Raw genomic sequence first — 114126 nt, forward strand, 5'->3', positions numbered from 1 at the left:
TCAATCATACGTCGGGTCGGGCAATACCCAACCATTCGAGAAAAGGGCCCCCTAAATTTCCGATACGTCGGGTCCAGTTTACCCGACCATTCAAGAATACTGCTTTAATTTTCACAAAACATCGGGTGAACTGGATCCGACCTTTCGGAAATTTAGGCTGTACTTTTCTCAAATGGTTGAGTGGAGTAAACCAGACCTGAGCTTTGGGGAATTTAGGGGGCCCATTTCTCAAATTGTCGGGTTTCGCAATTGCGGACCCGGCCGACGCGACAACACCACGTTATACGACACAACCCTTTCACTCTAGGTCTCGAAGATTGTTATAATTTATGCTTGTTACTCTTTTCAAGTAGGCCTACCGTCTCGTACTGGAAGGTTCGTTAGTCAAGAAAACAAAATCAGGGTCGTTTATCCGATGGTTCGTTAGTCCGAAAACGAAATAAGGTTTGTTAATCTGAAGGTTCGTTAGTCCGAAAAAGAAATAAGCTTCGTTTTTCCGAAAATGAAATTAATCTATTTTTGTAACAAAAACGGTGTTGTGATTAAAAATAACAGGATATTATGCAGTAGTAGTTTCAACGGAGCATTATAGTTATATATACATGACTGTGTATGTTGTGGTCAAAGCATGCATGTATTGCATCAACAATTGGAGCTTGGATCAAACATCTTAATCTTGATTTTCTCTGAGTAATTGCTGCCTGATCGAGCGAATGGATTAAGAAAATCGAGGACGGTGTGTTGGGCACACGTGACCTGAAGATAAGGGGATTTTTTAGGGGAGTGGTGTCATTTATAACCGCTTCTGTTGATAAAAAAAAACCCGTAGGTTAAAAAATGCCCTCTTTCAAAAGGGAAAATGCATTTTTTCCAAAATGAAATGCGCCCCTTTTCGAAATTAGATACTCTATTTGAAGTACATGCAACATTAAACATTTCAGGTTAGAAAATCAAAAATATTTTTGCTCGTGCTCGCCTCAATAATTAGGAACTCACACTTTTCTGGTTATAAAAATGCTTAGACTGTCCAGCTTTCTGGTTGGAATATCATAGATTTTCAGCTCGCGCTTTGTGCTCGCGTTAATTCTTTGGTGAGATAAAAAAAAATTTCATGATAACGAGAACTGCTCGGAGTGTTTAATTTTCATTTCTTATTGAAATGCCCAAATGTTTGAGCTTGCGATTAGCGCTCGCAACATCTCGCGCGTGATGCTCTTTTAACATTATGGCCTATAAATTAGCCCCAAAGTTGACCCAAAAGCGAGTTTTTAATACTTAAGATTTTTTTTTCCAAACCGCGTAAAAATCATATATATATACATACATATATACATATATATATATAAAATAATAATAATCACAAATCACTTTCAAAAAGGCTTTGCTCAACTTAATTACTACTAAACACACAACGACATCACACAGATGATAATCTTCTGGTGAACATATCACCAAAAGGCTCATTTTTATATATAAGTGCCCCTTTTTGGCTTTGCTCCCCAAAGGAAAATATATTCGGCCGCACCCCTGCCTTCCCATCCTCATAACAATTGAAAATGAAATGTTTTTTCTAAAGCCAACCACCCCCACCCCCTCCACCACGCTTGCCCTTCCGGTATTCCCGGCTTCGCCACAGATTATTTCATTTTTCGGACTAACGAACCTTATTTCGTTTTCGGGCTGATGAACCCTATTTTTCGGATTAAAGACCTTTCGGAATAACGCCACAAATGTTCGGATTAACGAACCCTTTTTTCTTTTTCGGATCACCGAACATCGAGGTATATGGGCAATTTACGCGTTTCGGAATTACGAACCTTCGGAGTAAAGAACCTTCGGAATTACGAAGTGAACCGTTAGCCATCGCTTTTGTAATTTTGCCATAAATATTTACTAGTGTTAAGTCTGTCGAGTGATTTTTTCTAGAACCGTATTGATTTGGATTAAATAAATTATGCAAGATTAAAATTGGTATAATCTTGTGTATATTATTTTTCAAAGATTTGTTATATGCTACAAAGTATAGAAATTGGGCGGTAATTACTTATTTCATGAGGTCATCTTTTTTGTAGATTGGGGTAACTGTTGATGGCGTTGAAATGAAATCAATATATGAAGAGTTTAGTTGCAAAAGGGCTAAGGTCCACTTTGGACCATTCTGAGAAAAACCATGTTTTTTATTTCACTAACTGCAATATTCTTATGAGAAACTAAATTGTCATGATGTACTACCCTATCATGTGAACATAAAATTGGGTATAAAAGAAATCTATCTGTCTTTAATTTTTTTCTATAAATTCTTTTAAAAATTATCATTGTGGACCTAAGCCCTTTTGCAAGTACACTGAAATGAATCCAATCTATTTTTATTAAAAAGTGATTTTTCTTTGCCACTTTTTTCACGTTTTCATGTAAATTTCAAATCAAATTTTCTTTGTTTTCATCAAAGTGACTAAGAATTTAGAGGTTTTGAGACAGAACACAATAAAATTTATGAAAAATTGACCTAACCCCTTTTGACAAAATGAGCTCTTCAGAAGAGTTTGTTTGCAAAAGGGGTTGGGTCCACTCCAAGAAAATCATTTTTTTTCATTCTCCTATAATGCATATTCTTATGCGAAACTAAATTTTCAAGATTCCCTACCATGACAACATAAAATTGGGTATAAAAGAAATCTTCCTTTATTCATATTTTTTAAAATATTCTTTTCCGAAAAAAAAATCGGTGTGGACCTAATCCCTTTTGCAACTAAACTGAAATGGACCTAATCCCTTTTGAAAAAAAAGTGATTTTTCTTTGCCATTTTTGATCACTTTTAAATAGGAATTTCAACTTTTCTTTGGTATCATCTTATAGAGCTACTAAAAATCTATACATTGAGATAAAAAAAAATCAAATTTGATGAAAAATGGACCTAACCCCTTTTGCAAGTGAGCTCTTCATATATAAAATGGGCGTTGTTGCAATTACCTATTTGATTTGCTAGTTGGGGGCCCATGTTACTAAAAAAAGAGTTTAAGGATGAAGCATCAGTGGATTGATCTGGGATTTTATCACCGTGTAAAGTTAGTTCATCTTCAGGTAATGGAGTATTTATATATATGAAACACAACTAAAGAATGAACATACAAACGTGTTGCAACATAAGCTAAAAGCTTGATTGGTTGAAGCACCTTTAAACTGGTTTTGCATCCAAGAAAACAAAATAAAAATATAATATTCATTAGGTGGGCTGACGCTGTCACATTCCTTATTCTTATGATATTACATGAAATCATAATTGTTTCATTTTTCATACATGTGTGAATAATGTGTCTCCTTTATAATGAAACAAGTTGCAGCAAAAAATATCTAATGCACTAAGTCAGTTGTCAATCAAATTTTTCAGTTCTTGGTTGTAGAAATTTGAATAAACCTAATTTCATATAATACAATTCAAAAGAACAAGTGAGGATATGATATCAATTTGCTCATTGAATGTTCATAAAGACATGTCGAGAACTGTTTCACCGGAATTATGCAAATCTTTGTTATTCCTTGCCCGATTTTAATCAAATTTTCAATGTTTTATTTGTCTCATTTTTCTTTATCCATTTAAAGCGGATTTTCTTCTAGCTCGGAGCATCCCTTCAAGAAAGTTATGCCATTTCAAATGTTTTTTGCTTAATTTCACGAAATAGTTAGACACAATCTGTTCGGTATAATATATGCAAAATGAACTGAATAGGGCAACTGACGATGATGACATCCCCCACTAACTCTTGCTTTTGTATTATATTTTTTTTAAATCGTGAAATATGCAACCCTTTAATTTTCAGCTCATTGCATGTGAAGCAAATTTTATTGCCCTCTGGACATGTGGAATTAATATAATTGTTTTTAACATTTTGCGGTTCTTTGATCCTCATACATTATTAAATCTGTAAAAATTGAATATTGTTTAATTCAAACAATAAAAACAAAAGAAATAGTGAGTGAGGGACATCATCGACCCTCTCATTAATTTGAATATCACTGAGTACATAACTGTCTTAGGAAAAAATAAGCAAAACTTTAAATAATTATTTAAATTTGCATAATTTAAATAAAATAACGAGGAGGAGGTTTACGGTTCACCATGTGTAATATGAAGAAGGGAAGGAAATACAGGCAGAAAGATTGAAATTGAAAGACGAGATAGGATGAAAAGAGGAAATTAGAAGTATTCTTTCTTGAAAGTGAGTGAAGTCCTGAAAAGGACTGTAAACCAGATGAGATGAGATGAATATGGATTGAGTAGCGATGGTTTGAGTAGTAGCAGGATGAAGTGAAGAGAGGTTACTCGACTTCTAATTTCCTCTTTTCATCCTATCTCATCTTTCAATTTCAATCTTTCTGCCTGTATTTCCTTCCCTTCTTCATATTACACATGGTGAACCGTAAACCTTCTCCACGTTATTTTATTTAAAGTTTTGCTTAAACCTTGAACCATGAACCTGTATATTTAAGCTAGAATTGATCTTCCTTCATTGCTTATAAAGATCTATTTTTTACTGATCAAACTAATGAATGTCACCTTACAAACATGACACACTAAAAACAAGATTAAAAAACACTAATTTGCCTCGCCAGAGGGATGAATTGAGAATTTAAGAAACAAAAATCCGTGATGTGGATTAAAGATACTAGAAAGTACCATTTCTTAATCAGATAATATCCAAATCACAGGTCTATCTATCTCTAAATGTTCATGATAAATATCGATAGCATAAATATAAATGTTTGTATTAATATTTGCCAAAGAAATAGATATGAATGTTACTTACATGATCTGAGAAACACACTTTGTTGTTTACGATAGTATGAAGATGATCAGTTTATTCAGCTTGAGAGATTCATGCTGACTTGTAAGGAGAGAAACCATAAATGCTACAAGCTCTATATATGCTTTCCTCTCAGAGAAAACAAAGACATATCAGCGAGAGAGACTATAAAGCAAGATTATATATACGTCATTATTTTAGTAAGGATTCGGGCAATGACGTTGGATACAGGTCGAGTATACGGGGGTGTGTTATGTGTGTGTGTGGGTCGTCATCATCATTATATCATCGTCGTCATCATCAACATCATCACCGTGATTTTTTCTTTCTTCGTAGTATAGCTCAATTTCTCTTCTCCTTAATTTTCTTCTTCTTATTGCTGTTGTTCTTTCCTTTTTCTTTTTCTGCTTCTTCTCACCTCCTCCTCCTCCTTCTCCTTCCTCCTCATCCTCTATTTCTTCTTCTTACCTTCTTCTTCTCCTTAATCTTCTTCTTCTTGTCTACCTCCTTTTTATTCTTTTCTTTTCTTCTCCTTCATCCTCTTCTTTTTCTTTCTTCTTCTTCTTCTTCTTCTTCTTCTTCTTCTTCTTCTTCTCATCCTATTCTTCTTCCTCCTCTCTCTCCTTTTTTTTCTTCTCCTTCTCCATTCACTTTCCTCTTCCACTTATTCCGACTGCTGTATCCATTTTCATCCGACCCTCTATATTATGTATATGTTATTATTATTATTCATTAAATAAACAAACATTTTGTTATTCTGTCCGCTTCCACCCGAATGTCACGAACAGTTCACCGTATTCAAAGTCAGTCCCTTAATTGTTATGGTGCATCCAACTTTAATAAATGGACTGACAAACTTGGTAAGACACAGAAGACGTGCATATACATATAAGCCTAACCCTACCAAAGAAGTCAAATCTTTTAGTTGTATTTCAATAAGTTGTAATTTCATAATTTTCTATAATTTTGCGTTTTTTTCTTTAAAAGTAAATGTATCATTTAAGCCCTTGAAAAGCTGATTAATTTGATCTGTTCTTTGTAGATGATGATTATGCCTGCAGGATGATTAAGGTTATGTTTTAGTTCTGCATAAACCCCGAGGAAAAGTGAATAATTAGGAAAATTACCTAAACCTACTCATCTCTCATTCTCTCCCTCGATACCTCTCCCCATTTCCCATTTTTCTTAATTTGCTCACCGTAATATTCCCGGGGTTTGGTTGGGGATGTCACGGAGGGGTAAGCCCGCCAGCTGTAAGGACCTCTACATGTATAATACCCGGTAGTCATATAAGGACCGCTATTGTATAATAATCTGTAAGTTCCTATACCCGAATGTTCGCTAGTCATAAACAGGAAAATGGGTTACTATACTAGTCACAAAGTCATAAGGAACATAAGTCATAAGGTCCGATATTCATAATGCACTATTTATAATCGACCATATATTAATCATAAGGGTCGCTAGTCATGATGGGAAAAGAGGGTCGCCAGTCATAACAGGAAAAGGGGGTCGTCAGTCATAATAGTAGAAGAGGTTCGCTCGTTATATGATAGTAAAAGAGGGTCGCCAGTCATTTAATAGTAGAAGGTTCGGTAGAAATAGTAGAAGAGTGTCGCCAGTCATAATGGTACTAGGAGATGTTCGTTAGTCATAATAGTAAAAAAAAGGTCGCCAGTCGTAATAGTAGAAGAGGTTCGCCAATCATGATAGTAGATTAGGGTCGCTAGTCATAATAGTAAATGAGGGCCTACTATTATGACTGGCAACCACCTTCTATGGGGGCGTCGTTGTCTAGTGGTTACGACTCTCGTCTTTCAATTAGAGGGACGCGGATTCGAATACCAACCATCATAGGCGGATCCAGGGGAGGCACGAGGGGCCCGGGCCCCCCTATTGGCGGAGCAAAAAGAAAGAAAGAAAAAAAAAGGGAGGGAAAAGAGAGGAGAAAAAAAAGAAGAGGAGGAAGACGAGTGAATAAAATAAGATGAGAGAAAGATTTGGAAAATAAAAAGAATCTTTCATGTCACTATATAAAATTTTCGCTCGCGCTTCGCGCTCACATTGCCTGTTAGGTGAGTTTAATATTTTGTTCAATATGGAGTTTAAATATCAAGTTTGGAAGTCAATATACAAAATACTTTTCACCTCGGAAATCGAACTTTCATCATTTTGTGTGATTTACAAATTGATTTTTAAAAAGTGTTCTGTAAAAATGTCAGTTTTATGGTCTGAATATTAACATTTTCTGCTCGCGCTGCGCACTCGCATATTTTGATTTATCAGGTACCTATTATGTTCGTGTATTCCGTAAAGTTTTCAAAATATCCCTTTTCAGGTCTGATTGTCAAAACGTATCAGCTAGCGCTGCGCTCGCATTTTGATTGGAGAGTTATGTATGTCTCAATATTGATTATACAACAAACTTCTTAAAATCCCCATTTAATGACAGTTTATCAAAAATTTGGCTCGCGATTTGCGCTCGCATTAATGGTTAAAAACATATTAACTGATGCATTCTATTTATGATTACAAAAGTGCTTGAAATGTCCATTTTTTTCAGGCCATAATATCATCAGATTTCGTTCCCTGATTAGGCATTAATGAGTAAGATATTAATTTAGACATTAAATTGTCCCTTTTGTTTTATCACGCGCTTAGCAAGAGGAATATGAAGATAGTCATCATTTTCATAGGATGACATGTCCTAAGGATGTCCCGGTCTTATATGTCAAAACTCAAAGTAATAATAATGGAACATAATTATCAGCTCTTTATTAAGTGCGATCCATATCCACCTCACACTTTTCCTACAAAGTGCTTGAAATATAAAGCAGAAATTGACTCTTTTTTCAGTCGGAATATCAAATAGTTTAATCTATTTAAATCATTAGCCAGTTACAGATCACAATATCAAAAATTTTCTGCTCGCGCTTTGTGCTCCAATTATCAAGGTAGGAAGATCCCTTATTGCGCACTCTTTTCATGATTTACAAAACATGAATTGAGTGTCCCGTTTTTAGGTTTAAATCTCGATTTTCCGCTCGCGCTTCGCGCTCGCATCAATTGTTTAGTTATATACCTATTCTGTTTAAGTTACAAAAGGGTTAAGAATTTCCATTCTGTAGGTAAAAATGTTGAAAAATTTCAGCTCGAGCTTCGCGCTCGCATTATTTGATTTTTAAAGTATTTAACGTCTTTATGGCTAACTGCAAGCAGTCTTTAACAGGTACCTATAACATCGGTTCATTTCTGCTCGCGTTTCGCGTTCGTAGTAATTATTTAATTACACACACATCTTTTTCGGGACAACAAACATTGCCCAGAATTTTCAAATTTTAGGAAAAATACATAAAATTTCCAAAAAAATTTAGCTCGCGCTTCGCGCTTGCATTATATAAATAAGGATTTTGATATTATATATTTATGTTGATTTATAAGAATAAAACTAAGAAGTGACTATTAAGACTACCCCCTTCAAAGAAACCAAAAATCATCTTCGAGCGGCGCCGATCGGGGAAATTATGGCTGAAAAAAAATTCCGGGCCCCCCCCCCCCCCTATTGGCGAAGGCTGGATCCGCCCCTGAACCATGGCATGTTTTCCTTCAGCAAGAAATTTACCCACATTGTGCTGCACTCGGCCCAGGTGAGGTGAATGGGTACCCGGTAGGATTTATTCCTTGAATGCTTTAGCGCATATATGGCGGCTAAGCTACAGCCGGGGTAATAATATGATACCAAGTATGAAGCGCAGTAGAGTATATGCAATATTATAGTAGCTGCGCTAAATGGACCATAATGAACGGCGACCCTAATCTACTATTAAGACTAGCGAACCTCTTCTACTATTATGACTAGCGACCCTCTTCTACTTTTATGACTGGCGATCCTCTTCTACTATTATGACTAGCGAACCTATTTTACTATTATGACTGGCGGACCTCTTCTATTATTATGACTGGCGACTCTCTTCTTTTAAAGCGAAGTAGCAAACCTCTACTATTATGACTGGCGACCCTCTACTCCTTTTATGACTAGCGAACCTCTTCTACTATTATGACTGACAACCCTCTTACACTATACTATTATGACTGGCGACCCTTATCCTGACTATGACTGGCGAACCTCTTCTACTATTTTGACTAGCCAACCTTATGATTAAATAATTCCTTTCCTTCATATGACTAGCGACCATTTGCTTGATTATGACTAGCGACCCCCATCGTTGATTATGACTAGCGACATCTCTGAACATAGACCCTTATGAATGACGACCCTTGTGACTATTATGACTAGCGAGTATTATGACTAATGGTCCTATATGACTAGCGGGAGGACCCGTCACGGACACCATTTTTTTTCTTTGTAGAAGAGATACACTTACATCATGTAGGTAGAAAGGAGCAACTTGCTTTTTTTCTTAAAAAACAAAAAAACAATTACCGAAGGCACTGCTTGCAGCCACTACTTTGATGTAATAAAATGAAAAAAGAAAGAAAGAAAGAAAAAAAGGATCATTCGTACAAAGCATTCATAGAATAAAGCATTGAATAGACCCGACAGGGCCATCGCGGAAAGGTTTTCATGGGACCGGGGTTGGGGCTGACTATGCAAGAAAAACAAATGGTATTGGTATTTTTAAGGCCTATTTGTACATGTTTATTGAAAAAGTCTTGAAGCACGCTTAATTGGTCAAGATTTTGTCAACCTGTACATGTACGTTAATCAAACATTGATATGCGATGACAGACTTTCAGAAAGTAGTTGATCAACTATTGTCACAATTCTTGCTCGACCCTTGTTGGTCCAAAATTTTTACCACTCTAAAAGGGTCTCTTTATAATTTGATGTGTTATACTATTCAGGAATTCTCTGAGTTTCTTAGAGGTGGGATGAATTTAAAAGGAAGATTATACTGCATCGTATAAAAGGTCTATATAGGCCTATTGTTTCGTAAGATAGAAGATCAATTGTAAGACCGATAAATCAGTCTATTTCGGTCAGGATATTGACTTCGTCTGGAGAAGGACTGAAAAAATAAGAAAATGTAAAACAAAACCTCCTTCGAAACAGCGGGTATAATATGCAGTCTAGACCTATTTTAGTAATTAAATATTTTTTCAAAATTTAGTTTCGGCGTGCCCAGTGTTTCCACTTCTCCCGGAATTTAGGACAATCCAGGAAATTTTGTCTTTTTCCAGGAAAAAGCTTCAGGAAAAGAAAGAAATCCAAGAAATTCAGGGAAATCCGAAAATTATAGAATGACAAATTAAACGTAGCATATTGCAACATTCATGTTATTTTTTACATTTATCATAACAAATTCTCTTCTAGTATTCCTTCCTCTTTTGTTTGTTTTTGTTTTTCAAGTTTAATTTATAGATTATAACTTTTGTTTTATTTTATGTTAAATTTCACGTGTATTTATGTATTTATTATCATGTTTGTGTTCTATTTTCTGTTTGTTAAAGGGGAGGGCTTCGTTGTAAAGCAGTTTTTATAACTGAACCGAACTACCCTCCACCTTATTTTATCATTTGTTATAAACAATACATGAATAAATAAACAAATTTAAAGCATTGTGTTCCTCATCGATCACTGACATGTAATAACTCGAATTTATAAGCTAAGATAAATTCGAGTTAATTCCTGTACTTTTCGGGATCAATTTATTTTTAATGAGTAACTGTTGCGTAAATTAAATGTATAAAAAAGCACTGAATTAGATTTGATGCCTGCATGCTAAGTTTCTAAAAGAGGGAGCAAAGATTTTGTAAAAACCATTAAGTTTTTTTACTATCACAACTAGCACTTTCCCCAGAGGAAATGAAAATTACAAAAGCAACTCCTATTCATAAAAAGAAAGATAAAACTGCTGTGAAAACTCACGTACGTGAACCGCCTATAGGCTATGCATCAACTCAGCGGAGCCCGCCATTATAAAAGCCCTCTCGCGGTAGGTCGCCTAACAATCTTGTTAGCGACACTTACGAGCATCTTCTTGCTCACTCTCCAAAATGTCTGCGATATTAAAATCCTAAAAACTAATTAAATCGTTTAAATTTAGTAAGACTATGAATGTTTATCATTTATATTGACTATCGGTGTATCAACCTATATCGAAACTATAAGCAAGTGTGTGTAATAAGGCGAATTACCAGTCATTTTGATGAGTGATACAATATGCCAAAATTTATGAAAATATAGCGTAAATTTTATATAGCATTTCAAAATCCTTATTTTCAATATCCCCATAATTTTTTGTTGTTTAAAAAAATATCTTATTACATTAACTAGAATTTTTCCAACCTGATAACGTTGGTAGCTTATTTTCTCCATCATTCATAAGAAAATTTCAGGCCTTCAAAATCAGGTTATTTTTTGTTATATTTCTAAAAGAAAATAGTTAGATTCGAACTACTATACCATTGTTCTCCCGAAGAAGGGTTATCATCTCATAATTTTGTGTATATCATACATAACATTAAATATTACGAGTGTATATAGCAATCAATGTTGGATAACATTTTTCACGATGAGTTACGTAATGAACAGACAAATCAAGTTCATTCTTAGCACGCGAGCCGCAGAATGCTAAATTTTAGCGTGTGCAGACGGGGCTGATCGCCCTGGCTGTCCGTTCAGATTATCCAGTCCGATACTGGAGTCAGGTGGTATATTTCACGTACCTTTTCCCCTCGCGATGACCACTGTGCAGTTTTAGTGTTTTATTTTGATACTCAGTCTATGAAATTCATACTTTACCGATGTCTAAAAATGCTCGGAATATACCTGACACATAAATTATCACATTTTCGGTGATTATTATTTCTTTCCTTAATTACAAAAAGTCAAACTGATGTCAAGAATGTGTAACATTGACTGTATAGTTAAAAATATAGGTTTGGGAAATATCGTGTTAAGTTTGTCCAATGTCATCAGCATCTCGGTATATGTTAAACAGGAAATATAAAACAACTATATGTTTTGTAAATTCCACGACCGCCTACACCATTATGGAACATATGAAGCCGACCTGCATGACCGCCGGGGGGGGGGGGGGGGCACTCAAATTATTTGTTAAAATGAAAGTAATAGCAATATTTATAAGGACCTTCAATATGCCTATTACCAGGCTCTTGTGATTATAAATTATAATCATGGTGAGTTGGGGGAGTAAAAAGGGTTGGATGAAATAGATTGGGGAGGGGTCGAGGCCGAGAGAAAAAAAGAATTAAGGGGCCAAAAGGAGATTGCAGGCCGGTAGAATGACAGAGGGGCAAATATTAATAGGGTAAGCTTTATTTGAGGAGAGCTTGACCATAACAGGAGGGAAGGAATAATACAAGACAGTGGAAATTTAAATAGGGAGAGCTGATCTTTGAGATATATAATGGCACGAACGCAATAACAAAGAAAGAGAGAACAGGGAGATATAGGAGGAAAAGAGAAGCCCTTGCAATTAAAATATATCAAACAGGCACTTGTCTGGGGCGGCAGTGAGCACGGTGAGATGATGATTATCCCCCCCCCCCCTCCCTCTACCACCTAGTCAGTCTCAGTAGCAGAGAATGGGGGCCAATGGGACCAGCAGAAAATTGACTGATTGGTTGATGAATTGATTGTGTTTAGCCAGATTGGCTAATAAAATCAATTTATTGACTGTATTGAATACAGTCACCAAAATAAAATACAGTAGCATTAAAATCAGTAATCTCGGACAGCTGGAAAGCTTATAGTAGGATCCCCATTATGATAAAAGGTAAAATCTTAATATTTACACGATAAAAACAGGAATTACTATTAGAAATAAGAAAGATAAAGGGATGGTATATACAAAAGGAGGAGGAGGAAGAGGAACTGGATTGAGAGCCGAAAGGCTTCTCCAATCTTCCCTCCGTTTTCAACACAGAAACTACATTTTTTTAATTCTTAAAATTAATAAACTACTGTTAGAAAAAGATTTTTTTTAAAGTGCTTTAGATTGCATGGCCGAAAGTCTAAAAACGAGACATTTCTCGCAAAGTGCCAATCAGCCCAGGTCATTACGAAATTATGTTTTGCTTTCTTGCAATGGTTATAGGGACTATCCGCCGAATCACGAGAGCCTGGTTTATCGCAGTTGTATGATTCAAAATTGTTGTAAATATTGCCATCATTTTTATTTTAACAAATCAGGAGCCGCCATGTCGTCTTCATGTCCCAGTTCGTGGGGGCAGCCGTGGAATTTACAAAGTTTACAGTCATTCTGTGATCTGTTTAACATACAGTGAGATACTCATGACATTGTATAAATGTATCTAAAAAAAAAAAAAAAAGTATAACTTAAGCCATTGTTTGATTAAGTCAATTAAGTAATCACGGTGATTAGTAATTGTACCCATGGTTCTGCCTCTTTGTACAATGTTTATTTATTTCTTGCTGATAATAATCATAACAACTTCATCTAAGTAAACCTTGGACACTTGGAGTATCCTTTCCATTCTGGCGAGTGATGAACATTGGCCTCTATTTGTTATTATGTCAGGATTGAGATTGAGGGTGTCTCGAATCATGATGTTGGCTTTGATCTCAGATAGTGAGATATTGTATGTACAATGTGTGCCCTATCTTTTAGATGTAAGAAATCATGTTACATCACTCTGAATGAAAATGTTTACATTATTATTAAAAGGCCTATATGCATTCCCATGATCAAGATTTTATCATGGTTTCTATAGGTTCATTTTTTTTGTAAATACATATCAATCCACTTTAATAATGATATTTAATTGACTGTACTGACTGATATTTAATGCCCATGTATTATAATATTGTTTTTGAGCAATATTCAGGCCTAATGAGTTTTTGAAATATTTACATAATTATGTATATATATATATATAAAGGCTTATGTAAACACACCTGACTAAACGGAGTTTGATGATTTTTTTTTTTTTTTTTTTTCTGCTCAGATGTGCAACTTTGATCTATGAAACAAAACTATTGTAAACAAATTGATGTACCTATAGCTTGTAAACAAAAAGAATAAGATAAAACAAGAATCTGCTGAAGGGTCATTTTACTGTTAGACGAAGTTTCTTTATCACAATTTTGAAGAATATGAAGTATTTAATTCTATATAGCAACATTGCACTGTCAAGATTTTTGGAAATTTACTTGATTACAGAATATAGATGCACATATCAGTTATGTAAAAAAAGATATGGATGGAAAGGTAACTGCATGCATTTGCGTTTTATACTTGTCTCATTGTCTTTATATATAAAAAAAAAAATCATCAAACTATGGTGTATGCAGGTAGTCTCGTCTTTTGATTCAATCTATTTTTTATAGTTTTGATTGTCTGAAGTTTATCTTGTCCAACTATTCTTAATTTCTCAAGAAGAACTCATGTCTTTATTTATGACAAGACCACGAAAAATGTATTAAAAAAAATCAGATTTATGGTATTTATTTTTACTCACAAAATGTGTATAAGGAAAGAGATATGATAGCATTCATAGCAATTTATTTTGAATATTTCATGTCGCAATGCATATTACTTTTTGATGCAGACGCATCCACTTAATCATTCTTTTGCCTTATAATTGGCTCCATATAGTGGTTATTAGTGGTTATACGATGAATTTTTCTACTGATTTTATATCCACGATGTTTATAATTTTGTACCAAATTTGCTTAATTATAAGGGCAAATTCTTCTTCTTCACATATTTCCTTTTCTACTAACTTTATTCTCTTCCTCCAACCTTCTTGTGGGCATGACTTTACCGTGTATACCAAACGACGTGCAATTAACGTTCAATATGTATTTATTTGGTTCGCACTCATTCAATTTGCAACAACAATTTGCATAGGTTTTGTTATCTTTCCCAAAGCCAAAGCTACAATACACATAGTATGTAACCTAATATATTTTAATGACATTTGTCAAATTAGGTATCAGTCTGGATTGAACTTCCTACATGATAAAGCGACAAATTTTTACTTTGATGACGAGTGAACCTATACAAGAATTCAGTGACCTAAATCGCTCATATTGTTACATGTGTAAGCAAATGTGTCGGAACCATGACTGGAACGAATATTTTTCTTGTTGTAAACACTGTCTTGAACACTTATTTCCTTTCAACCAGTTGAATGATAACGAGCTCGATGATGTAATATCGGCTGATGAACCCTTAGAAGACAATTTTGATAGAATTTCTCATTTACATTTTGATCCTTTTTTAGCACATGAAAGCATTGTCCCAAATGACGATGTTGACCCAGACTTCCAATTCTATACTGAGAGTTCAAATGACTCTCGGTACTATTGTTATGAAGAATTTAATACAAACTTTGAAAATATTGGTGTCCCGAGCAGCGGTAAATTTTCAAGCATTCACTTTAATGCTAGAAGTCTTTTAAATTCTTTTGATGACATTTCAAGCTGTCTTAACTCTTTGAAATTTACATTTGATATAATTGCCATATCCGAAACCTGGCTAAGATTCGAAAGTCCCCTTGTTTATATGCCTAACTACTCGTTTGTTTGCAATAATAGGAAATATTCTAGAGGTGGTGGAGTTGGAATGTATATCCATGACTCTTTTAATTTCGTAGTACGCAGTGACCTTAATTTAAGCGAAGCAACATGCGATTCTTTATTCATCGAACTGGAACAGTGCTCAGGGAAAAATATCATTGTAGGAACCCTGTATAGAGCCCCATCGTTGGACATTAATTCATTTATTGAAGAGTTTGATAGCCTTTTGATCCGTCTTTCCAGGGAAAATAAAAGGGTATTTTTGACGGGCGACTTAAATATAGATATTTTAAAACACAACTCAAATTCTCAAAGTAAGAACTTTGTGAACTGTCTTTTCAGTAATTTTTTTCTCCCTTTAATTCACAGGCCCACAAGAATTACTAAGACAAGTGCCACCCTTTTAGATAATTTTTTGACAAATCAATTTGACTTAGATAGTAAAGGTGGAGTGATATACTCTGACGTGTCAGATCACTTACCAATATTTCATATAACTTACATGAATGTTAGTAAAATTAAATCGACAAATCATAACGTACTCCATAGGTCTTTTACATCACAAAATATTGCGAAATTTAAAAGCGAAATCGAAAATTCAAATTGGGATGAAATTTTTAATATGCAGGATGCTAATGAATCATATGATATATTCATAACCAAATTTACTACATTGTATAATAACAATTTTCCATTAAAAAAAACACCTAGTAAGAAAATTAAACTGAAATGCTGGATGACCGATGGTTTGCTTCAATCTATTCGACATAAAAACAATCTATATAAAAAATATATCCATAAACCAACAGTTAGAAACGAACTTAAATACAAAGATTCTCTTAAACTAGTTAACTGTTTGAAACGGCAGGCTAAAAACATTATTATAAATCTAAATTTGAAGAATATAAAAATAATATAAATCGTACATGGCAAATGATCAAATCAATATTAAATAAAATAAAAAAATCAACCTCCAACACCATAGTTTGTGACGAAGGTCGGTCGTCAGACCCGTTCCAAATAGCAAATGCTTTTAATAATTTTTTCGTTGAAATCGGTCCAAAGCTAGCTAATATCACTCCTCAAAATAATACAGATTTCAGAACTTATCTATCTGAACCAAATTCAAAATCTTTGTTTTTAAATCCGGTAAGCCAACGTGAAATATGTAACATTGTCATGCGTTTCGATAACAATAAAGCCCCAGGTCTTGATGAATGCTCACCTAAGATTGTTAAACTTGTAATCGAACTAATTAGCGAACCTTTATGTCATATATTCAATCTATCGTTAACCTCTGGGGTGTTTCCTGAAAAAAATGAAAAAAAATTGCGCGAGTTTCTCCAATTTTTAAAGCTGGTGACAAAGAGCAGATCGGTAATTATAGACCCATATCAGTGCTCTCTATATTTTCTAAAATATTGGAAAAGATTATTTATAAAAGGGCCTATAATTTTCTTGAAAATAACAAGTGTCTTTTTGAATCTCAATACGGATTTCGTAGTGACCACTCAACAGAACTAGCTCTTCTCGAATTAACAAATACCATAATTGACTCCTTTGAGCACGACTCATTCGCAATAGGGATATTTATTGACTTGTCAAAGGCGTTTGACACAATTAATCATAATATACTTTTATCAAAACTAACTAACTATGGTATTCGTGGAACTGCCCTCGACCTTTTTTCTAGTTACCTCTCAAATCGGAAACAATGCACCGTTTATAACTCCGTTCAGTCTGAATTTAAGACAATTAAATGTGGAGTACCACAAGGGTCATTGCTTGGCCCACTTTTGTTTATTATATTTATTAATGACATTTATCGTTCGTCTAATCTCCTTTCCTTTATCATGTACGCCGACGATACCAATATTGTTTATTCTGATAGAAATCTTCATCACTTGTGTGAAACTGTAAATACTGAACTAACAAATGTTTGTAAATGGTTTTGTGCAAACAAGCTTACCATTAACTATAAAAAATGCAATTACATTATATTCCGTAACTCCACAAGGCGTATTGATTTTAATCATGTAGTGGTAAAACTTAACAACCAAATTATTCCCAGAGTTGAAAATACAAGGTTTCTTGGCGTTATTATTGATAGTAATTTAACATGGATACATCACATAAATGAAATTGAGAACAAAGTTGCAAAAAATATTGGAATAATACATCGCCTAAGTTTTTACTTGCCTAAAACTGTATTGCGTACATTATATTGCTCTTTAATCCTGCCATATTTTTATTACTGTAATTTGGTCTGGGCGAACACATACCAAACACATCTTAAGAAATTATGTTCCCTTCAAAATAAAATTGTGCGTATTATTTCTCCAGATTACAATATACCACTAGCAAATACTAAAAATTTGTTTCATTCCCTAAAATTGTTGAAATTAGACGACATCAATAAACTTCGACAATGTCAGTTTCTCTACAGGTGTTTAAATTCTCAAATTCCACACAAATTTCGTGATTTGTTTACGCATGTTTCCAACATACATAATTTTGATACCCGCTCAAATAATCAAATATTCATTCCCAAACATAGAAAAATAATCTTTCAACACAACATTCGTTATACTGGCCCCAAAATATGGAACGAAATACCGGATTACATAAAACAATCTCTATCGTCAAGTAGCTTTAAGTATAAAATGAAAAAACTTCTTCTGTCATTTTATATATGAATATTTTTCAACTTACGTTTCCTTTTGACTTTAAGTTAACATGAACCATGGACAATTGTTGTTGCGGCATTTATATTTTGCCCCCACTGATACATTTGTTGAGCATTCTATTTTATACAGTAATTCATGCCCGCCTCCCGCTCACGTCTCCCTCTCTCGTTCCATTTCCTTCTCTTCTTTTCTCTGCCATTTCTTTTGTATTGTATTTCTGTCTATAGGCGTATCCCGTCACAAGCCTCGGCTTTTAGGGTATACGCCTTCTTCTTTATACCAAACATGTACATATTTATATTCCTCATAACAATTTGATTTTTGTATGAACTAATGTTTATGAAAAGTGTTTTGAAATGGAAGAAAATAAATGTTTATTTGAATTGAATTGAATTGAATTGGGCAAACTTAACACGATATTTCCCAAGCCTTGACAATTCTTTCATTTTTAACTAGAGTATATACAGTCAATATACACATTCTTTACCTATAAGATTGACTTTTTGTGATTCATGCAGGTCGAAAGAAATAATGATTCTCGAAAATGAAATCATTCATGTGTCAGGTATATTAGAGCATTTTTAGATATCGGTAAACTATTCATTTCACAGATTAAGTATCAGTATTAAGCACTATAAAACTGGACAGTGGTCATCGCAAGGGGAAAAGGTACGTGGAATATACCACCCGAAACCAGCATGACCAGTATGGGACTAGATAATCCCGTCCGACACACTAGGGATCAGCCCCGTCTGCGCACGCTAAAATTTATCATTCTGCGGCTCGCGTGCCAAGAATGAACTTGATTTTTTCTCTTCATTACAAAACTCATCGTGAAAAAGATTATCTAACATGGATTACTACACTCCTGAAATGAATTGTTATGTATCATTTGCACAACAATACGAGATGATAACCCTCCTTCGGGCGTACAGTTGGTATAGTAGTTCGAATCTAACAATTTTCTGTTAGAAATAATTATAACAAAAATTAACCTGATTTTGAAGGTCTGGCATTTCCTCATAAAGCCGAGAAACAGTAATCTATTAACGTTATCAGGTCGGGAAAATTCTGGTAAATGTAATAAGATATTTTTTAAAACAACAAAAAATTATGGGGATATTGAAAATAAGGATTTTGAAATGCTATATAAAATTTACGCTATATTTTCATAAATTTTGGCACTTTGTATCACTCATCAAAATGACTGATAATTCGTAATATAACCGGCAATTGCCTTTAAATTCGGTATGAGTTTGTACACCGATAGTCAGTGTAAATGATAAACATTCATAGCCTTACTAAATTTGAATAATTCCATCAGTTCGTAGGATTTTAATATCGCAGACATTATGGAGATTGAGCCAAACGATGCTAACAGGCGTTGCTAACAGGGTTGCTAGGCCCGAAAATCCGATTAAGCTCCGCCCACTTTTTACACTGAGTTGGAGGGATTCACGTACGTGAACTACGTACAGACCTATCGATCAGTGTTTTAAGCATAGTATCCAAAATTATAGAAAGACTGTATGTGTTCAGATCGAAAAATATTTTAAGGAAAATGATATAATTTACGAATATCAGTCTGGTTTTCGACATGACTATTCGACTGAGACATGCCTTATTCACTTGAATGATTATCTGAGAACTATTATTTATAATGGGATAATTCGTTGGGATGCATCTTTAAAAAGCTTTTGATACAGTTAATCATAATATCTTATTGAAAAATAGAAATAATGGGTCAAATCCTACTTGTTGAATCGACATCAAGTAATGGCTATCCGAGATATTCGTTCCAAATTATGCTTATAACGTGTGGTGTTCCCCAGGGAAGCATCCTAGGCCAATTCTATTTTCAACTTGTATCAATTACAATGTCTATCTGTATAAAAGCTGACTGTAAACTATTGTTGTATGTAGATGACAGAGTACTACTATGTTCAAATTCCAACCCAAAATTTGTTGAGAAAAACTTAGCGAACAGCTTTCTACGTGTGTCGATTGGATGACTGATAAAAGGTTATTTTTACACTTAGGCAAAACCGAAAGCATTCTGTTTTGTTTTAAAAGTAGTTATAAAACGTTATTTGAATTTGAAGTGACATAAAATAATAAAATAATTCAGAGGAAAAAAATTGTCAAGTATTAGGCATTGAGCTGACCAACTCCGTTTCATTTTCATCATTAATAGAATCAATCGTAAAAAAGGCGATTGCCCGTCTGAAATTTCTGTACAGGTATCAAGTTGTATGAATCCGAAAGCAAGACGCATTCTCTGTTTTGCTCTTATTCAGAGTTTATTTGCAAACCCTCAAACCCTAGTATAGTGGCATATAAGCAAATCCGATCAAAAGAAGTTGAAAAGTATACATAATAAAATGATTAAATTCATTAACTGTTCTGGTCCCAGAACCCATGTTGGCTACACCGAACTCTCTATCTAGGTTTTCTTAAAGTCAACAAAGATCAAAACAGCTTATTTTGCACCACGTGCAAAACAATCTATCACAATAGATCGAATCATTATAGTGGATCAAACGTCTAGTACCGACTTACATAACTATAATACAAGAAACAACTATTTCAACTTAATTCTGCTTACCGGAAAGGGTAGGTAGTATCCCGGGTAGTATTGGTAACTTATTTTATTATTGGCCTACAATGCTGTAAAACACTGGAATTCCCATTTCCCAATGACCTAAAGGGAATATTTTTTTTTCAATTTTAAGAGGAAATTTAAAGAAAATCTATTACTAGAGAGTCAAAGAGAAGATGCAAATGATACGGTTGACTTAGCCTAAATACTGGCCATGTTCTGGATGTTATTTTCTCCAACCGCGTAGCCAGGATTTCATTTTGGAGGGGGCGGTAAATGCACGCGAAGCGTGCCAACACTTACAGAGCGCGCGAAGCGCGCTCCCTAGGGGGTGGGTGCAGGGAGGGAGAGTTTCCCCCTCCTTTGCGAAGCGCGAAGCTTTCGGTGTTTCATAAATTGAAATAAAAAGGAGCCGCCTCCCTTGTCTCTAGTACATATATCAGCTCCAATTCATTTGAATATATTGTGATTTTGAACCTTGTTTTCAAAAGTGATTGTAAAACGAACAAAAAAGGGATATAATGGAGGAAATTAAAATGATATTAACCCCGCGCTTCGCGCGGAAGCTAAAGCGTTTTTTAAATTTTTTGCACAGAAAATGGTCCCGAGAAAAGGTTATTTTCTAAGTTATATTGAATACTTCCATTGGAAAGATCAGATTTGATTACAAACAATTTAGCGACGGTGCATATCTTAACTCGCAAAACAGAGGAGAAGAAGGATATATGCCGGGAGGAATTAGATATTCCTCCCCGCTCAGAGCAATGAAACTCTGGAATTTCAAACGGGCGGACGTTTCATCAAATGCAGATATCTCTAATACCCCCATCAGCTCTAATTCAATTAATTTTCTAAGATTATTGAACTTCATTACAAGGAAAATAGTGCGCAAAAAGTTGAAACTTCTGTAATTATTGAAATTATATAAAACACGATGATGTATAATTTCTTTCACTTATCATGATGCGCTTCACTTTCAAACTGAGGGCGCAAAACAGGACAGGAGATGAATGTGCAGGGAAATGACATGAAGTTGAATAGAAATTGATAAAAAAATATTGTACTTTTTTTTTATTTAATACGACACAAATTTTATACCTTCCTCTTTTTAAATTAGGAACATGTTTGCCCCCAAATTATGGTTGTTTAGTAATAAGCTGAAAAGCGGGAGAAGTTGCCTATATGGAGGTGACGGCAGAAATTGAGATAAAGATTTTACCCGCCCAGAGCCGACCCGACCAGAAGTTGCGCGATCAATTAAAAAAAAAGATAAATTCATATACTTCGGCCTAACCTTACTCTAATTCCATGCCCTAATGTATAAATTTGAACTTTAACTGGCAAGAAACACATATAGCTGAGGTGGGAAAACAGGGTTAGAGAAAGGGTGAGGGAAACAAAGGAGAACTGCAATATTGTCATTTAACCGCGCGCAGCGCGGAAGCAAAATTCATATACCGGTATATAGATTTAGAGCAAGAGTGAAGGAGTTTCTTTTTTGAGAAAAAAAAAAGAATAAAAAGAAAAACCCACAAATCTACCTTTCTTCCCTTTCCTCTCTTCGCTTTTCCTTTTCTCCTCTCTTTTTCCCCTTCTTTTTTTCTTCTTCTCCATCTTCTTCTTCTTCTGCTTCTTCTTCTTCTTCTTCCTTTTCTTCTTCTTCTTCTTCCTCTTCTCCTTCTTTGTCTTCTTCTCCTTCTCCTTTTTCTTCTTTTCTTCTTTATATTCTCCTTGTATATTATAGCTATATCTTATTCATTGCTAATAGTAAATTCTGATTTTTTTTCTTTGTGTAAATGGTATAATGTTAAATTTTATTATCGTAAATTCGTAATTCTATGCAATATGTCGAGGAACCCTGACTGGAAATAAGCTTTCGAGCTTTCGAGGGATCCTGTGCAAGTTTCTTTAATGCTACTGTATAGGCTTATGTTGTGGTCAATCAATCAATCAATCAATCAATCAATCAATCAATCAATCAATCAATCAATCAATCAATCAATCAATCAATCAATCAATCAATCAATCAATCAATCAATCAAACAAGCAATCAATCAATCAATCAATCAATCAATCAATCAATCAATCAATCAATCAATCAATCAAGCAAGCAAGCAAGCAAGCAAGCTCAAAATTTTCTCCTCGCGCTCCGCGCTTGGGTTAGCATATGGTTAGTAACTTGCTTTGTTCCCAATACATAGTGTGAGAACAATAATTTCTTGATTTTGTCGATTGGGCCAAGTTCAGGCTCGCTCTATTCTTGTCAGATTATTGTTTAAAATTGAGCTTGAAGATTCAAGAAAATTCTGTATTTCGGGAAATTTTTTATTCAGTTTCGTGAAATTTGTTTTTGATCTGTAACTATAACGTTGGGCCTACGACACTTGGCGTGCCATACTTCATCGGCGCCACATTTGATCTGGAGCCTTGCCAGACTCGACTGAAGTGTTTGTCAATAGGTTTGATTAACGTGCCATTCATTATTTGAATGGGAAAAGTGTAGAATCTGCGAGTACAGGATATGAATGGCGTTTGGTGCCAATTTGTTCTCTCGAGGAATTGGGATAGCCAGTATCATTCTAAGTTAACTTTGACGTAAATTTTACCCGAGGGTGCAACTTGCAAGTGCTGGTGGCCAACAGTGGACTCTCATCGGATCAGCCGACTCTGCCGGGGCGGAAACTTTAGAGTGCCCGAATATGTTAATTGTTATTGATAACGATTTAAAGGTAGGTATGTGACAAAAAAATGAAAATCATTAAATATCAATAAATTTGGTATCATTTGAAAGCTCTTAAAAAGACCTTTCAAATGATACCAAGAAGGCAAGAACTAATATAATAAGTTATTCCTGTTTAAGTCGCGCATATTCATCCAAATTTGTGGTCATTGATGATACTGTCTTACTGACACTACTATTGACATGTCCATTGACAAAAGTCAATGGAATACAAAACCGATTTTTGTAACCATTTTGAACCCAAGTCTTCAACAGGCTCTAACTTCTTTGTTTTTGAGCCCTTTGAAGTAATTTAGGGTAAGAGTTCCGTATGCACCCCCCACTAAAATTGGAAATAAAAACAAGGAGAAGGTTCATAATAATATATCTAGCCCTAGAATATAGAACATATATGATGGGGGAGTGGAAATACATACCAAAATATCGCTTTATTCCGTCAAATTTCAAGCAGGATCTAGTACGTGTAATTGTCCATAGACATCGGTTTATTTAGTCAGTAAAGGGTCTGTGAGTCAAGACTAGTCGAACTATCAGCTGATAATCGTTAAAATAGTACCCCTTCCGGTATCACTATCAGCGCTTCTCGCTAGCATAGGGGGACGGTCTTGACTGCAGATGAATCGAGGTGAGTTCGAGTCCCAACTAAGGTAAGCAACAGTAAAAAAATGATAGAAAAATCTGAAGTGAACGAACCGGAAGTCTCAACAATCTTTTGTTATTTTTGGTGGGGGTGCATATGGAACTCTTACCTGTATCAATGGAAAGGTGAAAAAAAGCTCAATTGATTTGTTATGTCACTTTGTAATTTTTCTGTTTAATATGTGTAAAATAATTTCTTCTAATTAATTTTAATTAATTATGCAAATTACGTAAAATAACAATTACTCGCCTCTTTTTTTGCCAAATGAAGGTGATCATGATAGATAATGTATATAATTTAGTTGGCATCAAAACAGCATCTTGTAGATAATTTCCTAAATGGAAGATTGTTTAAAGTATTGTTTTTGTAATTTCTAATGTATTTCTTTGTTTTTCTGATATAAATTACAATATCTTTTTCAACTTTAGTATATGTATGTACGGGGGTCTTTTTTTACATATGAAAATTATTCCTTTTGTGCTTTGTATGACCAAATAAAAATACAAGTGTGCTATTTTCTGATATATTTGATTGTTTTACCAATTCCTTATGTATTCTATTGTTTCAACAATTTGTTATACATGTATAATATGTAACTCTTGATTTTAGAGACAATGGACATTTGATTACAATTTTTTTAGGAGGGATGAGCAGCTGAGTGTGAAATATGTATGAAGCATTGTATGCAATTTATTAGAAGTATCAAGAAGGATAAAAATCAAGCTTTAATATATTCTATCAGTTTTCAATGCATATTTGTAGACATACATTGTATAACAAAGGCCCTGTTTGAGCTATCTTTAAAGAAAAATAAATAAATTCAGATTCTAGAATGAAATCACTGCACATAAATGAACACATTAAATACAATACTTCCATATTATTATGAAACATAACAAAAAAAATATAGCAAGATTTTGTAGAAAAGAACTTACCAATCTCCCTATGGATAGACTTGAAAGGCACCAAATTATTAGTTGAAGCAAAAAGGAAAAGAAAAGAGTGGTCTATTTCTTTCAAAACAAAGAAAAAAAAACAACCAGGAAAAAAACAGATATCAAAGCTCTAAACAACAACAAAAACAGACATCAAAGCTCCAAACAAACACTCGAAAAACAAGAGAAACAAAAGTGACACAAAACTTGTACCAATCCCATCCCCATTTTCCAGTTTAAAACACAACCCCCACCTGCACCCCTAAGGAAAAAAAAAAGGAAATAAAAAAAGATAATAAAATTAATAAAATAGAGAGAGAAAAAAAATCATAAATACAGGACTTAGACCCATCTGGAAATGAAATATTCTTTCCTCTGAGTTTATTTTTTAAATAAATAAACAACAACAACAAAATAAACAACATAGTCCTTGCATTCTAATAAAAAATCAACATTTAAGATATTCCCCTTTCCAAAGCAAATCCAGTCTCCAAATAATGAAAGAAGAAAAAAAAAATAACAAAAAATAAAAAAGAACGATAAAAATAAATAGATAAGCAAGCATTCCTTATCCGGGGTTAGCAATAACAATTTGGCATCTGTAAAAAGGGTAATATTAAAACTTATATACAGAAAGTGCACATCGTCGACTATCTGAAAAAAGGCACATGCCACTATGTGCGCATTTGCATTAAACCCTATTTTTTAGGAGCCGGCCAGACAGAGGCGATGCCACTTGTAGCAAAACCTGTGCAAAACCGGTGCAGCCAAAACCAGCGCTCGCGATGCGACGGCACTCGCACATACCTAGATAAGGGCGCCTGTGATCTCTCTTGCGCCTTAGGCTTAGCCCTTTAAATACCATACCCTTACGCTTAGTTCGCCTTCTGACTCTGATAGCTGATGATGATGACAAGCGAAATTCACTAATCAAGACAAATGTCGACTTCCATAATTATATAATGGAATATAGTATATTTTGGGTATGTATCCAATTTAATGAATTCCTTGTTCAAATTTTGTGGGGGGGGGGGGGGAGGGGGTAGCCAGGGAGGCTCGTAACCGTACTTTGGGTTAAACTTTAATAGAGAATGTCATATCACTGACGTGCTTGATCTCCTCTCCACGGAGCCAGGGACGGGATGCCATTGCACTACACGCACCAAGTATTTTGCCAACGATAAAGGCGCTAAAAAATACACATTTTCTTTAAACATGTTAAAATTTTGGGTTTTGAGCCCAAACTTAAATGTAAATGGGCTACAATATCATTTGGACCCAGTGCTTAATTCAGATTAAAAAAACCTTGTATTGGCTGATAAATATCATGAATCTTAGCATTGAGGTAAAGATTCATGATATTTATCGGCCGATGCAAGCATTTTTCAGGTCAAGGTTAAAGTTTACTTGCAAGACTCTTATGACACATAACTCTGCAACCATAAGTCACTTTTCATCCAAACTTAGATAGTAGATGTACTTAGGGAACGTGCATGTTATGCTGCAGCTGGAGTTCAAAGACAAAGGTCAATTTCAGGTCAACATTAAAGTTTACATGCAAGACTCTCTTAAGACCTACAACTCCACAACCGAAAGTCACTTTTCACCAAAGAAACCTGGGTTGTTGATGTACTTAGGGAACCTGCATGTTATGCTGCAGTCAGAGGTCACATGGTAAGGTCAAAAGGTAATTTTAGGTCAACATTAAAGTTTAAATTTATGCCAGATTCTTACGGCAATACACCAGACTGGCCTGTACTGTTACCAGATGAAGAAGAAGACAAATGTTATTCAACCCCAGTTATTTCGCAATGAACTTTGATACAATTCTGTTCTGTGCCCATGCAAATCGCGATATTTCTGTTTATTTTCACAAGTGGGCGAGACACATTGCGTATGCCTTGTTTTTTTTTTACAAATCCCGTGATTAAACCATGTAGTTCTTGGGTATAATCTAGTACATGTAGATGCCAAGGACCTAAAACATGAAAAAAAAAATGAGATGATTCATTTTATAATTAAGATATGGTAATATATTCATCGGTAACACATGGGACCAGAAAAAATAGTGTTTTTCAACCTTGACTTTATTTCATTATCTTGGCTTCCCCTGTTCATCAATAGATAATGACTGTCAATGTTAGCTGACATGATGGAATCTACATGTACACCCAAAAGCTCCCAGTCTAGATTCATCAGCCAAGGATGCAAGAAACACACAAGACTCAGACACAGACCACTGCAGTTTACCCATGGTACGTTTCTCTGTACATGTGTCCAATAATTTATTTCTTCTTTATTTGATTTGATATACATTTAATTTAGAAGTTTGAGTGTCTTGATCATGTACTTTTCAAGCCTGAATGTAGAATAAATCCAGGCAGGGAAAAAATTACACTGGGGCTGGTGGCGATTTACATGTAGCCTCGAAAGACTAAAAAGTGCCCTGGAAACTAAAAAATGAGCCCTGGAAATCTCCGTTCATCAGAGTGTTATTGCATCAATGTTGCAGATTTATGCAGTCGATAGTGAAAAGTAGCCTCTGAAATAAAAAAATAAAAAAAGGAATTTTTTTTTTTTTTTGGGGGGGCCTGAAACCATGTGATATTATTTCGTCACAGCTGCTATTGACTTTTGGCAAGCCATTGGAATTTCCTTGGCTTATTTGTCTCTCTCATGTTGTGTCAACTCACTGCTCTTCATTGTAATACATGCAGGTTTGTTACGCTGCTTAGGTTTGTACTATCAAGCTTTTTATTGTATAAAACATTTTATACATGGTGTGCAATTATAGTTGTTTGAACAATGATAACATTTCAGATTTCATACCGGTTCAACACTCTGCACATTCTAACTCGTCACTGGCATCCCTTTTTGAAGAGAGCTCCCTCTGTAGTTCACTTGGTGAAATAGATACCAGCTGGTTTGACAGTGGAAGATGGACATCTAATGATGAAACAAAATGGAAAAAAGAGGTGAGAATCATCTTCATGGGATTTGGGATGATCAAAAAGAGTGATTGTACAACAAACGATATTTACTTGTCACAAGTGTAAAAGGTTTCTTATTTTGACAACCGTTTGAAAAGAATACCTTCCCAAAAAGTTGCTGAAATTTTACATTTCATGTCCTTACTATACATCCAGGAAATGCCCATCTATTTTCCAGATTTCCTTTCAATTCTTTTTATCATTTTTAAAACTATCAAGAGAATTAGAAATATTTCCTCCGTTTTTTTTTTTACTTTGAAAGATCATAGTTTACAGTTGATGTTACACAGTTTGAACAACTACATGTACATGATAGTCTAAGTACATGTGGAACTACATGTACAATATGTGTATGATATTTTCCCTCATGAACAGAAGGCAAAGCAATCACATAATATTTAGAGCAAACTTCACAGGACATGCTGTCCATGAATGCATAAGATAATGGCATTGCTAGCCTTCCATAGTTGAAATCTATGATGTCATACTAACTCAATCATACTATCATTACTATGTAGAGCTATTTGTGAGACAGAGTCCTGGGGTGGTATTCTGAAAATTGTCTTAACTTTTCTTGTAACTCAGCAAGATAACAGCTCGCTAAAATTCTCTTAAATCGGTATTCTGAAAATTGTCTTAGCTCTGAAAGGACGTCCCCTATTTTATCTATGGCATGCCCAATATTCTATCATAAACCAGTCATTAAAGTTTTTATATGCTTAGGCCAACCATATAAGTGTCTCTTCTGAAAGTTATTATAAGCGCATTGTTGACATGATGCGTATTTCCCTTGTGCCCTTGATGCTTATGTGTGTTACTATGCTAAAAATACATGTGGTCATGTTTTCTTGAAAAGATTCATCATCTCGAATACCAATTTTTAATTGCTGAAAAGTTTACCAATCCGTCTCTGTAATGTCTTCGGAATGTCTCCTGCAGTAAAACATGATGTTCTTGCAGGATGCAGCAAGAAATTATTTTTGACCGAGAAAAATTGCATTCAAAATTAAGTTACAATAGCCCCCTACCTCTTGTAAATTTTCTTGTATTTTGCAAGGAATTTAACAGAACCCAAAGATAAGAACATTTTCAGAATACCTTTTATCTCGATATGTTATCTTGTGCACATAGATATTTAGGCGCCGTTTTTAACTTGCGCATCAATGTAGCTCTGACATCATATGCGCTCAGTGAAAGTTACAAGAACATTTACGAGAAAAGATACAAGAATTTTCAGAATACAGATTTTATTGTAACTCCAAAGATACAAGAATATTTATCTTAAGACAATTTTTAGAATACGGCCCCTGTTCTCCCTTATAATTAGCCCCTGGTAATGATTGTGCTGCGTATAAAGAAACAGCAGTGTTGACAATGCTGGAGAAAAAGTACTGAGTACCTCATATTTTGTTAGTGAACTTTTCTGGGTGGGTGGATTCTGAAATGATTATCCTCAGAAAAGTTTTTTTCACTATACATTTTTACCTTATCAAAGGTAAAGTTTATCATCATTATTTGGTCAGATAATGTATCTTTTTTAAAAACATAATTTACAAAATGTCTAGGACATTCTGAAGACCCCTCAAGCAAGTCAACGAGAAAGCAAAATCTTTTCTACTCCTGGGCTATTCACTCCTGATAGGCCGTCTCCTGTTTGTAAGCAGTGCAAAGATTACCCAGAATGCAACCCTCCCGATGAAGAGTCTGCTTCCTCTTTTGTTCGTCCGAAAAGGTTCAGAAAAGGTGAGAATATAATCTCTATTGAATATTTTAATTCCATTGTGTCTTAGTTCCATCATAGAACTGGTGGGTGTTTCATAATGCTGTTCATAAGTTACAAATGACAGAATCTGGTGACTCTTTCTTCAAAGGTCCGTACTGTAAATTCAGAAATATTCGCAGTACATTAATTTTTGTGGATTTCGCGCTAAGATCGGCGAGCGCGCATTAGAAAATGCTAATTTATGAGTATCTATTTCAATGTATGTTTTGAACCTGGTTCAATTCATGTATTCTTTTGGCAAGGAGACTGTATAATTTGACCGCTAGAGGGGTGACATTTAAGCAAGCAAGCTTTTCAAATGCTTCAACATGATTGTAACGTGCATCGCAATTTTTTTTCTTCAGTGCAATCATTTTTTTTGTTAGTGGCAGATCGGTGTTTGAATTATGATGTTGCTTGAAAATAAAGTTGCATTTACTGTTTGATTGGTGAGTGTTTAGGTCTGTTTGACACGTCTGATGTCTGTATAATATCTGGCCTTAATTCACAAGAAGACGTCTTGTCGATCACTCAGGTGTGTCAATTGATCCCAAGCACTTTAAAATCGCCGTAACCCCTCCCCCCCCCAGTCTCTACCCCGTGCTCGGCCCCATACCATACCAGGCAACAGGAAGAGGGGGTAAGAAGAGATGAAAAAAATTAATGGAGCTATAGGGAAGAATAGGATAAGAACAGAGAGGGACAAGGAAACGATCAAAGAAAGAAAAGAGGGTTGTATACATAGTTTACAGTATCATTTTTTCCACTTTAAAATTTAGCATTAAACTGTTTACATCATTAATAGATCGTTTAATTTGGAAAAATGCTCGAAATGTATCAAAATTAGTCAGTTTGATCAAAATGTTGACAAAACAAAAAAAAATAAGCAGAGATTGACCATGAACAGGCATGTTGTAGAACATAAATATCTTGATGAATTTAAATAGGTTGATAAATCTAATAACAAGTTTAATAAGCATGAACAGGCAATAGAAATGTTGAGAAATTATTTGTAAATTATTAAATGAGTAAACGATAATAAGTGGCATCTCCAGACATAAAAAGATCATTGCACATTGACGTGTGTATGAAGTCTGTTAAGACAAGATAGTATTATTGAATATAAATATTTTGACAGGAAATTAGGCCTACTCTAGATCTTAAGAAACGTTGTGATGTTCTCATCTGTAAAAAGATTGAGCATGGTTCGAGAAAAGTGTATATATCCTTTTTTCTTCAGTTACTTGTTCAATAATCTGATCAAATATGGCAGCGAGCTCTTACGGTACCTATTAGTTGTGTATTTTATTTCTATGTTACGCTCACTGTGCCGTAGATTGTTTCTGATTGTCAGATGGAAGCCACTGGGGGAACCTTTCACATATCGTCTTTGCGAACCTCTCACACATGTCAATCCATCTGTCACTCAGTGTATCTAAACCACATTGCTTGGCGGCAGCACTGTAGGATTCATAATTGTCTCGTTCTCGAAGTATGACTCTCAAGCAGCGACTTTGTATTCGCTTCAGGGTATTTGACAATTTTAACTGTTGGTTAGATAGTGAGGAGTGCCGTACGGGGGAACAGTATTCAAGCAGTAATCAAGTCATTCATTGGCGCTTCATAATGCCTGAGGATCTGGTGAATGTGAATCTTCCTGGAAGCTTTACAGAGGATGTTCTGAATATGGTCATTCCATTGTAGATTTTCCTGAACTATTTATGCTCCGAGAAACTTGACACTTGGGCACTCAGGTACTTGTACGCCATCTATCTCCAGTGCTCCAACTGGAGGAGGATGGCAGGCAAAACACACATGCATGACTTGGTTATTTGAAGGGTTTAACTTCATATGTGAGGTATGACACCATTCTTGGAGAGATTTCAAAACGCCATGGAGAACTACCGGTGAGGTGATGGGACGACTCTCAGTTATAGTCGTGTCATCAACATATTTCTATGTGGGGACTGGTGCTCCCCTGAGTGCGTCGTTGATGATCACCAGAAAGATGAGGGGACCCAACCACATACCCTGGTGTACTCCTGCTACCTTGGAAAGGTCCAAAAGTTCACCTCTGTTACCCAAGGGATCAAGATGTGGTCTACATGTAGCTCCCATTTCGTAAAGTTTATTGATGGCAATGTGACTTTGTCGTTGTGGAGTGTACAGCGCGAATTCAAGAACCCTTGAATATGTTTTGAAGCCGCCAAGCGAAAAATTGATAAAATGACTGCATTTACAGTTAGTCAACACCAAAGACAATTTGTGGTATATTATTGTCACCAGAAATGGGTCACCAGTTTTGCGTTAAGTCATCTTTATGAAACACCCACCAGAAGTTGAATAAAACACAGATGATAGACTAAGGGTTAAGGGCTTTGGGAATAACTGTTGGTATGATACTTTTTAACATTGAGATATTTACATGTAATTGTGATGCCTTATAAAGTATTTAATACTTGAATAGACTTATGCAAGTATCTGTATTAGAAGTTACATTGTGTTCACTGATCATCCTTTTCTCCTTGAATTTGAAGTTCCCAGCAGCATCCATACAACACCCAATTCTCAAATCATCACATCACACCAGCCAACTAGTGGTCCACTGGCAGAGACAATACAGGAAGAAGATGAAGGGGAGAGGGGTCCAGCAGATGTTCAGTTTAGTCCATTCCCAACATGGAACCCTACTTCTAACAAAGACACACCTATCTTCATGAAGCAGCTTTTCAAGACTCCATCCACGTTGTTTGGTGCAGGGGACAAGCGGGCCTGCAGCACTCCACTACAGCGTTTGGTACGTTGAGCTATAACATTATGTGAATTAAGATAAGACCTTAAAAGATACATTGAAAAACTATGTAGTGCTTTGAAAAATATATTTGAAGAACCTTTTTCCAAGAGAAGTTAGATCCATTATTTTTCATCAAATTTCAGTTATTTACCTTAATCTATATACTTATAGTAACTCTAGAAGGTAACGCCAAGGAAAATTGAAATTCACATGACAAACTAATTAAGAATGGCCAAGAAAATGTACTTTATTTTCAAAAGGGTTAGATCCAGTTTGGTTTATATCCAAATGGGGTTGGGTCCCCTTTTATCCATTCGGAGAAATATTTTTTTGTTTACTTCACCTATATTGCAGTGTTTCTAATTGTAATAAACTTAAAATAATATACCAACATGGGAATGCAAAATCACATTTGAATTTTTTTCTTTTGAATAATGTTCATAAAAAAAGAATAATCCCTATGAAATTAAACTGATGTAACCTCTTTTGGAATTTAAATATTGAGATTCCTGCACAATTTTGGTGTCATGTGTGCTGTAATAATTTAGATTGAGTCCTAGATATAAACATTAGATTTCATCTGCTGGTCTTTTGGAATGGGCAAATGCACAGGGCATGAAAAATAAACATCAGTGTATGATATTAATCTAGGTCAGGGACTCGGTTTTATATGAGAGGAGCAATAAAAAGCTCTTCTAACACTTTTAAGGGGAGCACTACAAAAAGCTTTTCTTTGACATACAAGAGAACTCTTTTTTCTGATTACAAAATTGATGAAGGAACTTGCACTATTGTTACAAGCTTCAATCTCATCATGCAAGACCTTAGTGTGTTCTATAAATAAGCAATTACATGTACATGTACATGCCTTCACATGTAATATATTTGGTATACCGGTAATGCAACACAGTCATGTTTATGTATCACTGTATTGTATGTGTTTGTGAGCAATGTGAACATGCATGCTTGAAACAAGAAATTTAGGTAGCTCTGCCTAAGTTGGATCATTTAGGACCACCAAAATTTTTTTGACTTTTTAATAGGAAAAATTCAAATTTACTTTATACATGTGTAAATATGTTTTGAATAATCTGGTCCAAAGGATTGCTTCTACATATGCGATTTTTCAACTTAAAAAGGGTAGACTTCGGCATAGTTATCTGTAATCAAAAAAAGTTTCAAATTTAAAAATCACAAATTATAAATTTATCTTCTGTAACTTGTCTTTTAATAGAGTATTATTAATTGTTTACTTTTCTTTGAGCAGTCTACACCCCAGAGGTTGTCAAGAAGTCTTGGTGCTGAACCTGAGGAGTCGGATCTCTCTTGGACCAGTTCCTTAGCCACACCTCCAATGAGTTCCAAGAGCAAAACAGTCACCAGCTCAAACAAGAAACACATTGAAGATGATACATGGCAAACACATGTGAGTACAAGAATATCAGAATTCATAGGCATCTATTAGGTACCGGGGATCGAAATGAGAATTCTAAGGGATGATGCCATTTTGTCTCGCCCACCAGAGGTGAAGGCGAGACTTAGGGATCCAAATGTGGTCCGTCCGTCGTCTGTTGTCCGTCCGTCACAAACCTAATGACACATAACTCCACAACCGTAAGTTGCTTTTCAACCAAACTTGGATGGTAGATGAAATTGGGGGACCTGCATCTTATGCTGCAGTTGGAGGTCACATGGCAAGGTCAAAGGTCATTTTCAGGTCAACGTTAAAGTTTACATGCAAGACTCTTATGACACCTAACTCTGCAACAGTAAGTCACTTTTCAACCAAACTTGGATGGTAGATGGACTGGGGAGACCTGCATGTTATGCTGCAGTCGGAGGTCACATGGTAAGGTCAAAGGTCATTTTCAGGTCAACGTTAAAGTTTACGTGCAAGACTCTTATGACACCTAACTCCGCAACCGTAAGTCGCTTTCCAACCAAACTTGGATGATAGATGGACTTGGGGGACCTGCATGTTATACTACAGTCGGAGGTCACATGATAAGGTCAAAGGTCATTTTCAGGTCAATGTTAAAGTTCAGGGGCCGCGGAACCGGGGGGCTGGGGGGCTTCAGCCCCCCCACTTTTTTCCAAAACCGTGTACAAAAACGCAAAAATGACCATACAATTGTGATTTTTTTGCATGGTCAGCCCCCCCACTTTGAAAACCGTTCCGTGGCCCCTGAAGTTTACATACAAGACTCTCTTATGACACCTAACTCCGTAACCGTAGGTCACTTTTAACCAAACTTGGATGGTAGATGGACTTGGGGGACCTGCATGTTAGGCTGCAGTCGAAGGTTACATGGTAATGTCAAAGGTTATTTTCAGGTCAACGTTAAAGTTTACATGCAGGACTCTCTTATGACACCTAACTCCGCAACAGTAAGTCACTTTTCAACCAAACTTGGGTGGTAGATGGTCTGGGGGAACCTGCATGTTATGCTGCAGTCGGAGGTCACATGGTAAGGTCAAAGGTCATTTTCAGGTCAACGTTAAAGTTTACATGCAAGACTCTCTAATGACACCTAACTCCGCAACCGTCAGTCACTTTTCAACAAAACTTGGATGGTAGATGTACTTAGGCGACCTGCATGTTATGTTGCAGTCGGGGGTCACATGGTAAGGTCAAAGGTCAATTTCAGGTCAACATTAAAGTTTACGTGCATTGCTCTTATGACAAGTGTTATTCCATCCCAGTCATTTCACAATGAAGTTTTTAGACACTTCTGTTGCGTGCCCTCGCACATCACAATATTTCTGGTTATTTTCATTAGTGGGCGAGGCACAAAATTGCTTTTGCCTTGTTTGAAAAGGGCAGTTAAAGGAAAGGGAAGACAGAGCTCACTTTAGGAGGCATCCAAGGTCATTAGTAAAATGTACTTTTCAATGGGACAATTGCACTAGATTACCACAGGGCACAGGCCAAAGGTAAAAAAAAAAACACTTATTTTGGCCTTAAATCTCGAAATATTTGGAAGGGCATCAAGGCCATTTCTTGGGACATTGGATTTGAATGCAGGATAGTTTGAATTTCATAGGTTTTATTGTACAAAGGCATCTTTTATATTACTCCCTATAGAGTACAAATGTGCATTTTCATGTGTGGGTATGATAATAATAATAAAATTTATATAGTGCTTTGGCCTGAGGATACAAAGTGCTGCTATTATTACCCTGGCTTTAGCTTGAGCTAACAGTATTTCAACGGCTCTCAGAGCATTCAAGGAATATTATAAATACATGTAGCCATGTGAAACAAGGTCTTAATCAGTTTTGATTACGTTCTATTTGGCACATACAAATGTGATTTTTTATTTCTTTTCCTATGGCAGGTTGTTGCCAAGGTTCTCTTCCAAGACGGTGGTTCTGTGGTTGAGATGGATAGCTGTGAGGAAGGGGATGAGGGCTCGACACAGCCTTTGAAAGTCATCAAGTTTCCATCTATTAATGATGACAGTCAAGAAGAAGAATTCACCATAGAAACGGAAGATGGTGGAGAAAGTGATAAGAGTTTAGCAGGTGGGAGAAAAGAGATACCAGCACCCATGGTTAACAAGGAGAGTGATGAGTCTAGAGCTCAAATGGTGACAAAAGATTCTCCTGTGTTGCCTACTACCTTGGGGCAACCTCCTGTGACAGACAATGGAAAGCCACCTCTTGCCAAACATCGAGAACATGAAAGCATCAGTGAGTCTGCAGATTCAAAGAAAGTTTCTGAACTGCATGTGCAGGAAGGAGGATCTGTCAGAGAGAAGGTTGAGGGACCCAGTGTAGGCAATGCAGCTGAATTGAATGCCAAGAAGAATGTGAGTGGAGACTCCACAGAAACAAATGCTCTCTCAGAACTTGATTGCAAACAATGGAAGAAGAGTCCTCCTGTACAACCTGCAACGTCATCCCAGCAAAGCTTTATCATTGGTAGTAATCATGCTAGCCAAATATTGTTCAACTCACAGGAAAGTACAAAGAATGATAAGACTGCAATGGAGGAGACACTGGCTTTCCTTCTGGCTACACCTCCAAGCAGGAGAGAGAAACTTCTTGACAGATTAGGTGCATCTAGAAGTTCCATTGGTGCTGGGACTTCCCTTGAGCAAGGTGCTTGTGATGCATTAGGCTCAACATTAAATGTAAAGAATGACTTGTCTGTTTCTAGCCAGAGTGCCCCAATGAAAAGTGTTTTAGATGATACTTTGATGAGTCCTGCAGGTTTGCTCTGTAAGCCAATGAAATCCGGATCTGATGAAGGGCAAGAAAGGAAATCTTTAGGCTCTGAAAGCAGCATGAATGGAAAACCTGATAATGGTGTAGTGGAGACACCAAGTAGACCTGCACCAGATGTTGATTTGCTGTCACCGATATCACCAAATTATGCAGAAGCTCTCTGTAGAGTTACTGACATTGCATCCAGTGAGCAACCTATTGCCAGTAAGAACACTCTTGCTGGTCAAAAGTGCCTTGGAGTAGAGAGAAACCTAATGGGTAACTTTGAGAATCCTTATTATGAAGAAATAATTCATATCAGGGTTACCGATCAGTTACGGTCAGAGGGTCATGATGACCCTTTGGTAAAGCAGACCTTACACCCTACTGAAGCAAATAGACCAGATGCATTAGAAGCGAAGAACTCTTCATTTTTCCCTTCAAGTCTTCCAGCAAGTGCTAATAACAAGCTTCCAAAACCTTTTCTGTCAAAGCAAGAAGCACGTAAAGCCATGTCAACATCCAAGCCCGTAGCTGTTGCCAACCTCAAGACACAGTCTGTCACCAAGGGACGGTTTAAATACACAGCTCCTGCACCAGCACCCAGAAAGGATGGAGGAAGCATATCCAAGACCCGAAGCTGGCTATCCCGAGCTGTATATGTTGAAGAGGAGGAAGATGAGAAGGAAAATGAAGAGAAGAAAGGAGATGCTGTTCAGGCAGAAACTTTGGGTGAATCATCAAAGAAGGGATGGACGATGAAGAGACATTCCCGATCAACAACCTGTAAGTTCATTGTTTCCTCGCTCTCGCGGTCGCCTCTTTTGCAATGGCTTTTTTTACAAAAATGGTGCTGGGATGACAAAATCTCATAACTCTATATTTCTTAAAAGATTATTGTTCAGCAGTGACCAAAATACCTTTTCTGCTATTGTTATGTTTACCAAATGGGCCGTGGTTCTTGTGAGATTGTGTTGTGGCTTTATATTTGTCTCACCTGCATAGCAGAGTGAGACTATAGGCGCCGCTTTTCCGTCGGCGGCAGTGGCGGCGTCAACATCAAATCTTAACCGAAGGTTAAGTTTTTGAAATGACAGCATAACTTAGAAAGTATATGGACCTAGTTCATGAAACTTGGACATAAGTTTAATCAAGTATTACTGAACATCCTGCCTGAGTTGCAGGTCACATGACCAAGGTCAAAGGTCATTTATGGTCAATAAACTTAGACCATGTTGGGGGAATCAACATCAAAATCTTAACCTAAGGTTAAGTTTTTGAAATTTCTTCATAACTTCGAAAGTATATGGACCTAGTTGATGAAACTTGGTCATAAGGGTAAACAAGTATGACTGAACATCCTGCCTGAGTTTCAGGTCACATGACCAAGGTCAAAGGTCATTTAAGGTCAATGAACTTGGCCATGTAGGGGGTATTTGTTGAATTACCATCATAACTTTCAAAGTTTATAGATATAGTTTATAAAATATGGATATAGCGGTAATCAAGTATCACTGACAAGTCTTAGGTCACATGATCAAGGTCAAATGTCATTTATTGTCGATGAACATAGTATTGTATCATTATATGAATTGTGTTTTTTGTGAATAATTATGTTATAGTAGTTTTCAAAGTCAGCACTGCTGCTATATTGAATCGCGTGATGCAGGTGAGACTGCCAGAGGCACTCCACTTGTTGAGATGTAGAGGCTGGATTCAGGCAGGTTCATACTTGGAAGAATTGTCTATTCATTATAAAAAAAAGTGATTCAATCTAATTTGATAATGTGAGATCGAGTTATTCCAATGCTTATATTGCTGTAGTTTATATATAGAATTTACTCCATTTTGGGAAAGTCATGTCAACATTTCTAATAAATTAAATGTCGTTTTTTATAGCTCATCTGTAATAATATTAATAATAATAATAATAGGCATTTATATAGCGCCATCTATCTAGAAATATTCTATTCCGAGGCGCGTTTTTGTCTCGCCTGCATAGCAGAGCGAGACTATAGGCGCCGCTTTTCCGACGGCAGCCGCGGCGTCAACATCAAATCTTAACCTAAGGTTAAGTTTTTGAAATGACATCATAACTTAGAAAGTATATGGACCTAGTTCATGAAACTTGGACATAAGGTTGATCAAGTATTACTGAACATCCTGCCTGAGTTTCAAGTCACATGACCAAGGTCAAAGGTCATTTAGGGTCAATGAACTTAGACCATGTTGGGAAAATTATTTTCAAAATCTTAACCGAAGGTTAAGTTTTTGAAATGACATCATAACTTAGAAAGTATATGGACCTAGTTCATGAAACTTGGGCATAAGGTTAATCAAGTATTAGTAAACATCCTGCTCGAGTTTCAGGTCACGTGACCAAGGTCAAAGGTCATTTAGGGTCAATGAACTTTGGTCAAGTTGGGGGTATTTGTTGAATTACTATCATAACTTTGAAAATTTATGGATCTAGTCCATGGAACTTGGACATAAGGTTAATCAAGTATTAGTGAACATCCTGCCTGAGTTTCAGGTCACATGACCAAGGTCAAAGGTCATTTAGGGTCAATGAACTTTGGCCAAGTTGGGGGTATTTGTTGAATTACCATCATAACTTTGAAAATGTATGGATTTAGTTCATGAAACTTGGACATTAGGTTAATCAAGTACCACTGAATATCCTGTGCGAGTTTCAGGTCACATGACCATGGTCAATGGTCATTTAAGGTCAATGAACTTTGGCCGTGTTGGGGGTATATGTTAAATTACCATCCTAGCTCTGAAAGTTTATGGATCTAGTTCATAAAACTTGGACATGAGAGTAATCAAGTATCACTGAACATCCTGTACGAGTTTCAGGTCACATGACCATGGTCAAAGGTCATTAAAGGTCAATGAACTTTGGCCGTGTTGGGGGTATTTGTTGAATTACCATCCTAACTGTGAAAGTTTATGGATCTAGTTCATAAAACTTGGGATATAAGAGTAATCAAGCATCACTGAACATCCCCTGTGAGTTTCAGGTCACAAAACCAAGTCAAAGGTCAGTTAAGGTCAATAAACTTAGGCCATGTTGGGGTAATTGTTGAAGTGCCATCATAACTTTGAAAGTTTATGGATAGAGTGAATGAAATGTGGACATGGGTGTAGTTGACAGTCTTAAGTCTCCGTTCAAATGTCATTTATGGTCAATGAACGTGGTATTATGTCATTATATGAATGATTATTTTATAGTAGTTTTCAAAGTTAGCACTGCTGCTATATTAAATTGCGTAATGCAGGCGAGACTGCCAGAGGCGTTCCACTTGTTTATTATTATTATTACCCCGGCTCTAGCTCGAGCTGCCTTTCAGCGCTCATGCATTCAAGGAATTACTCCTGCCGGGTACCCATTCACCTCACCTGGGTCGAGTGCAGCACAATGTGGATAAATTTCTTGCTGAAGGAAATTACGCCATGGCTGTAAAATGATTGTTCAATTTAACCCTTTAGCACCTGAACCGCCCGAGACCGCCCTTCCTATTACACACTGAACCGCCCTTAACCGCCCGTACGTTTTCTTTGCGCTATAGTATCTCTTGTCTATGATTTACCGTGGTAATATTGCGTGTGCATACCGTATAGGTTGGCTGCTATAGAGATCTGCATAGAAAAGTGTATGCTCCTATTGAGTATAATAGAGAAAAACCGATTGACATGCATCGGTGTGTAGCAAGTTCCAGACTGTTGCGCAGTCGATCTCAGCAAAGATGGCTGCGTCCATGTCTCGGAAAACCACTTACTTCGCCGAAGAAGCTCGGGCGTTGCTATATGTTCATGAAAACGTTGGATATCACACAGAGTGACATCTAGATGTGAGTTCGAATTAATTTTTGACATATTTGATCCAAGATTTGGCGAAAACTTTAGTATTCTGTCAGTGATACTTTACATTTTTTTGAAGGCGTGGGACTGGGGCGGCTGAAACCCAAACTTTTGTTTTTTTTCTTCTCGCTCTGCAAATGATTGTCAAAGGTCAATATTCGTACATCTGATTGAACTTTGCCATGTACCATTCTATTCAACAGGTCCTATGCTACAAAATAAATATAACTTGTAATGAACAAAAGTAAATTTATAAAAAACTATTTCAATTTGTTTGGAACAATGCCTACTTATTACCAGTTTTATTGTTTCCTCCAGTGAGTAATTGCCATTATGCATAGGAATCTGTAGGTGCTATAGGGTTAATACATGTATCTATTGATGTTGTTCTTTCTTGATTATTTCAATTGATCCATGTACATTCTATGAAGATGAAACAAAATTTACTTTGATTACATTCCATAGTTTAAATTCCTGTGTGTCTACAAGAAACAGACCTAAAGTTTGTGCTTTCACTTTTTACAATAGGTTGAAAGAAAAAAAAAACCTTAATCTCTTTTTTATCTTTTCAAATGTTAATTATGACAAAAAGGTAGGAAAAGAAAATTAAGTCACAAGAAAAGCAAGTTCTGTGTTATTACATTTTGCATATTTAATTATATAAAATGCATGTGTGAATGTATGAATTAATGATATGCAAAATAAGTTTTATGAGAAATCTCATTCACCTCTTCAATTTGTGATAAGTTACATGTAGATACAGTCCAATGAATGAATAATTGAATTGACATTTGATTTGTTTCTTTTCCCCAGCATTCACTACATTTTCTACATTTTGCAAGACGGCCCCAAACCCCCTTACTAGAGCAATACCCACGGCTGAAAGCCAGACTGGTCTTGCATCAAGCACCACTCCTACATCTAGTAGGTCAGTCATCCTAAGTGCACCACCACATAATAAGACTTTGGTAAGGATCAGAGAGTTCCCACACAGCTGGCCCTCACCAAAGCGATTAAGACTAGACGAAGAGAGAGATGAATGTAACATGAAAAATGACACGAAGAGCAATCCTTTGCCTGTTGAGGAATGTGATGTAAAAATTCCAAAGTTAGCTCCTGTAGGAAGTGATGAAATGCCACCTCGTGCACAAGATCGGGTGTCTCTGGTCATTAACAATGCTGGGAATGGTCAAGAATGTGTAGATCTCCATGACAAATTTAATTCAACAGATCATGTATTGTTTACAGAAGTTCATGGTATGACTCAAAATGTTGGATTCTCGAGTGCTAGTGGGAGAGCCATATTTGTTTCCCCTGAATCCTTGAAGAAAGCTGAAAAACTCATTGGAGATGTAGACAAGGAAAAGCCACCGGAAGAATATCAACTGAATTTGTCATCAGCAGATTCTCAATGTGGGTTTCAGAGTGCCAGTGGGAAATCTATTCAAGTATCAGATGAGGCACTGAAAAAAGCTAAGAAAATCATTGATGAAGTGGGTTTGAATGATGAAACAATACACGATTCACCTGGTAAATCGTCACTGTCGGTAGGGTTTACTTCTGCACGTGGTAATGCGATCAATATATCGGCAACTGCCATGGCGAAGGCAAGAAAGATAATGAATGACATTAACCATGATGAGGAATTGAAGACCATTGGGCAGGAAGGAAGAGTAGTAGAAATTTCTGGTCTTCACCATGTGGATGGAGGGGGAGATAGGAATATGATTCAGACTAAAGAAGGAGTGCAGAGTGGGGGCTTATCTGGAAATGCTCAACTGAAAAGTACAGTGGAAAACAGGCAGCGTCACAAAGGATTCCGTCCCTTCAAACCACCATCTCTTGTTGCAAACATACAGCAACCATCTCATTTGACTTCAAGCATTCCATCCTTGAATCAGACTAGTGCAAATGAATTAATCAAAGAATCGGATAGAGGAAACGGTCTCAAGACGTGTGAAGACAGTATTCCTGTTGGATTGCAGGAGGGAAATGCAACAATGCCAGAGCTTGAGATCATCACCCTGCAACAAGAACAGAAGATAGAAACTACTAAAAGCAGTAACATGCCAAGAGAAAAACAGAAACTGGACAGTGGGAATTTACAACCTATTGAGAATAGTGACATTTCTGATGATGACTGTCTGTCTGCCACACAGGCTGCAAGAGAGATCAAAGCTGCAGAGGAGATGGAACTTGTTTATAATTTCATGCAAGAAGAAGACACAGCATTCTCTCAGCTTGATGTGTCGTCAATCATAGCAGTTGGTCCTTCAGAGAAAGGAGCTGCACAGATTCTCAAATGTCCAGAATATCATACAGATCAAAATAGGGAGAGTCAAGTATCAAATTCTCGAGATCATCAGATGTTCAATCACACCATAGAGCCTACTCCATCGCAAGGCTTTCTTACTGAACAAAGTGGCAATTTCAGTCTCTTGGAAAGCAAGCTTCAAAGAGCCAAACCCATGGGGGCTGTCAAGCAAACCACTGATAGGAATGAAGTATTATCTACAACCATTAAGCACAATGATGTTCAATTTGAAACGATGGTTCAAAAAAGGATTGATGAATCTAAACAATACATACCTTCTCCAAATCATGCAGAGAGAGTAACTTCAGACCTGAAGCAGAATGGAGATTACAGTAAAGTTGAGACCAATACTATTAAAGAATCACCTGATGTAGACCTGTCTGTGAAGATGATTGGACAGTTTATGGATGATAATTCCATCCTGACAAAGGAGACAGAGGGACTTTGTACCCTTAGTGTGAAGGACAAAGAGCAACAGGAGGTTAGTCACACTGATAGTCATGAACCATATCAAGGCACATGTAGTACTGATGTTACCGAAATCTCAAGCAATGCCCAGCAATCTAGTTATGTCCAAGATGTGGAATGTATTGAATCTTTATCTAATGATAAGGATAAAGCACATATTCCAGGTGATCACCTTCAACCGGACATACTAAATGCAACATCATACCAAGAGAATGACTCCATACCAGACCAGAAAAAGAGAGACAAACGTTGGTTGGAGATGGATGTCACATTAGAGGCTTGTGGCCCTGTTGGTTTCAAGATAGCTGGGGGACAAAAAATTGAGGTTTCAGAGGCAGCACTGAAGAAGGCTACTTTACTGCTCTCAGATCACAACTCAGATGGAGAAAGAAATAAGCAGCTCAATCCTGATATTTCCAATAAGTCTTTCAACCAGCTTATTCCAACTGTGTTAGCACATGATATGAGCATATCTCGTGCCACTCATCACCAGGGAAATATGGAGCTATCTGAACATGTCAAAGTCCCAGAGTGCAGACCTCTGATTAATGTCTTACAGGGGGAAGAACTGCTGATTGATGATAACAATGGTGGCTCAACCATTAGAGAGAGTAGCATGTCTGAAGAAGAATCTGCTTCATCTTCTGTATCTGAAGTACGTCAGGCTGGTTTACAGACTGCAAGAGGCAAGGATAGCAAGGTATCAAAGTCAGCTCTGCAAATGGCAAAAACGGTTATTGGTGATAATCATGAAAATAATCCTGTGGACTATTCCATTGACTCCAAAGCTTCTAAAGACATTCCTGGCAGCGACCAAGATTTTGTCAACTTTGGTTTCCAGACAGCAGGAGGGAACAAAGTTTATGTTTCAAGTTCTGCACTTCAAAAGGCAAGGAAGGTTATTGATTCAGCTCTAGAAATCATACCTGAATGTTCTCCTGGAAGGTCCTCAACGATACATCAGAACACCATGGATTCCAAGACTACATCATGTACTATGAACAAACATAACATCGTCCATTCAGAGCAGGCTCCACAGAAACATTCATCTCAAACTGGATTATCTCCCAAAGTTGCTGCTTTGGAGCCAGTTCTTTCAGAATACAATGATGTGTCTGATGTGTCTGGAAATTTGTCAAATACTGAAAGTGGTCTTCTGGTGGCTTTCCATACTGCAAGTGGAAACAAAATCAGTATATCAGATGATGCCCTCCAAAAGGCAAGGAGACTGGTTTGCAATGAAATGACGAGCTTTCATGAAGGAGCTATTGAGAAATCTACTAAGGATTCCCATTCTAAACAAGTTGCGCTGATAGACACATTTGAAAATATCAGTGGAGACTGGGATGAAATTTCTGAAGCATTGCTAATTGGAGAGAGGCAACCAATTGCTAATGATACAGATTTGTGTAATAAAGGAAATACTGCTAACCAACACGGGGCAAGCGTTGCTAGAGATGTGAACTCCAATATACCATTCTCCAAATCTAGGCTTCAAAGGAAAAAGTATGGTGACTCGTATGGTAATTCGTTAGGCCAAAAGGGTTCAGAATTCATTACAAAGTCATCCCCAAGAAATGTAGGTTTCCAGACTGCAAGAGGAGGTGCAATATCTGTTTCAGATGAATCTTTGAAGAAGGCAAAACAGCTGTTAGGAGAGGATTCCGGACATGAAAATATCCAGGAAATATCAGGCCTCAAAGAGACTATGTTTGAATCATCCGAATTAATGACTGGCTTTCAAACTGGTAGTGGAAAGCACATCCAAGTTTCAGAATCCGCAATCCAAGTAGGTAAGCAGCTATTATCAAATGATCTTGATATCTCCAATGGTGGTGCAACATCCTCTCTACACCAAAAACACCCGGATTCTGCTGAGTTGGAGGTTGGGTTTCAAACAGGAGGCAGGAGAAGGATTCAGGTTTCAGAATCATCCATATTGAAAGCAAGGCAGCTATTGTGTGATGAATCAAACCAAGATGTGATGGAATTCAGTGGTCTGATAATGAAAGAAACGTCAGGACAATTTCAACTTGATTCTGCAAGATCCCCAGATATTCTTATAGGTGAAGAAAAGCAGAACAACACTTCAAAAGAATCATCAGTGCCCACTAACAGTAAAACTAGAGACCAACAAGTGCAGAGAGTTTCTCGCTCTCTTGAGAGCCAAAAATCTCATATTAAAAGTGTGCCAGTGGGCTTTCAAACGGGACATGGGAGAAAGGTACAGATTTCTGTGGCATCTCTTCAAAGAGCAAAGGAATTCTTAGCTGCTGGCTCTGATTCAATACCAGATCAAAATATAGCTGTTGGCTTTCAAACGGGACATGGTAAGAAGGTCCAGGTTTCTGAAGCGTCTCTCCAAAGAGCAAAGAAATTCTTAGCAGATGAGTCCAGTGAAGTACCACATCAAAATATAGCTGTTGGCTTTCAAACGGGACATGGTAAGAAGGTCCAGGTTTCTGAAGTGTCTCACCAAAGAGCAAAGAAATTCTTAGCTGATGAGTCCAGTGAAGTACCACATCAAAATATAGCTGTTGGTTTTCAAACGGGGCATGGTAAGAAGGTCCTGGTTTCTGAGGCATCTTTCCAAAGAGCAAAGAAATTCTTAGCGGATGAGTCCAGTGAAGTACCAGATCAAAACATAGCTGTTAGCTTTCAAACGGGACATGGAAAGAGGGCTCAGGTTTCTGAAGCATCTCTCCAAAGAGCAAAGAAATTCTTAGTGGATGAGTCCAATGAAGTCCCAGATCAAAACATAGACATTGGCTTTCAAACAGGACATGGCAAGAAGGTTCAGATCTCTGAGGTGTCTCTAAAAAAAGCAAAGAAATTCTTTGCAGATGAGGCCAGTAAAGAAACGGATCAAGACATAGCCATCGGCTTTCAAACAGGACATGGTAAGAAGGTCAGGCTATCCAAGGCATCTCTTCAAAGAGTAAAGGAATTCTTAGCTGCTGGCTCTGATGCAGAACCAGATCGAAACATAGCTGTTGGCTTTCAAACAGGACATGGTAAGAAGGTCCAGGTTTCAGAGGCATCTCTCCAAAGAGCAAAGAAATTCTTAGCGGATGAGTCCAATGAAGTCCCAGATCAAAACATAGCTGTTGGCTTTCAAACGGGACATGGTAAGAAGGTCCAGGTTTCTGAAGCGTCTCTCCAAAGAGCAAAGAAATTCTTAGCGGATGATTCCAATGAAGTACAAGATCAAAACATAGCCATTGGCTTTCAAACAGGACATGGAAAGAAGGTCCAGATTTCTGAGGCGTCTCTACAAAATGCAAAGAAATTCTTCGCAGATGAGGCTAGTAAACAAACAGATCAAGACATATCCATCGGCTTTCAAACAGGACATGGTAAGACGGTCAAGCTATCTGAGGCATCTCTTCAAAGAGCAAAGGAACTCTTATCTGCTGGCTCTGATGCAGAACCAGATCAAAACATGGCTGTCGGCTTTCAAACAGGACATGGGAAGAAGGTCAAGGTTTCTGAGGCGTCTCTTCAAAGAGCAAAGACATTCTTAGCTGCTGGCTCTGATGTAGAACCAGTAAACTTGGCTGTCTGCTTTCAAACAGGACATGGGACGAAGGTTCAGGTTTCTGAGAAATCTCTTGAAAAAGCAAAGGAATTCTTAGCTGATGAGTCTATTGCATTATCAGATCAGAACACAACTGGTGGCTTACAAAAACGATTTGAGAATAATGACCAGGTTTCTGAGGCAACCCTTCAAAGAACAAAACAGTTAATAGCTATGGAATCTGATGTAGGAACTGAAGTACATGTACATTCAAATGATTCTGCTGTTTGTGGTGACGTATGTGAAGAGTCACTCTCTGAGAAATCCTCCATGATGACAGGATTTATGACAGGGGATGGAAGAAAAGTTCAAGTCTCAGAGGCTTTGCTTCAACAAGCAAAGAATAATTTTGACTCCGAGGTATTTACAGATTTCAGCAGAGAAATTGGTAAAAGGGAATTACATGTACCTCCTGGGAGTCGGCACCAAAATCTTTCCTCCAGTGCTGATGGAAATTCACCGACCCACCAAAGGAAAGATTTAACAGAAGATCGGACATTGGAAAGAGAGCCTCTGAAAGGGGGTTGCAGTCTTACCAACTTACCACCACAGAAACATCTTCCTGGAGGGCTCACCAAGAGAGGCTTGGTAGACATGAGAAACAGACAGTGTAACCAGCAGAGTAACAGGAGAGGTAGCCTCCCAACTGGACAAAAACCATACAAACGTAAGTAATGTCACTTGCATGATTTTTTCTTCATTTATTTATTCAGATTAATGTTAAGGACATGTGCAGCCATCAAATTATTTACTAGCTTGTGCTTCTTCAAATGAATCATTAGTATGACTTGAAAATGAAGAATAAATATTAACTTATTTCAATGTTATTTGTGGCTTTTCCCATTGGATATTGCTTCAAAAATAAGCATGTCTTACAGAGATAAAATAAAGATAAAATGGTTTTCAGAATACCACTTTGCAGAGATTCTAAGGGTATTTTATCTCACTGATTTTAACAGACAAATTGTTTTATTTTATCTGAGATAAAATGGATCTCAAATACCATCCATATTTTTTTTTCTCCCTGGAGATACATGGAGCTCAAGTGTTAATTAGTATAATTAGCTTGAAACTGGTTATTATTTCCTCCATTTTCCAATCAATTCGCTTTATGACCTGAAGCTGTGCCCTTCTCACTATGATAGTAATATTTGCTTGAAGCAATTTGAGATATTAGTATATTGTTTTTAATATTGAAAATGAGATTTTGTCTGAAGTCAGAAGGACATTAATTGTATATATTTACAATTTGCATGTGAGAAAAAGGTTTTCAATTTGGTGAAACCCCTGAAAATATGAACCCTGAGAAGATTTAAAAAAAAAAAACACATTAATTAAAGGTCAAGTCCACCCCAGAAAATTGTTGATTTGAATCGATAGAGAAAAATCAAACAAACATAACACTGCACATTTCATCGAAATCGGATGTAAAATAAGAAAGTTATGACATTTTAAAGTTTTGCTTATTTTTCACAAAACAGTTCAATGCGCAACTCAGCGATATGCAAATGAGAGAGTCGATTTCTTTTGTTTTTTATTGTTTGAATAATACAATATCTCAAATTTTACAGATTTGACAATAAGGACCAACTTAACTTAACCATGAACTGTTAAAATAATGGTAATTGCACATGTTCAGGGAGAAAATAAACTTTGTTACACTTGACAAGGAGGAGAAAATTAGAATATTTCATATAATAAAATACAAAAGAAATAGTGAGTGGGTGACGTCATCAGTCTGCCAATTTGCACACCGACCAGGATGTGCATATAACTGTTTTGTGAAATTAAGCAAAACTTTAAAATGTCATAACTTTTTTATTTTACACCCGATTTTTGATGAAATTTTCAGCGTTTTGCTTGTTGGATTTTTCTCCTTTTTTTTAAATCAAGTTTTTGTGGACTTGTCCTTTAATATGATATTTCTTCCAGTCAGAAACTTTTCACCCAGGATTCATATGACCCTCCACTATCCATTATAAAACAACAGATTAATCACTATTTGAGTGATATTGATGAGATATTGTGGCCCGAATTCACAAAGGTGGTTTTTAAAACCATCGGTTGAACCCATGGTATATGCAGATTTCCTGTATAAATTTCGCTTATTTACTGCATATATTAAAAAATGATGGGCGCTTTTGTCACAGTGCGCCAAGTTGACGCCTGTTGGCATGGTTATCCACGCTATTTTATTCAGTCGTCCACTGTTTTGAATTAATGAATCCACTGTTCAAACAGTTGACTCATGAATAAAATAGCATACTAAATCATAGCAACAGGCGTCAATTTGGCGCACTGTGACAAAAATGCCCATCAGCATTGGACATTTTTTTATATATGTGGTAAATAAGCATAATTTATACAGGAATTATAAACCATGGGTTCAACCAATGATTTTAAAAACCACCTCCATGAATTCGGGCCAATGAGTGTTAGAGAGTTTGGGTGAAAAATCAACTGGTGATAATTTTGGTGATTTTTATTACTCAATCTACCATCTCATGATCTGTCAAAATTTATTGGTCAGATACAATCTATGCATATAAGAATTTTCAGCCTTTAATTGTCCGTTTTTCATAAAATGGCCAAAAAACATGATTTTCCTTGATTTCAGCTCCAAGAAGAGTCAATGAAAAGGTATCGTCATCATCCAGAGGTTTGGTTCCTAGAGGTTCAAATCCAACGGGTTAGTTCTTTGAAAACATTACTAGATTATCAAATTTAATGTTTTCTCAATGAAAGTTTAACAAAGATACAAGTTAACTTGCATGAGTTGAATATTTTCCTAAGGCAACTTGTCAAAAGTCTGTACTGTGTGTTTTCACTGGAATCCGGCTAGGGTACTATGTATCTTTTCATAGTGGTGTACCTGCATTCCCTGTTATTGTTTTCTCTGATGATATGTGAAGATTGGTAATGAAAAAGCTGCTTGCAAGATTCCTGCGGAAAAGACACTTCTGACTTTTGACAAGGTGACTTTAAGTCAAAGCAATGTTTTAGACCAGGGGAGCGTTTCATGAAAGGACTTGTCGGACGCTTTATCCAACAAGTCCTTTTTTATCCGACAGATACCATAGTAACAGTGCCTCTCAGCCAATCAAAATCAAGAAAAGTTGTCAGATCTGACAAATTGTTGGACAAAAATGTTGATGAAATGCTCCCCAGGGGCCAGTAACACAAAGCTTAGCAATCATTGGAGAATATTTTTTTTATTGATTGCATTAACTACAATGTACAATGATTGATTGCATTTGGTACAATGTACAATTAATCTTGAAGAATTGAGCCTATGATTAATTGCTACTCTTCCAAGTCGTGCTGATTTCTGTGATCTTGATAGATTTGACTTGTGCAAAAATAACTGTATATCAAAAGATAAATGGCTAATAATTTGTTGTAGTTTTTAATTTAATTTTTTTTTTCAATTCAATTTATTAAGGTAAAAAAATGACATGAGTAGATATATACGTTGTAAAATGTTAGGATCAAACATCCTAGGAAAGCCAGTGGCTTGAAAAGTACAGTAAGGGGATCCATGACAAATAAATTAGTTTTTGTTCTTATGTATTTTGTTCTATAGATTCCCCCAAATCATCAATTTTATTGGTATATGCTGACTCAAACCATATTTTTTGAGGAGCAAGTATATGTGTCTCAAAATATGTTTGATGCACATGATGCACATTTTCTGGGAGGGGGTAGTTTATATATATTGCATAGTAAATGACACACATGGAGCATTTTGAGACAATTTATTGTCGGAAAAAGAAAACATCATTTGACAGATTTTAAGCTCAAGCCATAAGTTATATTTTTGGTAAAAATTCCACATGATAAAATTGCCCAAGTTTTTATTTAAGAGAATAAGTACACTGCCTGTGGGCATACTCACATTCTTATTTGTTACATAAATGGGACAAGTGGGCATGTAGATTAGCAAGGAGCTTTAGAAATCACACTGGCCATTAGGTTGAAAAGGATGTCGTCATAGACTTCATTCGCAGTCGCACTGTACATCCCTTTATCACTGTCCACTTATTTTCATGATTTTTTTGGTGTCTTTTTAGTTATTCTTAGTGATAGAACAAAGCCATTAAAAGCTCTCCAATCATCACCACCTAGCAGTAGGTAAGATTCATTTCTTATTTTGACTTGTTCATTTAATTTTGATTTGTTCATATACGTATATCAGTTATGTAGTTATACTTAGATGTGTGCATTTATACATTCATTTCTGTTGTTGTAAATTTGCTTTCATATTTATGTCTAAATTGTCTATGTATGGGCATGTTTTTTTGTGGGGGGAGGGGGTAACATTTTCTGTTAAATTTGATACAAAGATTATTACATAACTTGTCTGATATTATAATAGAACTTGTAATAAAGAAACAGCTTGACAATTTCAGATGACTGTTCCAAATTTTACTTCCATGCATGATGGATTTCATGGTATAGTTATGAATGAAATGTCAAATTGCTGGGCCTGTTTTACAAGGGGTTGCAATTGATTCAATTTGAAATCAAATCATTCTGTACTCGTTTCACTTGAGAACATAATAATAGAGATCAGTCTCATTGGGAGTTGATTTGAATCACTTGCAAGAGAATGACCTCATTTCCTATCTTTTCTAACACAGTTGAGATCAATATTAATTTCAATGAATCAATCTTAACTCTTGTTGATACAGTGCGGTGGGTATTAACTGTTCTTATACTTAAATCTTTCAACATTGAAGTACCATGTCTGTTTAATTCTTTTCTAGTAGGCATTCTATCAGTAATGAGAGGCTACATGTACATGAAACAGGACCCTTCTTGAAGCCAAGCCTCAATATAGATACCACCAACCAATCACAGAGCCAGCTAGAAGCCACACCTATTCCAGAGGAAGGGGCATGTTCATTTGTCGCTAGGTGGGATGAGGCTCGAAGAGCTCAGCAACAACGGATCAATGCAAAAAGGGTATGAGAACTTTACTTTTCTTGCTCTAGTACATGTATTAATAGTAATACGTATTTATACTGCACTCTGTTAGAAATGAGTATCACTCAAGGTGCTTATGCAGATTATTATCTCTCTGCTCAGCTATTTCAATCTGTTTTTCTGCACACAGTGTATACGCACTCTCCGTTCCTAGGGGAGTATTCCAGCCAGTTGTTAGTGATTTCAATCTAATTTTTCTGCACACAGTGTATACGCACTCTCCGTTCCTAGGGGAGTATACCAGCCAGTTGTTAGTGATTTCAATCTAATTTTTCTGCACACAGTGTATACGCACTCTCCGTTCATAGGGGAGTATTCCAGCCAGTTATGTGATTTAAATCTAATTTTTCTGCACACAGTGTATACGCACTCTCTGTTCCTAGGGGAGTATTCCAGCCAGTGGTTAGTGATTTCAATCTAATTTTTCTGCACACAGTGTATACGCACTCTCCGTTCCTAGGGGAGTATTCCAGCCAGTTATGTGATTTAAATCTAATTTTTCTACACACACACACACTCTCCATTCCTAGGGGAGTATTCCAGCCAGTTATGTGAGGTGCTCACAATGCTTGTCAAACTAGAATGACTTCACATCCCTCTGGATACCCATGTACATTGTACATACCCGGGTGGAGAGTGGCAAATGGAGATATATTCCCAAAGTTCTGCGTTGGGATTCAAATTCTTGATTTTTAGTTCTGGAGACCCAAAGCACCTCATCTCAGTGAAACTATATGATTTCTGATGATTTTCAGAATTCTACGCGTCTCAAAATTAGTCCTTTTGTACAGAGCAGAGAGAGAGAGAGAGAGACAGAAAGAAAGGATCTTTCATTTTTATGAGTGGTATTTATTGGCATCATGAATTATTTGAAAAATAAGATTTAATAGATTTCTGATGTCAGTGTTTAGTAGAATATTTAGGCTTCCTTGGAAGGTGTATAATGTGAAGACATTTTTATCTTTACCTAGATAAAATGTTCAGTATTGACCAGATTGTCACCAGAAAAAATGAAAACTTGCATCATATTTAAGAGGATTTTAAAGGGAAAAGTTACACTAAATAGCGTTTTCCCCCTAGATATAGGATCTTTGAAACTTGTGAATGATAATTTTGGAATGTTTTTCAAAATGTTAAAGAAAATTAGGATTGTAGACTTGAAAGTGCATGTAGGGTAAATAGAAATAAAGAATAGGATTTTTCGAAATTAAGGTTCAGTTCTGAAATGACCTCATACATGTATGGCTGAATTCTGTAATCCATATTCCACTCTCTGCAATGTTTTAGTAATAGACTATGGAAAATTATTTGGGCAGCATTACATGAGGGTATTTATACAACACATGGATAGATCCTTGACAGCTGATTGGATGAAAGCGTGTCACATGACATTCAGAGGAATCAGCTATAGCACGCTGAAGTAAATGAGCCAGCACTGCAAGATCCCTGGGCACACTGAACCCATGGACATGCCCCGTACACGTTAAGTGAATTAGCAGTATACGCGCATATACGTAATCACGTTTTCGTATCTCTGACCGATGTACATAGCACTGCGCATACACGTTGCTAAGCTGAACACAATGCGCGTACGTACGTTGCTAAGCTAATTATTCCCAGGGTGCGGCTGCTTACCGTTTGGATTTTCTTCTGGATTTTATGGAATTCGTTCACAAATTGGACTTCATGGATCTATGACTTTATGGATCTATGTTGAAAGTACTTGACTCTCCTGGGATTACTGGAGTAAATCTACTTTACGCTCAAAAGACAACATTGTAAGCAAAATAAGACATAACGCACGTTAGTCATAGACTAGACCTATAGATCTAGCCTATCGAGATCTAGTCTAAACTGTACGCTATCGGTGTTGTATAAAACAACTATTCAATGTTGTATTCGTGCGACGTTCCGAATATTGCATTCGTTGCAAGTTGAAAAGGTCTATTCAACTCCTCTTCGCGTCGTTGAATAGACTGTTTCAACTTGCACACTCATGCAATATTCGGAACGATCGCACTCATCAACATTGAATATTTGTATACAATCTCATTGGTTCTTAAGATGAGCATATTTTTCATTTACAAAATTATGACTTTGATTTGTCTTCCATTTTTGAACAAATTTTGTTCGAATGAGTATTACAGGTTATTTAGAATTAATAATCGAACATTGGTGTATAATAACTAGTTCTTTTTGTCCCATCTATTAATATACATGTACAAAGTAGGTACATGTAAATATCTAAAGCACCAACTCTCCGAACACTGAATCATTAAAGGAGTCTTCACAATAATGAAATTTCTAATGAAATGTAAACTCATTTATAGAATGAATTGGGAGGTGAGGTATGGGAGCTGAGGTATTTACTTCGAGGTCATGGTCATTCTACCATTATCCAGTGATAATCTTGCATTAGAATCTACTGGCATTTGCTTGCAATATGACAGGTTCACTTCCTACATGTTCCAAGATTTTATAGACTAATTCTAAATATAGAATATTCGAGTGTAAATATAGAAATAATTTCTCAATGATGGACTTCAGATAGGGTAAGAAACCTTATGTGGTGCAAGTGAAAATAATGTAAACGATTCCTTTTATGTGTGCACTTTTAAAATACATTCTATAATTAATAATCAGCTTATGCAACCAGTTCATCATATGCTAATTGGAAGAACAACAAGTCTTCAGAAAAATTCAAATGAGATAACCATTGGCATGTAATACTAGATGTTGGATTGATTCCATCACAACAGAAATATGAATCATACTCTCCATATTCACTGGTGTTTGATTTCTCTTTCTTTCAAAGCTTGATTCCATGCCAGTTTAAAAGAGATATTGCTTTGGCTATAACTTAAATGTCTCACAAACTCATAGGCCCGTATTCTGAAGTCAGGTTTAACTTAAAACCTGGTTTAAAGTTGTGGTTTAAGTGTGGATAGCCAATTGTTACATAAATCACTAACAGCAGAGACATCATATTTCAGCTCATTTGGCTCTCATATCATTCATAATTGTCTAGGAGGTATGAATTAATGATCATCTTCACCATCAATGAATCAGGAAAGAGCACAGTAAATACAAGAGAGTGTTGTCAGCAGGATTACACTTCTTGTATGCAATGAAGAAATTGCTTTTGATTTTGAATTAAAGAGGAAGTTGACTTTAGTTATAAGCCAAAAAAAATGATGAAATAAATATTTAAAAAAATATTTGAGTGAAATTTGAAGTAAAAGAAAGAACTTTGAAATTGCAATCAGATGCAACCAAATTTGAAACTGAATGATGTAATCTTCCTTGTGTCTAGTACATTCAAATTTTCACCATTTGTACTAGTTCTTTCCTTACTTCAAAGAATTCAGTTATTAATGAAATATGTACTGTGATTACATTGTTAATATTTTTCTTATTTGAAGCAGGATCTTCCTGGGAAAGTGGGAAAACACTCTGGGTATTAAAAAATTTGTTAACCTAACAGTTTAATACATAAAAAGCTTTTAATCTTCCAAATTTATGAAATTCTGAAATTGATTTATCCCATCATCAAAAGCAGAGTTATTAATATTTCATGTTCAGGGAAAATCAAAGACAGCAAAGAAGCTGTTTCATAAATAATTAGATATGTTGTTAATATTTCGGCAATGACTTTGCAGTAGCATGTATTTCCTGAGTATAATATCAATCTGCTATTATTTCCTTATATGCATGCAAGCAGGAATTTATGCATATGATTAAGTTGAACTTTGTGCTGTGTAAAAGAGTCTCCTTGTTAGATTACTGCTGATTTGACAATTTGTATGAAGTGCATGTACCAGGGCCCCTAGGAGTTGTGATTGATTGATGCTAATTGATTATAATTTTAAATGTGAAAAGCCATCAACCCCATATATTTTAAGGATTTGAATGTATCGTTCCTTTGTAGGTAAAGCACACTATTTTTTCCCTTAATTGTATGCACAAATACATACATGTTATGGTAGGCATTTTAGATAATGCACTGCAAAAACTCTGGAATCTAGATATGTCCACACCAGAGAAGTGTTAAACAACACCAGTTTCGTTTTGGTCTAACACCAGAAAGGTGTTTATACAACACCAATTAGTATCAAAACAGCATCGGTTTGATTCCAAACTGGTGTTGTTTCAATACTTCTCTGGTGTGGACATATATAGATTCCTGGCTGGTGTTAAATAAACACCAGAGTTTTTGCAGTGTGGTTTGACTAGGTTGCCAGTACCGTAATGAAATTGATTGGAATGAGTCACAACTCTTTGTAGGATCATTCACAACCATAGAGATGTATACTAATTACGCTACAATGGGGATCAGTTATTGATTTGTCTTTTTACCTGAATTCTCGGGATGAAATTCTCAAATAATTTGCATCTACGAATACCTGTCCCCCCTGTCCGTTTATAGGCCTATTATAATAATAGACAACATATTGATAACACATAAATAAATAGATAAATAGATAAAATAAAACATTGATAGTAAATTTTGACATTTAATTCAAAAGACAGTTAATCAGCCCATCTTCTATGGATTTCCCTACCTTTTGCTTTAACTGTCATCGTCCTTTGTCAATTCCTTCATCCACATGATTCCATGTTCTCATCGACCAATTTATGTCGGATATAATTTTGTAATTTCAATTCACTTCACTTCAATTCATTTTTAAAAATTTCATTTCCATTCAATCATAATACAAAGTTACATAAATCGGATAGGCCCTATAACAATTTTACAGATGAACATTCTTATCTCGTAAAAAAAAGAAAACAGTAGGCCTAAAAATTGAGCATACATGGCCTACTATTATGTAACTTGCCTTAATTTGTATGAAATATATTCTAGTAATATTTTTTTTAATGTACAATAATTTGTATAAGTTAGTGTTTTTATCTTATACTAACTATACATGTATATGAGCTATTTTAGTTTTATTAGCAAGTAGTATTTCAGGGCATCTCATTAATTTTTCTTGGTGAGCCTCCCGTTACACCATCAATGGTGAAACTATATTGGGTCTTCAGTGGTTTTGTTAATTTTTTTTCTCATAGGAATATGATAAAAATCTGCAGGCCTATACGGCACCGAAAATGAGATATTGATTTAAAAAATATCTAGAATGACTTTTCATTGTTCCAAAATTTTTGCTTTTAATACCCTTCTCTTTGAGTTAGAATCGGTTTATTTTATTCGCTTTTAGGGGGTGGGGTGAAGTGACATACGCATCCAAGCAAATTCACAATCAAAATAAAAGTATTCAAGTACAGGGGGCATGACCGGACCCCTCCCTGAAGTGAAAATGAACAGTACATAATACAATTTGATTGCTTTATTTTATGCATCCCCCCCCGACCACCACTTTCAAAATCATTCCGCAGCCCCGTAATAAACTGACATAATAATTTTGTTCATCCATGGAAATCGTATCATTAAAAAAAATGAGAAAATCAAATTCAGTATATACTTTTAAAATGACCCAAAAAAAGGGGAAACAAGAATCTGTAAAACGCGTGTTTATATCTGTTTATACACAGAGCCGAGAGGCCGGTGCCAGTGTTAGGAAATCTTTGTCATTAACATGATTAAGTTAGTATTCAAGCAACACAGTCACATTCATTTGATTAACACAATTTCAAGACAGGTATTGAGGTTAAATTAGGATGATCACTCAACAGCCGACAATTTGTAATATCTTATTCCAAGGATTTGTCAGTTATACAATAGGCCTATGATTATTGTTTAATATGTTTGGGTTTCGTACTCACAATTTTACAAAAGTTTTTATGATAAGTTTAAGTGTGCATGTATCTCTTTCAGGATATTGTTATCAATTGGTTTTATACACTCAGATGCAGTAACAATATACTTCGTAGTATAATTAAAAAAAATTATTATATCCCCCTCCCGCTCTGTTTATTCTCCTCTCCTTCTCCTCCTCCTTCTTCCTCTTCTTATTATTCGATCCTTGATTGTTCACATAATATTGGTTCAATCATAGGATCACAAACACAATATCTCAACCGGTTTGTCGATCAGCATGGTATTTCAGCCGGGTTGAATAAAGTCTAGATTTTCCAGAAAATCAAAGTTAAAGAGGAATCCAGCCTTGGCCATAAAATGTGGTGTTGGGTAGGAGAAAAATTATTTAAACAGAATGGTGAAAGTTTGAAAGAAATCGGACGAGCAATAAGAAAGTTATAGCTGCTTTAAAATTGAGATCACTAATACTATGTAGATTTCAAATTGGCAACTGGGTAAGTAAATTATGACAAGGGGCAAGGACAACTTTCCCATAGGCCATGTACTTTATTATCAGGGATTTGTGGTTTTCTCCTAAGTACCCATTCCTTTGGGGCAGTAATCTAAATATAACCCAGGTAGTATATTGTTTTATGTCCTCATGAAAGAAAAATATAATTTGAAATAAAACTTTTGGGAAAAATGACATTTTAGCCATAATATGTATTGGAGTACATGGAAGAGTAGTCCTTGCCTTACATCACTTTGACATCCCATATGCGGCCAATTTGAAGTCTCCATGGGTATAGTGATTACCAATATTTACAACTTTTAAAAATTCATAACTTTCTTGTTTTTTGTCCAATATTGTTCAAACTTTCACCCATCAACTTGTCTGATTTTTCTTTTCCTTATAAAAACAAGTTTTTATTTGGGTTGGATTCTCCTTTAAAATCTTTTATGTTGCATTAAACACGCATCGTAATTTGTTTATCATGTTTACAAGGCAATGCTGTAAACACAATTACCCTCAATATTAGGCCTCCTGTTTACATTGCAAAATATTTTATTGTACGACTGCATGCATGCGCGCATTCGATATGCAAATTTTGCTGTCAACAAACTTTTCTACATTGATTTGCAAGTAAGAAAGTATATGATCGGATGGTTGCCAACATTGGAAATATAAATCATAAACTTATAGATTCATCAATTAACTGGACCAATGTGTAAATCATTTTCAAATATTATCAATAAAAAGTCATTTTATGACTCACGAGTTGATGACGATTACATCGACAATTAAATCCATGGGGGAAAAGGAGTTATGCCCATATGATTTCTATGTGTAGATCTATACATGTATATATGGAAAATAAATTATAACAATTATTCTAAAAAATGAAGAAATAAATTATCAGCATCATGGTTATTATGAAACTACTTGAAAATAATGCAATTGTGTTTTCTATCAATACATTGTGTCTCAGATCAGGCGCGGATCCAGGATTTTCCAAAAGGGGGAGCCGGGGGTGGATAATTCAAAGGGGGGTACACTAGTGTGTTTTAACGGCATTTAACATTACAAATTTTAACTGTGCCTCTCAAAATTGTGGGGGGGGGGGGGGTCACGAGCTGGCTCTGCCCCCCTCCCACTTAGATCCGCCAGTGTCTCATATGCATTAGACACTGATATGGCCTGTATAGGCCAAGTTAACTTTCTTGACTAAATTTCTGAGGTCAACTTGAACATGTTATAAATTTGTTAATCAGGACTCCCTATAAAACAATATGCCCAGGCCTACATGTTATTTTTAATATTCATCCCTTCCAAATCTTTAGAAAATAACAGTCATATTAGTGTATCGAAATGTTATGACCAAAGCAAAAACAATTGGGGATGTATCATTGGCCTGTATATTATGCGCTATATTGATATTCCCATATATATATATATGGGAATTTTTGTTCTCAGTTTCGTTAGATTTTTTGTTAATTTAAACTGTAATTTTGTACATTCAATACTATTTAATTTTTCATTTGCTTTCGCGCTCATATGTCATCATTTTGTTCCATTTCTGTGCTATCACAGTACATGCCCCATAGGTACTGTACGCGCATTGCATGCTGCGAAGACCTATCGAGTAATGGCGGCCGGTCTCCGCGTAATCACAGTGATTTGACGATGTACGCCCTCTAGCGTTATTAGTATACATCTCTATGTTCACAACCCATTATAATCATTATCATTATGCTGCTTTAATTGAAATGAATTTGATATCACTGGTGACTTCTCTGATATTACTCTGCTGCCTGATGGCACGTACAAAATAGTAGCAAACATTTCCTGTGCATAAAGTGGTATAGATGAATGTAATGTTAATTCCATTACATGAAGCATTCATGTCTCATATTTCTAATATTTACAATTGTTGAACTACATCATTATGGTGGTTGAAACTTTAATATTCATGTCGGTCAGTTGAGTGAATTTTTAAATGACAGGATTAACGGGACCATTTTCATGGAACTCCCCTCTTCCCGACAAACAAAATCTACCGTAAGTACTTTTTAAAAAGCCAAAATAACGACAAAAAGCAGATTGTTGTTTTGATTGAAATACTGCTTTATACAGCATCTGCCTCCCATGTTTCCATTCAATTCAGTGAATCTATAAAATTGTTTATGCTTTGAAATAGATTATTTGTGCAATGCACATCAACTGATTATTAAACTGAAACACAGAGGTACATGTAATAGAAATGATGGACATATATCTGTAAAAATATTGTGATACTAACTGTCATGGAAGAAATAAAAAATGATGATGACCTAAAAATAGAAAGAGGGGTGGAATCCCCTCCCCCCTCCCATCTCATCTTTGTACAAAAATTGGTACACATTTCATCTCTAGAAAATTGTATGGTCAGTAACCTTTCAAAAAATCATATTTCGAAAGCTTGATTATGAATCAATTATGCTTTTTATACATCAAAGATACTCTCAATATGTGTAATTTCTGTAGAACAGACATTTTATTGTACATTCAATGTTTTATCCTCTGTTGATTGGAAGCTTCCATGTACATGTATGTTCAAAAACAGTAGTAGACGAGATATAGAGGGAGAGAGGACACGAGAAAGACGGAGAAAAATAGACAATCATTATTTGACTTTGTATGTAATGAATAGAAGATATACATGATATCCTTTTTGAAGTTGATGTTTTTTTTCTTTATAATGACTGTAAATTCCCTACATGCTAATTCTTTCTTTTGTTTTGAGGGGGGTGCAATCATTAAGGGAAACCTCTCAAAATATTTACATCATGTCATTTTCCTTGCTTTTCTTTTTAGAATGTTAGCTTTCTGTGAATATAGAAGATAGACCCCCAAAAAATATTTGCCATCTCCAGTGTGATCGTTTTCAGCCTTATAGATTGCCCTCCTGCACGTCCCCCTAATGATAATAGATTCACATTAAAATGTTTTCATGTTACAGGGTAGATTGATTAAGCCTGCATTGGGTAGCTTGTGGCGATGTAGAAAGGAAGAGGATCGCATCAGTCTGAAGGACTTTGTTAATCATCAATATCCCTGCTCTATGACAGACTCTCAGGTAAGAGAATCCAGGGGTTTCTCATAATTAACAGATCTTGGGGGTGTTTTTACAGAGTTTAGTTTTTCAATTCAGTGTTTAACGTGTCTTAATTTGTTGTTTGATAAACATTTTGTTGGCTTACTTAGTGCTTCCTTTAATCATTTATTTGATAAATGAAATTAACCATCGGCCCCCTAATAATGGATCAACCATGTAGATAACTTTCTTGGGCTGTGCAAGTCAAGTGTGCAGCCAGCTTGCTGTAATATACACCTGTCTTATCTGTACCGTGCACAAAACAAGCAAAACAGATCAATCTGAATATTTGCATTTGATAAAGGCCTACAGATATCAAAATCATGATCATACACAGTCTCCATTTCCAGAGGAAATTACTAGTCTATTTCCAAAAGTTCTTCCATTTCAGATCTGTTTCCGTAAACGTTTGTTTCTGAAAACATGTCTGTTTCTGTAAATGTTTGTTTCTTACAGCTGCCTTACCTATTTCTGTCAACGTTTTCTTTTTTAAAGCTTGTCCATTTCTGTAAATGTTTATTTCTGTAACCGTTTGTTTCTGGACAAATTGTTTGTCCTATCAGAATGAGTAAAAAATTAAGTTTTGGTGTAAATTTAAAAGTGGCCGTAGGAGAGTTACATATGATAAACCAAATCTTGCTTGCTTTGCCAGTAGAAGGATCGCCATGGCATTAGTGATCTTGACATTCAAATGCTAATAAATGTCTTTGTTCAATTTTGCTCAAACTTTCAGAGATCTACATGTAATTCTTTGGTTTTTCTGCTTTTTTACTAGCTAACCTTTTTCAAGGGTTTCATGAACTCCTTTAAGCAGGATGTTTTTCTCTAGTTTTATTATGGGCATTTTCACCACAGATGGACACAAAGGCAAAAAAATCAAGTTGATATTCATGTCAAATGCTTTGTTTTTTAATAATACAAGATCTGAAGTTTCTGGGACAAAACTTTTTCCGACTCTGGCAGCCATTTTTTATTTCAAAATGGCTGCCAAAGTATGGATACAAATTAGTGTTGAAAATAGTATATTGATACATATTTTATTTTGACAGATTTTTAAAGAACAGGGGGGCGTTTCATGAAAGGACTTGTCTGACGTTTTATCCGACAAGTCCCATTTTATCCGACAGTTACCATAGTGACAGTACCTCTCAGCCAATCAACATCAGAGAAAGATGTCAGATCTGACAACTTGTCGGATGAAAATGTTGATGAAACACTCCCCAGGTTTCATCATGATGTCTTCGCCTGTGATTTAGCTTGCTATTATAACACTTTATAAAATCCCATACAAAGAAACACCAGTAATAATAATAATAACTAGAATTTTAATTCGTCATGATGATGAATTAGGTGATCTGTCTCTGATTTTCATGATCACGAATACAATCACCATGTTTATTGAGATCAATACGATGATCATATTGAAAACTGAATTTTTATTACGAAAAGAACATGTTGAATACTCTTGAAAAGAGTGAAATTGAGAAGTTATGAGAAATAGGTGTAGGTGATACACATGATACATGTTATGTTAAAAGGGTTTTTAAACTATTTTATTGTGCAATATTTTAACTTATACACCTTGAAATTGTCATAAAGGACCATTTGTGAAATGTTGAAAAGAAACAAATAAGGAAAAAAAATTTCTCATGTTCACCCCTGGCTTCGAACCGTGGACCCTAAGGACGCAAGTCTGATGCCTTACCAATCGAGCTGGACTGTTTCCCATAGACTACACATAAGCAGAATAAGAGGATCTCAAATCCCATTTTGCAAGAGAAATATGGGCATGATCCCGGCATCTGATCGGAACATGGAGACCACATTTACGATAGCTTAGAATCTCAGCTACAACATATTCCAAGCTCAGAGAAAATCGACAAAAGGAAATGGAGATATGGCTCGCGAAATAGAGGAATGTAAAATCCAGTTTTGAGAAAAAGTTATTTCCCATAGAGATTGCACACAAAATGAGCGAAAATGACATGCCTCTATAACTTGCCATTTTCAGGATGATCTGTTCCTTTAAATGTAAATATAGCCATCACGTTAGAAAGAATGTGTCCTCAGCTACAACATCTAAAAAACTGAGCAAAAAATTTACCTATATTTACGGAGTTAGAGTCAAATTTGCATAACTACATGTATGATGACGTCATAAGTAGCAAAGTCGATATTTTGAGTTCCGACGGCCATTTTGATGACGTCATGATAAAATTTAGGGTCAAATATGGCATGAAATCATATCTCCCATCCATACTCTATTCGATTGTGAAAAAAAATTGGGGGTCAACGCACTTCCTGAAGAGCTATAATGAATTTTGTATAGGCATGTTTTTGCACATATATTGTCTATGGTTAGTGCGCGCTGTAAAGTTTGATGGAGTCTAATTCCGTTATTACTTGTTGTACAAGGTTCATCAAGGTATCAAAATACTCAGAATTATATTATCGATGCATTGATATGAAAAGATACGGCGATTCTATGTTGCGTAATACCGTTACGCGCGAAAACGCGCACGTAATCGTGTGCGCCCGCAAATTTATGAAATTCTTAAAATGACCTGAATCATACTCTACTTTGGTCAAAAAGTGATTTTGAGCATTTTAAAAGTTTGACGTGCGCGTATGTGCACGTCGTGACCTTTACATGACCTTTGATGATATGGACAGTTGACCCTTGACCTGAAGTTAATGTGATGTAAATATGGTAAATTTTTTATAATTGATAATGAAGATATGATTGATTATGTGATTTTACAAAATGGCGTCTAGATGACGTCATGATGACCTTTTGACCTTGAACCTGTTTCGTACACATGACATGATATGTCCCCATAACTGATAATATTTTGAAGAAAATTGAAGATGTAGATTTTGAGATTTTAGTGGAACAAGAAAAGGGTGGAAAATAAAAATAAAGAAATGAATAAAAAAGAAAATTCGTACAAAATTAAAAGTTGATCTGTCGATTGACAGATCACCTAATAATTGGCATTTATATAGCGCTTTATCAATCTACGACTGTTCAAAGCGCTTCACAATTATTATTACCCAGTCACTGGATCCATAGCATTCCAATTTCCAAGCAGCCTGTTAGGCGCAAACTTGCTAAACCAACCACAATGACAGTTGTTTCCTACCGGTACCCAATTAGCACCTGGGTGAGAGTGGCAAAGTGTGGATTGACGCCTTGCCAAAGGGCGCTAGGCCATGGTGGGATTCGAACACACGACCCTCTGATTACAAGGCGAGAGTCAGAACCGCTACACCACGGCGCTTCCACTTCATTTATTCATTTATCTGATAAAAAAATATTGATGAAGTATGTGATATGGTATGTAACGTCAGTTACCAAAAACATGAACTTTTTTTTCTAATTTCCCGGAAAAGAGGATATATTATATGAAACTTGGTAGATTTTCTCTCCAGGTAACACCCCTCCCTTCTACACCAAAATGAAAGATTACCAATTAACAATCAAGCCATAGGGTACCAGTAAATATGTGTAACGTCAGTTACCAAGTGGAAAATGTAATGACAGTTATCGAGATGTAATGTCACTTACCATGATAAAATGTTGCTACCAATAGTGAAATGCAAATGTGGTCAATTTTATGGTGAAGAAATATTGTATACTTGTTATTTAAGTCTTTCACTTGGTTTAAAAGTCACACCAGAAGGAGCTTGCTATTGGCTTTTAAAAGGTATAGTTCACAAGGAATACTATATAAAATTATGAAGGAAGTTGCATTCCCATCGTGCAAAAATAAATTACTATGAAATCGTTTTGCATACATGCACTTACCAATTACCTAATTGTTTGGATCAGACAAATTTTTTTTTTTTTTGGTTTTCGGGGGAAGGGGGTACTTTTCCCAACCTATTGCCTAAATCTGCAACATTTGATAAGCTTAACATCGCGATGAAGGGGGTTTCCAGGACCCCTTTTTTAGTTTCTAGGATTCTTTTGAGCATTGCCGGGCTAAAAGTAAATTCCTGTTTTTTATACCTGTTAGTAGTGTAGATGTCTGATACAATTTTTGTTTTTGGTTTACAAATAGATGAAAAGTGAAATTTGTCAGTTCTGATCAATGTTGCATGGATCTACTAAAACTGGGTTGTTTTTTTTAGTTCAGAAGCTGGAGTTTATTTTTTGTTGACAGCTTAAAAAAGAAATTAGCAAAGAGAATGATTAAACAAATTAAGAAGAGAATTGAAATCCAACAGATATGAACAAGCATTGCTTGCACTGACCAGAATAGTAATCAATAAATCTGCATAGCTGCATGAGATTCGGGGGAGGAGACCCTTATTCATTTTGCCTTTTTTGAGGGGAGGGGGAGGTTGGAGAAGCAAAAGGTTTAAAAAGTCAATATAAAACTGATGAATATTAATGGGAGTATACAGTAGTCAGAAAAATCCATGTGTACAGTCAATGCAATATTTAATTACTATAGGAATACATGTAGCTGCTATGACCCCCCACCCCCGAGTATTAAAGTAAAACATACATTTCTTATCTTTTGATAATTAAAAATGTGAAGTATTATGAAACTTTTATGATTTTGAAAAGCCTTACATATAAGTGCCAAGAAAATTATTCCTTTGAAAATCATACCTGCCAACCAGTACGTTTTAGGCGTATTTAGTACGTTTTTGCAACCAAAATACGGCAGTACGTTTTTTCTTTTAAAAATACGTTTTTTTGTTAAAAAAAAAAAAAAAAATGTCTCTATTTCATAAAACGTACACAAATATGGTTATTAGATCAATGTGATTTCAGGTAACTTGTTTTTTTTTCAATCATTTTGTTAAAACCAGGGTGAAGATATACACACGTTTCAATATATTTTTTTTTATCTGCAAGAGCAGTGCGCATTTTAGCTTGCATGCAGCTTGTGCGTCGCGATGAGCGAGTGCGCCAAGCATTTTATTATGAAATTATATATTTTTTTTTGCTTGCTGATGCGTAACAAATGTGGTTACATTGAAAAACTTAGTATCAGAGTATACAGCAAGGTTCACTTTATTAACTCTATCAAAAGCAAACTCCCATCATTTGTTGTTTTAGAGATGCACACAATGAAAGGTGTGTAAAATTGTGCCATGTAACGTCAGTTACCGTGAAAATGCCCTTATGTGAACAAATTTGCTTGTACACCACATCTGTATATTGACAGATGTAGATCTAAATGAATTCAATTTATTTTGTACCATTTGAACGATGCAATAATAGTCCAATATTATTCAAATTACAGTACTATTGAGTATTTGCTAAATTTTTGTCCAATTCTGATGGCATATTTGTAGTTTTGCTGAAATAATCAACTTCAAATGAAATTGATTTTAGGGAAGAGCACCCATTGAAAACAATGTTTATTGTGAACTCTTTGCAATATTTGTACATGTATGTATGTGCAATATTATATGGGAGTTGTCTTTCATATACTTTCCCATATTTATATTGGTGAATCTCATTACATGTATATTTTTTTCTGTAGGGATATTAATATCAGTCTTCCTTCTTTACATAGATGAGCCTAAATTAGTTTTAATAGCAAAAATTATAGCAATACCAATTGCTCAGGGCAGAATTATATTACTAACTGCAATGAAAGGGATACATAAACTGGAAAGGCTATTACATGTATGTAGTAATATAATGATGCTATACTTCAGAGTCCAATTTTTGTTCTCAAGGCATATAGAATAAGACTAATTAGTCAGATTGATGAATTTGAAATGAATTCTCCCTGCTGATTAGAAAGATTAATTTTTATCTTTCCTTTGTGTTTCCGGATTATGCCTCTGGCTTTCAAGATTAATTTGTGATTTGGAGGATAGTATGAGGTCATGTGGGTATTAATTTCCTGTTTTTCCAACAAAGAGTGAAAAACACACCCAATATTAGGATTTAATAGCCTTATTGTATAAAAGATAACTCAAAAGGAAGGCAAAAGAGAGAGAAATGAATGCTTACATGTAGCATCAGTTTTATGATATGAATGGAAAAAACTTGGTGCCCTCATACTGTCATATTGAAAATATAACAAGAATATTAAATGAATGTATAACCAAAATGTATTTGGATATAAAGTGTTTGTACCTTTTGGGAAAGTTGGATAATTTTACATGTATTTCATAATCCTCAATTCCATAAAGTTGATTCAAGTTTTGATAGCTTGAATATTTTTTTTTTATTTCAAGTTTTGAGCGTGATCGGTTCATCACGGACGGACATTCGATATATTTTGAAAATTTTGAAGGCTTGTAACAAATTAGGAATAAGATGAACAAGGTTCCTTTGTGTTTTATAGTGAAGAGTAGGACAAAGTATGCTGAATGATGAAAAAAGTTTGTTGCCATGGTTACCTACAAACATAGGTATCCACTAAATGTGCCATATCACGGACGGACATGATAGAAATGTGGTTTTCAGAATTTTTGTACATTTTTAGTATTTCTATCTAAATAGCTTAACATTGACCAATAATTGTTAATGCAACTAATACTCGGGTATGTTAGCTTCTATGTTCAGCATATTGAATTCTTAACCAATATCAAACTTCTGAGAGAATCACAAACATTTTCCATCATGGACGGACATCTCGGATGGACATCACGGACGGACACAATTAAAATACATTGGAACTACCTTGTAAGAAGTTTTTATTACATTTTTGGGGAACAAATGCTATTGTATTGATGATTTGTACATTTTTTAATATGATTAAACAGTATTAGTTGCACAATCAAGTTGCTACAATTTGATTTAAGATGTAGCAACTTGATTTCTATGCTAGACACACAGTATAATCTACACATGATTGCTTTAAACACATTTCTTGTCAAAATCAAATGTAAAGAATGTCATAATGCACATTGTCTTCTTTTCAAATTATAGAATACTGGTAGGTACCAAATCAACATCTAGTTGATCAATGATCATGTTGAATCTTGTGACAAGTATTTTATGATATATCATGATGATATATGTTAATACATTTTTAGGCATTAATTTTTCAATCTAGGTCCATAAACTAAATCCAAAAGATTCACAGGTTGCTGATCCTTATACTTGTTTGTTGGATCAAGTATGACCACAACACTTGTCAGAAGCTTTCTTCTAATTCATCTTTTGCCCATAAAGGATATTAAAGGGGAAACATCCCATAACATCAACAACCCTCAATGTATTTAGGCCCTGACAGAATCCAGAATTGAAATTGATAATTCATATACCAATCAAAAGCTTATTAAACTTCTAAACAATGTAGTGCAAGCTTTAGTATGCATTTTCACAGTTTACCAGATACCAAAGCAATTTGCTCAAAATTAGCTCCAAAATGGACTTTGAAAAAAGGTATTCTTGTACTTTTCTCAAGCCTAAAAACTGTGGGGTCATGTTCTGTTTAATAGAAGCATTGCGAATCCATAGGTTTATACATGGAAAAAGTTGATGATTTTTCTGTTTATCAGATTATGCATTCTACTTTCTTCTTTTACATCGCTTTCTGCAAGCTTGTATTGATGAAATCTACAGTATTTGACTTGTTCTTGCCATATTTTATTTCCTGCTTTTTTGGCATACATGTAGCTTTCCAACTCTATCTGCAATTCTGCATTCCAATTATGTTTAACAATTTTTCCTGACAACAATTTAGCCCCAATAACAGCCAAACAAAGATATCACAAAAATTGTAACGAGTTGTACATGTAGGTTTCCATCCATTTGAGTTCTGAATAATTCTCAGTGCCATTTTTCACTGCAAATTGAAACTAAAAATAAATTCGCAATCTGCTCAGCAAAATTTCTCATTTGCGTGTATGGATCTTTCCACAGTATTAGCTTATATTGCTCACTTTTCCGTCCATGATGAAATTAATGTCCGTCCATGATCATTTTTTATTTGTCTCACCTGCATAGCAGAGTGAGACTATAGGCGCCGCTTTTCCGACGGCGGCGGCGGCGGCGACGGCGACGGCGGCGTCAACACCAAATCTTAACCTGAGGTTAAGTTTTTGAAATGACAGCATAACTTAGAAAGTATATGGACCTAGTTCATGAAACTTGGCCATAAGGTTAATCAAGTATTACTGAACATACTGCCTGAGTTTCATGTCACATGACCAAGGTCAAAGGTCATTTAGGGTCAATGAACTTAGACCATGTTGGGGGAATCAACATCAAAATCTTAACCTAAGGTTAAGTTTTTGAAATGTCATCATAACTTAGAAAATATATGGACCTAGTTCATGAAACTTATACATAAGGTTAATCAAGTATCACTGAACATCCTGCATGAGTTTCACATCACATGACCAAGGTCAAAGGTCATTTAGGGTCAATGAACTTTGGCCGAATTGGGGGTATCTGTTGAATTACCATCATAACTTTGAAAGTTTATGGATCTGATTCATGAAACTTGGACATAATAGTAATCAAGTATTACTGAACATCCTGTGCAAGTTTCAGGTCATATGATCAAGGTCAAAGGTCATTTAGGGTCAATGAACTTTGGCCAAATTGGGGTATTTGTTGAATTACAGCCATAAATTTGAAAGTGTGTTGGTCTAGTTCATAAAACTTGGACATAATAGTAATCAAGTATCACTGAACATCCTGTGCGAGTTTCAGGTCACATGATCAAGGTCAAAGGTCATGTAAGGTCAAAGAACTTTGGCCACGTTGGGGGTATTTGTTGAATTGCCATCATATCTCTATAAGTGTATTGGTCTAGTTCATAAAACGTGGAAATAAGAGTAACCAAGTATCACTGAACATCTTGTGCGAGTTATAGTAGTTTTCAAAATCAGCACTGCTGCTATATTGAATCGCGTGATGCAGGTGAGACGGCCAGAGGCATTCCACTTGTTGATTTATGATATGCATAAAATGTATGGATTTTATCTATGTTTAAATAAAATGATGTACAGTGTCTAGTGACATACATGTACTTCTACACACTTTTATTTTTGTTTATATTCTGATAAAGAATAAAAAACTGAATCCATACATACTATCCATTCATGAACTTCCACATTTAGTTAATATTTATTACTTTGCCATTTCTCAATTGCTTAATATGAATTATTTATTCAACTCGCTATAGGGGATCCACGCTCTACAAGCAATGCTTTTTAGTGGATCCCCTCATTTCCATATCCATACACGTTTTTTACTGTTTATACAAGCTTTTGTTATATAATTATGCTAAGGTAAAATTGATTTTATACTCGTACTTTGATTTGTATCTGTATTTGATTTATATCTGTCATGGAAATGAAATAAACTTCTTGAATCTTGAAAAAAAAAATCAATAAAAAATGATCACGGACGGACATTAATTTCATCACGGACGGAAATTTCAAAATGGAAATGTTAACATCTACCAGAAAAATTTACTTCCCCATATTTTTTTTTCTCCTGATTTATGTTTAATGATATATTAATGTTCAGAGTGCAAGAACATCCAAACCAAATTAGAGTAACTTTGAAAACAATAAAACTAGAGTGAATTGAATTTGAGTGAATTTACTTTGTCCGTCCGTGATCAATTGATGTCCGTCCGTGATCATTTTTTATTGAGTTTATGATATGGATAAAATGTATGGATTTCAGCTATGTTCAAATAAAATGATGTAAAGTGTTTAGTGAGATGCCTCTACACCTTTTTATTTTTTATTTCGATTCTAATAAAGAATAATAAAACTTTTCATCTTTTTTTTCATCACGGACGGAAATTTCAAAATGGAAATGTTAACACCTACCAAAAAAAATTACTTCCCAATATTTTTTTCCACTAATTTATGTTTGATAATAGATTACTGTTCCAGAGTGCAAGAACATCCAAACCAAATAAGAGTGACTTTAATAACCATAAACCTCTAGAGTGAATTTAATTTAAGTAAAAATGTCCGTCCGTGATGAGAGGTAAGAGCACCCCCATGAATAAAATGGACTATTCCAGTACTTTCGGAGTCATCAATCTTCATGAAACTAAGTTTTTTGAAACCTGAGATATCAAATGTGACCAGCCACCCTAAAAATAACAATTAGTCGTCCAACATTAATTCTAAGATTTTTTTATTGAGTTTGAAAAAGCACATTCTAAGCCATATAAGTACATGTACTTGCTTGAATGCAGAAGAAGCTCAGCAAGAGTTTGAAGAAATAAGGGGTAAACAGTGTTTGAAGTTTGGGTTCACTGAAGCATGAGATGTGCACCATATGCAATCTTAATGAAACTTCCAAGCACTTAAAAACTTGTGTCAAAGAAACTCTTGTATCCTGTTTTCTACTCAACTTCACAACTTGAAGGTTTGACAGTATGAAGAAGAAGAATAAAGCAATTTTTTGCCTTTTGAAGACCAAATTACTATTTGGGCTTTTTACAGAGAACTTTCCCTGGTGGCTGTTTCATAAAGCTGTTTGTACATATATGCAAGTTAAAGATAAATACCAGTTGTGGTAACGATCTCAAAGTGAGTTAGAATAGAATCCAATAGGATGACCACCCTATAAATAAAAAAATATTTGCCAATTGGCTCTGGAAAAAATGTGAAATTGCCGAGAAATGAGCAATATAGGCATGGAATTCCATAAAATGTGGGCTATTTTTCCAAGCAATATTAAAGGGATGGTCCAGGCTGGAGATATTTATATCTCAATAAATAGAGTAAAATTCACAGAGCAAAATGCTGAAAATTTGATCAAAATCGGATAACAAAAAGCAAAGTTATTTAATTTTAAAGATTTGCATTATTCCGGTGAAACAGTTCTAGGCATGTCATTATGAATATTCATTAGGTGGGCTGATGATGTCATATCTCCAATTGTTCTTTTGTATTTTATTATATGAAATTAGGCTTATTCAAAAATTTTCTACCAAGAACTAAAACAATTTGATTGACAACTGATTAAATGCATTAGTTATTTACTGCCGCAGCTTATTTCATCATAATGGAGAAACATCATTTACACATGCATGAAACAATGAAACATTCATGATTTCATGTAATAACATAAGAATATGGAAAGTGGGGATGTGACATCATCAGCCCACCTAATGAATATTCATGACGATGTGCATATGACCGTTTTCACAAAATATTGATAATCTTTAAAATTCAATAACTTTGTTATTTGTTATCCGATTTTGATGAAATTTTCAGCATTTTTCTCTGTGAATCTTACTCTATTTATTTAGATATAAATATTTTCAGCCTGGACCATCCCTTTAATACACTGTTCCACATATGCCTTTTTGTGTTATTTATTGTCAGAATTACCGGTTTTCAGCTAAGATTTCATGATTTCACAAAGATGAGTTGATTTCAATGTACCAGATCTAGGTCTATGATAATATTGTGGTAATTTACCTTGATTTTATAGGCTTCTTAAATGAAATAATTGTTTGCCAGCACAATTACTTTCTTTTACCTTTAAGAGCGACTTTAAGAAGGACTGGTGAACCTTTCTTACGCACTAAAATAATCATCAATGAACATTTAATGGTTCTTAAAGTCACTCTTAAAGGTCAAGTCCACCCCTGAAAAATGTTGATTGAGATAAATAGAGAAAAATCAAATTAGCAAAAGTTTCGCTTCTTTTTCACAAAACAGTGATATGCACAACTCAGTGACATGTAAATGAGACAGTCGATGATGTCCCTGATCACTATTTCTTTTGTTTTTTATTGTTTGAATTATACAATATTTCATTTTTTACAGATTTGGCAATAAGGACCAACTTTTTCGAACCATATACATGTAGTATTTAAAAAATGCTAATTCCACTATTTCACTTGACAATGAGGAGAAAATTAGAATATTCCATATTTCATACCATAAAATACAAAATGAATAGTGAGTGGATGATGTCATCGGTCTCCTCATTTGCATACCGACCAGGATGTGCATAACTGTTTTGTGAAATTATGCGGAACTTTAAAATGTCATAGCTTTCTTATTTTACATCCGATTTTGATGAAATTTCCAGTGTTATGCTTGTTGGATTTTTCTCTTTTTATTCAAATCAAATTTTTGTTGGGGTGGACTTGTCCTTTAACTTATGAACAACTTTATGAAACAGCCCCCAGTGAACTATTATTGGTTATGGCGTGGCTGGTCATGAATGTAACATTAAAAAAAACCAAAATTGGATAGTTGACCAACTGGAAGGTGTAGGACGGCTGTTACTAATCCTATGTGTGATTTCAAATTCATTTATTTCACATTTCTTAAAAACAGGGAACAATACATAGTGAATTAATGCAATAAAATGAAAACAATGACAGTTGTAAAATTTAGACCAAAAAAAATAACAAGAAACACAAAGTAATGAATGGGATGTGAGGGAGTAACAAAAAGCCAATGGCGTATCTAGGCTACTCCCTTTTCAGGGGCCGCGGAACGGTTTTCAAAGTGGGGGGGGCTGAGCCAAAAGTTGGGGGGCTGACCATGCAAAAAATCACAATCATATGGTCATTTTTTGTTTTTGTACACGGTTTTGGAGAAAAGTTGGGGGCTGAAGCCCCCCCCCCCCCCCCCCGCTTCCGCGGCCCCTGCTTTTTACATTCATTACTGATAATAAAACAAAACAATATCTTTCAATCAACTTTTGAGATTGAAAAAAAATCAAAAACAAAGATCTCAAAATCAAACCAAATCAGTAGACTGGTGAAACGAAACAAGAACAATTAAAAGCAAAAAAAGTAAAAAACAAAACATAGAACATAACAGGCAAGCTTATTCATTGAGTAGTATGATTATTTAACAGGTATGATTCACATTTTCTTTTAAACGAAGTTAAAGAAGGACATATAAAATAACCGTCAAATGTTTCAGGCAACTTATTCATGTAGTATGAAAACATAAAACATGCAGTTTGGAGGGTGTGTATATCATGAATTTTTAAGATCTTTAACTTACAGAATTTAATGTTGAAATCTATATATATTTTTTGGTCTTTATCAGCTGTTTGGCAATGGTATCCTATGCAGTACATTATCTGTTAGACCTAGCAATGCCGAGGGATATGAGTTTGCTGGTGAGGATCATTTCAGTCCTACCTGTCTGGAGAATAGTCAAGGGATTCTATTAGCTGACAGTGGTAGATTGGTCTTCAACTCTTCTGGTCTAGCGGGCAAGAAGGAATTCTACAAGTAAGAGGGGCTACATCATATATTCTACTCAAACACCATTGTACTCAGAGCTGCCAATAAGAAAGATTTTATCCTCTTTAGTAGGATGTTTGAGGGGAAAGTGACACTAAATAGGATTTGAAACAATGATTTTTGGTATGTTTTTCCAAATTTTAAAGAAAAATAGGATTTTATATTGAAAATAGAATAAAAGGAAATTAAGAATAGGTCTTTTTTCACAATTTAGTTTGGCAGCTGTGTTATACTTGAAAATTTTCATGTAACATCATTATAAAATAGTAATTTTCATTCCAGCTATCAGTACTTAAATATGCAAAGCACCAAGTCTCTTTCTACAAAACTTCCTTTTTATTTGTCTCCCCTAAATAATTAACAAGGTCTAATTACAGATCTATTTGCTTAATGTTACTACATCTAGAAATCTTTGAACCCATTGCTCCAAGATCATTTTGTGTCGGTTGGAATTCCTCAAATATGATTTTGGAAAGCTTATGCTTTGTGTTATAATCCTTTTTATTTCATTATTTGATTATCCCCTCATTTTTGTCTCGCCTGCATAGCAGAGCGAGACTATAGGCGCCGCTTTTCCGACGGCGGCGGCGTCAACATCGAATCTTAACCTAAGGTTAAGTTTTTGAAATGACATCATAACTTAGAAAGTATATGGACCTAGTTCATGAAACTTGGACATAAGGTTAATCAAGTATTAGTGAACATCCTGCCTGAGTTTCAGGTCACATGACCAAGGTCAAAGGTCATTTAGGGTCAATGAACTTTGGCCAAGTTGGGGGTAGTTGTTGTATTACCATCATAACTTTGAAAATTTATGGATTTAGTTCATGAAACTTGGACATTAGGTTAATCAAGTACCACTGAATATCCTGTGCGAGTTTCAGGTCACATGACCATGGTCAATGGTCATTTAAGGTCAATGAACTTTGGCTGTGTTGGGGGTATATGTTAAATTATTTTTATTTCGTTATTTGATTATACTTTTGTCTCCCCTCATTTTTGTCTCGCCTGCATAGCAGAGCGAGACTATAGGCGCCGCTTTTCCGACGGCGGCGGCGGCGGCGTCAACATCAAATCTTAACCTAAGGTTAAGTTTTTGAAATGACATCATAACTTAGAAAGTATATGGACCTAGTTCATGAAACTTGGGCATAAGGTTAATCAAGTATTAGTGAACATCCTGCTCGAGTTTCAGGTCACGTGACCAAGGTCCAAGGTCATTAGGGTCAATGAACTTTGGTCAAGTTGGGGGTATTTGTTGAATTACTATCATAACTTTAAAAATTTATGGATCTAGTCCATGAAACTTGGACATAAGGTTAATCAAGTATTAGTGAACATCCTGCCTGAGTTTCAGGTCACATGACCAAGGTCAAAGGTCATTTAGGGTCAATGAACTTTGGCCAAGTTGGGGGTATTTGTTGAATTACCATCATAACTTTGAAAATTTATGGATTTAGTTCATGAAACTTGGACATTAGGTTAATCAAGTACCACTGAATATCTTGAGCGAGTTTCAGGTCACATGACCATGGTCAATGGTCATTTGAGGTCAATGAACTTTGGCCGTGTTGGGGGTATATGTTAAATTACCATCCTAGCTCTGAAAGTTTATGGATCTAGTTCATAAAACTTGGACATAAGAGTAATCAAGTATCACTGAACATCCTGTACGAGTTTCAGGTCACATGACCATGGTCAAAGGTCATTAAAGTTCAATGAACTTTGGCCGTGTTGGGGGTATTTGTTGAATTACCATCCTAACTTTGAAAGTTTATGGATAGAGTGAATGAAATGTGGACATGGGTGTAGTTGACAGTCTTAAGTCTCCGTTCAAATGTCATTTATGGTCAATGAACGTGGTATTATGTCATTATATGAATGATATTTTTGTGAATGATTATTTTATAGTAGTTTTCAAAGTTAGCACTGCTGCTATATTAAATTGCGTAATGTAGGCGAGACTGCCAGAGGCGTTCCACTTGTTTAATTTGTATCTTCATTTTATTGATAAAATAGGAATAATTGTAGACTTCAGTTAATTGTTATTTAATCCTTTTTAAATATTCATTTTGTTTATTATAAAAGAGACATAAAATTTATGTAATTTTGATCAGATTTGTAAATTGCTAAAATGAGACTATGGTCCATGTTGCGTCAAAGATACATGTACTATTATGGCATGCTTTTGCATCCATTGATAACTAATGGTAACAATGCTCAACAGCCAATCAAAATCAAGGATACTAGTAACAATTAGTAATAAGTAACATTCATGAAACAGGGTCTTGATGTGTCCTGTAGTGCATTGTATGTTTATACAGTACCGTTTCTGTATCTTTTCAGTGCTCTTCTTGACACCCCCGGTGTAGACCCCAAACTGTTGAAAGAAGACTGGGTCTATAATCATTACAAGTGGATCATCTGGAAAGCAGCTGCCATGGAAGTAGCTTATCCTCTTCAGTTTGGTGGGAGGTAAGAATTCAGGCTACCTGCCTTACTCAATATTGATGTTATCAACTGATTGCAAGCTGTGGTCCATGGCTAACCATTTTCTACTCTTCTTCTTTTCTGTCATTTTTATGCCGCTGCCAAAAATATTTTAAAGGGGCTATAATCACCGTAATGTCGGTTGGGCGGGTGGTCCGTTGCAAATCTTGAGGTTCAAACTACTTCCTCAGTTTTTATCCGATTCTCATGAAGCTTGGAACACACTTGGGGTAAAGTTGTGTGAGACACATTTTTTGCATACATGTGTCAGAAACTGTGTTGCCATGGTAATGGTATAGGGCTAGGGTATTAATCACCTTAGGTGATATTTATAGACAAATTCACCCATATCTGATTATTCAAATTGTGGCCAAATGAACCTTAACAATAATAATAGGTGGGAAGCACAAATGAAAGTCTTAAAAGTTGTTGGCACTGACCAAATTTATTAGCTCTGAAAATCTCAGTGAATCCCTTTGATTTGATTGGCTGAGCACCACTTGTCCCTTCCTGTTACCATGGTAATTTTCAGTGCCTACAGACTTCATAAAAAGGGTGACAAAGGGAGAATACTTTGATTTGCTGTGACACAGAGGTGTCTGACTGTTGTTATGGTAACTGTCATATAAACAGACTTTCTAATAAGTCATCTGGAAAATCCTTTCATGAAACACTGCTGGGGTTGAATATACCAGATTAAGCATTTTTAGGTTGAATCATATATGTTAGAACTCTGATTTTAATATATTTTTCTCCTTTTTATATGCTTTTCTTCTTTTATTACAGACTATTGACACCAAATTGGGTGCTTCTTCAGTTAAAGTATCGGTATGATAGAGAGATAGATCACAGTCAACGCCCTGCTCTTAGGAAGATCTTAGAACGAGACGATGCAGCATCCAGGAGAATAGTCCTCTGTGTAGCAGCTATTAATCACACGGGATCATCAACACATCATCATGGGAAATCACCACAACAATTAAAGGTGATTCTAATGATTGGTTCACATGGATGCCACAGCCACTTAGAACAGTGTCATCTCAAAAACCTGTCCTGTTTCATACAGACTTGTTATTATAAGAAATATTCAATTGCTGTTACAAATTTTATATCAAGCAATCAGATTGAAGGATTTCATTAGCATTTAACTATTATTGCAATTTTTTTATTATAACAAGTTTTGTTAAATGAGCCCATGAACTATTAAAGTGACATTGCAGGTCGAGGGTCTGTATGTTTGATCATTCAGCTCAAAACAAGAATACCAGTTCTTTGGTGCTTTATTAACAGACTATTCAATATCACTTTGAGACAGTTCTCTACATAATTCAAATTCACAATGAGAACTTTACTTTTTCTTTAAAAGATTTAGATATTGTGACTTAAAGAAAGTAATCTGAAAATTCTTTTGAATTGATTAGGAAAAGGAAATTGAATGTGTTTTAGTAATTCTTATTTTCTTTCCTGTTTTTCTTTAGAGTTCACAGCCCTTATCGCATCCTACTCTAGAGCTGACGGATGGATGGCACAGTATATCAACTATCATAGACCCACCCCTAGCAAACTATGTAAGGTCTGGAAAGATCTTATGTGGTACCAAGCTGTGTATATATGGAGCAGAGTTGATTGGATCTCAAGATGCTTGTTCTCCTCTTGAGGTTGGTACTGTAATTCAACTTTTATTTCTAGATTTTCCTACTTTTAGACAATTTATATGCAAAATGTTCAGGATCTCTTTGCTTAGCCTCATTCTAAGAAACTAACTGGTAACGCTGCCTTGAATGATAATAACGCTGAATAGATTGAAAGTTAACGTAGTAATTACCATTGAAACCAAAGTTATTGTTGATGGGAAGTTTTATGAAATGGCACCTAGAAATGAATATCCATTTACATTAGCTCCTCTCCCCTTGGATTAGTATAATGAGACAGTCTCTACATTGTATATATACCACATTGACTTGCTCGAATACTCCCCAATTAGTAGAAATATATTCACCAAGTAATGAACAGGGTTATCTCTTTTTTAGGTGCTTGGCAAGTTTTTCTCATTCTTGGACTGTATACATATCATTACTTCCACTGTATTAGTACAGATGAACCTCCCCTTCTCACTCTCTTGCTATCTACTTTACTTCATATAATGTAGTTTGAGCTGAGCCTTTGAAAGGTTAATGGCCTCTGCTGGCTCCCCCCACATTATTTTTATTAATTACTTATTTTCTTTAATGTATATTTCTGTAAATGTAATCATTTATTATCAAATTGGAAATAAAGAAAATAATTCCTCGAAAATCATGCACATTTTGATTCTAGATTCCAGAAAGTCTGAAACTGAAGATAGCGGCCAATTCTACCAGACGTGCACGCTTTGATGCAAGACTTGGTCTCCAATGTGACCCCCGACCTTTCCCCCTCCCTACGACCTCTCTGCATCCTGATGGTGGTAGTGTAGGGTGTATAGATGTTCTCATCCTTAGGACATACCCCATGCAGGTAAGATTGATATTGTATTGCATGGCTCAGAATGGGATACCAGAAATATTCCCCAAGTTAGGAATTATTACACAAAATGTAGATGAGTGCAATATTGGCATTACAAATCAAATATTTAATCTTTATAGTAAAAGCCATCCAATATATTTATTATTTCAAGTTTTCTTAATGATCATTTTCCATTAGACTTTATAATACGGCATGATATTGCAAAGCAAGTTTTGTACATTCACATTTCGGTGCTATGTGTAATATGATCTGATATTGCACAGTACAGACGAATTATGAAGACTGAAATGTTATCGAAATCAGACGTAAAATAAGAAGTTACAATATTTAAGAAATTTTGCGTATTTTCCACAACAGTGTATTCTGTAATATAAGGATGTATTGTAATCTAATGTTTAGTTCATGGAGAAACTCCCAGAGGGGGAAGTGTGTTCAGTATACTGTAATGATGGTATAATAATGTTTGTTTCTTAATGTTTAGTTCATGGAGAAACCCATAGAGGGGGGAAGTGTGTTCCGCATACTATAATGATGGTATAATAATGTTTAGTTCATGGAGAAACTCCCAGAGGGGGGGGGGAGTGTGTTCCGAATACTTTAATGATGGTATAATAATGTTTAGTTCATGGAGAAACTCCCAGAGGGGGGGAAGTGTATTCCGCATACTGTAATGATGGTATAATAATGTTTAGTTCATGGAGAAATTCCCAGAGGGGGGAAGTGTGTCCAGTATACTGTAATGATGGTATAATAATGTTTGTACGTTAATGTTTAGTTCATGGAGAAACTCCCAGAGGGGGGAAGTGTGTTCCGAATACTGTAATGATGGTATAATAATGTTTAGTTCATGGAGAAACTCCCAGAGGGGGGAAGTGTGTCCAGTATACTGTAATGATGGTATAATAATGTTTGTACGTTAATGTTTAGTTCATGGAGAAACTCCCAGAGGGGGGGAAGTGTGTTCCGAATACTTTAATGATGGTATAATAATGTTTAGTTCATGGAGAAACTCCCAGAGGGGGGGAAGTGTGTTCCGCATACTTTAATGATGGTATAATAATGTTTAGTTCATGGAGAAATTCCCAGAGGGGGGAAGTGTGTCCAGTATACTGTAATGATGGTATAATAATGTTTGTACGTTAATGTTTAGTTCATGGAGAAACTCCCAGAGGGGGGAAGTGTGTTCCGTAATGCCAAGGAAGAAGCTAAAGCTGCTACTCTTCATGCCAGTCAGAAACAAAACAAGATGGAGCAACTCTTTACACAGGTCCAGAAGCAGTTTGAAGCAAAGCAATCTCATAAAGGTATTCAATTCTATCAGTTCTGGGTGAAATCAGATGTCTGTGGCTAATAATAATTATTATACCGACATGCTTATACAGCGCATATCACTGCCAAATGCGTCCCTGTGCACTCTTTGAAGAAGACAGAAAAAGCAAAGAAAAGAGAGAAATTTGCTGGCGATCGTGGCACTAACTCATTTGAAATTCTTTTTGAATAAGTATGTTTTCAAAGTGGATTTAAACTTGGGTGTAGAAGAGTTCTTTGCATATGAGGGGATGGTATTCCAAAGTGAAAAGGCATTATGTATTTCTGTAGAAATATTATCACTCATGAAGAAAGCAGACTTCCTTGTTTATGCTACATTTGAAAAATGGCCCAAATAATAGCCCAAGTATGTCTGTGTGATAAATGTTGTTTGTGTCAGAAAGTAAGTAAAGTAGTCAAAATTTTTCATTAAATCTCAAATGCTTACATATCGTTAAATACCAATTGTAGTTTTGATTGAAGTCCTCAAAACAGTTTATTAATATACTTTTTATTTCTAAAATGATCACAAGAAGGACAAAAACGAAACTTAGATACAGTGATTGTTTTCCTAATCTAGCTAATTTATAATCATAGCAACAAACAACATATTTTGAATTCATATTTCCTGATGTACAATCAACCTGTTTAGAAATGTTGCCAGTGGAGTCAGGTGACCTGTATAGACAGGGTCTAGGACACATATTCCTTTAATCCTAAAAAAAGGCAAGTTATTTGGACCCCTCTCACAGCCAGGGGGGGGGATTCTGCCCCCTGAGTTCTCGGCCTTTGATCGCACAAGCGCCGCAAAAATTTGCAAAGTGGTAGTGTGCGATAAAATCTACAAGGCTGTATGGTTAATTTTTTTAAATACGATTTTTCATTTAATGGATCAATTATGCTAATTTATGCATAAAATAAAACATTTGCTGTAATCAACTATCATACTGCCCCAAAACTGCTAATTTTTTTATTCACAGACTCTTTGTAGGATCCTGATCAAATGTACTTCAAAAAAAATTTGGTATCGCAATTTTTGATGTCTTTAATTGTTTTTATATGCCCGTCCTAGACGGGACGTATTATGGTATCACGCTTGGTGTCCGTCCGTCTGTCTGTCTGTCCGTCCGTTAACTTTTCCTTGTAAAGGTGATAACTTCAGTTTAACTTAACCTAGGCTCATATAATTTGGTGTGTATAATACTAGCATAGATCCCAGGAAGCCTATTGATTTTTAGGTCAAAAGGTCAAAGGTCAAGGTCACAGTGACATATTTTCATGTTACCCTTCTGCAGTCGTTGTAAATGCGATAACTTCAGTTTAACTTAAACTAGGCTCATATAATTTGGGGTGTATGATACTAGCATGGATTCCAGGAAGCCTATTGATTTTGAGGACCAAAGGTCAAGGTCACAGTGACATGTTTTTATCTTACCCTTCTGCAGTCGTTGTAAACGCGATAACTTCAGTTTAACTTAAACTAGGCTCATATAATTTGATATGTATAATACTAGCATGGATTCCAGGAAGCCTATTGATTTTGGGGTCAAAAGGTCAAGATCACAGTGACATGTTTTCATCTTACCCTTCTGCAGTCGTTGTAAACGCGATAACTTCAGTTTAACTTAAACTAGGCTCATATAATTTGGTATGTATAATACTAGCATGGATCCCAGGAAGCCTATTGATTTTGGGGTCAAAAGGTCAAAGGTCAAGATCACAGTGACATGTTTTCATCTTACCCTTTTGAAGTCCTTGTTAACGCGATAACATTTATTTATTTATTTATTGGTTTTATTTATTTTATACTGCAGGGTAGGCCTGTTCAGTTATGCAAAACTGCTTTCCAAAGGCGCCCTGCAGTTAAACAAATAATTCAATATCATAGAAAATCAATGTATGTACCATATGATATAGTAAAAACAGAAAAGATTGTATACATATAGAGTGAAATCAACAATTACTCATGGAATCATTACATTTACATCAAGTTATTCATTGTAATAACATGTACGACAGTCAGAATTTTAATGATTTACAGTGTTTTTTAAATGCATGGAGGGATGTGCATTTTTGTATATCACAAGGGAGAGAATTAAATACAACGGCAGCAACATATTCAAAAGATTTTCTTTTAGTTGAACTTAACCTAGGCTCATATAATTTGGTGTGTATACTAGCATAGATCCTAGCAATTCTATCGATTTTGAGGCCAGAAGGTCAAAGGTGAAGTCGCCATCTTCCACTTTTCTTGCTTGACCAATAGGTCCATTTTCCGCGGCGTTACAGACGGGCGTATTATGTGCTCGCCTTAGCGACACTCTTGTTTTAATTTCTTAATATGTATTTCTTTGTTTTTCTACTTTTTATTAATTTTTTTTTTCGATGGAAATTGTTGCAGACTTAATTCTGATCATAAACAAGACAAAATTTATTAAGTTTAATCAGTAAAAGTAGAAATAATGATACATTTATGAATTGTGGCTAAATACACAATTTGCATCGGATTTGTACATGAATTCATGTTTTTTTTTTCCAATTTCTTTTTCACCCACAGTAGGGTGTTTTATTCAATAAACCTTCAGTTTACATGTACATTTGCTTTCACAGTCAATGTGGTTCCAGTCTACATTTGTTTTCACAGTCAATGTACAGAAATAATCAGATAGTGAGTGTTGAACAGTAGTACAACAATTCATGTTTTTTAGCAGTTTTGGGTCTGACATGCACTTACATAATGTTGCGTAATTTTGTAACCGCGTACCCGGGCATCGCAAATTTGGCCTCAAAAGTTGTGCGAGATTTGAAAGTTAAACGTCAGCAAGCGGCACGGTGGAAAAAATTTTCACGGCGGATTTATCGTGAAAAATTTAAAAGGGTTAAAAAGCAAGCCAAATATTGGTGGCCACTAAAGACATGTTTTCAAAATAGACAAATGGCTGCTACATGTACAACAGGTTTGACTGTATTTGAATGTCTGTGAAAAATGTGAAATAATGATGCATGTATCATTAAAACAAATATATGTATCTAATAACTTTATATATCACTACTAGTATCTTACTACCGGTTTATCAATTTATATTTCCATTCATCCACCAATCTATCTATCTCTATCTATCTATCTATCTATCTGTCTGTCTCTGTCTTTCTGCCTACCTATCTGTCTGTCTTCCTATCTGTCTGTCTGTCTGTCTCTTTGTCTATCTTTCTAAGTAGTCAAAGGTAGAAGGTCATTGCCATCATCTAGGAGTAGAAACCCATCTGATTTGGAGAGACTGCAATCAGGGGAAGAACTATTTGAAGCTTTAGAGGCAGCTATTGACCCTTCTGCTTTTGAGGTTAGTCTGATCAGAACCCTGGTTCTATGATTTGTTGCATAGTTGTTACAAACTCAATTGTATAAATCAACTGTACCATTAATCATTAATTTAGTACTAAGGTGGCATTGCCACAACACACTATTAAATGTAATTTATGTGTGTAATAGTTGTGTTATTTGAGTAATTGTGTAGGATCTGTTCCAGGCATTGAAAAGAGTTACATGTATACATGTACAGGAGAATGAGATACATGTAGGTTATGAGGTTTTTTCTTCTTTATTTGAGAAGAAAATCAACTCTGATTCCAAGCTGGCACTAGCAAAAACAGAAACAAAAATCAAAAATATTAGTGAAGGTCCACTAAAAATCCACCAAAAGTAGCTGAATTTTTTTTACATCTCCAAATTGACGGCTTGATATTTGCATACTAGTCTAGGTCATTTTAATCATAAATAGCCATGATATTGTATTTCTATGTGAGAGTTTTTTTCAGGCTTTCACCTTCCTGTTTTTCTGCTTTAATACAAATAATTATATTACCAAGGTTGCCTTCCTCATTAAATGAAATCTGTGATCGGGCTCTACATTTAAATAAAGAAACCTTAAAGTCATTAAACTTGTCTGACATCCCTTCTAGATTTTATCAAACAGCTTCTCATACCTTGTTATTTATAAGTTTGCAAACAATATCCTCATTACCCAAATGAGTCTATAGAATTATCTGAAGACATAAAACAGATTGCTTATGTGAGGATGATGTGGAGGTTGCACAGGATATGTTTCCCCCATACCTTATGTTCTGGTTTTAGATGGGGTTGTGACACAAGTGTTAGATATAGTCCTGCTTGATAGGTCTAGAGGGTACCGGTCCAGCATGTGAAAGTAAATGGATTTCTCGATCCGATCCAGAAGACCATCTTGCTATGTGGTCTTGTGTTATGATTCACATTTACATGTAGATCACTGCAGACTCTCATATTATACAGGCTATGCTTTTGAGTGAATCCACCATTTCCACAGATTTCAATGAAATTTATGTATCATAAATTGTCTACCAAAAATATTCCATGTTGTGTAAATGCATATGTTGATTATCACAACAACATATGAAATTAATTTGTATTATTCTTAATGTTCTGTTGGAAATAAAATCAAATTTGAATACAATTTTTCTTGGGGGGGCGGGGTGTTCCGAAACTAAACTTAAGAGAAGCTATAAAGCCAGGTTTCGCTGTATCTTCCTTCCTTCCTTCTATCTTTCGTTTAATTATTTATATCTTTATTTTCTAGTCTGATCTGAGTGAATACCAACGTTGTATCCTTCATGCCTACCAGAGATCAGTCAATGATATGAAACAAGCTAACCTACAAGCAGCATTCAATCAAGCCCTCACTCAACAAAACAAAGAGGTAAAACTAAGTAGCACTTACATAAACAAACTCTCTGAAATTGTGAATCGCTTAAACATCGGTCACATTTGCTCTACGGCGGCCGTACGGTGAGTCTAAAACAGCTGTTTTAACATTTTTTTTGTACCAGCTACATATTCATGATATGGGTGGTTTGAATAAGAATGAATAAAACGGCTGTTTTCTACTCGCCGTACGGCCGCCATAGAGTAAATGTGACCAAGGTATTAGGACCACACAAACTTTAATGTTAGATAAACGAAACATGATTGGGTGATTCCACGCTCTCGTTGTTTAAATTCACAACCTTATGGTTTTTGGTATTCAGCTATTTGTTAGCTAGTCGTTTCAATAATGTCTGTGTTGTAGTCTGTCTTGACACATTCATGCCTTCGTAGCAATGTCCTTTCCATAAGAGATTTGCCCATTAGAATTTCACAATTTATTTTTCTTTTGGAATTTGTATTTTAATTGAAATTTAATTTTTTCCATCATCTTACTCTCTTTCTCTCTCTTTCCCTTTCTACTTCCATCTTCTCTCTGCCTTTCTTTATCTCTCTTTCCTGCACTCTTTAACTTGTTTCATGTTTGTCTCTTGTGACCTTGTTCCCTATCTCCTCCTACTTTATTTCTGTATCTTGTCTCTCTTGTTCTTTGTTCTATATGTCTCCTATTCCCTGTCTCACTCTTCTCTTCTTTCTCCCTGTCTCTCTATCCTCTTTCTCATGCTCCCTTTCACCCACACTCACCATCTCTCCATACTTCAGGGTAAGTTTGAAAGAAATGTAGTTCCTCTCATGAAGGTTCGTGTGGCAGACTACAAAGCTTCCACCACCAGGGGGCAGCAGACCACTTTCCTGACCATATGGCGACCTGCAGATGATCTGTTATGCCAGCTTGTTGAAGGGAAACGATTCAGGATATCATCCTTATCTACCTCAGCAGGAAGGTAATTGCTTTTAAGGTTTAAACTAATATTGTGGATTCATAATGAGGTAAACTATATGTAAGAAAGTCAAGTTATATTGAGTCAAACTAAGGTAACTGTAGTGCTTCATATTCTATTAAACTAAGGCAAATGGTTTGTATTGAGTTTATCTAAGGTAATTGTATATTGATTTACATGTAGACTAAAGTAGCTGCTTGGTCTTGACTTGAAGTAAGGTAATTGCTTTGTATTTGATTAAAGTATGGTAATTCCTTTAATTTTCATAACAGTCAAGAAAGTTTTAAGATATTATGGTGTTTCAAAAATTATAAGAGGAACCCTCTTATGAAGTGAATGTTCAAAGAAAAGCTGAACATTTTTCATAAACATCAAAGCAAAATTGATGGATATCCTTGACATGTTGACATGGTTGTCATTCTGTAAAGTTTACTTTTTATCAAGTTATACATATATATATATTTTCACTGAAATAGTGAGAAGGAAATGTATTTCTTATATATTTTTTGTTGCGCCTCCCTCATAAAACCAGAGGACGGAGACCTTTTAATTTTGTTGATTGCGTAGGTACATAATTTGCTACATGATTTACCAACTCTTGTGTCATATCCCGAAGCCTGGTGTACCATTGTTGATTCATTCTCGGATGCGTCCGATTTTACAGTGTAGTCATATATATATGGTACATGTATATATATTCTTAAAAGTATTTTAAAATATAACTCATCTCCTTCCCCCTCTTCACAGGAACATGCCTGATATGGCACCAGTTCAGCTAGCCTCCACCAGAGCCACTCGATATGAAGAAATACCTGCAGCTAGCCACATCCTACAGAGAAGCTATATACCCCGGGCAGCTGCTTCAATGCAGTGGCTGGGAAGAGGCTATACACAAGCAGCGTACGGTGAACTAGATGTTGTAGGAGTAGTTGTGTCACAGGATGAACCTAGGTAAGCTTGGGATGAATGCTGCATAGGTAAAGGCTTAATGCAATATCTGTGACATAGTTAATTGGCCAAAGAAACTCTTTCTTTGAGAAGCAAGTATATTATCACAGAAGTTGCATTGCAAATATAAAACTGCATTTTAATTATGTTTGAAGAGAACCAAGATAGCAATTCTAATTATCTTTTTTTTAATGATTTCCACTGTACCTCTGAAACAAGTTGACATTTCCTTTTTAAGAAAACACTTATCTATCAATTTGTTACCTCAAAATAAGTTGTGCATTGTATTAAAAATCACTGAGAGACGGATTTAATTCTGTATATAAGCTCTGTAATATACATAATGGTATTACATGTTGATTTTCAAATTTCTTCTCCTTATCTAAGCAGGCAGCATCTAGGCAGTTCTCACTCTCATGTAGTTTATCTAGCTGATCAGGATACAGCTATCATGGCTATCAAATTCTGGACCAGTCCTGCGGTGAGTTGGGATATCATGATTCATATCATTTCTGAATTCTGACCTGCTGATTAAAACTGTCTTTCTTTGTTTTTAAAACTGATGAAAAGAGTGAAATTTTAGCTCTAAAATGATATATATATATATATATATATTTATGAATATAACTAGGTAGATTATAGACCATATTGAACCCTGAATTTTGACAGGTGGTAGAGTGTTTCATAAAATGATGCTATGGAGCCTAATTTAATAATTGGCTGGAAATAATTCATGTGATCAATCTTTCTTTTTTTTTTAGCTAACAGGCAAATTTTCCAATGGCTTGTACTAATGATTAATTTTAGATTAATTTTATTGACCAGTCATGGATCCTGATGAGGATGTTCTATAAGATATTGACGTGGATGATTAACAATCATCCCCTTCACTAAGTTATAAAACATATGATACACAATGTTGCTCAGGCATTAGAATAATTATGCACCCTTGAAACCATTGAAACAGTAAAAATGCCTTGGGCAATGCCTGTTAGTACTGTTCCAAAGGTGCCTTATCTGTGTAATTCTTAATCATTACCTCTGTTTAATTTGTATGATTTAACCTTTCAGAAAATCGTATTTACCCAAAACCCATTGTTTTACCCCGACTGTACTGATTTGGCCCTGTACATTTAAACACCAAATGCTATTTATAGGTCAACTTATTGTGGGAGCTACTATTGTTTCCTTTTAGTCCCTTCCACCGCTCCTAATTAAAGACATTTTGTTCAGAGGGTTGTTTTGATTGCTCTTACCATACAGGCTCTTAACCTTGATGACATGTTAAAGCCAGGTTCATTCATCTCAGCAAGCAACCTGCATTATCGCTCCATCACTCAATCACCCGTGGTTCTACCAACAGCTACAGCATCAGACTACACCGTGTTCACCCCTAACCCCAAGGCCAACTATCTTCAGGTTTCCATCAATCAGCTGAAACAAGCAATCAAGGTGAGATTGACATTTGTTCATCTCTCCGTTCACAAAATACAAGAAAATATGATCAAAGTAACAATACTGTACGTAGACAAATATCACACAGTTTCATTGTTGAGCCATCTGGGTAGCATTTCATGAAAAAAAATAATCAGGGATTTTCACTGGCTATTGTTATAAGCTACTGAAATCCTTACATCTGATTGGCTCAGAGCAAATTAGTCAGTGTAAGTCATGGATCAAAGTTTCCATGAAACGTTCCCCTAGTTCATATCTTGCTGTGTAATCCATGGCTCACACTAACCATGATATTTGTGTGTAAAATATCTAAAGGGTATTGTTTTCTGGATTTTTGTGGTTTTAGGTGAAGATTTATTGATTTTTGTTTCAAGTGGCACAAAATGAGTTGTCTGCATTACTTTGTACCATTACTGCAAGGAAAAGATGCTTCATCAAAGATCTTCAAGGCATTTTATAATGCTTTGTCAGCACTGACAAATTGTACTTAGGATTCATATCATATTGTATTTCTATGATTGAAAGTTGTTTGTAACGACCTCCAGACTTGCTGAACCTACAACTCTCTTTCTTTACACAGACTGGATTCTAGTTTTATTCCATTCCCTGATGTCATTGGGCGATTTCACGTTCAGTGTTGACCTTTTGGTGTTGGTGTTTTTTACAGGAGTGTAACACCAAAATGAAATGAAGATGGTCCTGAAAAGTCACTCACTAGCTTGATTTGTCAATAATGTGATCTGGATCAGTTTTACAAACTCAGAATAGGTTTTGGAGCTAGATGAAGCAATTTAAATTCCAACACCGGACTTGAAATCACCAAATGTCGTACCTTATAAGATCCATATGAGAGAAACAACTGAATTTGCCTTGCATTTAGATTTTTGAACTGAATTTAAATCCAAATCATAGTGATTGTTGTACTTCCCTCATAAAACCAGAGGACGGAGACTTTTAATTTTTGTTTATTGCGTATGTACATACAAATAACTTGTTACATGCACAATCTCATGTCTGATCGCAAAACCTTGCATACCATTGTTGATTCATTCTCGGATGCGTCAGGTTTGTAGTGTAGTAGTACATATATGGTATGTATACATATATTCTTAAAAGTATTTCTAAAATATAGCAGTAGAATCAACATTTTACCAGTTGTAATTGGGTATTTTCAAGGGAGGGGGGAGCAAAACAGACAGGTTTTTGTCATGACATAATTTTTGATAAGATTATGGTTTGATTTAATAGGATACACCCAAATTTGTGGAGATGATGCAGAGGAAAGTTCAAGAGTTGAAAGATGCCTCTTCTAAGCCAGCGTATCCAAGCTCTATCCCTAGAAACCATCCATACATGGCAAGGAGAGAAAGGATCACCACTCCAATAGCTTCTCAGAGTCAGACCCGCATTGGTATAGAGCCAACACCAGAGGTATCACATGGTCAGGGGTATCAGTTGATGACAGTCCGTTCCTGTCCAAAGAACTTCATGAAGACCTCTAAATCAATCAAAGATGAGGTTTGCAATCCAAGGATGAAGACATCAGGTAAGTATTTCATCATATTGTTTGTATTCAAATGAATGTTCTCACACATTGGTGCTACTTTTCATGTGCTCTCTTAAATGATTTTTCTACAAGACAGTTCAGTTAGATTTATTTTGTAAAGTAAAATTAGATTATATAAAAGGCGATTAGTTTTATTCTCCTTATGTTGGTTTCTTGCAGGGATTTTGTTTAAGAGTGCTAAAACTGAAGCTATTTGATATAGTATTTTCACAAAGTATATTGTGTATAATGATATAGCATCAATAATGATGTCAGTGGAATACCGGTGTACATACAGAAAATGAAATGAAAAATGAATATGTGAAGAGTTGTCTTTACAAGGTTTTCATGAACGTATGATAGAATTTGACCTGTAATAAAAGGAGGGATGTATTTTTTTTTTCAGTTTTCAGATACATCCACAGTTCATGTAGGATTGTCAACTTTGCTACAGGTATTGGAAATGCCAAACGAAATTGGCAAGAAGGGCAATATGGGCTATGAGATATAAGGCAACCTTTAGTATGTTATCGTACAGTAATAATGGGCTTCATAAGAAGTACATGTAATGATATCTTTAAAAGAATTCATTTCACTATTTTTCTTTCACATCCAGGCATATCAAGAGTTCCATCTACTCTCACACCCAGGACTCTTTGTCAGTCTCTAGTACCAGGGGTTAGTTTGTCTCCAAGGTTGATATCACAGCATTTGGAACAAGAAAGAAGATCAGAGCTCCTGTCTCGTATCCCTTCCCCTCCACCCCTCACCCCACTTCCCTACCCAGCGGCATCGCCTGCCCTGAGAGGAGGTTTCAAGATACCTTCTCCATCGGTTAGAGGATCGCAGAGAAGAGAACCTGAGAAGTCCTTGCGGAAGCGACTTAGAGATGAATTGGACGAGGAAAACGATGGTGCCTGTGAACAGAAGTCCAATAAGCAGTCATATTCCAAAGCTGATGATGGCGACCACACTATGAAAAAACAGAAGGTAAACAACCAAGATGACAAATTAAATCTGGAAACTGTAGCATCTGAACCTGACAACTCCAACTTTGAGAGTAAGATGGGGGAGTGTGAAGCAAAAGGTGACGATGACTTTAATGATGACTTGGGTTTGTCTGCATCAGGTTTGCAGGAGCTGGAGATGGGTTGGTCCCAATCAGAGGTCTCGACTGAACCTGCTGTGAGTGATCAACCCTTGAAGATGAATATATCTGTAAGTGAAAAGGCTTGTCCGCTCGAAAGTACGAACAGCATGAAAGAGAACAAAGATCCCATTCTTGTAGATATTAGCTCAGAAAATGATAATCATAGTCGGGAACCAGAAAATAAGCATCATGCTTCTGGTAGTGAATCAGTCATGGAAGGATCTATTCAACCTTGTACAGATGTGACCAGTAATATAACACAAGATTTTCATCCAGGTAGGCAACTGATACAATATGAACAAGTTGTTGAACATACAACTCAGAACAATGATTACCCCACCAATCCAACCAAGAATGATTCTCATATGACTTTGACTTGTGAATCCCAAACTACAAGAGCATGCACATCAGTATACTCTCGTTCACATAGTTTACCTTCACTTTGTGAAAGCATTGATGGGAATGTGAAGGAAGTCAGTGGTTGCATTACAGAGAATGCAGCAGAAAATACAGACAGTTCAGTTAAGTTTTGTGCAAACTCGAACTGTACTGAAAACATCCAGGAAACCACCCAGGACACCGATGCAGCTGATAATCATCTTAACTCACAGAGGTCACCATCTTCCCATGAAACAAAGGATGCCACCAAAGAAGATAAATCAAAGGAAAGCGATTTGTTGCACCAATCCAGAGGTATGGACTCTTCTTCTCAGAACTCGGCATCCATCAATGAATCGCAGGAGAGATCTGAACAGGACAAATCCTCTAGATCTCTAAGCCCCAAAGGCAAGAAACGAAGGTGTTTGCGTCTGCAGAGGAAGAAAGCTGTAGTAGATTCTGGTGCTGTGATAGAGATCCTTGAGGATGATAATTCACCTTTGCTAAAGAGGTCTTCAAGGCTCAAGATGCAGGAGAAGAAAAGCTACAAATTATAAACCAGGGAAGGTTTTCACAGAGAGGTTTGTGACTTTAAGACACGTACCGTACAATTGTTAATACACATATGTCATTTGATGCATTTTCTCAACCCGTTGGAGATTGACCATGCATATTATTATGTGGGCTGGGAGTCTTGAAAACATGTTATAACAAAATCATTCATTCTCTAATTGGTTAATGATAACGCAAAAGCGAATGTCCTATAAGCATGATTTTATGACCAATAGGATGATGTGTCATCTACTGCACACAACAAGGATTTAAGCAAAATTTTAAGTCAATCAACTCTTAGTAAAAAATTACCATTATTAGACATGTTTATACAAGTACCTGTTACTCTTGATTTGACATCAAGATAAAAAATGTCATATCACCTTATCACTTTTTGTGCTTTATAATGCACAACAAACGTTCATTATCAATATCTAGCGCAGGGAAGAATACAGATTAATCAATAGAACTATGAAGAAAATGAAATAAAATAATATAGGGTTTATATATTTTACCCTGGCTAAGCTAGTCTACCAATTGCGATGTGTACAGCTTTTTGAAGAATTACTTCCTGCCGGTACCCATTTACCCCACCTGGGTTGAGTGCAGCACAATGTGGGTGAATTTCTTGCAGAAGGAAAAAATGCCATTGTTGGGAATCAAACCCATGTACCTCAGATTTAAAGATGATAGTCTTAATTACTAGACCACAACACTCCCCCCCCCCCCCCTATGAGTCCCATGAAAACTGTATTTGTTTGGTTGGTAATCAATTTGAAAGAGAAACTAAAGACTGTGATTAATGCACAGTGTTGAGTACACTGGTTGACCCATCTCTCAGGATTGATGCAAATGAGTGATGTCGCAATAAGGGCACAACTTATGCACATTAATGTGCTTTGACTATGTCAGTTATCTGAATTATGAGAGGTCAACCAATACAATGTTGACTTTAATAAAAAACAATCTTCTACAGCTAATGTCTCTAGGAAAGAAACATTTCAATCCTATAGTATAATCCAATGTGATCTACTGCATCAATAATTTCACAATTTACAATATTATTTATTTTTTTACTTAAGTTCCCCTCTATTTTTATATTTCATATTATCATTTATTTAAATATGCATCTTTCAGCTGAAATTACTTACAATACAAATTTGTTCATGTATTGTACTCTCAAGGTTTGAATGAATTTGTAGGATGTATAAAGCAATTGCTTAAAAACTGTTGTAGGTATTCCACTGTATGCTGAATATGTATATAGAATGAATGACAAAATTGACAGTACAAAATTACAGTTCATTATTTTCATTTAAAAGTACATTAGGAAACACAAGAACATTTCAGTCATGTACATTTGATAAATGAGTTTGATATTGTCTTTTTGAAGATGTATAATCTGCTGACTTTTGAAATGTGTCAATCATAAATACTGTTGTGGCAGTGTGTGTAGTATAGTCAAATTATTAGATTCAAAGCAAATAACGGTCCAGAGAATACCATGCGGCAGATACAATCCATTATATCCTTATGTAAATACACAACCTCACGTATGTCAGGACTTTCTATTCACATAATAATGTCACGTAGGCACTGTTTGTTTATTTAGTCCCTCATTTGTGAGCATCACAGTGACTTGAGCTGCCCTCATTGCTTTCACTGAGATGACACAATCACTGGATAATAATAATAATAATAGTCAGTTCTTGTATAGCACATAACACATTATGAATAACGTCTGTATGCGCTTCCGAAGGACTTGGATATTATTACCCTGGCTGTAGCTCAAGCAGCCTTTCCAGCGCTCGGCATTTCAAGGATTAAATGCCTGCATGGTACCCATTCACCTCACCTGGGTTCAGTGATATCACATACATATCTAATTCATCACCACAGATGGTGAATATAAATTGAACATACACAACAGTTACATTAGTGAGGCCTTTTAGATGCATTACATTTCAGGTCACTAAAGTTTCGAACATGACACTTCCTTCCTTAGCCTTATATGTTCATACTTAGGTATCCGTCATGTAAGAGTCAATCAGAGCTGCCAAGAAGTACTGGTTTTCAGTAATTATTACTGAAAAATGAGAAAAAATACTGGTGGTTTCATGCTAATTACTGATTTCTTAAGTTTCAGTTTATGTGTTGTCCTATGCTATTTCTGTGAAAGTACTGATTTTCTTACAAAAATACTGATCTTCAGCCTTTAAAATACAGAAATGTTCTTGATCAGGTTAGCATCTCTGGTCAATGTATGAAGAAACAGTACATTCTGCAGTGACTTGTTTGTATAATAATATACAGTCTAACATGCAATATTATTTGTTATTCATTGACATCACTAATAGTATTACATTTTATATCACTAATTGTACTAAGATATGAAAAACTCATGTGCCAAAACTTGTATATATATTTGTAGGATAACACATATGATATATGTATTTGCGTTGCAAAGAAAAAGGCATTAAGAACAACTTATTATTATGTTATATGCTTTAGTAGATGCGAACCCACACAGTCAGTACTATTAGTTGTAGCATTAGATGGGGGAAATAAATCTCTCTCACTTCCCACTTTTCCAATGTGTGTGATTGAGTATCATTTGGAATTTTAATGCAAGAGCTATGCCAATGTGCCTCCAGTGCGATAACGTACCCTTAGAATCGACTGTCAATATGGCAATAATATATTTGTCTCATTGCCAACTCTGGGTAGTTGGTGACTTGGCTGAGACAGAAAACTTTCTATATCATGGGTATTGTCATTACACTATCACCCTGATTGAATCAGTTTTATTGAATGGATCAGGATGTGGGTTTCACAAATTGTCTTGTCTGTGATATTTCACTGACAAATTTACTCTCAGCCATTCAAGATGCAAGCATTTCAGTAGCTTGTAACGGGTATCTGTGAAAATTGATGACAAAGTGCTGCACGAACTATGGCTCTATTTACTGACATTTCATTTTTCTTCAATGATTTTAAACAAAGGGTCTCATGGACTCTTCCAAAGACTTGCTGAAGGCTTGCCAGACATAACAACAAGCAATGTGAATGTTCAGTGAATTCAAAGTGTTAACTGAACACTCACTGATAACAGGTTTATTGAATACATGATTGCTAGTTTTCTAGACTTGGAGATTTTTCATAACACAGTTTGTAAAGTCATGCACAATTTCACAAGTAACTGGATTATGGTAAGCTAATAAGTTTCTCAGTAACTTTTTTGATCACATAAGCTCAAGTTGACATATGAAAGTGTTGATTTACATACATAGTGTTTACTCACATTGTTAAGGTAAAGTACAACATGTGCTATAACATTGATGACGTAATTAAAATATTGTGATATTTAATATTATTCTTAATGGCATGCAAATTTACAAATGAAAATTTTCTTGGATAGAAACAAATTAACAGCATTAGATTGAAGTCTGTTTAACAAGAAAATAGAATTGGAGTGAACAAACAAATTTCAGAAAAATTAGCTGACATATTAGATTATCAACTTAAGGTAGTTGCAATGATTTTATATTGTTATTCATGACATAGCAGATATAGGCTCTATCTGCTTAGGAATTTAGGTTAGGATGAATTTCCTTTTTTAATTTAATAGGACAAGGGAATGCATGTATTTGATCATTTTATAAGCCATTGATGTTTACATGTACCCTTTCCTATTCTGTTTACAGATATTTTCCATTATCTGACCAAACTATTCTCTTTGTAGCATTTAATGTCTGTAAGTAATTTTGTTAGCACCTCAGTGATTCTACTGTAAATACAAAGCCCACCCACTTTGAATTAATTTGAATAAAATGAGGAAATTAATATGAGCATAAAACTGACATGTCATCAAATTTTGGGAGTGTTCATGAAAGGGCTTGTCGGACGTTTCCTGTTTTATCTGACAGTTACCATAGAAACAGTGCTCCTCAGCCAATCAAATTCAAGGAAAGTTGTCAGATCTGAAGACTTGTCAGACAGAAATGTTGATGAAACGCTCTGATGTAAGGTGAGGAAGTTGGACATTGAAGTTTATGTACATCAAAAGCAGTATGAAAATTAGGGAACGAATGATGTCACTCATTCCATATTTTGTATTTATTTTGTTATATTGAATATGAAATATTATTTATCTTGCCCTAACCTAACACGTGGTTTGGCAGCTCTATGAACTATTGCCATTAGCATAACTTATTATGATTCAATCAAGAGCTTTTTGTTATCAAATTTACCAAAATTGAAATATGTCACGTGTCATGTAGTGATGCACAAAAGAAATTGTGACACCAGTGACTCTCTTTTGTATACATCACCATGTTGTGTATGTAACTCTAAATTATAATAACTTCATTTTTTCACATCAAAGTTTGATGAAAATTGTCATGCTCGTTTGATATTTCTTTGTTCATTCAAGTTAACTTACAGCTGAGAGGATATTTGTCTTCTACAATTTTCCAAAGGATGTGACATTGGCTCTGCCATGAAATAAGAAAGAGCATGTTTTCTAAATGATTCATCTTACAATGGGGCTTTCTGTCCCGGTGTAACAATTTGTTGTTCAAAATCATTCCCTCTGTGTTAGAAATAGCACACATGAGAAATGCACTGTACTTTTTTTTGGATAAAATATGTGCACAAAAATCAAAAGTGTTGTTCTTCATTTAAACACGTGTGGTTCAGCTTTGTAACATACAGCGCGTCCCAAAAAAAATGTCCCTCTTATATGGGGCTAAATTACTTCAAAAAATAAAAATTATTCTCAATGAAATGTATTTAACTAGGAAGCTCATCTCATGTTCTAACTTCTATAAAAATTTCATTGGTCTCGCTTCATACATACACAGTACACAGAATACACAGTCTATTATGTAAAAGTGGTGCTTTTCAGCCCATTCCAAGTTTGCATGCATGCAGCACTACTGTGTGTTCTGCACTTTCTAACATATCAACCCCCCTTTGACCATTCTGACCAAGGAATTCCCTGATCTGACCAGGGAAATCTCCATGATCTAACCAGGCTCATCAAATCACAACTTTGAGCATGTTTAGAAGGGCAAAAACAATATTTGACAGCTCATTTCATGTTTGAAAATGGGAGATGCACAATGATTAAGACAACGGCTCATGTCTGTTTCATGCCTAATTCATGCCTAATACTGCATTTTTTTTTTATTAATTTTTTTTTTTTGTTAATAAGCTACTGTGGTCAAGTTAATTCAATGTAATTTTTTTTAAAGAAAAAAAAGTCCAATTTTTCTCTGGTAAAGTTCCTTTTTCGCAAAGGGTGTTTAACTTGCGGATTCCCCTTTATTTTTGAGCTTATTTTGCTCATCCATCATTCACATTTTCTTTCAAGTTGGTGCACTGATTCCCCTTATCAATTATCAAAAAACTTTATTTTTTATATTTCTTGCCCTTCTGAACATGCCCAAGTTTATAATTTGATGAGCCTGGATATGATTAGGGAAATGTCCCTGCTCAGATCCTGGATGTAAAAATGGGGGTTAACATGCCATAGACAATGCAGATATGCATCAATGCTGCAAACTTGGAATGGGCTAAAATGCACCACTGTTACGTAACAGAGTGTGTATTCAAAACCGCTGAAGCGAGACCAATGAAATTCTCATAGAAGTTAGATCATGAAATGAGCTTTCTACTCATAAACATTTATTTGAGAATACTACCACATTTTAGAAATAATTAGGTCCTATGTCAGAGGGACATTTTTTTTGGGACGCGCTGTATATAATTGTGAGCATTATAGAAGGATGATATGAAATAAAATACTTGTGGTGGAGGGAGGGAGGGAACGAGCGACTGAGAGGGATTGAGGGTATGCAGGAAAGAAATGTGTGGGAGGATGCAGAGGGAGAGGGGGGATACAATTTTTTTATGGAATGGGTGTGATAGATGGTGTCCGTCGATTCTGAGTGATAATGTATGAAGTGGAAGAAAAAAAAAATACGGGCTCTTTGCCTGGGCGAATATACAGTTCTTTGCATACGAGCTCATTAGTGCGAAACATTTATCGTATTTCTGAAGAATCAGTCGGGTTTCTCTAATGTGCGGTGTGATTATGTTTCATAAATCGGCATGATAAATACGTGGAGAGTTAGCGAACGATTCTGTTTTCATAAACTGGATACTTTGCGAGGCGTGCAGTAAATGGATAAAGGGTGTATCACGGATGTGGAAATAATATTTAAGATATGAGTCAAAAGAACGTGATCGTAGTTACGGATGGGCAGCTTGTTGGAAGGGAAAAACGTTAAAATAATCCTAGCGAAGTATTTGTATGGAATGGATGGGAGGGCATGGATTGGTATGAGGGTGGTGAGAGCTCAAATGAGCATATTTGGATTTTATTTGAATTCAATCATTAAATATGTTTTGTATTACAGTTTCCAACGAGGAAGAGATGGGGTGCCCCTCGCCCATACTTCTAACATCTTTTTCTCGGGATAAAACATCGTTATTTGGAGTTTCTTTATTTTTTCGGAAAGATGGGGGAGGTCGTATACCCTCACAGAAAAGTGAGGGTATACGACTGCCGTTCGGCTATATAACCATGGACCTTACAAATTTTGTCTGGTAACAAAGTGGTAAGATGTCATGTCTAACAATATTTAACTGTTAGATTTATCCTGTCGGATTAGACAACTTACATTATACCCTTTAATTAAAATCCAATTCAAATAACTATCAAATTGACGACAAGATAGTAAAATATAAAATCATTGACGAAAATGTGAAGTAGGTCAAGGGGTTTCGCCGGGACGTTAGAGGAGTATCAGCATTGGGTGTCTGACTGTTACTCGTTTCACGGACCGCTCGATCCCCTCATCTTCCTAGCTCTCCGCGACTCTTTCCTTTTATTTCATTTTTGTATGCATTTTGCCATGAAATCACCATGGAATTATTGACATCTCAATGGATATACGATAGTTTCAAAATATTACCCTTCTCGTGAATTGTATCTCCTCTTATTTCTTGAAAAGTCACTAGCATAGAATATACACTAGATTAGAATGGAAGTAGGTACATATTAATGCTTTTCACACTGCATTTCCTTAACCCCATGCTATCCTTAACCCCATACTATCTTTTTTTCGATTCACACTGTCTTTCTTAACCCCATATTATTTGCTTATCCGGGGTTAATGCCTTACCCCGAACTATCACACAACTCATGAATATTGATGATTTTACCAGACAGAGCGCAATTAATGTGCAATTTCGACTTCTGTGATTGGCTAATGCTTAGCCCCACTTTTCCTTAGCCCTGTTTCGTTTCACACTGCATCTCTTCGCACCGCAATTGTGGTGCTAGCAGCCGGCTAATCCTGCTTTTTTGCAGGGCCAGATAGTACCGTACTATTTACCGTGCTAGCCCACTTTGCTAAAACATAGTGTGAAAACGAAGTGGGCTAAGCTTAACCCCGGGAAATTGGTGGGGCTAAGACCCCCCGTTAGCCCCACCAATTTCCCGGGGTTAAGGACAAAAAATGCAGTGTGAAAAGCATCGCCAAATTATGATACGTGTAGGTTGGTTGATTAGAATAAGAACAATAGATTAGAATACCATGTTGACTTAAATCTATCTTTAAAGATTATGAAGTTTTCAGGAGACTGAAATTTTGGCACAATTCTATTAGAATATATATTATGTTGTTGATTTTTTCTTGGAAAATTTCATCTGTCGATCAAAAAAAAGCTACACGGTGACTTCTCTCTCGAACAGAATAATATATATCGCAAATGGATTTTCAATAATCCCTTTTCGACCATCTGTTGATGCCGTAACTAAGAAAACATGGTTGAGAAAAATAGGCCTATACAGACCCTGTCATATTAGTCCCTCATAGAAATCTACGATTCATTGTTTGACTAATGCAATGAAAATTAGACCATCTTTTGTCGTGGGAAGTAACCCAACTCGATGGGAATCGGGTCATTTTTTCCCTCTTTTCAACCCACTTCCCCTCTTGTGTACTTGCGACGCTCTTGCGGTGCTCTTGCATTCCTTCGGCCTTGGCGCGAAGGTAAACATGAAAAAAGTACACATTTTCCCAAAGATACGATAACATTGACCGATACGATTTGCACCAACTCTGCGCTGTTTGCCCTCCAAAGTTCGCTTGTACGTTTCGACGGGAATTGTGCAGTGTCCAGTCCAAATTGCCTCTTTCTTTTTCTCCGTCCATTTGTTTTGTCTTCAATTGTTTAGTTCGGTCCTGTGCAGCTTGTTTGAGAGTTGAAAGTCTCTTGACGTCATGTCTTGGTCAATGTCTTCATCTACCTCCGTTGGGTTTTATCATGGGATTTTTTTTCTTCGATCTGTCCTGGATTTGTCCTGGTTATGTTGGTTTTGAACCTCACTTGGGTTTCTTCCCGTGAAAGTAGATACTCTGAAGCCAATAAACGAACGTTGGATACAGGGGAAACAGTCAAGAGAACCTTGTTTGAAAATGACCGAAGATTATGGAATTATCAAAGGAGGAACCACTCTTAGCCCGGATCGCCACCTGTCGAATATTTACTCGGTTTTCACCTCTAACAAGTGCAACCGTTGTAGCTAGGCCTACCCCTTTCGTTCAACTCTATTTTAACGTTTCAATATCCACAATCTCGCCGTTATATTTCCTTTATAAAATTGAGACCTTTACTCATCATTTTCCCCTTTCCTTTGTATTCCTTGTCTATCTGGTTGTTGATGCTTTTCATACCAAGTTGATTCAAGGATTTTCAAATGTTCATATTATATTTTGTTAATTAAGGGGCATGATTTGAAAAAGGGTAACAGTGGCACGAAAATAAAATCTAATTGATCAAAGATAAAATATGGAATGGCGAGAGAGACAGTGGGACTGCAGTGGCGTAGCTAGGATTTTTTTCCTGGGGGGCACTGGGGGGGGTCCTTGCTTTTTCAGGGGGGGGGGCACCATTTTTTCCGGTGTGTGTGTATGTGTCACAAGGGCGGATCCCACTTTCGCCAATAGGGGACGGGGCCCGAAATTATCTTCACCTATATTTTCCCCGATCAGTCACTTCTTAGTTTTATTCTTATAAAACACCATAAACATGAAATAATCTCATAAGCCTTATAAAAAGTGCGAGCGCGAAGCGCGAGCGATTTTTTTTTCTTTCATGTATTTTGTCCTGAAAATTTAATATTCTGGGCAATGTTATGTGTGATCCTGAACAAGATTCGTATGTAACTAGATGGTTACTGCGAACGCCAAGCGCGAGCAGAAATTTTTATTAACTGTTCTAGCATTATCGAAAAGGGACCTGTTAAGGACTGCTTACAGTTACCCACGAAGACGGTATATATTTCAATAATGCAAGCGCGAAGCGCGAGCAATTTTTGTTGACATTCCGACCTAAAAGATGGTCATTCTAAGCACTTTTTGTATCAATAAATGGGATAGGTATGTAACTAAACAATTTATTGATGCAAGCGTGAAGCGCGAGGGGAAGAAAATTGAGATTTTAGACCTAAAAGCGGGACACTCTATTCATATTTTGTAAATCATAAATAGGATGTAGTTAATTGGGTATCATTAATAATGCGATCGTGAAGCGTGATCAGACAATTATCGATATTCTGATGTGAAACTGGATAATCTAATTACATTTTAAATAAAGAACATGCAGGCTATCGCGCATGTTTTAGATTTAGACCTGGGCATTCTGAATACATTTGTTTAATGGAACATTATGGAATACACGTAGACAATATGAACTTGGCAAATCAAACAATGTGACCAAGCAGCGTGAGCTTAAAATGCTGATATGCAGACCATAAAACGGACATTTTACAGAGCACTTAAATTTGTAAATGAAAAAAAAATAATGAAAGCTCGATGTCCCAGCGAAAATATGTTTTGTATATTGACTTCAAAACTAGCTCCATATCAGCCTATTGGGCAAGATATGAATCTCATCGAACAGGCAATTCTGGCGCGAAGCGCAAGCAAAAATTTTATATCGTAACTGACATGAAATATTTTTTTTTGCAAGTCTTCCCCTCACATTATTTCATTCACTCGTCTTCCTTCTCTTATTTTCCTCTTCTTTTTTTTTCTTCTGTCTTTCTTCTTCATTACCTTTTTTCTTTTCTTCTTCTTTTTTTTTTTTTTGGTATGCCAATTTTTTCAGGGGGGGGCACCTGGGGGGCACACCAAATCTCAGGGGGGGGCACGTGCCCCCCCCCCCAGGCCCCCCGTAGCTACACCACTGAGTGGGAGAGATAGTGGGAGAGAGAGGGGGAGAGAGAAGAGTGGGAGAAAGGTAAGAGAGAGAAAGAGGGGAGGGGGTCAAAGCTCAATAAGTATAGTCAGGAATTAGCGATAAATGAAACATTTTATCCAACATGTTCAATAGGGAATGCAGCAAAATGGTAAAATATGAGGATGTAGTTTTTAAAAAAGCAGAAAGAAAGAGAGAGAGAGAGAAATAGATGAGGGTAAGATCGAGAGAGTTCTTTCTTTTTATTATGCCTATTATCACATGCATTCGTGCTAAAACAAAGACACTCAGAACGATACATTTCAGGAGACAGGGCTAAAAAGAGCAAGGAGAAACGGTATCTTGTGAAAGGGCGAAGTTCAAGTATATCATATCAAAGACAAGTTATCATATCTTATGAATACATCGCAAGATGGTATAAAATTTAATTTGAAAATGTAAGAGATAAGGACGAACTTTCTCACCACCATGACCACAGCAAGTTGAACATTCCCAGAGAAAGTCTTTGTTCCAAGTACATGTACTGTATTTTCGAAAGAGCATGCCTCCTGTCTCTCTCTATTCTCTCTTTTTTTTTAATCTATTATTTTGTTATCAGTTTTAATGGAATATTTTTTTCTTCTGAAAAAGTTGATGTCTTTCTCCTTTGTTTTCTTCTCTGTTCCATATAACGAGTTTTCGACTATTGATTACTATTATTTTTTTTACTTAGCACGTGCAAGTTTTTGTTCATCAGAAGCCAAGTTTAAAGTCTGTTTACCCTTGTTTTCGCCTGGTTTTTATTATTTAATGAAATCCAATATAATTATGAAAAGAAAATATATAAAAATGCAATCAGTGACATTTAACCCATCTGAGATTCAATGAAACAATATAACGAGTGTGTAAATTTATATCAGATTCTAGTACGAGAAGATTTAGGTTAATGCCTATATATCAAACAACAAAAACTGAGCCATTTAACATGTTTTAGATGCACTTCAACACGCTCAACATGTCGTCATTCAGCTTATGCATATAGACGAATAAAATAAGGTGGGAGGGGGGGGGGGAGAATACCTAGGAAATTCCATATCCGTCTAGGCATAGACCTAATCGAGATTCAATTGTCAATGAACCTTGTCACTCAACTAGAGGATCATTCTCCCTCGGTGTTATGTGGTCGAATTCTCTTTTACAAATCGGGACGAATATTACATTTTGTTTTTGTGTGACTTACAAAATGCAGATATGGGGAAAAATGTTAAGCATTGAAAATGATATTTGATGATAATATAGTGAGTGTGTTGATGAAGGGCCAGGATTTTTATTACGATATTTTGGTTTCTACAGGTATAGTGTGAAAAAAAGAGAATCAAATAATACCATTCAATCAGCGCCATTTCTAGTTACATAATCATGATAATAACCTTGGACAATTTCAGAATGTGTTCTTCTTGGATTTGTGATGGGGGGGGGGGGTCAGCTGATCTTCCTTTTACGACTTGATAAATTTTTGGTTATCGAAATTTTGTTTGCAATTCAAAGTCGCATATAGAGTTTAAAGTCGTAGATTCCTAAATTTGTGTAAACATTTCAATAACTAATCTTCATTATCAAATACTGATAATTCTATAAAAAAAAAGACATAAAAGAGGATATCAGCAAGATTACAAAGCAAAAGTTGGTGTATATAGTATCAGCTCATCGTCGTCGTTATCGCGGCTTCAGTATCTTTATATCCATGAATTATCTCGGGGGGGGGGGGCACACACTCCGCATGGCTTGCTAACCACCCGCGTTCAGAAAATACATCGGAAAGGGTCTCGGTTCGGGGATCCAGGCGTCGTCGACGTTCTTAGAACACACAAGACATTTTCAACACCATTCTCCGGCAATCGCATTTGGGTCTGATAATTTTGGTTATGCAGACTATGCCATTTAGGGGTGAATAAATAAAGATATACGTCATTAATCAATCTCTATAGTAAAATTAAAGGGTCGATCATTCGGACAATTAATAATTGAATTTATTTATAGTTATTTATTGTGTTTTATTGCAGGGTTGGCCTGAATGTTTTACGTCAGCATCAGTCCGATGTATACAGACCCATTTTATTATTACTTTCTTAATGTATATTGTAAAAACATTCGTCCTCAATTAACTTAACTTATCTTGTATATATAAGTTCTGCCAGTGGCGGCACCAGGATTTTGGTTAAGTGGTGGGGGGAAGCAAGTGGAGGGTCAAATTAAGAAATTATCAGGGGCAAGTGCGTTTTGTTTTCTCTACAATCTTTTTTTTTTACCCAGAAACAATTCGCAGGGGGAAAATTACACCATGCCCCCCCCCCCTTGGTGCCCCACTGGTTTTCGCAAATCCCTTCCTCTCAAATGAAATGATTCCATTGGAGTCAACGAGGCTAATATAGTCCCTTACAAATATCGATTGGCAGTCAAATAAAAGGTCCAGTAGGCTATTGCTTGTTCAGTGGAAAATCGTTTAGCCATTCTGAGAAAAGCAAAGATTCACTGCTTTTGTTTCATGACGAATAGGATACTTTTTTTTCAATTTGAAATAATCAAGGTCATCTCAACCTTATTTCTCGCTCAATGTTTTACTTAAAAAAAACTTTCATGATATTAACCCTTACAGCTAGCCGCCAACATCAACGTTTTCTAGCTGTATATTTGCTACGCTGTCCGCGCCCGCACGTCGAACAAGAGCGCAAACCCGCTCAAATTCAGATGTAATAACACCAGTTATGTTGTCTCAATCGATCGTTAGTTGTTCAATTCATTCCCTACTTGTCCTTTAATTGTCACTATTTCATTATTTTGAAATGTCTGATGACTAGAAAACACTCGGATTGTAATCGTCTGCATTCTCAATGGCCTTGCCTTTTTGTGTGCGTTAACCGCGCGCGCATGTTTCGTAGCTGTTCCGCCATCTCTCCGCAAATGGAGCTGTAAAGCTGGACTTCGTTCAATTCAATTTGTTTTCTTTTCACAATAAAAGCCCCCAAAAAACGAAAAGAAAATAATAAAAGTTTCCCATATGCACTGACTGGACAATGACCCCTTACCCTTCACTGTGATTTGCTCTTCTGTATATTTGTAAAGTGTTTCTACTAAATATCAAAACACTATAATTATCATGATTGCATCATACACGTACCGCGTGTATGTACAGTTTTGAACCTGATCAGTGTCAATCTCTTTTATACTCATATTTTGTATGAACCATTTTCAATGAAAGTAGGCATAATTCGTTCTTTTGGATTTTCATAATATTCAATTAAATTTGATCATAATAACTTTGTCTTTGAATAAGAGAACGAATCAGTGTTCCATTCACCTCCTTTAATCATTTATTGCTATTTTGTGCTATTCCATGTAGGCACCAGCCAATGTGGAGAATCTCTCGACAGAATTTTCAATTCTTTTAGATGATCCACATGCATTGGCTGGTGCTCAATTTTGCACTTCTTTTGTAATGTTTCTATTGCTGTCATGTTTTCTTGCCTGGAAATGAAATAAACAAATAAATAAATAAAAATAAATAAATAAATAAATAAATCACGCAAACTATATTCCCTTTGTAATTGGATAAATTAAAATGATAACCATTCTTTGATATTAATAAATGGAACTCTCTCTTGCCTTGAGACTGTCATTTGTGGCTAGTAGTTTTCGAATCGAATTTCCGCTGCTCTCTTCGCGGCTTGCAAGGCACCGTCACGACGTCGCGACAACGCATCGTATATTTTTGCAACGTTTTCAGAATAACAAATTTTCAGCAGGGTCTGCGCATCTCCGGGGACTCGCCGGATTTTGATCAAAATGATATAAATTAAAATAGATAAGGATCATAAGGTAGAGTATCATGAAACTTTTCGATCCTACGAAAGAGTAGTGACGGTTACATCCTTTTTATTAGTTAAGTCTTTCTATAGACATGATAGATTTGAATGTCACATTTGACTAGGCCTATATTTGAAGTGAACATCTCGGTATTCTTATTTGTTTTGAATAAAAATGCATTTAGAACACTTTTTTTTTCAAATTAGTGATTTCATATCAGGGCCCAAAGAGATGCGATTGATTTGATCTGATCAACCTCAACTATGGAAAGCCAGCAACGCCCACATCTAAAATCCATGTTTATTAAAAAAAAATCTAGATTATGATGTATATTCATACATTCATCGTTTTCTTGACAATTCAGTATGCTTTTTTTATTTTCAAAGGTCATTGTGCAAATTTCCTAAAGAAAAAAAATATTACATTGATGGATTTCTAAAGATTTACGATTGATTGGATCAATAAAATTGTAACTCTTTGTAAGACGAGGCCCAGAGGTTACAAGAACTTTGCCGTTCAATTTTAAGCCCATTCTATGCAGGAGACATGGTTATATATTTACCAACATGATATGAAGCAATTATTCTAATTATGGTCGGATGCGAACCGAGCAGAAGGGGAGGGGGAGGGAGAAGAAGAAAAAGAAGAAGAAGAAGAAGAAGGAGAAGTGGAAGAAGAAGAAGAAGAGGGAGAAGAAGAAGAAGGGGAAGTGGAAGAAGAAGAAGAGAGGGAGAAGAAGAAGAAGACAAAGAAGAAGAAGGAGGAGGAGGAGGAGGAGAAGTGGAAGAAGAGAGAGAAGAAGAAGAAGAAGAAGAAGAAGAAAAAAAAGAAGAAGAAGAAGTGGAAGAAGAAGAGAATAAAAAGAAAAGAAGATGAAAAGAAAGAATTTCAAGGAGTAGAAGGAGAAAAAAGAAGGAGCGGGGGAGGAGGAAGAAGGAGAATGAGGAGGAGGAAAAAAATCTGATGAAGGAGGGGTTAAAAAGAAAAAAAAATACAAAAAGGACAAAAATAAAATACAACAACCTCAAAAAGCTCGATTGTTAGAGCATGGACCTGTGATAGGTCCATGGTAAGTGGGAGAGGGAGAACGAGAGAGACGGGGATGGATTGATATAGATATGATTTTACGATGATTGATCTTGTCACCTACGGGGGTCCTTATCTTTTCCCATTTGTTTGTCACCTGAGGGACAAGGAATGCACCCATATAGCCTTCCTACCAAAAGTCAACTAGAGATTGTTTAATTACCAATTATTAAGGACACACTTCTATCCCTCCCTCTCTCTCTCTCTCTCTCTCCCAACACGTCTATTTAAGCAAAGTTCAACGTTGTTTCAGTTATTGTTTCCCTCGGGTAATCCCATGAAATGAAAACAAACTTTCGATTGTGACGGAAACCAGCTAAATATGACGACGAAGCGGAAAGGCCGGGTAAGTGAAAAAAATCACTCTGGAGCTGTTTAACTCCAATTTTTGTCCATCGTTGTTCCGAATCCCTAATGGATTCCGAGATCGTATCTCTGCTATTGGGCGACTAACCTCTAGTGGCTCAAGCTCGTCTGTTTGCTTACAACTTACCAAAGCGGCATTATAAAGGTAGTGCACTCGCCTTGCCCCCCCCCCTCCCCGACCTGTAGACCCACTGATTTGATTGTAAGTGGTTTGTATCCCCAACTTAATTAAAGTCGTCTTATCTGAATCACAATCGAATATGTCAAATTTGGGCCCATTAAAGATGTAAAATCGCATCAAATCTGACGCAAGGATAATAATAGTAGACATGTAGAAAAATATTGACCATGTGCATAGAAAGATGATTCATTTTTAGAAAGATTGGATCTAAATCCAGACGTCTTTCTTCTCATTATGATTATTATGACAAAGAAACATTGCCCAATCGCTTAGTGCTGCTTCAAATAGACTCATGAAGGTCCACTTTCATGAAAGTTTTTTTCTCATGACTAGCCTTCATGTATCTATATGCTGAAGAACACGGTAATTTTTTTTTACCAACATATTTTTTCTCTCTTTTTCAGCATGAAATATAATCTGTTCTAAATACTACATGTCTCAATAATTTCACATCATTTGCTTTGCTTTTAAATCATTGTAAAATTTATTGTTAATTTATGTTCTTTTACTTACCATTTTAGATTTAAGATACATGCACTTACAAATTTATTCATGCCTATATGTTATGATATGATGTTGTTAAAGGGATGGTCCGGGCTGAAAATATTTATATCTAAATAAATAGAGTAAAATTCACAGAACAAAATGTTGAAAATTGCATCAAAATCGGATAACAAATAATGAAGTTATTGCATTTTAAATTTTATCAATATTTTATGAAAACAGTTATATGCACATCGTCATGAATATTCATTAGATGCGCTTGATGATGTCACATCTCCACTTTCCTTTTTCTTATGTTATTACATGAAATCATAAATGTTTCATTTTTTCATACATGTGTAAATGGTGTGTCTTCATTATGATGAAATAAGTTGCGGCAATAAATAATTAATGCACTTACTCAGTTGTCAATCAATCGTTTTAGTTCTTGGTAGAAAATTTTTAGATAAACCGAATTTCATATAATAAAATACAAAAGAACAAGTGGGGATATGATATCATCATCCCACCAAATGAATATTCATAAAGACATGCCTAGAACTGTTTCACCGGAATAATGCAAATCTTTAAAATTCAATATCTTCGTTATTTGTTATCCGGTTTCGATCAAATTTTCAGCATTTTGCCTTGTGAATTTTACTCTATTTATTGAGATATAGATATCTCCAGCCTGGACCATCCCTTTAAGTAATGTTATGCTATGTACATTGGAACCCGTTGTAGACCTACATATTGTTGAATGAACTTCCTTGTTGTTATTAATGAATAAATAACTAAATAAATAAATAAATATCAATACAGCCGTTATTAATACTCAAATTTCATAATTATCGCAATCGGATGTAGTAGGCCTACCTTTCATGATGTTAGAAGCGAATAAAATAATGAATGTTAAGTCAAATGTTAACGATTACTTTATACTAGTAACATCTTACAATAAACGACGATGTAAGTGATGGTCTTTACAGTAACAACAACAAACACACACAAATATATTTTTTTAAGAATCTTCCTATTTAACTTATAAACCGATAAAGCATAGACTATAAGGACATGTGTCATGAATTTTGTTATCGATAACATGTTACAAGCAGAAAAAAATGCAATAGGTTATTATTACAAGCTACTAAAATGATGTCATTTGACTGGCTGAGATTAAAGGAGACACAAGCTACTGTTAACAAAATTGTTTAATTGAAGCCCCCGTGGCCCTAATCTGTACACCCAACCGCAGAAGGTATTAAAATATTACCATGGAGATAGAGGTTTAGATTTAGAACTCCTTATTATACAGTTATATAGACAATGAAGTTAGATATATTTTAGTATTTTAAATATGAAGTTTAAGTATATTAAATTGCATCATCACTCGTCAACAACAAATTTTCACGGAACACTTAGGAGAGATTGGATGACAAAGGCCATTGGATTCCTAAGTGAAATGACGCGATATAAAAGAGGATTTGGCTCTTCGTATATCAGATCGTCGACGTCATGAACACTTTCACGACTTCTTAACACTGCTCTATATCTTCTCCTCCTCCTCCTCCTCCTTCTTCTTCTTCTTCTTCTTCTCCTTCTTCTTCTACTTCTCCTTCTTCTTCTTCTTCTTCTCCTTCTTTGCCTCATTCATCATTGTAGGGGGGGGGGTTAAAATGTCTTTGCTTGTATTATATTTGCTAACTCTTCTTGTTTTAATTTTGCTCATGGTTTTCATAGACATTTCAAATTATTCCACCCTAAATCAGAAACTTGTCGCCAGCAGTGACAGCTTCAGACCAAAACCAAGAGGCTATATGTTAGAAAAAGATCTAAGCGATTAAAATGACATAAGATGTGTTTTTGTTAACTAAATAATCTCCTTATGATAATGCAATAAACATAAATGAAATTGATTTAAAGAATCAAGCAATGATGGTGTACAAAGGGCAACAATTAAATTTTGGGTCGGGTCATACCTTCTTTCTTCCTGTGTCAGGCGCTCGATGTATGTTACCCAGGGTCCGATGAGAGAACAGTTCACAAGAGTTAAGGAGGATACCCATGGTAAATAAGTAAATAGGAATTATTGTCATTAATGGGCCCTTTTTATATTTTTTGACATGCACCTGTAAACATCTAAACTAATTGTCTAAAAGTTTAACAATTGACATGTATTGATGTTTCTAATACGATGTACTGCACCTTTCTAAGGTTTGTAGTTTGAACCTATAGATTAATTCAATTAACGATAGGCCTATTCTTTTCAAGCTGCCATAATTATATTGTATCTCGTAAGGCCTTATCACACAATGGCATTTTCTATACGATTTTGATTGAAGCTCTGTCGTTACTTTTTGATATAATATGAAGTTAATTTCTCTGTCATAATCATTTGAAAGCGTATGCTTGGATCCTTTCAGATAGTATTAACATCATATAGTGATTTTTTGCGTGTTGCACGTGATGTATTATAGTATTGAATCGTTTATGGGAACGAATTTCACTTCACTGGTCCGTGACGTCATTATGACCCATGGGTCATGGCGTTCTTTCAAAGGAATAACCAATCATGTATGAATATAAACGGGAAAACAAAAGGTCAATTTAATTAGGCCATGAGAAAAAAGTAGAAAAATGAGCACTAAATATACTTATTAATTCAGTCAATAGTTTAATTATGAGTATATTACAGATTAAAATAAAACTGGTTATTGTTAGGCGTGTGTCATTTAAAAACCACACACGTATTGGCGGACCATATCTCTTGGCACGCATGGTATACTTTCAAAGTCATTGTTACTTTCCCTCGGATAAGGGGGGGGGGGGGTGAGACCGAAATTAGAAACAATGAAATGTTGATTTAGTGAACCAGTGTACCCATTAACTATTTAATCCTAAAACAAAAAGCGTCCAAAACGATCATAAACTACAACGCGATAACAACAAAAGCATTAATGATAATAACGTTGAAGCATGTCTTTAGTTTCGATAAATCCCCCAAAAGTACATGTAACTTTTCCATTTAATTATTATGTAGATTATAATTATCAATGCATGTGCCCAAAATGGTTGTGGTGTGAGGGATATAAACTAAAAATGTGTTTTACAGGATAAATTTAACGATTTTACGTCAGAATCTAATTCGATCGGGTGCCGATCAAAATAGAATATCTGCATGAAATTGTCTTATTTATTAATATAAAACACCTTCACAAGAATGGAATGGGTTGAAAATTTCTGGACATAATCTTTGTCAGCAGTCTGTTAATATTCAGTTGCTAAATGTGTAATGCACGTGCTCAAACGGTTATTTCAAATAAAGAAAGACATTACTGAGAGACGGCTTTTGATTTGAATTCAAATCCTAACCACCGGAAAAATGACATATCTTCATTCTAGTGGGTAAAAAAAGCATTTCATGTCTACTGCGCCTTTTTTAATGTTCGATATCGGGTATGATTCACATTATACCTTATTCCCCTTTACTTAAAGCTAAAGACACGGTTTAATGGTGATGATGGATGTCGCAAACAGGGATGATTTTTTTTTATTCTGTTATAATGATTCTTTAGTTTTATGTAACTTGAAGTCAGAAGCGGCGATCGTTGAGATAGATTTGAATCAGACCGTTTGAGGGCCGTGTTGCTAATTTGCCTCGTTGTGGAAAAAGACAATAGCGTTACCCAAATTTGAGGTTTATTTTCACTAATTTTGTGATACAAGCCCAATGAGATACAAGCCCAATGACGTGAGTAAAATTACTTGTTTATCTAAACGTTTATTACTTACATTATCTTTCAAGTCGAGTGCTATGATGAAATATGGTTTTCAAGAAGTGACGTTAATGATTCAAATAAAAGTCATGAATTAGTTGTTCACATGAAAACATTGCGTACCTGTACACATGAATGTGATTACGTAATGGAAATTGTATAGTCGTACCATGGACCTATAGGTCCATGGTCGTACGTAGTGAGTCACGTAGAGTAAAGTGAATGAGGCGCCTTCGGGCACACGATAAATGTATTGCCATTTACATAATAAGAAAGAAGTAAGCAGAGACCGTTGTTAAAGTCGCATTTGATTTATTTTGGCAATTATAAAAGTTGTTTGATAAAAGGTGAATTTAGGGTACATAGTGCATGGCATTATTAGTATACTTTATATGACCTAGCAGGCCTTTTAAAGTTGACAAACCTAGTTAGGTAAGTTGGCATGTTCGCCGACATTATTTTGTTTGTTTCGTTTGAATTCAGATACAACATAAATCTTATTTATATGTGATATGTTATCAATGATGATGATGATGCTTAATAATGATAATAATGATGATAATGACAATAATTATAATAATAGTATTGATAATAATAATAATAGTAACAATGATGATGATAATAATAACAATAATGATAAAGATAAAAATAAATTGTGTTTGCAATTTGCTTTCAGTTTTTAAACGCTAATCTTTTTGCAACGCATATCCAAGACAGGAAGAATGCCGAATACACAGTAAAATATCAAAACAAATATAGTTAAATTTAACCCAATAATAATCAAATGTTGGTTCAACCCCAACAACATGAACAAGAAGTTGGTGTTTATGATTATACAGAAAATCAAGAATAACGATGAAATTTCATCGTTTATATTTTCGTTGTGTTTTCTAATAATGACATTTACCAAAATGCCCCCAATAGGCCCACCTCAATAGAATAATGACAATGCATAATTTGGCCTATCCGATTTGGTTAAGCTTAATACGAATATGAATAATTGAAAGGAATATGACTTGCAAACATGGTTGCATTTTATATGAAATTCAGCTATTTTTAATTCAGCTATTTTCTTTATCACCCAAACATATTGATTCGGTCAAATTAGAAGTTTATGGGAAATTAATTCAAACTAGTTTGGAGCTTATGGCAATGAAATACGCGCTTTACGCATGATAAGACGTCACTATAATGCACCGAATGCGTTCGAACCAAGTACGGAGTTTTGAATGTGTTTTCTGGCTTAATGATCTTGAACTTGAATTCTATTGATCAATCGCTTAACTCTAATTTGCAAGAGAGGCCGGATAATTATAATGACAGACGTTCGGCTTCAATGCATTCGGTCATGGATGATTTTATATCAAGCATGCATGCCATTCAACCACACATACACACCCCTCTAATTTACAATACATAACGTCAGCACAAACTGCCCCAAATATCAAAATCATATTTTATGTGATAAAAATAACAAAGCAGACATAATTAATGACCGTCCATTACTATCTAGATATGGAAATGAATTATGAATTGGTCCAGTGTGATTTGAGGATTATTATCAAGCGCTGGTTTCTTTTTATACGCCGAGTAAAATCACTGGTTTACTATGTGAATGATCGGGTACTATAAAAA

General features: G+C 35.6%; 2 protein-coding genes across 3 annotated transcripts; both read left to right on the plus strand.

Moving 5' to 3' along the window:
- Positions 1–23014: 23014 nt before the first annotated feature.
- Positions 23015–66123, plus strand: LOC135154073 (uncharacterized). 2 transcript variants are annotated; one of them, XM_064099267.1, is made up of 12 exons: positions 23015–23349; positions 27060–27190; positions 27756–27910; positions 29491–29668; positions 32225–32484; positions 33749–33907; positions 35820–37476; positions 41368–47580; positions 49531–49602; positions 50984–51044; positions 51680–51878; positions 61158–66123. In XM_064099267.1, the coding sequence occupies exons 2-12, from the start codon at positions 27073–27075 to the stop codon at positions 61299–61301; spliced, it is 9216 nt and encodes a 3071-aa protein (XP_063955337.1). In that variant the 5' UTR covers positions 23015–23349; positions 27060–27072; the 3' UTR covers positions 61302–66123. The 2 variants fall into 2 exon arrangements, with proteins under 2 accessions (XP_063955337.1, XP_063955338.1); XM_064099268.1 differs by having other exon boundaries at positions 51683–51878.
- A 7289-nt stretch (positions 66124–73412) lies between these two features.
- LOC129261255 (breast cancer type 2 susceptibility protein homolog) lies at positions 73413–94191 on the plus strand. The gene is made up of 15 exons (XM_064099558.1): positions 73413–73433; positions 74274–74461; positions 76820–76948; positions 77750–77948; positions 78442–78621; positions 79280–79459; positions 80619–80772; positions 83996–84117; positions 85390–85509; positions 86277–86458; positions 87203–87406; positions 87794–87884; positions 88667–88855; positions 90107–90404; positions 91021–94191. Exons 1-15 carry the CDS (start codon positions 73413–73415, stop codon positions 92487–92489), a joined length of 3726 nt encoding a protein of 1241 aa, XP_063955628.1. The 3' UTR covers positions 92490–94191.
- The last annotated feature ends 19935 nt before the right edge of the window (positions 94192–114126 follow it).

Source organism: Lytechinus pictus, chromosome 5, assembly GCF_037042905.1.
Source record: "Lytechinus pictus isolate F3 Inbred chromosome 5, Lp3.0, whole genome shotgun sequence".
In the NCBI taxonomy this organism is placed as follows: Eukaryota; Metazoa; Echinodermata; class Echinoidea; order Temnopleuroida; family Toxopneustidae; genus Lytechinus; species Lytechinus pictus.

Bases quoted from the DNA above. Each gene is read 5' to 3' on its own strand.
- LOC135154073 (XM_064099267.1), top strand. From the start codon at position 27,073: ATGTTAGCTGACATGATGGAATCTACATGTACACCCAAAAGCTCCCAG. The intron at 27,911-29,490 runs GTGAGAATCATC...CAAAATGTCTAG, and splicing joins AAACAAAATGGAAAAAAGAG to GACATTCTGAAGACCCCTCA. The intron at 49,603-50,983 runs GTTAGTTCTTTG...GTGTCTTTTTAG, and splicing joins TAGAGGTTCAAATCCAACGG to TTATTCTTAGTGATAGAACA.
- LOC129261255 (XM_064099558.1), top strand. From the start codon at position 73,413: ATGGCGTGGCTGGTCATGAAT. The intron at 85,510-86,276 runs GTAAAACTAAGT...TCCATACTTCAG, and splicing joins TCACTCAACAAAACAAAGAG to GGTAAGTTTGAAAGAAATGT. The intron at 90,405-91,020 runs GTAAGTATTTCA...TTTCACATCCAG, and splicing joins TCCAAGGATGAAGACATCAG to GCATATCAAGAGTTCCATCT.